Source organism: Symphalangus syndactylus, chromosome 9, assembly GCF_028878055.3.
Source record: "Symphalangus syndactylus isolate Jambi chromosome 9, NHGRI_mSymSyn1-v2.1_pri, whole genome shotgun sequence".
Lineage (NCBI taxonomy): Eukaryota > Metazoa > Chordata > Mammalia > Primates > Hylobatidae > Symphalangus > Symphalangus syndactylus.
In genome coordinates, this window is record NC_072431.2 from 55,682,303 (window position 1) to 55,823,720 (window position 141,418).

At 48.4% G+C, this 141,418-nt stretch overlaps 4 protein-coding genes and 1 pseudogene across 10 annotated transcripts in view; 2 read left to right on the forward strand and 3 right to left on the reverse strand.

The window, feature by feature from the left end:
• The window catches only part of KDELR2 (KDEL endoplasmic reticulum protein retention receptor 2), a 23,426-nt gene extending 14,956 nt beyond the window's left edge, over positions 1-8,470 (forward strand). Inside the window, exons 4-5 of one of the 2 annotated variants that reach the window (XM_055292378.2) lie at positions 3,260-3,512; positions 6,380-8,470. In XM_055292378.2, coding sequence (XP_055148353.1) covers positions 3,260-3,512; positions 6,380-6,414 — 288 coding nt within the window. In that variant the 3' untranslated portion in view covers positions 6,415-8,470. The remainder of the gene's footprint in view (positions 1-3,259; positions 3,513-6,379) is intronic. The other variant, XM_055292379.2, reaches the window with a different exon arrangement.
• Positions 8,471-21,160: 12,690 nt separating this feature from the next.
• DAGLB (diacylglycerol lipase beta) lies at positions 21,161-59,121 on the forward strand. Of its 4 annotated transcripts, none has more exons than XM_055292338.2 (15): positions 21,168-21,974; positions 23,586-23,737; positions 31,005-31,176; positions 32,501-32,759; positions 34,535-34,657; positions 37,574-37,701; positions 42,632-42,758; positions 43,909-43,992; positions 46,816-46,893; positions 51,332-51,412; positions 51,492-51,619; positions 55,212-55,280; positions 55,363-55,435; positions 57,857-58,107; positions 58,196-59,121. In XM_055292338.2, the coding sequence occupies exons 1-15, from the start codon at positions 21,745-21,747 to the stop codon at positions 58,392-58,394; spliced, it is 2,154 nt and encodes a 717-aa protein (XP_055148313.2). In that variant the 5' UTR covers positions 21,168-21,744; the 3' UTR covers positions 58,395-59,121. The 4 variants fall into 4 exon arrangements, with proteins under 4 accessions (XP_055148316.2, XP_055148313.2, XP_055148315.1 ...); XM_063646155.1 differs by lacking the exon at positions 21,168-21,974 and adding an exon at positions 27,592-27,707 and having other exon boundaries at positions 23,591-23,737; XM_055292340.2 differs by lacking the exon at positions 23,586-23,737 and having other exon boundaries at positions 21,877-21,974.
• A 5,156-nt stretch (positions 59,122-64,277) lies between these two features.
• Positions 64,278-97,467, reverse strand: RAC1 (Rac family small GTPase 1). 3 transcript variants are annotated; one of them, XM_055292380.2, is made up of 7 exons: positions 97,109-97,396; positions 84,249-84,320; positions 79,434-79,551; positions 69,451-69,507; positions 67,988-68,050; positions 66,171-66,330; positions 64,278-65,885 (listed from the first exon to the last, which is right to left on the reverse strand). In XM_055292380.2, the coding sequence occupies exons 1-7, from the start codon at positions 97,141-97,143 to the stop codon at positions 65,755-65,757; spliced, it is 636 nt and encodes a 211-aa protein (XP_055148355.1). In that variant the 5' UTR covers positions 97,144-97,396; the 3' UTR covers positions 64,278-65,754. The 3 variants fall into 3 exon arrangements, with proteins under 3 accessions (XP_055148355.1, XP_055148356.1, XP_063502267.1); XM_055292381.2 differs by lacking the exon at positions 69,451-69,507 and having other exon boundaries at positions 97,109-97,467; XM_063646197.1 differs by lacking the exon at positions 69,451-69,507 and having other exon boundaries at positions 64,278-66,330; positions 97,109-97,418.
• Positions 97,468-106,813: 9,346 nt separating this feature from the next.
• LOC129490661 (small ribosomal subunit protein uS2-like) lies at positions 106,814-109,047 on the reverse strand (annotated as a pseudogene).
• A 28,821-nt stretch (positions 109,048-137,868) lies between these two features.
• Positions 137,869-141,418, reverse strand: part of LOC129490662 (protein FAM106C-like) — a 6,264-nt gene continuing 2,714 nt past the window's right edge. Inside the window, exon 2 of the mRNA XM_055294495.1 lies at positions 137,869-138,389. Coding sequence (XP_055150470.1) covers positions 137,869-138,389 — 521 coding nt within the window. The remainder of the gene's footprint in view (positions 138,390-141,418) is intronic.

The following is a 141,418-nucleotide window of genomic DNA, read 5'->3' on the forward strand; positions in this document are numbered from 1 at the left end:
CCTGGGTGACAGAGCAAGACTGTCTCGAGGGAAAAGAAAAAAGAGGTTATGGCCGGGCGTGGTGGCACACGCCTGTAATTCCAGCACTTTGGGAGGCCAAGGTGGGCACATCACGAGGTCAGGAGATCAAGACCATCCTGGCTAACATGGTGAAACCCCATCTCTACCAAAAAAAAAAAAAATTAGCCAGGCATGGTGGCAGGCACCTGTAGTCCCAGCTACTTGAGAGGCTGAGGCAGGAGAATGGCGTGAACCCGGGAGGTGGAGCTTGCAGTGAGCTGAGATCGCGCCACTACACTCCAGCCTGGGCGAGAGAGCGAGACTCTGTCTCAAAAAAAAAAAAGTTAAAAAAAAAAAAAAGTTATTTAGGGCTGGGCCTGGTGGCTCACCACACCTGTAATCACAGCATTTTGGGAGGCCGAGGTGGGCAGTTCACTTGAGGTCAGAGGTTCAGGCATTCAGCCTGGCCAACATGGTGAAACCCTGTCTCTATTAGAAATACAAAAATTAGCCGTGCGCAGTGGCTTATGCCTGTAATCCCAGCACTTTGGGAGGCCGAGACGGGTGGGTCACGAAGTCAGGGGATTGAGACCATCCGGCTAACACAGTGAAACCCCGTCTCTACTAAAAATACAAAAAATTAGCCAGGCATGATGGTGGGTGCCTGTAGTCCCAGCTACTTGGGAGGCTGAGGCATGAGAATGGCGTGAACCCGGGAGGCAGAGCTTGCAGTGAGCCGAGATTGCACCACTGCACTCCAGCCTGGGCGACAGAGTGAGACTCCGTCTCAAAAAAAAGAAAGAAAGACAAAAATTAGCTGGGTGTGGTGTCGCACTCCTGTAATCCCAGCTACTCAGGAGGCTGAGGCAGGAGAATCACTTAAACCTGGAGGCAGAGGTTGCAGTGAGCCGAGATCACGCCACTGCACTTCAGCCTGGGCGACAGAGCAAGACTGTCTCAAAAAAGGAAGAAAGAAATACAAAAATTAGTGGGGAATACAAAAATTAGCTGGGTGTGGTGTTGCACGCCTGTAATCCCAGCTACTCAGGAGGCTGAGGCAGGAGAATCACTTAAACCTGGAGGTGGAGGTTGCAGTGAGCTGAGATCCATCCATTGCACTCCAGCCTTGGCGACAGAGCGAGACTCCATCTAAAGAAAAAAGGTTAATTTAGCGGTCATGTCTGGTTATCTAGAATGGACCTATTTGCGTGTTTGCAGATCGTGTAGATTTTCATGGGGTTTTTTGTTTTTATTTTCTGGTTTGGCAAACTCTAGTGCAATGTTCATGACTGGTGTAAAAAATCGTAGATGAGAATTAAGCACCCACATATTCAGGTGTCTGCTGACAGCTTACTGTCTGACTCATTTGAAATAGAAACTTGAAACTGTATTTCATTATCTTGACTTCTGTGGTACCAAACACAGAGCCCTGCCTGTCCCAATGTGGGAAGAACAAGGTCTCCCTCCTGTAGCCCACATTTTGTTTCCTTTTCATGTACAGATGTGCACTGATGTCGTGTCTGTGACCCTGCTTAGCAGCACTCTGCACCTCTTGCCTTTAGGAAAGGTGGTTTGTGGTGCACCTAGCACTGTGCAGTGCGGTGATCTGCTCCCGAGTTCCTCTTCTTTCCCTGCTGAACAGGCAAACGTGCAGTGCGCTGATCTGCTCCCGAGTGCCTCTTCTTTCCCTGCTGAACAGGCAAACGGTGCTGCTCCACATCCTGGGGCCGACAAGTCACTGTGCTACCCTGGGTGTCTGATGGGTGCTGGGAGACCCTGAACTTTTCTTTTTTTTTTGAGACAGAGTCTCGCTGTCACCCAGGCTGGAGTGCAGTGGCATGATCTCGGCTCACTGCAACCTCCACCTCCTGGGTTCAAGCGATTCTCCTGCCTCAGCCTCCCAAGTAGCTGGGATTACAGGCACCCACCATCATGCCTGGCTAATTTTTGTATTTTTAGTAGAGACCGAGTTTCACCATGTTTTCCAGGCTGGTCTTGAACTCCTGATCTCAGGTGATCCACCTGTCTCGGCCTCCCAAAGCGCTGGGATTACAGGAATGAGCCACCACACCTGGCCACGCCTGGACTTTTAAAACACTCAAGGACCATCTGAAAGTCCTTCTGTCATCATCGTGAATAAAGTCATACGTTGGGCAGAGAATTTCTATAATTATAATTCTGACTTCTACCCCTTTGATTTAACCACACCAGAAAGCTTAAGGAATAAGAAAAATAGTGAAAATATTTCAGTTGTCTGGCAAGATCAGTCAGTGAGGACAAACAGCAGTGAGGAAGTGGAAGGAACTTATCAGTTATCAGTATTGTCAATCCTGGTGGAAAGCAGGGTTGATTTGGTATCCCAGATCTGGAGCAGGACAAGCTTGTCTAGGAGAAACGTCTGTATGTAGATTCATAGAAAATTGAACAGGGAAAAATAAACCTGGAGAGACAAAGTGATGAAAATTCAAAGAGGTAGAGGTGTCCAGGTTACCCAGCTTGTCACACTGGCCGTGCCTTGCTTCTTAAAGGTTGCTTAAGTTTCTGTGATTTATGCTGGGAGTCCTCAACCCCTGGGGCACTGACTGGTACTGGTTCGTAGCCTGTTAGGAACCAGGCTGCCCGGGAGGAGACGAGATGTGGGTGAGCAAGTGAAGCTTCATTGTATTTACAGCCGCTCCCCATCACTCACATTACCGCCCAAGCTCCACCTCCTGTCAGATAACTGGCAGCATTCAATTCTCATAGGAGCGCGAGGCATTCAATTCTCATAGGAGCACGAGCCCTATTGTGAACTGTGCATATGAAGGATCTAGGTTGCGTGCTCTTTATGAAAATCTAATGCCTGATGATCTGTCACTGTCTCCCCTCCCATCACCCCCAGATAGGACCGTCTAGTTGCAGGAAAACAAGCTCAGGGCTCCTACTGATGCTGCATTACGATGAGTTGTATAATTATTTCATTGTATATTATAGTAATAACAGAAGTAAAGTGCACAATGATTGCAATGTGCTTGAATCATCCCGAAACCATCCACCCTGCTGGTCTGTGGAAAAATTGTCTTCTATGAAACCAATCACTGGTGCCAAAAAGGCTGGGGACCACTGGGTTATGCAGTTGCCAAGCTGTTGTTCTATTTTGGGCCAAATGCCCTACTCCCCACTCATGTTAAGCTGCTTTGTGGTAAAGAAAGCAAGAGTGTTTCCTGTGAGCTCCTGGTGGGCAGTGGATCCTGATGGAAGCTTGCCATTTCTCTTCCAGATCCTCTGGACTTTCTCCATCTACCTGGAGTCCGTGGCTATCCTTCCGCAGCTCTTTATGATCAGCAAGACTGGGGAGGCTGAGACCATCACCACCCACTACCTGTTCTTCCTGGGCCTCTATCGTGCTTTGTATCTTGTCAACTGGATCTGGCGCTTCTACTTTGAGGGCTTCTTTGACCTCATTGCTGTGGTGGCCGGCGTAGTCCAGACCATCCTATACTGTGACTTCTTCTACTTGTACATTACGAAAGGTATGTTGGGTGCGACCTGCGTTGTTTCTAGAGTCACGTGTTCTTTTAGGAGTGCCCTTGCCCAGCACTCTTCTAACCTGGCACTCTCTCACAAACTGGCTCCAGAGAAACACTTTCGTGATTGGCCAATAATATTCTGGATCAGGATGTTGTCTTTTTAAATACAAGAACGCTTTTTCTTTTGCAATAGCTTTTCCTAAAGTGACACATTTTCATTGTAAAAGATTCTTCTGGTGTTTCAGTAAACATTAACACCAGATACCTCTCTATGCATACACAGACACATGACTTAAACTGTACATGCTGTTCTATACACTGCCTTTATCCCACTCACATTTTTCATGTCACTAGAAATCTACATAATTTTCAGTAGCCGCAGTGTTTCATTATGTGCATGTACCATAATTTATTTACCCAGCCCCCATCCATGGGTGGTCAGGCTGTTACTGGTTTGCTGTAAAAATCCAGTAATTAAATCAGCATCCTTATATATGTGTGTTTTTGCATCTGTATGAATGTAGGACATGTAAACTTTACAAAAATTTGGTGAAAGCTATCATCCTTGTTCAGAAAAAAAAGCATACTTATGCCAGGTGCAGTGGCTCACGCCTGTAATCCCAGCACTTTGGGAGGCCGAGGTGGGCGGATCATGAGGTCAGGAGATAGAGACCATCCTGGCTAACACGTGAAACCCCGTCTATACTAAAAATACAAAAAAAATTAGCCAGGCATGGTGGCAGGCGCCTGTAGTCCCAGTTACTCGGGAGGCTGAGGCAGGAGAATGGTGTGAACCTGGGAGGCGGAGCTTGCAGTGAGCGCAGATCACGCCACTGCACTCCAGCCTGGGCAACAGAGCGAGACTTTCTCAAAAAAAAAAAGGATATTTATGCATATGCACCCAAATACATGCATATAGTTTTGGGGGGTTCAGGAGCCCCTGAAACCCAACCACAGATTCCAGTCTAAAAATCCAGCTATACAATAAAATTCCTAATGGTGGAATTGCTAGGTAAAAAGCATATATAGGTCAGGTGCGATGGCTCACACCTGTAATCTCAGCACTTTGGGAGGCCGAGATGGGTGGATCATCTGAGGTCAGGAGTTCAAGACTAGCCTGACCAACATGGCGAAACCCCATCTCTACTAAAAATACAAAATTAGCCGGGTGTGGTGGCACATGACTGTAATCCCAGCTACTTGGGAGGCTGAGGCAGGGAATCTCTTGAACCCGGGAGGCAGAGGTTGCAGTGAGCTGATATCACGCCATTGCACTCCAGCCTGGGGAACAAGAGCAAAACTCTCTCAAAAAAAAAAAAAAAAAAAAAAAAAAAAAAAAAAAAAGGAGCATATATGTCTTACCTCTTTCCTTTTGTTTTTTTTGAGAGCGAGTCTCTCTCGCCCAGGCTAGAATGCAGTGGCTTGCTCTCAGCTCACTGTAACCTCTGCCTCCCAAGTTCAAGCGATTCTGCTGTCTCAGCCTCCCGAGTAGCTGAGATTATAGTCACGCACTACCACGCTTGGCTAATTTTGTTATTTTGTTTTGTTTTGTTTTGAGACGGAGTCTCGCTCTGTCGCCCAGGCTGGAGTGCAGTGGCGCAATCTCGGCTCACTGCAACCTCCATCTTGCAGCTTCAAGTGATTCTCCTGCCTTGACCACCCTAGTAACTGGGATTACAGGTGCACACCACCACGCCCGGCTAATTTTTGTATTTTTAGTAGAGACGGAGTTTCACCATGTTGGCCAGGCTGGTCTTGAACTCCCAACCTCGTGATCCGCACACCTCAGCCTCCCAAAGTACTGGGATTACAGGCATAAGCCACCACGCCTAGCCTTTTTTTTTTTTTTTTTTTGAGACAGAGTTTTGCTCTTGTTGCCCAGGCTGGAGTGCAGTGGTGCAATCTTGGCTCACCACAACCTCCACCTCCCGTGTTCAAGCGATTCTCCTGCCTCAGCATCCTGAGTAGCTGGGATTACAGGCATGTACCACCACGCCCAGCTAATTTTTGTATTTTTAGTAGAGATGGAGTTTCTCTATGTTGGTCAGGCTCGTCTCAAACTCCCGACCTCAGGTGATCCGCCTGCCTCAGCCTCCCCAAGTGCTGGGATTACAGGCATGAGCCACTGTGCCCAGCCTAATTTTTGTATTTTTATTAGAGATGGTGTCTTGCCATGTTGGCCAGGCTGGTCTTGAACTCCTGACTTCAGGAGATCCGCCCACCTCTGCCTCCCAAAGTGCTGGGAGTATAGGTGTGAGCTACCTCACCCAGCCATCCTTTGTGGGTTTTTTTTTTTTTCTTTTTAAAGAGACAGGGTCTCACTCTGTTACTCAGGCTGCAAGAATGCAGTGGTGTGATCCTTACTGCAGTCCCAAACTCCTGGGCTCAAGTGATCCACCTTGCTCATCCTCCTGAGTAGCTGGGACTACAGGTGCATGCCACCACACCTGGTTCTTTTTTAAAAAATTTTTTTATAGAGATGGGGTCGCTCTCACTTTTTTTGCCCAGGCTGGTCTTGAACTCCTAGCTTCAAGGGATACTCCCACCCTGGCCTGCCAAAGTACTGGAATTACAGGCATGAGCCACTGCACCCGGCCTTTATGTTTTAGTACCCAGAATTTCACAGGCCTCCCTACATAAGCTATATTTTACTATATATTGATTAGGGTGAAAGTCGTAATAACAAAAAGCCACTATGAATTTAGTGGCACTTTCGATCAAATTTGTATTTTTAAAATACAATTGCTTATTTCCTATACCTTACTATGTAGAGTATTGTGTGTGGGAGACTTCTAGGAATGGGAAGAAGGAAGCTGAGTTTGTCAATATTAGTAACCTTTTGTTTTCTTTCCTTCTCTTTGAAATTCTAGTACTCAAAGGAAAGAAGCTCAGTTTGCCAGCATAAGTGCCAAAGACCATCACCAGCATCTGTCCTTCAGGGTGCTCGGACAGAATTCTTACCACAGCAAAGGCATAAGATGCTTGATACGGAAAATCAGAAACTTAACTCTTTTGTTGCAGATAGTCATCAGTGGCTCTGTAAAAACGCAGAGGAAAAGAGCCAGAAGGTTTCTGTTTAATGCATCTTGCCTTATCTTTTTTTATTACTGTGTACAAAGATTTTTTTACACAAAGAAACTTAATGCTGTATTAATAAATTCAGTGTGTAGCTTCAATTGGGATAGTTCCAAAAGTGAAGATTTTGTGAGGAGTAAGTGCAAACTTTTTTTTTTATTTTAAAAAATTCTTTGAAACTGTTGAGTCTTTGTGTCTGCAATGAAATTGTACTTACTCCTTGACAGTTGGTAGATTATATATTCTTCCATCCCTCAAACTTGCATTCCACTATATTTATTTTTTGGCAAAAGATGAGCTGTATTTGTTTGAAATCTGAGACACTATGTTCAATTGGATGTATCTGTTCAAATTTATTCCCACGTGACGTGGAAGTCCTTCGTTGGATGTCACAACACTACATTTAAGGTTGGTAAGGATGACTTGGAGGTCCATGGTTTTCATTACCAACATTTTAAGATTCTGAATGTCGATGGAGTCTCACTGAAGAGTCACCAAAGGTGCCTGCCCTCCTCCTCTGCTGGGAAGTGTCAGTTGGAGACTGTCCCAAGGGTGCTGAAGAATCCAACGGCAGGGGTTCTGGCTGCTTTCCATCTGAGTGGGACGGGAGGGGTGTTCATGATCATTTGGATACAGCAATCTACTCTGAGAAATGGAACACAAGGAGTTTCTTATCACTTTCACTTATAATTCCAAAAGATGACTACAACCATGTCCATGCTCAGATTCAAACAGTTTTCCATAACACTTTTGGATGGTAAGATGATTTATAATTTTTTTTTAATTGGCAGCACCACTAACCATTCCTTACATTTTTGTGTGTGTGTGTGGTTTTCTTTTTATTTAACCCACAGCCGACATCATAGTTTCTTATTTTGTTTTGTTTTACAGAGCTGTTGCATGACTTATGTTACCATCCTAAAAAACACTATATTAAACATAGAATAAATTGTCTTTTTATGAATTAGGCTCTTTTTGAACATCCTGCTTTGGGATTTTTTTGTTTTTCAATTGGTAACAAAAGCTCTGTAGGGCTGTAACCATTTAAAGTCCGCACAATCATCTGTAAGACATTATGTATTTTGTGGAAATACTAGAATTTTTTTCCTGATTTTGCCATTATATGGATTTGCTATTTTTTTGATTAATGCAGAAGTATATGACTTTGTTTTTTATGTGATACACCATAAATATTAAAGTGTTGAATACTAAGTGCTGACTACAAGAAGGATGTAGTATTTTTGCTTTCTGCATTACAATGTCTTCTGGAGGAAGGGAGCAGGATGGGTTTCATTTGTATCTAGTGTGTGTCTTAACATCGTTCTAAATCGGCAGTGTAACTGCATAGTTTAACTTCCTGTCTGTCTCCCTCATTTTACTTTTCCCTCCTTGCCTTATGTTTTGGCTTTTGTGTATCAGAGCATCTTTCTTTGCAGCATCCTAGTCTTGCTTCAGTTTCTGTGGTCTCTTTTCATCCACCTTGAAGATTCTAAGTGTGGAAGGAGGCTGGGAAGTCTGGTGCAGTAGGTGAGCAGACCTCTTGCTGCCCAGCCCAGGGTGGGTGGGGTGCACACCTGTCTTTGTGCATGCAAATTCGACACACCTGGCGCATCCTCTGGAGAGCACAACGCATGGAAAGGTCTGGAAGCTCTGCGTAGCGATGCCTTCTGCAGTCATCCTACCCAAATAAAAGTAACTTTGGCTATGTTGTTACCACCGTTTTGGTCACCCAGGAAGACATCCTAGCAAGCGTGCCTGCGAGGGAGTGTGGGACTGGGCCTCATCCTCGCCGGTGTTGGAAACCAAGGCCTTGTATGCCACGCCTTATGAAGCACTGTTTCACAGTTACTTTCACTTCCCGAATAAAGGTTACCAGGTAATTAGTATTTTTATTGAGGTGTTTATTTGTGTGTTTTTCAATGTAAGCATCATGAGAAATAAAGCAAAGTTCAGAGATTTGCCCAGTAACTGATACGATAGGAAAAGCTGCTTTCCAGCCAGGCCTGGTGGCTCATGCCTATAATCACAGCACTCTGGGAGGCTAAGGCAGGAGGATCACTTAAGGCCAGGAGTTTCAGACCGGCCTGGGCAACATCTCATTTAAAAAACTAGTAAAAATGAAAATTTAAAAATTATAAAAGAAAGGCTTCTGTCCTTTGGCTCCTTAACAGAGACCAATCTATCCCCCTGTCCAGTTCAATCACAAAGAAACTTTGTCTGAAGAAGCTTCCCTGCTTTCTCACGCTCTGGCTAAGAGGAGAGCAGGTGGAGAAGTGGTTTTAATGGAGAGAAGTGGTTTTAATGAAGATCATAGTGATTTATGGGAACCCTAAGTAAGAAAAGCACATGCTTTGGGCCCAGGCATGTGTTGAGGCTTGGTTCCCTGACTTGTACTCCCTGGCCCTGGACTTCACGTGAGCCTCGTTGTCTCCAGTTACATAGGTAAACTGCAAGGGATTTCTGTGCGGTTTAAATGAGCCACTGTTGGCAAAGCTCATGGCTGGAGCTTGGTACACATACAGTAATCATACTTGCCCCTCCTGACTTCCTGCTTACTTTGTGACAGCTGCTTCAAAAGCTGGTTGGAAACTGGTTCTGGCAGGAGTCCCTCTGACTTGTTTGATGTGGGCCAGTTTTGCCAGAAGGTTCACCACCCTTGTTACTCGCAGCGGCTCACGCCTGTAATCCCAGCACTTTGGGAGGCTGAGGCGGGTGGATCTCTTGAGGTCAGGAGTTTGAGACCATTCTGGCCAACATGGTAAAACCCCCACTTCTACTAAAAATAAAAAAATAAGCCGGGTGTGGTGGCACACACCTGTAATTTCAGCTACTTGGGAGCCTGAGGCCCAAGAATTGCTTGAACCTGGGAGGCAGAGGTTGGAGCTGCCGGATCGTGCCACTGCACCCCAGCCTGGGCAACAGAGTGAGACTCCATCTCCAAAAAAAAAGAGCCGGGCACGGTGGCTCACGCCTGTAATCCCAGCACTTTGGGAGGCCGAGGCGGGTGGATCAGGAGGTCAGGAGGTTGAGACCAACCTGGCTAACACGGTGAAACCCCGTCTCTACTAAAAATACAAAAAAATTAGCCAGGTGTGGTGGCGGGCACCTGTAGTCCCAGATACTAGGGAGGCTGAGGCAGGAGAATGGCATGAACCTGGGAGGCGCAGCTTGCAGTGAGCCGAGATCGCACCACTGCACTCCAGTCTGGGCGACAGAGCAAGACTCTGTCTCAAAAAAAAAAAAAAGAAAGAAATTGATTCCTAGGTACCTTCCAAAAGCAGCCACCCATCTGAGGCTTGCTTGATTGGATCTGCGTGGGGTTTTTTTTGTGTGTGCCTCCGTCCTCTAGTGGCCAGATGTGGAATTTCCAAAAACTGGAGCTCTGCCCAGTACCACCCAGCCATCCTCACAACTATCCGGGTTAACTGGAATCTGTAGCCTGGAATCTGCTGGAGGTGCTGTGGGTGTTTCTCTAGTTTTGAAACAATTCCTTTGGTCCCTGCACTTTAAAAGCCATTTGCAGCATAACATAGTACATATCCTTTTAAGCGATGACAAGGGTACTTTTTTTACAATACTAAAATAAAATACTCTGTCCTAGTTTCACCTTGGGCACTTAAAAAGTGAGAGTCACCTGGCGTGGTGGCTGATGCCTGTAATCCCAACATTTTGGGAGGCCGAGGTGGGCGGATCACCTGGGGTCAGGAGTTCAAGACCAGCCTGGCCAACATGGTGAAACCTCATCTCTACTCAAAATACAAAAATTAGCCAGGTGTGGTGGTGCACACCTGTAATCCCAGCTACTTGGGAGGCTGAGGCAGGAGAATCCCTGGAACTCAGGAGGCAGAGGTTGCAGTGAGCCGAGATCATGCCACTGCACCCCAGCCTGGGCTGGAGTCAAGACTCAGTCTCCAAAAAAAAAAAAACTGCCAAGAAAGCCTATGAAGAATACTCTGTAATTTGCAAATTCTGAAACTGACTGAAAGAATGAGCAAAGAATATTAAGGGTATTTTATTTTTCCCCAAAATTCATGATGGGATAAATATGGCAGGATGTTATTCTGTGTTAAATCTACACAGTAGACCCTTAGGTGTCAGGCATCTTCTATGTATCTGAAATATTTCCATCATTTCAAAAAAGTCATTATGAGTCACTTTTGTAAGAGCTGTGCTTTGATCTGGATAGTTCATCTGGGAAATAAAGAGTTTCTTGGCTGGGCGCGGTGGCTCACGCTTGTAATCCCAGCACTTTGGGAGGCCGAGGCGGGCGGATCACGAGGTCAGGAGATCGAGACCACTGTGAAACCCCGTCTCTACTAAAAATACAAAAAATTAGCCGGGCGTGGTGGCGGGCGCCTGTAGTCCCAGCTACTCGGAGAGGCTGAGGCAGGAGAATGGCGTGAACCCGGGAGGCGGAGCTTGCAGTGAGCCGTGATTGCGCCACTGCACTCCAGCCTGGGCGACAGAGCAAGACTCCGTCTCAAAAAAAAAAAAAAGAGTTTCTTAAAGATTTCTTTTTTTCTTTTTTTTTTTTTTTTAGACGGAGTCTCATTCTGTGGCCCAGGCTGGAGTGCAGTGGTGGGATCTTGGCTCACTGCAACCTCTGCCTCCCGGGTTCAAGTGATTCTCCTGCCTCAGCCTCCCGAGTAGCTGGGACTACAGGTGCATACCACCACGTGAGGCTAATTTTTTGTATTTTTGGTAGAGACAGGGTTTCACTGCATTGCCAGGATGGTCTGAATCTCCTGACCTCACGATCCGCCTGCCTCGGCCTCCCAAAGTGCTGGGATTACAGGCGTGAGCCACCAGGCCCAGCCGAAATTTTACTTCTTAAGAAAATTTGTGGGCTGGGTGCAGTTGGTCACACCTTTAATCCCTACACTTTGAGAGGCTGAAGTGGGTGGATCACTTGAGGCCAGGAGTTCCAGACCAGCCTGAAACTGGACATGGTGAAACCCTGTCTCTACTAAAAATACAAAAATTAGCCAGGCACGGTGGCATGCGTCTGTAATAACAGCTACTCAGGAGGCTGAGGCACGAGAATCGCTTGAACTCAGGAGACGGAGGTTGCAGTAAGTGGAGATTGCACCACTGCACTCCAACCTGGGCTACAGAGGGAGACTCCGTCCGAAAAAAAAGAAAGAAAAAAAAGCAGCAAAAAATTGTGGCTCATGCTGTAATCCTAGCACTTTGGGAGGCTTGAGGCCAGGAGTTCAAGACTAGCCTGGGCAACATGACAAAACCCAGTCTCTACTAAAAATACAAAAAAATTAGCCAGATGTGATGGCACGTGCCTATAGTCTGAGCTACTCAGGTGGCTGAGGTGGGAGGATTGCTTGAGCCTGGGAGGTGGAGGTTGTAGTGTGCCAAGATCACACCACTGTACTCCAGCCTGTGGGACAGAATGAAACACTGTCTCAAAAATAAAATAAAATTTGTATACTACCAGTTTCCCAAAAGAGATCTCTTTAGAAATTAAATCGTTTTGTAAGGTTTTGTTATTGTTTGTAACATTAAGTTCACAATACCTTTACTTATACTAACAAAAGTTTATGTAGAAACATTATCTTATTGCTAAGCTATACAAATCCTGTTTTTAAAAGAACTATTACTTTTAAGAATTTGGCAGGCATGAGGTGGGGCATGGTGGCTCATGCCTGTAATCCCAGCACTTTGAGAGGCCGAAGCGGGCGGATCACCAGAGATCAGGAGTTTGAGACCAGCCTGTCCAGCATGGTGAAACCCAATCTCTACTAAAAATACAAAAAAAAAAAAAAAAAAAAATTAGCTGGGTGTGGTGGTGCGTGCCAGTAATCCCAGCTACCTGGGAGGCTGAGGTTGGAGAATCGTTTGAACCTGTAAGGCAGAAGTTGCAGTGAGCTGTGATCGCACCATTGCACTCCAGCCTGGGCGACAGAGTGAGACTCTGTCTCAAAAAAAAAAAAAAAAAAAGATTTGGCAGGCATGGTAGCTCAAGCCTGTAATCCTAGCACTTTGGGAGGATGAGGTGGGTGGAATCGCTTGAGCTCAGGAATTTGACGAGCCTGGGCAACATGGCAAAACCCATCTCTACAAAAAATACAAAAATTAGCCAGGTGTTGTGCTGTGCACCTGTAGTCCCAGCTACTTAGGAGACTGAAGCAGGAGGATCACTTGAACCTTGGGAGGTAGAGGCTACAGTGAGCTGAGATAGGGCCACTGTGTTCCAATGTGGATGACAAAGTAAGACCCTGTCTAAAAAAAAAAGAAAAAAAAAAGGCGAGGCCAGGAGCGGTGGCTCACGCCTGTAATCCCAGCACTTTGGGAGGCCGAGGCAGGTGGATCATGAGGTCAGGAGATTCAGACCATCCTGGCAATGCAGTGAAACCCTGTCTCTACTAAAAATACAAAAAATTAGCCTCGCGTGGTGGTATGCGCCTGTAGTCCCAGCTACTCGGGAGGCTGAGGCAGGAGAATCACTTGAACCCAGGAGGCAGAGGTTGCAGTGAGCCGAGATCCACCACTGCATTCGAGCCTCAGCAACAGAGTGAGACTCCGTCCCCCCGCCACCCGCAAAAAAAAATAAAAATAAATAAATAAATATATATATATATATGACCATAGGCACAACCTACTAACTTCTGAATAATGGTGGCTCAGAGTTTTGGTTATATATTTGCATGCCACACATACGTATCGTGATATGTTTGTGTGTATGTAATTACGGACAGATTAGGCAAAGTTGAACAAGCATCATTTGAAAATAAACTTTGTTTTCATGCATACATAAAATTAGAGAACTTGTTTTACCTCACCCTTAGGTTTTTTTTTTTTTTTTGAGACGGAGTCTCGCTCTGTCGCCCAGGCTGGAGTGCAGTGACGCAATCTCGGCTCACTGCAAGCTCCGCCTCCCGGGTTCATGCCATTCTCCTGCCTCAGCCTCTCTGAGTAGCTGGGACTACAGGCGCCCGCCACCACGCCCGGCTAATTTTTTTGTATTTTTAGTAGAGACGGGGTTTCACCGTGGTCTCGATCTCCTGACCTCGTGATCCGCCTGCCTCAGCCTCCCAAAGTGCTGGGATTACAAGTGTGAGCCACCGCGCCCGGCTACCCTTAGGTTTTAAATAGTTTATTTATTTATTTTTTTCAGACGGAGTCTTGCTCTGTCGCCCAGGCTGAAGGGCAGTGGTGAGATCTCGGCTCACTGCAACCTCCGCCTCCCGGGTTCAAGTGATTCTCGTGCCTCAGCCTTCCAAGTAGCTGGGATTACAGGTGCACAACACCATGCCTGGCTAGGTTTTTTGTATTTTTAGTAGAGATGGGGTTTCCCCATGTTGGCCAGGCTGGTCTCAAACTCCTGACCTTAAATGATCCGCCTGCCTCAGCCTCCCAAAGTACGGGGATTACAGGAGTGAGCCACCGTGCCTGGCCCAGTCTTGAGTACTTTAAAGAAACTCCTAGATGGCATATTTCATCCGTAGATACTACAATATGTAGTCCTAACTGATAAAGACTTTTTATCACACCAACAAAAGTTAGTAATTCTTTTTTTTTTTTTTTTGAGATGGAGTCTCGCTCTGTAGCCCAGGCTGGAGTGCAGTGGCGCATCTTGGCTCACTGCAAGCTCTGCCTCCCGGGTTCACGCCATTCTCCTGCCTCAGCCTCCCGAGTAGCTGGGACTACAGGCGCCCCCCCAGCACGCCCGGCTAATTTTTTCTATTTTTTTTTAGTAGACATGGGGTTTCACCGTGTTAGCTAGAGTTGTCTCGATCTCCTGACCTCATGATCTGCCCGCCTCAGCCTCCCAAAGTGCTGGGATTACAGGCATGAGCCACCGTGCCCGGCTAGTAATTCTTAAATATCATCTAACAGTCTATGTTCAAATTTTCCTGTCTCAAAAACATCTCTTTATCTCTGATCAATGGTGTCCAGCAAAAAAAAAAAAAAAAAAACCAAAAACATCTTTTTTATGGTTTGTCAATTTGAAGTACATCCAAACAAAGTCTACACGTAGCAGAAGCAGATTACCACTTTTTTTCCTTCTTTCCTTTTTTTTTTTTTTTTTTTTTTGGAAAGAGGGTCTCTCTCTGTTGCCCAGGCTGGGGGGCAGTGGTGCCATCATAGCTCACTGCAGTCTTTAACTCCTGGGCTCAAGCAATCCTCCCACCACAGCCTTCTGAGTACATAGGACTACAGGCCCATGCCAAGACACCTGGCCAATTCTTAAATTTTTTGTAGAGATGGAGGTCTCACTATGTTACCCAGGCTGGTCTCCAACTCCCAGGCTCAAGTGATCCTCCCGCCTCAGCCTCCCAAAATGCTGGGATTACAGGTATGAGTCACCATGCCCGGCCTAGCCCACTTTTATAACTAAAGGCTTCAAACTCACCAGCAACAGCCAGGCTTTTAGAGTATATAGTAGTGTGTGCTGTGGTGGTATTTAGTAACTAACCTATCAAAAAAACGAATATATGCACATACATACATACTTTTTTATTTTTATTTTTTGAGTTGGAGTCTCACTCTGTCACCAGGCTGGAGTGCAGGGTGCGATCTCGGCTCACTGCAACCTCTGCCTCCCAGGGTCAGCGATCCACCTGCCTCAGCCTCCTGAGTAGCTGGGACTATGGGTGCGCACCACCACGCCCAGTTAATTTTTGTATTTTTAGTAGAGACGGGGTTTTACCATGTTGGCCGGGATGGTCTGGATCTTTTGACCTCGTGACCTACCTGCCTCGGCCTCCCAAATTGCTGGGATTACAGGCGTGAGCCACCGTGCCCGGCCTATACACATACATTTATTGTACATTTTACTGATTCAAAGAATGTTGTGTTGGAGATCCCCCAAACCACCTTCAAGTTGAGTGATTTTTTTTTTTTTTTTTGAGATGGAGTCTCCCTCTGTCACCCAGGCTGGAGTGCAACTGCAATCTCGGCTCACTGCAACCTCTACCCCCTGGGTTCAAGGGATTTTCCTGCCTCAGCCTCCCAAGTAGCTGGCATTACAGGTGCATGGCACCACGCCTGGCTAATTTTTATATTTTTAGTATCACCATGTTGGTCAGGCTGGTCTCAAACTCCTGACTTGAAGTGATCTGCCTGCCTCGGCCTCCCAAAGTGCTGGGATCACAGGTGTGAGCTACTGAGCCTGGCCACAGTCTGTGATTTGCTAGAAGCACTCAGACTCAGAAAGGCTGTCATACTTATGGTTGTAGCTTATTATAATGAATGGATATGGATTCAAATCAGCAAAGGAAAAGGTGCATAGGGCAGCATCCGGGAGATGCCAGGCATAAGCTGCCTTTCACAGTGGAGTCATATATATATCCTTAATTTGCCCAGCAACAATGTGTGACAACATGCATAAAGTATGTCCAACTTGGGAAGCTACCCTGAGCCTGGGTGTCCAAGGGATTTTATTAGGCTCAGTCATGTAGGCATGGGGCATCCGCGTGACTCACCTTACCTATGCAGTCCCCAACCGCCCACCCAGAGGTTAACCTAATACAGCATGGCGCAAGGCTGCCACCACCAACCCACTGTTAGCATAAACTACTAGATGTTGCCCAAGGCCCGAGATATACAAATACACTTCTATCAAGTAGAATATTCCAAGGGCTTAGATTATGTTTTAGGAGCAGGTCAAGAGCCAATCCTTTCTTTAGAATGTGCATACCCCAGAACTGTTGTGATAATACTGTGCTGCATGGATGTGTAGCAGATAATTTATTACACAAATAATAATGATAATAACATATAATACTCTTTACTATGATTCCAGATTTCCAGATAGCCTGTCACAGAATGCTTCTTTTTTTTCTAAGACAGAGTCTTGCTCTGTCGCCCAGGCTGGAGTGCAGTGGCACAATCTCAGCTCACTGCAACCTCCACCTCCCAGCCTCAAGCAATTCTCCTGCCTCAGCCCCCCGAGTAGCTGGCACTACAGGTGCCTGTGCCACCATGCCCGGCTAATTTTTGTATTTTAGTAGAGATAGGGTTTCACCATGTTGGTTAGGCTGGTTTCGAACTCCTGACCTCAAGTGATCTGTCCACCTCGGGCTCCCAAAGTCCTGGGATTACAGGCATGAGCCACCGCGCCTGGTCACTGCCCAGAATTTTCATCAGCCCAATGAAATACTCGTCTAAAAATATATTTACTCACAGACCTTGCAAGCTTGTATTTTACTTTTATTATTAGTTGCATTTATTCTGAAACTTTTGGTACAGATCTTGCAATGTTTTTTTCTTTTAAGAGACAGGGTCTCGCTATGTTGCCCAGGCTGGTCTCAGCCTCAAGCCAGCTTGCCGCCTGGCTGATGTTGCAATGTTAACATTAATTTCCTGGTACTGTTCTCTGACTTCTGTCTTCTCCTTTCCAAGCCCTGCCATTCCACTCCAGCCCCACCCCTGCCTCTCATTCCTTCTACTTACTCTTTTTTTTTTTTTTTTGAGTCAAAGTCTTGCTCTGTCGCCCAGGCTGGAGGGCAGTGGCATGATCTCGGCTCACTGCAACCTCTGCCTCCAGGTTCAAGTGATTCTCCTGCCCCAGCCTCCCGAGCAGCTGGGATTACAGGCATGTGCCACCACGCCCAGCTAATTTTTGTATTTTCAGTAGAGACAGAGTTTCACCATGTTGGCCAGGCTGTTCTCGAACTCCCAACTTCAAGTGATCCACCTGCTTCAGCCTCCCAAAAGTGCTGGAATTACAGGCGTCAGCCACCGCACCTGGCCCCCACTTGCTCTACACATAATCAGCTATTCATTCATTGAGAAATTAAGAATGCCTAGAATGCTCTATTACATTCATAGGAGTGAATAAGATGGACAAGGTGCCTCTGCTCATGAAACTTACACTTTTAAGGGAGGAGGTAAGAGATAATAAACATGATGTAATGTCAGGGGCTCATTATGTGCGATGAAGGAAACTAAAGCAGCGTAAAGAACAGGGACTGACAGTTTTGCTGTTGTAGCTAAGATGGTCAGGGAAGGCCTCTTTGAAGCAGTGACACTTGAGCTGGGGCCTGAATGAAGTCAGAGATAGAAATGAGGCAGGAGCGGGGCACCATGGCTCACACCTGTAATCCCAGCATCTTGGGAGGCCGAGATGGGCGGATCACTTGAGGTCTGGGGTTCAAGACCAGCCTGGGCAACATGGCGAAACCCTGTCTCTACTAAAAATACAACAATCAGGCTGGCCACGGTGGCTCACGCCTGTAATCCCAGCACTTTGGGAGCCCGAGGCGGGTGGATCACGAGGTCAAGAGCTCGAAACTGTCTTGGCCAACATGGTGAAACCCATCTCTGCTAAAAATACAAAAATTAGCCGGGCGTGGTGGCCCATACCTGTAGTCCCAGCTACTTGGGAGGCTGAGGCAGGAGAATTGCGTGAACCCAGGAGGCTGCAGTGAGCCGAGATCGCGCCCTGCACTCCAGCCCTGGCGACAGAGCGAGACGCCATCTCAAAAAACAAACAAAAAACAACAACAAAAAAAAAACAAAAAAAGAGGCAGGAGAGGCTGGGTGCAGTGGCTCACGCCTGTAATCCCAGTACTTTGGGAAGCTGAGGTGGGCGGATCACTGGAGATCAGGAGTTCGAGACCAGCCACGGCCAACATGGCAAAACCCTGTCTCTACTAAAAATACAAAAATTAGCTGTGCATGGTGGCATATGCCTATAATCCCAGCTACTCAGAACGCTGAGGCAGGAGAATCGCTTGAACTCAGGAGGCTGAGGTTGCAGAACTGAGATCGCGCCATTGCACTCCAGCCTAGGCGACAGAATAAGACTCCATCTCAAAAAAAAAAAAAAAAGAAAAGAAAAGAAAATGAGGCAGGAAAATCAGGAATGAGGGTAATCAGTGGTTAACAAGGGTAAGGCATAAGCAAAAGATCAGCAGGTGCAGCCAGTTCTGGGCAAGATTAGGCAGCATAGGGGCCACATCTGCACTTCTATGATAACACGACAGAAGTTTCCGCTTCAGCCATGGGTGTTAACCACATTCTTTCCGCTTAATAAAGACCCTAATTGAGGGGTCTCTTGAGCTGTGTGATCTCCTGAGCTTCGTGTCAATCCATCTGTGCTTTTTACTCCATTTGTTTGTCTTTTGTCGATTCGTTTTGTTGTTGTTGTTGTTGCCTTGTGGGGTTTTTGTTGCAATTTTTATTTATTTATTATTTTTGAGATGGAGTTTTGCTCTTGTTGCCCAGGCTGGAGTGCAGTGGTGTGATCTTGGGTCAATGCAACCTCCATCTCATGGGTTCAAGCAATTCTCCTGCCTCAGCCTCCCGAGTAGCTGGGATTACAGGCATGTGCCATCACATCTGGCTAATTTTTAGGAGAGACAGGGTTTCGCCATGTTGGCCAGGCTGGTCTTGAACTCCTGACTTCAGGTGATCCTCCTGCCTCAGCCTCCTAAAGTGTTGGGATTACAGGTGTGAGCCACCGTGCCTGGCCTAATTTTTGTATTTTCAGTAAAGACAGGGTTTCGCCATGTTGGCCAGGCTGGTCTTGAACCCCTGACCTCAGGTGATCCACCCGCCTTGGCCTCCCCAGAGTGCTGAGATGACAGGCCTGAGTCACCGCGCCCGGCCTTGTGTTGCAATTCTCGGTTCAACGCGCAAGCACCTGACCAACTCACAGCCAAGACTTTCCATCCGGTAACAGAAATACCTGCAAGAGGACTATTCCTGGCAGAGGAAACACAGAATGTAGAACCCCTAGAGCAAGAATGACCCTGATGTCTTTTCAGAGGGGGAAAAGGTGGCAGGCAGTGGGGTGCGTGATGGAGGCAGATAGTAACCAGGGAGACAGATAAATGAGCCCTTACAAACTTTTGATGTGTGACTACTAGGGAAAGGCCTTTGCCAGGGGCTGGAGTGTAATTTTTTTTTTTTTTTTGAGACGGAGTCTTGCTCTATTGCCAGGCTAGAGTGCAGGGCGCGATGTCGGCTCACTGCAAGCTCCGCCTCCCGGGTTCAAGCGATTCCCCTGCCTCAGCCTCCCGAGTAGCTGGGACTACAGGTGCGTGCCACCACATCCGGCTTTTTTATTTTAGTAGAGACGGGGTTTCACCATGTTGGCTAAGATGGTCTCGATCTCCTCCTGACCTCGTGATTCACCTGCCTTAGCCTCCCAAAGTGTTGGGATTACAGGCGTAAGGCACCGCGCCTGGCCTGGAGTGTATATTTATGCACAAAGTGCAGCCTTGCAAAGTCCCAGGCAGGGTGCAGGCTTTATCTGAAGGTTCACAGAGTCACCCTGGCTGCTGAAGAGGGCACAGCAGAATGAGAAAGCATAGTGGGGTGATGAGCCCAGGCAGGAGATGAAGGTGGCTCAGACCAGGGTGGGGCGGTGGGGGTACTGAAAAGCGCTCAGACCCCACCCCGCCAGCTGCAGGGTGGTTTCAGACCCTGAACTCGAGGGGTTCCTAAGGCGGGCTCCTTATAGCAAGGGGCACAGATGGAAGCAATGTTGTCCCATGCTTGCAAGTCTCACAGACTGGGGTATGAGTCCCACACCTGCTGTTGACAGCCTGGGTCTCTGGGCTAGCTAATTCCTCCAGGCCTGAGGAGTCCCTCCTTATAAAATGAAAATTTCGGTCGGGTGTAGTGGCTCACGCCTGTAATACCAGCACTGTGGGAGGCTGAGGCGGGAGGACGGTTTGAGGCCTGGAGTTCGAGACCAGCCTGGGCAACAGAGGGAGACTCCCGTCTCTACAAAAAAATAGGAAAATTTTGGCCGGGCGCAGTGGCTCACGCCTGTAATCTCAGCACTCTGGGAGGTCGAGGTGGGCGGATCTTGAGGTCAGGAGATCGAGACCATCCTGGCTAACACGGTGAAACCCCATCTCTACTAAAAAATACAAAAAATTAGCCGGGCGGTGGCGGGCGCCTGTAGTCCCAGCTACTCGGGAGGCTGAGGCAGGAGAATGGCATGAATCCGGGAGGCAGAGCTTGCAGTGAGCTGAGACCGCTCCACTGCACTCCAGCCTGGGCGACAGAGCGAGACTCCATCTCAAAAAAAAAAAAAAAAAGGAAAATTTAAAAAAATAATTAGCCGGGCGTGTGGCATGTGCCTTTGGTCTCAGCTACTCGGGAGGTTGAGGTGGGAGAGTCGCTGGAGTCCGGGAATTCAAGGCGGCATTCAGGAATTCAAGGCTGCAGTGAGTCATGATTGTGCCACTGCACTCCAGCCTGAAAAACAGGGCGGGGCGCAGTGGTTCACGCCTGTAATCCTAGCACTTTGGGAGGCCAAGGCGGGCGGATCACTTGAGGTCAGGGGTTCGAGACCAGCCTAGCCAACATGGTGAAACTTCGTCTCTACTAAAAATACAAAAATTAGCCGTGGTGGCGCCCTCCTGTAATCACAGCTACACGGGAGCCTGAGGCAGGTGAATCGCTTGAGCCCGGAAGGCGGAGGATGCAGTGAGCCGAGATCACACCCACTGCACTCCAGCCTGGGGAACAGAGCGAGACTCCGTCTCAAAAAAAAAAAAAAAAAAAAAAGGCCGGGCGCGGTGGCTCACGCCTGTAATCTCAGCACTTTGGGAGGCCGAGGCGGGTGGATCACAAGGTCAGAAGATCGAGACCATCCTGGCTAACACGATGAAACCTCGTCTCTACTAAAAATAAATTAGCCGGGCGTGGTGGCGGGCGCCTGTAGTCCCAGCTACTCGGAGAGGCTGAGGCAGGAGAATTGCGTGAACCCGGGAGGCGGAGCTTGCAGTGAGCCGAGATCGCGCCACTGCACTCCAGCCTGGGTGACAGAGCGAGACTCCGTCTCAAAAAAAAAAAAAAAATTAGCCGGGCGTGGTGGCGGGTGCCTGTAGTTCCAGCTACTCGGGGGGTTGAGGCAGGAGAATTGCGTGAACCCGGGGGGCGGAGCTTGCAGTGAGCCGAGATCGGGCCACTGCACTCCAGCCTGGGTGACAGAGCGAGACTCCGTCTAAAAAAAAAAAAAATCACAAAAAAGGAAAAGGAAATATCACCAGAACGGATATCACTGCACTTTTCACGAAAAAGAAAAAGGAAATACCAGAACGGATTTCACCGACGGGCAGACCTGCAATCGATTCAGCCAGCGGCTTCCGGATCAGAGTTTCTGCGCAGGCGCAGAGAGCTACGGCGGAAGCGGTGGCGTGGGGCTCAGTGCGCGTGCGCCGATCTTGGCCTCAGCGTGAGCATGCGCAGGGCCCCGCCCTCGCTGCGTCTGCGCTTGAGCGCCGACAATTTGGTGGCGGCGTCCGGAGGGTTCTGGTCTGCGCTTGGTGAGCTGCGCACGGGGTCTGTCCTGAGTGCGGGCTACGGGACCTTCGCCATGCCGGGGATGGTACTCTTCGGCCGACGCTGGGCCATCGCCAGCGACGACTTGGTCTTCCCAGGGTTCTTCGAGCTGGTCGTGCGAGTGCTGTGGTAAGGACAGCGGCTATGGGGGCGGTGGAGCGCACCGGGGAGGGAGCGGGGGGCGAGCTGTCCCTTGAGACGGTGACAGAAGTGGCTTCCCAAGCACTGTCGCGGTCCCAGCGCTGGCCACGCATCCTCTTATCGAGTCCTCATCACCGCCCGAAGAGGTGGGCAGTGGTGCTGTGTCCGTTTGACGGATGACAAACCGAAGCCCACAGAGTGACCCGGTGACACACAGGGGACCTGGAAGTCCGCGCATCAGGACGCGAGCACCTCTTTGTGTGCAGCGCCGAGACCTGGCCCTGGGGAGCCTCCGAGGGTGTTACCGCCGGCAAAAGCCTTGGCCTCGAGGTCTCCTTTCATGAGGCGGGAGCAGCCACTTGTGCCCTTCCTTCCCTTTGTACGGGGCACTTGAATCTGCAACATGAAGGATAAGAAAAAATACCGAGCCGGTTGTGGCTGCATTTCGTGAGAAGCAGACAGGCTCAACATACAACGCTGTTGTCTTTCAAAGTGTGGAATCAGTGGGAAGTGGCATTGGTACCTGAAGTCTGTTCCCAGAGGATCTGTGCAGGGAATGAATCATTGTTATGAAAAAGTAGAGTCTTGGCTGTGCGCCGTGGCTCACGCCTGTTATCTCAGCACATTGAGAGGCTGAGACGGGAGGATTGCTTGAGGGCAGGAGTTTGAGACCAACGTGGGTAACATAGTGAGACCCCTTTTCTTTTTATTTTTTTGAGACAGGGTCTCACTGTACTACCCAGGCGGGAGTGCAGTGGTGCGATCACCACTCACTGCAGCCTCAACCTCCTGGGCTCAAGCAATCTTCCCACTTCAGTCTTCCAAATAGCTGGGACCACAGACTCGTGCCACCACGCCCAGCTAACTTTTTCTATTTTTTGTAGAGATGGGGTCTCACTATGTTGCCCAGGCTAGTGTCCAACTCCTGTGCTCAAGTGATCCTCCTGCCTTGGCCTCCCAAAGTGCTGGGATTACAGACATGAGCCACCGTGCAGGGCCTGGATCTTTTATTGTTGGCAATTATATTCCAGGCCAGGTGCAGTGACTCATGCCTGTAATCCCAGCACTTTGGGAGGCCAAGGCAGGAAGATCACTTGAAGCCAGGAGTTCAAGACCAGCCTGGGCAACATAGCAAGACCCTGTCTCTACAAAAATAAAAAAGAAAATTATATTCCAAAGTAAACCTTGCCTTGTTTCAGAAATTATTAACTCCTTTTATTTCTTTTTTTTTTTTGAGACGGAGTCTCACATTGTTGCCCAGGCTGGAGTGCAGTGGCAGGATCTTGGCTCACTGCAACCTCTGCGTCCCAGGTTCAAGCAATTCTCCTGCCTCAGCCTCCCAAGTAGCTGGGACTACAGGCGCGCACCACTACGCCCAACTATTTTTTTTTAATGTATTTTTAGTAGAGACGGGGTTTCACCATGTTGATCAGGATGGTCTCGATCTCCTGACCTTGTAATCCGCCCATCTCGGCCTCCCAAAGTGCTGGGATTACAGGTGTGAGCCACCGCGCCTGGTCCCCTTTTATTTCTTTGTATCATTTTTACACAGCAGCTCCTTGGATTTCATTTCTGACCCTTCCCTTTTTTTTTTGCCAGGTGGATTGGCATTCTGACATTGTATCTCATGCACAGAGAGAAGCTGGACTGTGCTGGCGGAGCCTTGCTCAGCAGTTACTTGATTGTCCTCATGATTCTCCTGGCAGTTGTCATATGTACCGTGTCAGCCATCATGTGTGTCAGCATGAGAGGTAAAAAGTAGCCTTTTCTATTTGATACCTATTTTTTAATAGCTTTATTGAGATATAATTCACATACAATACAATTCACTTATGTAAACTTTCCAATTCAGCAGTTTTTAATATAATCATAGAGTTGTGCAACCATTACCACAATCAAGTTGATAACATTTTCTTCACTCCTAAAAGAAATCCTGTACCAGGCAGGACATGATGGCTCACACCTGTAATCCCAGCACTTTGGGAGGCCGAGGTGGGTGGATCACTTGAGGCCAGGAGCACAAGACTAGCCTGGCCAACACAGTGAAACCCCATCTCTACGTCTCTACTAAAAATAGAGAAAATTATATTGATGCGTGCTTGTGATCCCAGCTGCTAGGGAGCTGAGATCGTGCCACCGTACTCCAGCCTGGGTGACAGAGTGAGACTCTGTCACGAAAAAGAAAGAAAGAGATCCCGTACCCTTTAGCAGTCACTCCTCATTTTCCCCAAACTATCCCAACCCTAAGCATTCACTAATTTGCTTTCTGTCTGTGTACATTTGCCTATTGTGGACATCATATAAGTGGAATTGATTCACTGTGTGGCCTTTTGGTCTGGTTTCTTAAACTTAGCATAATGTCTTCAAGGTTCATCCATGTTTTAGCATGTATCAGTACTTCATTTTTATGGCTGAATAAGAGCATCAAATGAATGGATCACATTTTATTTATCCATTCGCCAGTTGGTGGGCATTTGGATTGTTTCCATTTTTCACCTATTACGAATAATGCAGCTATGAACATTCGCATACAAGTGTTTATACAGACATGTTTTCATTTCTCTTGAGTATGTACCTAGGAGTGGAATTGCTGGATCATGTGTTAATGCTCTGTGAAACCTTTTGAGGAACTGCCAGACTTTTCCAAGCAGCTGTACCATTTTACATTCCCACCAGCAGTGTATAAGGGTTCTAATTGCTCAACGCTGTTATTATATGACTTGTTAATTATAGCCATCCTAGTGAATGTGAAGTGGTAGCTCATGATTTTGTTTTGTTTTGTTTTTTTGAGACGGAGTCACACTCTGTCACCCAGGCTGGAGTGCCGTGGCGCAATCTGGGCTCACTGTAACCTCTAGAGCCTCCCGGGTTCAAGTGATTCTCCTGCCTCAGCCTCCCGAGTAGCTGGGGATACAGGCCGTTTGTTTTTTATCTCATGGCTTTGAGGAACATGTCTTTGATGACTAATGATGTTGAGCATCCTTTCATTTGCTTATTGCTCATTTGTATATCATTTTTGTGGAAATGTCTGTTCAGATCTTTTGCCCAATTTTAGACTAGGCTATTTATCCTTTTATTTTTTATTTTTATTTTTTGAGATAGTCTCCCTCTGTTGCGCAGGCTGGAGTGCAGTGGCATGCTCTCTGCTCACCACAGCCTCTGTCTCGTGGGTTCAAATGATTCTCATGCCTCAGCCTCCCATGTAGCTGGGATTACAGGCACCCGCTGCCATGCCTGGCTAATTTTTGTATTTTTAGTAGAGATGGGGTTTTACCATGTTGGTCAGGCCTGTCTCGATCTCCTGACCTCAAGTGATCCACCTGCCTCGACTTCCCAAAGTGCTGGGATTACAAGTGTGAGTCACCGCACCTGGCTCCTTTTATTTTTACATTGTGAGGTTTACAACTATTTTGTTGTTCTTAGAGACAGTGTCTTGCTCTATTGCCCAGGCTAGAGTGCAGTGGCGCAATCATAGCTCACTGCAGCCTCAAATACCTGGGCGCAAGCAGTCCTCTCTTCTCAACCCCCAAGTAGCTGGAACTACAGGCACGTGCCACCATACCTGGCTAATTTTTTTTATTTGTATTTTTTGTAGAGACGGGGTCTTGCTATATAGCTTAGACTGATCTTGAACTCCTGGGCTCAAGTGATCCTCTCGTCTTGGTCTCCCAAAATGCTAGGATTACGGGGGTGAACCACCACGTCTGATCCCCTATTCTTCATATTTTTTATGTGTGTTACAGTTTTCTGTAGATAACCATTTATCTGAGAATGTCTCCAGAAGTGTTGGAAACCTTCCCTGTTGGATTCCTCTGCTTCATAGGATGATGTGAGCACTGTGGTGACTAATAAAGGAATGCATTCATAGAAACGATTCATCGGTCAGAGGCAGGGCTGTGTGACATGCCACCATCCGCCATATTTTAGTCTTTTGTCACTGCTTGAATTGGGATGGACGAGGTATGCATATCAGATATATGCTGGTGGTGGAGGTGCATGGGAAGGCGCTGGTGATACACTGAGTGACGGCATCAAGATCTTGACAGTTTGGAATAAAGGACTGAAGTGTAAAAGGTGTTAGCCCATGGGAGAAATGTAGAGGGTAGAAATGTTAGCAGCGACATCTTTCGTGAGAAAAAGACCTTAGGGTTTGGGATGACCAGCAAGAGTGGCATGTGCCTGATTACCACAGTAACATAGAAGACAGCTCTGTGTATTTTATTTTACTTTTTTCTTTTGAGATAGAGTTTCGCCCTTGTTGCCCAGGGCTGGACTGTAATGGCATAATCTCAGCTCACTGCAACCTCTGCCTCCCAAGTTCAAACAATTCTCTGCCTCAGCCTCCCAAGCAGCTGAGATTACAGGTGCGTGCCACCACACCCAGCTAATTTTTTTAGTAGAGACAAAGTTTCTTTTTTTTTTTTTGGGACAGAGTCTCACTCTTTTGCCCAGGTCGGACTGCAGTGGCGCTATCTCTGTCTCGGCTCACTGCAAGCTCCACCTCCCGGGTTCACGCCATTCTCCTGCCTCAGCCTCCCACGTAGCTGGGACTACAGGCACCCACCACTGCACCTGGCTAAATTTTTTTGTTGTATTTTTAGAAGAGACGGGATTTCACCATGTTAGCCAGGATGGTCTTGATCTCCTGACCTCATGATCCACCCGCCTCGGCCTCTCAAAGTGCTAGGATTACAGGCATGAGCCACCGCACCTGGTCTAGTAGAGACAAAGTTTCACCATGTTGGCCAGGTTGGTCTCGAACTCCTACCTCCGGTGATCCGCCCACCTCGTCCTCCCAAAGTGCTGGTATTACAGGTGTGAGCCACCACACAGGGCTAGCTCTGTATTTTAGTATGCCTCTAGAAACATCCATGCAAGGAGGCTGGATTGATGGAGGCTCCACGTTTGTGTTGGCCCCCAAGTGTAGGCTGTCATTGGTGCCAGATGCTTAAGGAAAGAAAGAAACCATGTGTACAGTGTGGCTTCAGCGCTGGGAAGCTTCTTATTGAAGGTGAAGTATTGAGACTGGTGTCATTTCAGATACAGCATTATCTAACTTATTTGTCCTTTTTTGTTCATCTCACATTCTGGTTAAACCACTGAGTTTGTGGCTGTAATAGCAGGATCAGAGTGGAAGGAGTCGGTGTACTTTTTTTTTCCCTTACATGTTTGTTTGTCTTGAGATATTTTTGGTGTTGGGACGCCTTTACCTCCCTGTGAGGGATGCTCGTATTCACTCCATTCCCTCCTCCTAGACACTCGTACAATGCTTGCATCATCATGTACTTGTGGTCAGAGCTCAGAAATCATCTGTGGGTTGTTGGAGTGTTGTGGGTTGTCTATCCCACAGCCTCCTCCAAACAGAACCCCGTTTTGTTTTGTCCCCATCCCACACATAGCAAGTATGCGTCAGAGAAGCAGACTCTAGGCCCGGCTCACGTATCTGTGATCGGTTCAGGAATGGACACATGACCCAGTTTGGCCCAGTGAGAGTCAGGGAGAGTTTGGTGCAAGGTTCTGGGGAGGTGCTTCCTTGCCCCCCTAGGAAGGATCCAAAAGCCATTTATCATCACTCTCCTGGCTGAAGCTGCGTCTCCACTCACAGCCCAAGGCAAGCTGACATACAGAGCAGGGGAGAGCTGGGAGAAGCACAAGGAGATGGAGCTGGGTCTCGGTCAGGGCAGCCCTGTTGCCGTCCTGCTTCTACACTCAGTCCCTCAGGTCAGTGTGGCCCTTCCTGCTTTTCAGCCAGTTTGAGTTGAATTTTCTGTAGCTTGTGGCTAGAGATATCCCACCGAACTGAAAACAGTATTTTATAAAAACGTTCGTTTAATTGTCAGTTTGTTACATATAACATCATATGCCTTATTAAAAATACGTATTGAAGGCCAGGCACGGTGGTTCACACCTGTAATCCCAGCACTTTGGGAGGCTGAGGCGGGTGGATCACGAGGTCAGGAGATTGAGACCATTTTGGCTAACATGGTGAAACCCCACCTCTACTAAAAATACAAAAAATTAGCCGGGCGTGGTGGTGGGCGCCTGTAGTCCCACCTACTCGGGAGGCTGAGGCAGGAAAATCTCTTGAACTCGGGAGGCGGGGGTTGCAGTGAGCCGAGATCGCGCCAGCGATCTCAGCTTCCTGAGTAGCTGGGACTACATGAGCACACCACCATGCCCGGCTAATTTTTTATATTTTAGTAGAGATGAGGTTTCACCATGTTAGCCAGGCTGGTCTCAAACTCCTGAGCTCAGGCAATCCGTCCACCTCGGCCTCCCAAAGTGCTAGGATTACAGGCGTGAGCCACCGCACCCGGCCAGAAAGTTTTTCTAGGCAGGCAAAACTGTGTAAAGGAGATTTTCACAGTATCATCATCATCATCATCATCATCTTTTTAAAAAAATAATCAGAGATGAGGTCTCTCCGTGTTCCCCAGGGTGGTCTCGAACTCCTGGGCTCAAGCAATCCTCCTGCCTTGACCACCCAATGTGCTGGGATCAATATCTTATTTTCTGGAACTTAATCAGAGCAACTCCATCTCTTGATTCCTGGTCTGTGTATTTCATTAATGCAATATCAGCAGTTGTCATCACAGTTGGAGTTTCAGGTCCAGGTGCTGCTGACATTATGATGTGTCTGTTTTTAGAATCCCAGCCCTCCAGGAAGCAGTGTGTATGCAGATACTGTTTCCTGTTTCTCTGGGGTGTTTGACTATTGTTATAATAAGCTCCAAATATAGGACTGTGTTTTGCTTTTTTTTTTTTTTTTTTTTTTTTAACATACCTGCACCCTTTCCCCCTCAGAGAGGTTAGTGTTACAGTTATTTAGCTTATAAAATTTTGTCTTTGTGCCAAAAATGAGGCTGTTAGTGCCTAATATTTTATTTATTTATTTTTGCATTTTAAAAATTATTATTATACTTTAAGTTCTATGGTACATATGCACAACATGCAGGTTTGTTACATATGTGTACATGTGCCATGTTGGTGTGCTGCACCCGTTTTTTGTTTTTGTTTTTTTTTTTGAGACGGAGTCTCGCTCTGTCGCCCAGGCTGGAGTGCAGTGGCGCAATCTCGACTCACTGCAACCTCCGCCTCCCGGGTTCATGCCTTTCTCCTGCCTCAGCCTCCCGAGTAGCTGGGACTACAGGTGCCCGCCACCATGCCCGGCTAATTGTTTGTATTTTTAGTAGAGATGGGGTTTCACAGTGTTAGCCAGGATGATCTCGATCTCCTGACCTCGTGATCCACCCGCCTCGGCCTCCCAAAGTGTGGGATTACAGGCGTGAGCCACCGCACCCGGCTGCACCCATTAATCGTTATTTACATTAGGTATATCTCCTAATGCTATCCCTCCCCCCTCCCCCACCCCACGACAGGCCCTGGTGTGTGATGTTCCCCACCCTGTGTCCCAGTGTTCTCATTGTTCAATTCCCATCTATGAGTGAGAACATGCAGTGTTTAGTTTTCTGTCCTTGTGATAGTTTGCTCAGAATGATGGTTTCCAGCTTCATCCATATCCCTACAAAGGACGTGAACTCATCCTTCTTTATGTTAGTGCCTAATATTTTAAAATGTAACTGTTTAAGTCATTCTAACAGAAGATAATTTTTGGAATTTAAAAGCTATTTCCTGGGAGGGTGCTGTGGCTCATGCCTGTAATCCCAGCACTTTGCGAGGCAGAGGCAGTCAGATCACTTGAGGTCAGGAGTTCAAGACCAGCCTGGCCAACATGGTGAAACCCAGTCTCTACTAAAAATACAAAAATTAGCCAGATGTAATGCCTCTAATCCCGGCTACTAGGGAGGCTGAGGCAGGAGAATCGCTTGAACCTGGGAGGCGGAGGTGGTGGTAAGCTGAGATCACACCACTGCACTCCAGCCTGGGCAACAGAGTGATACTCCATCTAAAAAAACAAAAACAAAAACAAAAATTAACCAAAAAACCCCCACAAAAAAAAAACTGTCTATGGGACTGTTAGACCAATTTCAGCGTGGTGGTGTGCACCTGTAGTCCCAGCTACCCGAGAGGCTGAGGTAGGTGGATCACTTGAGCCTGAGAGGTTGAGGCTGCAGTGAGTCGTGATTGTGCTACCACACTCCAGCCTGGGCAAGAGAGTGAGACCCTGTCTCCAAAAAAAAAAAGGTAGCTATTACGCTGTCTGAGCTTCAGTTTGCTTGCTCATACGTAAAATGAGATAATGACTAACCCAGTCATCGTGGGGATTAAAGAACAACGCGCATAAAGTGTTTTAGGATGGTGTCTAGAACAATATAGGTCTCAAAGGGACGTGGAACTTATTTTCCTGGCTGTTAGAACTTGGGTGACCATATATCCCTGTTTGCCTGGGACAGTTCTGTTTTGTGCCTGTTGTCCCAGCATAATTATTATTATTTTTTTTGAGACCTAGTCTTGCTCTGTCGCCCAGGCTAGAGTACAGTGGTGCAATCTCAGCTCACTGCAACCTCCACCTCCCGGGTTCAAGTGATTCTCCTGTCTCAGCCTCCCTCGCAAGTAGCTGGGATTACAGACGCCCGCCACCACGCCTCGCTAATTTTGTTTAGTAGAGATGAGGCTTCACCATGTTGGCCAGGCTGGTCTCGAACTCCTGACCTCAGGTGATCTACCTGCCTTGGCCTCCTCCCAAAATGCTGGGAGTATAGATGTGAGCCACTGCACCTGACCCCAGCATAATTATTAATAGTCCCCTTTTTTGCTCTCAGAAGTATACCAGTTTGGGCCATGATTATATTGTCACCCCAGTGAGAACCCAGAAGTGTTTTTAATCCCTGGTAAATCTTAAAAAAGAGCCCAAGACTTTTTGTCACGTTTCCCATCCTCACTTTCTCACTTGCTCTCTGACTTAGGTGCTGATTACCAATTACAAGTAGAAAAAGTCAGGAGGCGGGTGTGTGCACAGTACAAATGTATGCTCTGCAAAAACTGTATTTTTGCAAAAAGGAAGCTCTTCATCTCTGAGGAAGCAACTGAGCAGTCGGAACATTTTTTGTATTTCAGGAACGATTTGTAACCCTGGACCGCGGAAGTCTATGTCTAAGCTGCTTTACATCCGCCTGGCGCTCTTTTTTCCAGAGATGGTCTGGGCCTCTCTGGGGGCCGCCTGGGTGGCAGATGGTGTTCAGTGCGACAGGACAGTTGTAAACGGCATCATCGCAACCGTCGTGGTCAGGTGACGTCTCCCTTCTTCTCTTTGAGTTTCAGTGGATTTGAAGCATAGGTGAACAAACCCTTCTAACATGACAGAGAGTCCAGCATCCCTCGGATTTCCTGAAATAGTTAGAAATTGGAGTTAGTTTCTGCGTAACTCATGAAAATTTAGAGACACTGTTTATCCATGAAATACAACTCGTCTTTCATTATGTATGTATTGATGTAGATTTCTTTCCTTACTGGTTCTTTATTTTCTACATTCCCTTCTCTCTCTCTTTTTTCTTTTTTTCTTAAAGTCTTTTATTCCTAACCCTTCTCTTATAAGAATTCGGAAGAAAACCAAAGACCAAAACCAGAGCAAAAACTAAAACTAAAGGTGTGAAAAGAGATACGGTGTCCAGAAGTGGGACAGGGGATAATATTCTAGAACAATAAGGTTTTTGTGTTTTCTAGGCTAAAAATCTTAGAGATGATCCAGTCCCGCCCCCTTAACACCCTCCGTTGTAAATAAGGAATCAGACCTGGGCTGTTGCTGCGTTTCTTGAGTCACACCGCCAGGGGGCAGAAGAGCCCCTTCGGGAGGGGCATCTTCCCGGTGGCGTGTGCTCCTGATTCCAGCGTCTTGCAGTGTGGAAATATTTAAACATATAGATGAGAGGCCTATCAGAGTACCCTGTGCTACCTTCATGAGAAGAGCCCTGAGGCACTGAAGGGAAAGGGCGTATGTCATGGCCATATGGAGAAGAAGTGCCCGCTGCTTCCGGGCCCAGGCTGCAGCTCTGCCCAACGGACACCTCCCTGTTCCTTCTGTAACCTTTACTGTTAGGGTGGGGCCTGGGTTAACCATTGATTCATAAGAAACTTTTTTTTTTTTTTCTTGGAGACAGAGTCTCCCTCTGTCGCCAGGCTGGAGTGCAGTGGTGCCATCTCGGCTCACTGCAATCTCTGACTCTCTGGTTCAAGCGATTCTCCTGCCTCAGCCTCCTGAGAAGCTTGGACTACAGGCACCCGCCACCACACCCAGCTAATTTTTGTGTTTTTAGTAGAGACGGGGTTTCACCATGTTGGCCAGGCTGGTCTCGATCTCCTGACCTTGTGATCTGCCGGCCTCGGCCTCCCAAAGTGCTGGGATTACAGGTGTGAGCCACCACGCCCAGCCTCATAAGGAACTTTCTAGAAGAAAGTTGCTTACCTCAGGCAGGTTCCAGGAGAGCTGCATCTTCCTCGGTAACAGAACCTCCGTGGTAGAGACTCAGAAACTGAACCTGGAGGAGGGACTCCAGACACCTGTGTCTGGGCTGGGGCCTGCAGTCACCGAGCCTTTTCCTGTCTCTGTCTTGCAGTTGGATCATCATCGCTGCCACAGTGGTTTCCATTATCATTGTCTTTGACCCTCTTGGGGGGAAAATGGCTCCATATTCCTCTGCCGGCCCCAGCCACCTGGATAGTCATGATTCAAGCCAGTTACTTAATGGCCTCAAGACAGCAGCTACAAGCGTGTGGGAAACCAGAATCAAGCTCTTGTGCTGTTGCATTGGGAAAGACGACCATACTCGGGTTGCTTTTTCGAGTACGGCAGAGCTTTTCTCAACCTACTTTTCAGTAAGCCAAGGGGATCTGGTTTGGTCTCTTTCTTCTGTTTCAGTAAATGCTTCTGATGGAGCCGGTCCCTCTGTTCCCATAAAACAGCGTTTGAGAACCTGGCATCTTTGGGTGTGTGGGGGGTGGCGGGAGACCCTCTGTGATGAGCCCTCCAGGGAGCAGTTAACTGCAAGAGCCACACCTTCTCAGACCCTGTGTCGCAGTAGGACATGTGTTCATATTGACACCCACTCACTACCCTATGGAAATGCTGGATTAGCCTGTAAGGAACCACATAACGGACACTGTACACTTTGAGAATAATTTGCAGCTGCTATTGAGCAGATACCAAGCACAGGCAGTGGCATGAATCGAGGTTGGAATCAGATAGTGAGTGACTTCTTAGCACTTTGTGTCATGATGGAAATGATCGATGATGCTACTTTTGGAAGACAGTTTGAGTAGATGATTGCAGCACAGAAGGGAGAGTCATTCTAGAGCAGTTTCTTCCCACAATTTGAAAATGCTTGTTTTTTTTCACATGCAGCGTGTCATCTTTTTATATGACATTCTCTGCTAAATGCTGTTATATTCCATACTGAGACGAGGTAAGGGAGGAAGAGTTCTCTGCTTATCCTGCCCACCTGCCAGCCTCTCTTCCCACCTCTGCACTATCCGACTTGTCACCATTCAGGGCTGGTCCTGGAGCCTGACACCAAGCCGTAGCAGCAGTCTCCGTAGAGGGAAGAGGGAAGCGTGTCCCCTAAATAACTTAAAGGAGTGCCTCAACCTAATCTTAACATATTTGGAAGAGGGAAGAAGAGAAGCTGGTTATTTCTAGAGGATGTTGTAATCTGCATCACAGGCAGAACTGATGGCTCGGTGGCCGAGTGGCCAGTATATTGTCCCTTCCTTTTTTTTTTTTGAGACAAGGTCTCGTTTTGTCTCCTAGGCTGGAGTGCAGTGGCGCAATCTTGGCTGCAAGCTCCGCCTCCCGTGTTCAAGAGATTCTCCTGCCTCAGCCTACTGAGTAGCTAGAGTACTACAATAGCTGGGATGACAGGCACCTGCCACCACACCCAGCTAATTTTTGTATTTATAGTAGAGACGGGATTTCACCATGTTGGCCAGGCTGGTCTCGAACTTCTGACCTCAGGTGATCCGCCCACCTCGGCCTCCCAAAGTTCTGGGATTACAGGCGTGAGCCACCGCACCCGGCAGTATATTGTCCATTCTTACGGGCTACAAGTACCCGGAGGTGATTGAGAATTCCTAACTCCTCCATTTCCTGGAGAAAAAGGACACGTCAGGCCCAAGAAGACTCACTGTCTGTTGCTTTCCTAGCTTGGGGTCCTTTTTGAGGCTTGCCATACCAAATCTCTACCATCCACTGTGTTTCAACAAAACTTTCCCAGCATCTTGAGAAATGAGAGTATAACTGTGGGCTAAAATGGTGCATTGCTACAAAAACGGACAATTTATCCATTGATTTCTCTACTTTACAAAATATTTGAAGTAGATTAAAAATAGTTGAGTCACTTGAAGTGAAATTTTAAGACAGATGAATAGCGTTTTCATATTCTCCAGTGGAGTTGCCTGAGGGCAGGATTTGAAAACATATTCAGGTCACATAGAGAAGTACTCCTGCCAGGAACAGGCTTTTTAACAGACCTCTGTGTCTAGAAATGTCTCTGTGTGTGCGTGAATGCCTATGAACTCTAGAAGACCGGATTTTAGGGAACCCGGGGGCGGTGCCTGCTGGGTTTTATGACAGGCCATTGTGGTTTCCCACCCAGGACACAGATCTGGTGCCCAGTGACATTGCGGCGGGCCTCGCCCTGCTTCATCAGCAACAGGACAATATCAGGAACAACCAAGAGCCTGCCCAGGTGGTCAGCCATGCCCCAGGGAGCTCCCAGGTGAGGCTGGCTTCATGGAGTGTCCAGTTCTGACACTTAACACCTTTTGGTGGGTCTTCAGAATCATACAGCTAACCTATAGCAATTTCCTCCTCCCTTCCTTCCCCTTTTTCCTCCCCACCCCTTCCCCTCCGCTCCCCACCCCTTCCCTCCTCCCCTCCCCACCACTTCCCCCTTCCCCTCCCCTTCTCCTCCCACCTCTTTCCCCTTCTCCTCCCACCCCTTCCCCTCCCCTTCTCCTTCCTTCCCCTCCCCCTCCCACCCCTTCCCCCTCCCCTCCCCACCCTTTCCCCCTCCCCTCCCCACCCCTTCCCGCTTCCCCTCCCCACCCCTTCCCGCTTCCCCTCCCCACCCCTTCCTGCTTCCCCTCCCCACCCCTTCCCCTCCCCTCCCCACTCCTTACCCCTTCCCCTCCCCTCCACACCCCTTCCCTCTTCCCCCTTCCCCACCCCTTCCCCTCCCCTCCCCACCACTTCCCTCTTCTCCCACCCCTTCCCCCTTCCCCTCCCCTTCTCCTCCCACCCCCTCCCCTCCCCACCCCTTCCCCCCTCCCCTCCCCACCCCTTCCCCCCTCCCCTCCCTACCCCTTCCCCCTTCCCCTCCCCTTCTCCTCCCACCCCTTCCCCCTCCCCTCCTCACCAATTCCCCCTCCCCCCTCCCCTCCCCACCCCTTTCCTCTTCCCCTCCCCTCCTAACCCCTTCCTCCTTCCTCTCCCCTCCCCTGCCCTCCACACCCCCTGTCCTGCCCTCCCCTCCCCTGCCCTCACCTCTCTACCCCTGCCCTCACCTCCCCTCTCCTCCTCTTCCCTCCCCTCCCCTCCCCCACCTTTTTTTTTTTTTTTTTTTTTTTTCTTTTGAGACGGAGTCTCGCTCTGTCGCCCAGGCTGGAGTGCAGTGGCACAATCTCAGCTCACTGCGAGCTCCGCCTTCCGGGTTCACGCCATTCTCCTGCCTCAGCCTCTCCGAGTAGCTGGGACTACAGGCGCCCGCCACCACGCCCGGCTAATTTTTTATATTTTTAATAGAGATGGGGTTTCACTGTGGTCTCGATCTCCTGACCTCGTGATCCGCCCGCCTCGGCCTCCCAAAGTGCTGGGATTACAAGCGTGAGCCACCGCGCCCAGCCTCCCCTCCCCTTTTCTTCTTTTTCTTTTTTGAGACGGAGTTTTGCTCTTGTTGCTCAGGCTGGAGTGCATTGACACAATTGGCTCACCTCAATCTCCACCTCCCTGGTTCATGTGATTCTCCTGCCTCAGCCTCCGGAGTAGCTAGGATTACAGGCGCATGCCACCACACTCAGCTAATTTTTTGTATTTTTTAGTAGAGATGGGGTTTTGCCATGTTGGCCAGGCCGGTCTCAAACTCATGACCTCAGGTAATCTGCCTGCCTCGGCTTCCCACAGTGCTGGGATTACAGGTGTGAGCCACCACACGGGGCATATTTTTCAGTTTTTTAACTTTTATTTTAGGTTCAGGGGTATATGAGCCAGGTTGTTACACAGGTAAACTCATGTCACGATGGTTTGTTGTAAAGATTATTTTGTTACCCAGGTACTAAGCCTAGGACCCTACAGCAGTTTCATTAGCAGCTGGGTTGGAATCTGATTGGCAGCTTCCATTGGTTCCATTGCATCACCTGTCAGGTGAGGCATCTTCATATCACCTGGAGTTCAGGTAGTGGGAACGCATTCCTGGCCACTGTATCATCCATCATATCTTTATTTTTTATTTTATTTTTTGAGACAGAGTCTCACTCTGTCGCCCAGGCTGGAGTGCAATGGCACGATCCTGGCTCACTGCAACCTCTACCTCCTGACTTCAAGCAATTCTCCTGCCTCAGCCTCCACAGTAGCTGGGACTACAAGGCGTGCACCACCACGCCCAGCTAATTTTTGTATTTTTAGTAGAGACGAGTTTCACCGTGTTGGCCAGGCTGTTCTTGAACTCTTAGCCTCAAGTGATTTGCCAGCCTTGGCCCCCCAAAGTGCTGGGATTACAGGCGTGAGCCACTGCACCCGGCCACACCCATCATATCTTTGAAGGCTTGTGTTTTAGGAAATTTGCTGTTCAATTCTATGCATTAGAACAATTCCTCCTGGGATGGGGACTGCGATTCTCGCTGGGCATGTTTGCTTTCTTCTCTGGGGCTGGGGGCAGAAACGGTTCAGCTTTGCTTGGTGATAGTTTTCCTGCTACAGGTTGTTACATTTTTGAGAAAGAAAATTGCACATAGACGGTATGTATTTTCGCTGCTCCTGGTTAAGCCACTCAGTTCTTGGCAGCTCGTGTGTGGCAGCGGCATGGAAATGTACTAGTTTCAGGCATCTAGATAGGAAGCGCTGGCTCATTTCAGCAAAGACACCAGAGAAGTCATTGGAGTGTTTTTTTACTGTTAACTTCCCCCGTGCTTGCTGCATTCCTATAAAATGAGGAGTCAGGCCGGATGTGGTGGCTCACTCCTGGCTTCCCAGCACTTTGGGAGGCCAAGGCAGGTGGATCACCTGAGGTCAGGAGTTCGAGACCAGCCTGGCCAACATGGTGAAACCCCGTCTCTACTAAAATACAAAAATTAGCCGGGCGTGGTGGCAGGTGCCTGTAGTCCCAATGACTGGGGAGGCTGAGGCAGGGGAATTGCTTGAACCTGGGAGGCGGAGGTTGCAGTGAGCTGAGATTGTGCCACTGCACTCCGGCCTGGTGACAGAGTGAGACTGTGTCTAAAAAAAAAAAAAAAAAAAAGATGAGGAGTCCATGTCAGTCCATATTGAAGGAGCAGTTTTGCCTGTGGGCGTCTGAGAGTTCTATTCAGCGAAGGAGCAGGAAGAGTCAGGAATGAGTTCAGGTTTCAGATCTCAGTGTGTCGATCCTCTGTGTCAGGAGTTCCCTTAATAAACAGTAGTTTTTGTCCTTCTCTTGTAGGAAGCTGATCTGGATGCAGAATTAGAAAACTGCCATCATTACATGCAGTTTGCAGCAGCGGCCTATGGGTGGCCTCTCTACATCTACAGAAACCCCCTCACGGGGCTGTGCAGGATTGGTGGTGACTGGTGGGTTGGCACAGTCTGAGCCTCCATAGCCATATTTCCCTTAAAAAAAAAAAAAGCTTTCTATTTTGAGATATTTCAAAAATTTGAAAGAACAGTGCAAAGAACTCCCATGAATCCTTTACCTAGAGTCACCAGCTGTGACTCATCTGGTCACATGTGCTGTATCTCTCTCTCTCTCTCTCTCTGTATATATATATATATATATATAAAATGTACATGTATTTTTTTTTCCCTGAACCATTTTATTTTTCTCTTTTTGAGACAGAGTTTTACCCTTGCTGCCCAGGCTGGAGTGCAATGGCGTGATCTCAGCTCGCCGCAACCTCCGTCTCCCATGCTCAAGTGGTGCTACTGGCTCAGCCTCCTGAGTAGTTGGGATTACAGGTGCCCGCCACCATGCCCAGCTAATTTTCATTTTTTGAGATGGAGTTTCGCTCTGTCGCCCAGGCTGGAGTGCAGTGTCACAATCTTGGCTCACTGCAAGCTCCGCCTCCCTGGTTCATGCCATTCTCCTGCCTCAGCCTCCTGAGTAACTGGGACTACAGGCGCCCGCCACCACGCCTGGCTAATTTTTTGTATTTTTAGTAGAGATGGGGTTTCACTGTGTTAGCCAGGATGGTCTCAATCTCCTGACCTCATGATCCGCCCGCCTCGGCCTCCCAAAGTGCTGGGATTACAAACATGAGCCACCACGCCCGGCCACACCCAACTAATTTTCTATTTTTAGTAGAGACGGGGTTTCACCGTGTTGGCCAGGCTGGTCTGGAACTCCTGACCTCGTGGTTCGCCTGCCTCACCCTCCCAAAGTGCTGGGATTACAGGCGTCAGCCACCAGGCCTGGTCTCAGGTAATTTTTGTATGTTTAGTAGAGATGGGGTTTCCCCATGTTGACCAGGCTGGTCTGGAACTCCTGACCTCAAGTGATCTGCCTGCCTCAGCCTCCCAGAGTTCTGGGATTACAAGGTGTGAGCCACTGTGCCCAGCCCCAGTAATACCCTTTTTAGCAATTTTTTTCTCCAATCCAGGATGATGCGTTGCATCTAGTTGCCGTGTCTCTTTGGTCTCCTTCAAGTTGTAAGCTTCTCAGCCATTCTTTCCTTTATGATATTGACATTTTGAAGAGGGCAGTGCAGATATTTTGTAGAAGGGCCCTCACTTCGCATTTGTGTGATGGTTTCCCCATGATTAGATTTGTGTTTTGCATTTTTGGCGGGAATGGTCCATGGCAGCCATCCTTCCTAGTGTATCATATCAGGGATACACGATGCCAGTTTGTCCCATTTCTGGTGATACTAACATTGATTGCTTGACTGAGGTGGTGACTGCCAGCCTTGAGACCATTTAACTGTCTTGTCCCAGGCCGAGCCTGGTGTCTCAGACCTGTAATCCCAGCACTTTGGGAGGCCGAGGCCGGCAGATCACTTGAGCTCAGGAGTTTGAGACCAGCCTGGGCAACCTGGCAAAACTCCATCTCACTAAAAATATAAAAATTAGCTGGGTGTAACAGTGTGTACCTGTAGTCCCAGGTGCTTGGGAGGCTGAGGTAGGAGAAACACTTGGGCCCAGGAGGCTGAGGTTGCAGTGAGCCAGGGTTGCGCCACTGCACTCCAGCCTGGGTGACAGAGCAAGACCCTGTCTTAAAAAATAAATAAATATATATGTCTGTGTCCCACCAAGCGCAGTGGCTCATGCCTATAATCCCAGCACTTTGGAAGGCCAAAGCGGGTGGATCACCTGAGGTCAGGAGTTCAAGATCATCCTGACCAACAGGGTGACACCCCGTCTCTACTAAAAATACAGAAATTAGCTGGGCTTGGTGGCGTACACCTGTAATCACAGCTACTTGGGAGGCTGAGGCAGGAGAATCGCTTGAACCAGGGAGTTGGAGGTTGCAGTGAGTGGAGATCACACCATTGCACTCCAGCCTAAGCAACAGAGCAAGACTCTGTCTCAAAAAGAAAAAAAAAAAAGAAACCGAAACAAAATAAAAAACAAATAAATGTCCTATCCCTCTCTGCATTCTCATCTGGCAGTACAGCATCTATTGACTCTTATCTGAATCACTTATTACCTGGATGGTGACAAAATTGTGATTTTTCTTTCTTTCTTTTTTTGAGACGGAGTCTCACGATCCTGGCTCACTGCAACCTCCATCTCCCAGGTTCAAGTGATTCTCCTGCCTCAGCCTCCCAAGTAGCTGGGATTACAGGCCCGCACCACCATACTCGGCTAATTTTTTGTAACTTTAATAGAGATGGGTTTTTGCTGTGTTGGCCAGGCTGGTCCAACTCCTGACTTCAGGTGATCCACCAGCCTTGGCCTCCCAAAGTAGTTGGATTACAGGCATGAGCCACCACACCTGGTCAAAATTGTGATTTTTCTAAATTCATCATTTCTTCTACGTTAATTGTCATTCTCCTGTAAAAAAGAGCTTTTTATCCCTACATCTTTTTGTCAATATGGATTTATAGATTCTTAAATTATTCAGTGGGTTGTAATTGTTACTGTTCATTTTGTAGTAAGTACAGTGTTTATTTGATGCTCAAAATGTCCCAGATTTTGTCCTGCAGACTGGCTCCTATGTTCTTTTCATATGACCCCATCATGTTTTGAGCACTTCCTAACCTCTTGAATTTGCTTTTCCTTTTTTTGGGACTGTTGCCCAGGCTAGAGTATAGTGGTATCATCACAGCTTACTGTAACACCACACCCTTAACCTCCTGGGCTCAAGTGATCCACCTGCCTCGGTCTCCCAAAGTCCTGGGATTACAGGTATAAGCCACCATGCCTGGCCTATGTATTTATTTTAAAGATCATGAGATTATACTAATTTTGTTTGTTTGTTTGTCTTTTTTTTTTTTTTTTGAGATGGAGTCTCGCTCTGTCGCCCAGGCTGGAGTGCAGTGGCACAATCTCGGCTCACTGCAAGCTCCGCCTCCCGGGTTCACGCCATTCTCCTGCCTCAGCTTCTCCGAGTAGCTGGGACTACAGGCGCCCGCCATCACGCCCGGCTAATTTTTTCTATTTTTTAGTAGAGACGGGGTTTCACCGTGGTCTCGATCCCCTGACCTCGTGATCCACCCGCCTCGGCCTCCCAAAGTGCTGGGATTACAAGCGTGAGCCACTGCGCCCGGCTGTTTGTTTGTCTTTTAAGAGACGGGGTTCTCTCACCTCAGCCTCCCAAGTAGCTGGGACTACAGGCATGCAGTGCCAGACCTGGATAATTTTTTTAAATGTTTTAAATTAATAAATTTCTTTTTAGAGACAGTTTTGCTTTGTTGCCCAGGCTGGTCTCCAACACTTGAGCGATCCTCCCACCTCAGCCTCCCAAAGTTCTGGCATCATGAGCATCAGTCCCCTGGCCCTGATATCTTTTAATTCTAATCCACAGCCACAGAGTTTCTCTTTGCTTCTCCATATCATGTCTGCAAAGAGAAGCCTGGCTCCCAGCAACATCAGCGTGGGTTACCCACGCTCAGTCCCCCATTACTAAGAAAATAGTTTCAGAATTGCTATACCCGGTTCCACTACAAAAAGGGCATCTGCTAAGTAGAGTTTGTGATTTGTTTGTAGTTTTTTTAGTTTTTATTTTTATTTATTTTAATTTAATTTAATTGTATTTTTTAATTGTATTTTGTATCACTCTGTCGCCTAGGCTGGAGTGCAGTGGCGCGATCTCAGCTCACTGCAACCTCTGCTTCCTGGTTGCAAGCAAGTCTCCTGCCTCAGCGTCCCGAGTAGCTGGGATTACAGGCGCCTGCCACCACACCTGGCTGAGTTTTATATTTTTAGTAGAGGCGGGGTTTCAGCATGTTGGCCAGACTGGTCTCGAACTCCTGACTTCAGGTGATCCACCTGCCTCGATCTCCCAAAGTGCCGGATTACAGACGTGAGCCGCCACTCCCGTCCTCTTTTTTTTTTTTTTTTTTTTTTTGAGATGGAGTCTCGCTCTGTCGCCCAGGCTGGAGTGCAGTGGTGCAATCTCGGCTCACTGCAAGCTCCGCCTCCCGGGTTCACGCCATTCTCCTGCCTCAGCCTCTCCGAGTAGCTGGGACTACAGGCACCCGCCACCACGCCCGGCTAATTTTTTGTATTTTTAGTAGAGACGGGGTTTCACCGTGGTCTCGATCTCCTGACCTCGTGATCCGCCCGCCTCGGCCTCCCAAAGTGCTGGGATTACAAGCGTGAGCCACCGTGCCCGGCCCACTCTTTTTGTTTTTTAAATGTAGAGCACAGTACTCAAAAGTTACTTATATGATTTCTTTTCTTATTTATTTTCTACAGAGTTGGCTGTGTTGTTCATTTGGACAGGTTCGGTTTACCTACTTCTGTTGGCATTCAGTTTTAGGGACTTGCCCATCCTTGTTGATTAATTTTTTGAATATAGAAATCATTAACATGATGCCAGAAGTCAGAACTCTTTCCAAGAAGTGTACACAGAGAAGTATTATCTTTAATAGGCCATTCCAGGCCCAGCGCAGTGGCTCACGCTTATAATCCCAGCACTTTGGGAGGCCAAGACGGGCAGTTCACCTGAGGTCAGGAGTTTAAAACCATCCTGGCCAACACGGCGAAACTCTGTCTCTACTGAAAATACAAAAACTAGCCGGGCATGGGGACGCACACATGTAATCCCAGCTACTCAGGAGGCTGAGGCAGGGGAATCGCTTGAACCTGGGAGGCGGAGGTTGCGGTGACCCGAGATTGTACCACTGTACTCCAGCTTAGGTGACAGAGTGAGGCTCCATCTCAATCAATCAATAAATCAATAAAATAAGTTTTAAAAAGCCATTCCATGTCAGCCAGCCTAAGTCCTGAGAATTGTCCGCTCTGGTCCTCGCATCTCTGGGAGAATGTGGCGGTGAGGGTTGACATGCCTTGCTAAGTGGCTCTGTTCGGCACAGTAACGTCTTTGTCCTCCTTTTTTTAGCTGCAGAAGCAGAACCGCAGACTATGACTTGGTCGGAGGCGATCAGCTCAACTGTCACTTCGGCTCCATCCTGCACACCACAGGGCTGCAGTACAGGGACTTCATCCACGTCAGCTTCCATGACAAGGTGTGGACACTGCAGGCGGCGGCTCTTCTTTTGGGTCCTGGAGCCCTTAAGAGATTCTGATGGAAGTTATGAATTATTCTTCCCGTAATTCATAGACACACAAACACACTCTTAAGTCCTGTGTACCATTTCAGAGGGGCCGCAGATCCTGGGGAAGCCACACAGATGCCCTGGTGCAGGTTCAGAACCCAGGTTTCACATAAGATAGAGACGTCTTCATCAGAGATAGTGCACTGCGTTTCTTACCTCGCCCTTCTGTTGAGCAGCAGTGAAGTCTCTCAGTATTAATCCTACATGGCCTTCTGGGGTTTGTATCGTCCTGGGTCGTGAGCTCCATCAGTAGTGTAGTGTAGCGGGTCTGGCACTCTGGGGGGGGTCACCGTCACCTGGGGAGAAGCTGCAAAAGCCAGCTGTGGACCAGGCACAGCAGCTCACACCTGTAATCCCAGCACTTTGAGAGGCTGAGGTGGGTGGATCACAAGGTCAGGAGTTCGAGACCAGCCTGGCCAATATGGTGAAACCCCATCTCTACCAAAAATACAAAACTTAGCTGGGTGTGGTGGCGTGGGCTTGTAGTCTCCGCTGGTCGGGAGGCTGAGGCATGAGAATCACTTGAATCCGGGAGGCGGAGGTTACAGTGAGTCGAGATCGCGCCATTGCACTCCAGCCTAGGCGACAGAGCAAGACTCTGTCTCAAAAAAAAAAAGCCAGCTGTGTGTGGCTGCAGTGCTGTGTGCTCAGTGTCGCTTGGTGTCTCTCCAGGTGATTCTCGTACGCACCGCAGCGGGAGGCCTGCTGGCGCAGATCGGTGGCTCTCACACCTTGCTGCCCAATAGAACCTCTTGAGGAGCTTTTAAAACTGCTGAAGTCCAGGCCCCACCCTGGGTCAGTTAAATCCGAATCTCTGGGGAGGTCAGAGAGAGGCTAAGAAAACAAAGATCCTTTTTCATGTAGAGCAGCGTGGTTTATGAAGGCCAGTCCTTGCCAGAGTGAGTCCCAATGTGTAGTGAGCATGAGTGGAGAGGCGGTGTCCCCTCCTCTCCGTGCTGCAGGAATTGGGCTGTCATCGCAGACACTGCAGGGCTCTGACTTTGCATGCTGGTGCATATGTTCACTGTTTAGGCCCCATGCTTGTTTCTTGCTCCTGCAGGTTTACGAGCTGCCGTTTTTAGTGGCTCTGGATCACAGGAAAGAGTCTGTTGTGGTTGCTGTGAGGGGGACCATGTCTCTGCAGGTAACGTTGGAACCTGACTTTCCAGCCCTGGGAGTGGGGTGCAGGAGCGGGATCCCACAGATGCTCGGCTGGGGAAAACTGTCAGTAACCACGAGACACAGGGGAAAATGGTGAGGACAGAAAATGAGGATGTGAGCCTGGGGTTGGGAAATACTCCCTTTGCAAGAAGGGATGAAGCTGTTTCGTCTTCACTGAGAACTGTCAGCAGCAGAGCAGCCGGCAGGTTGGCCCCCCCGCCACAGGAGCTCCCAGAGGGCACCTGCTTGACCCCCTCCTGCCTAACTTCCCTGTGCCCAGCCAGGCCCCACACCCGGGAGTCCTCCCGGGGAATTCCTGTACCAGAGCCAGATGGCGGCAGTGAGTCAGTCTTGCTGCTGAGAGTCACGCCTCTGGCCACCAGCCCCGCTGCAGGCTCTGGGTTTGGATCCTCACAGACCCTCGTGGCCTGCCCTTCTCCAGGTGCGGCCAGGACTGCCTATATCCATCCCCAGCCCGTGGCCCCTCTTCTATCTTCCTCAGTCCATACTCCTGGGCCCCTTGGAGATGCCAGGCAACGCTTTCCTTGTCGAAGCTTGCTTCTCTCCATTCCGGTTTCCTCCTGGCCACTCCTCAGTCTCACTTCCCGTTCTTATCTGCTGACGCAGAAAATGAGTTGAGACTCCAGAGCCTGTGCACTCAGCCCTCTTCTGCTCCTGACTGGCTCTGGGGTGCACCCTGTTCCCGTCAGCTCTGCCATCGTCCCCCCGTTGCCCATTTAAGAAGCAGTGGCACCTGTAATTCCAGCAGTTTGGGAGGCCGAGGCGGGTGGATCACGAGGTCAAGAGATCAAGACCATCCTGGCCAACATGGTGAAACCTCGTCTCTACTAAAAATACAAAAAATTAGCCAGGCATGGTGGCGGGCGCCTGTAGTCCCAGCTACTCAGGAGGCTGAGGCAGGAGAATCACTTGAACCCGGGAGGCAGAGGTTGCAGTGAGCTGAGATTGCACCACTGCACTCCAGCCTGGAGACAGTGAGACTCCGTCTCAAAAAAAAAAAAAAAAAAAAAGCCAGCCATGGTGGCGGGCACCTGTAGTCCCAGATACACAGGAGGCTGAGGCAGGAGAATTGCTTGAACCCGGGAGGTGGAGGTTGCAGTGAGCTGAGATTGCACCATTGCACTCCAGCCTGGCGACAGAGTGAGACTCCGTCTCAAAAGAAGCAGTGGCGGCGTCTGTGGTTTCTGTGCACCCTGTCTGCTGTGTGTGAAGTTCCTGCCCCAGCCTGTGTGGCCCTCTCTCCATTTCCAGCGCCATGGCCCCGCTTCTGGCCCCAGTCGTCTAGCTTCCCATCTCCATCCTTGTCTAGTCTCATATCCCCAGTCTGTTTGATTGTTTGTTTCTGAGACAGGGTCTCGCTCTGTTGCCCAGGGTGGAGTATGATGGTACAGTCACCTCACTGCAGCCTCCACCTCCTGGGCTCAAGTGATCCTCCTGCCTCAGCCTCTCAAGTAGTTGGGACTACAGGCATGTGCTACTACACCCAGCTAATTTTTTCTATTTTTGTAGAGACAGGATCTCACTATGTTGCCCAGGCTGGTCTCACACTCCTGGGCTGTAGCCATCCACTCACCTCAGCGTCTGCCCATTGTCCTGTCCGCCAAGGACTCACTCTAGAACACGGGTCAGATCTTACCCTCCTGCTCAGAAACCTCCAGTGGCTTCCCATTGCCTTTATTGATTTATCTTTAAATTTTCTTTAATTCCAACTTTTATTTTAGATTCAGAGGGTACATGTGCAGATTTGTAGCTGGGTATACTGCGTGATGCTGAGGTTTGGGGTACTGTTGATCCCGTCTCCCCGGTACTGAGCATAGTACCCAGTGGTTAGGTTTTCAGCCCTTCCCCCGCCCTCCTCTAGTAGCCCCAGTGTCTATTGTCCCCTCTTTGTGTCCATGAATACCCAATGTTGAGCTTCCACTGTCACATCAGACCATGCGGTGTTTTCTTTTCTGGGTCTGCGTTAATTCGCTGAGGATGATGGCCCGCAGCTGCATCCGTTGCTGCAGAGGACGTGATTCTGCGCTTTTCTATGGCTGGGCCCACTGTCTTTAACATCAAGTTTGTGTCTCTTATCATAGCTCTGGGTGTTTTACCCAGCAGCCTCCCCCACGCCCACTCTGCAGCCTGGATGCCAGTGCCGGGGCCTCCAGCCCAGCAGCACAGCACTCGCCTGTGGACCTTTTCAAATATGGCTGGTGTGGGGCCACGCCCAGGGCCCCAGCCAGTGGGTCCTGCTGCCCCTGTGGGGAGGACGCCGCCTGGCCTCTCTGCTTTCACAACAGCCTCTTCCTTCAGCTCTGGCTCTGGCGTCACCTCCTCCAGGGAGCCACCCCTGCGCCTGGGTTGTGCCCTGTCCTCTGACTTGGCACCGCCTGGCCCTTGCTGCGGCGCTAGTCTGGGCCTCCTCCTCTCCACAGTTTCACCTGTAACGGGGCTCCTGAGGACAGGAACCAGGCTTTATTCAAAACCCTGGTACAGGCTCTGTGCCGCGGGGTCCTTAGAATATGTGTGTGTGATGGGGAAGGCGCAGGGCATGTCTTAGGCACACTCCATGGTCCCCTCCACCCTTCACGCCTGGCCCAGAGCTGGTCATGCCATTGGGGCCCCCAGGAGCCACCGCTGGGTTTCCCTCCTGAGTTTAGGGTTCGGTCCCAGGACTGAACCAGGAGACGGTGCCATCCCTGCCATCCTCCACAGAAGTATCAGGAGCAGGGACCACCTGTCATTCTCCCACCCTGCCTATCACAGGCTGACGGCCGCTTCTGCAACGCCCTTTTTACAGGATGTCCTTACGGACCTGTCAGCGGAAAGCGAGGTGCTGGACGTGGAGTGTGAGGTGCAGGACCGCCTGGCACACAAGGTACGAGCGCGGGCTCGTGTGTCTGTCCTGTGAATGCTGACCGCGCAGCAGATGGGCGCCTCAGGCCAGGGGCTGCACAGAGCCCGCGCTGCCTGTTCCTCCTGTGCTGATTCTCACAGCAGCCCTGGGAGGCTGTGGGATTTCGTTTGTTCTAAGAGAGAGAAGCCTGTTCAGAGAGCACGAGTACCTTGCCTGGAGTCGCATGGCTACTGGAGTAAGTAGCAGGTTGGGCATTTGAGCCCAGCTCTGTGGCTTTTCCTTCTCTCTGTGTGTGTTTTCTGAGAGGCAGTCTCCCTGTGTTGCCCAGGCTGGTCTTGGCCTCCTGGGCTCAAGTAATCCTCCTGCCTCAGCCTCCCAGAGTGTTGGGATTAAGGGCGTGAGCCACCACACCCAGCCTCTGAATTAATTCAAGTAGTACATTCTGATGGTGAAGAAAAGCTTCATCAAAGCTCAGAGCAGCAGAGAGCGCACCAGGCCCTCAGGAGGCAGGCCCACCCCGCGGGCGCTCTGCCGGGTCATTCACATGTTCTCTGTGCAGATGGCAGATGGCACGGTGCCAGGCTTACAGTTTCATGCTCACTGTGCTATGGGTGTGAGGCTGCCTCAGCTCCTCCCGAAGGAATGAAAACCCCCTTCCCAGAGTAGAGGGGTGGGGGTTTCTAGTTTTGGGGGTTTCCTATAACTGTGGTGAGATATTTCTGACACACATTGGTCAGTTTCACTGTTCGTTGGTCGTTAGTGTGCAGTTCCGGGCATCCAGCGCGTTCACAGTGCCGTGTGCCCGTGTCCAGTCTCAGCACCCCCAACACAAGCTCCGAACCCATCACCACTCACTTCCCCTTCTTCCCTTCCACGGCCTCTGGGAGCCTCTGTTCTACTTTGTCTCTACAAGTCGTCTCTTCTGGGAACCCCACAGAAGGATTTGTCCTTTTGTCACTGGCCTGTTTCTTTTTTTTTTGAGATGGAGTCTTGCTCTGTCATCCAGGCTGGAGTGCAGTGGTGCCATCACAGCTCACTGCAGCCTCCGCCTCCCAGGTTCAAGCAATTCTCCTGTCTTAGCCTCCCAAGTAGCTGGGACCACAGGCGCACGTCACCACACCCAGCTGATTTTTGTATTTTTAGTAGAGATGTTAGCCAGGATGGTCTCAATCTCTTGACCTCATGATCCACCCACCTCAGCCTCCCAAATTGCTAGGATTACAGGTGTGAGCCACCACACCTGGACTGTTTTTGTTTTTGAGACAGGGTCTCGTTCTGTCACCCAGGCTGGAGTGCAGTGGTGCGATCATAGCTCACTGCAGCCTCCATCTCCCAGGCTCAAGTGATCTTCCCACCTCAGCCTCACAAGTAGCTGGGATTACAGGCGTGTGCCACCATGCCTGGCTAATTTTCTACTTTTTATTTTGTAGAGATGGGGTCTCGCTATGTTGCCCAGACTGGTCTTGAATCTCCTGGGCTCAAGCAGTCCTCTTGCCTCAGTCTCCCAAAGTGCTGGGATTGCAGGCATGAGCCACCACGCCCAGCCCTTTGCTTTTTTGTATGCCAGTTCACAAAAGACTCCAGTTTGACTGTTACTGGGCGTGTGTGAGGAAAGGAGGAACTGTAAGCCTTAGTACAGAGATGCCCCAGAAAGCCGTCAGGGGCCAGGGGGCTTGGCCTGGGTGGATCTGCTCAGGCAAAGGCTTTATGTGACCAGAAGCTGAGGACCCCCGGCCTGGCTGGCAGCTGAGGCCCCCGCATGCTGGGTTCATATTTTAGTGACAGTTCATCCCTTGGGTCGGGAAGGCTGCCGCTGAGGGCCTGTCCTGTGCTCTTGGCTTCATTTGTGCCAAGTCGCGCTGAGTTTGGCTCTGACGCTGTCCACAGTAATCGGACTCCAAACCTGTGTGGCTGAAAGGGCCTTGGCGTTTGTTGTTGGATGTGCGCCGGGGAGGCTCACCAGCAGCAGCTTAGTCCACATCCTGCTGGGCTCTGCCTGCCCGGCACCAGCCACAGGGTAGGTGCCCAGTGAGTGTGACCTGGAGTTGACTGCATCCCACCGTCGCAGGAGAGAGAAAGGGCATCTGGGGATTTGTTAAGAAGTGCTGTCAGGGCCGGGTGCAGTGGCTCACACCTGTAATCCCAGCACTTTGAGGTCGGGAGTTTGAGACCAGCCTGGCCGACACGGTAAAACCCCATCTCTACTGAAAATACAAAAATTAGCCGGGTGTGGTGGTGGGCGCCTGTAATTCCAGCTACTCGGGAGGCTGAGGCAGGAGAATCGCTTGAACCCAAGACTCCGTCTCAAAAACAAAGTGCCATTTGAATGCACATAGAGTGTGCCTTTTTAAAAGTTTTCTTATATGATGGCTGGGTTCAGCATTCTACTTGCAGAATTATTTAATTCTTAGAAACTTGTAGTTGCAGCCAGGTGCGGTAGCTCACGCCTGTAATCCCAGCACTTTGGGAGGCTGAGGCGGGCAGATCATGAGGTCAGGAGATTGAGACCATCCTGGCTAACACGGTGAAACCCCGTCTCTACTAAAAATACAAAAAAATTAGCTGGGCGTGATGGCGGGCGCCTGTAGTCCCAGCTATTTGGGAGGCTGAGGCAGGAGAATGGCATGAACCCGGGAGGCGGAGCTTGCAGTGAGCCAAGATTGCACCACTACACTCCAGCCTGGGTGACAGAGCAAGACTCCATCTTAAAAAAAAAAAAAAAAAAAAAAAAAAAAAAAACTTGTAGTTGCATTAGGGATGACCAAAAAGAATCTCCCATCTTCTGTGGGGTTTCCTCTACCCCATCCTGTTAGAATATTAGCTGCATGGGACAGGGGCCAGGCCCGCTTTTCTCCGAGCCCAGCACAGGAGCACGGTGATGAAGCATTTTGAAGATATTTTTGATTGACAGGGTCATTTCTTCCCTGGCACTGCTTTTCTTTTTTAAAAATTTTTTGAGGGCTTAACTGCATGTAGGGAATGGCTTTATTTTTTTTCTTTTATTTATTATTTTTATAATGATTATTTTTCAGAAACAGAGTCTCACTGTGCCACCCAGGCTGGAGTGCTATGGTGCAATCATAGTTCACTGTAACCTTGAATTCCTGGGCTCAAGTGATCCTCCTGCCTCAGCCTCCCAAAGTGTTGGGATTACAGGCATGAGCCACCTGCTTAATTTTCAAGAAGCCTGTTTCAGAGGACAGATGTATATGTTAGAAAATTTTAAATTTTTGCTGGGCACAGTGGCTCACATCTGTAATCTCAGCACTTTGGGAGGCTCAGGCGGGCGGATCACGAGGTCAGGAGTTTGAGACTAGCCTGGCCAACATGGTGAAACCCTGTTTCTACTAAAAATACAAAAATTAGCTGGGCGTGGTGGTACATGCCTATAATCCCAGTTACTCAGGAGGCTGAGGCAGGAGAATCGCTTGAACCCGGGAAGCAGAGGTTGCAGTGAGCCGAGGTGGCACCACTGCACTCCAGCCTGGGCAATAGAGCAAGACTCTGTCATTCATTCATTCATTCATTCATAAATAAATAAATAAAATTTTATTTACTTTTTGAAGCTAAAGCCAAACCTGACCACCCTAAAACTCACTTCTGATGGTTTAGTTTTATCTTTGCAGGAACAGTGGATGCTTATCAGTGTCTTTGATTCAGAACTTCATGGATTTTGTAGTTGTTTTAGAGAAATGGGGTCTTGCTATGTTGCCCAGGCTGGTCTCAACCTCATGCGCTCCAGTGATCTTCCTGCCTCCGCCTCCCAAATAGCTCGGATTGCAGGTGTGAGCCACTTGGCGCAGCTCTAGAACTTTATGTTTAAATGTTATTTAAAAAGTCTAAATCTGACCAGCCATAGGAACTTGGCTGAAGTAAATTGTGATATGTTCACACAGCACAAAACGGTGTAGCCACAGAAAAAGCCATAGAAATGTATCTGTGGAAAGATGTTTGGTTGTTTTGGGGTTTTTTTTTTTGAGACTGTCTCACTCTACTGCCCAGTGGTAGGATGATAACTCACTGCAGCCTGAACTTTCTGTGCTCAAGCGACCCTCCCACCTCAGCCTCCCGAGTAGCTGGACTATAGGCGCTCGCCACCAAGCCCTGTTAATTTTTTTTTTTTAGTAGAGTCAGGATCCAGGCTGGTCTTGTATTTTTATTTTAGTAGAGACTATGTCGCCCAGGCTGGTCTTGAACTCCTGGGCTCAAGTGTCCTCCTGCCTTGGCCTCCCAAAGTGCTGGGATTAGAAGCGTGTGCCACCGCACCTGGCACCTGCTTCATGTCAGGCCCTGTGCAAGGTGCCAGGAGCACAGCCATGCACAATGGACGTGGCTGCTGATCCTGCAATCTCAGATCCCAGGAGATACTCACACATCAGTGCACAGCGTCATCCCACCTTGAGTCTCCACTGGGCCTGCCTTGTCTGAGGATTAACGGTCACCTTCTCTGTCTTTTTAGGGTATTTCTCAAGCTGCCAGATACGTTTACCGACGACTCATCAACGACGGGATTTTGAGCCAAGCCTTCAGCATTGCTCCTGTGAGATCTTTGTTCTTTCCTTGTCCTCTCTGGAGCTGTTGTTTTTACCCTTCACCTCATTCTACTGTCTGTCCTCTAGGAGTACCGGCTGGTCATCGTGGGCCACAGCCTTGGGGGCGGGGCGGCCGCCCTGCTGGCCACCATGCTCAGAGCCGCCTACCCACAGGTCAGGTGCTACGCCTTCTCCCCGCCCCGGGGTCTGTGGAGGTGAGCCTTTGTTTTCCTGCTCCAACAGCTCGCTACTTACAAGTCATGTGGTCAAGACTCATGTTTTTTTTCTTTTATTTTCCTGAGACAGAGTCTCGCTCTGTCGCCCAGGCTGGAGTTCAGTGGCATGGTCTCGGCTCACTGCAAGCTCCACCTCCCAGGTTCAAGCGGTTCTTCTGCCTCAGCCTCCCAAGTTGCAGGGACTACAGGCGCCCGCCACCATGCCAGCTAATTTTTGTATTTTTAGTAGTGGCGGGGTTTCACCATGTTGGGCAGGCTGGTCTCGAACTCCTGACCTCAAGTGATCCGCCCGCCTCGGCCTCCCAAAGTGCAGGGATTACAGGCGTGAGCCATCATACCCAGCTGAGGTTTGTGTTTTGAAGCACTATTTCACAGAAGAAAGTCTGTCTAACCTTTCTTAGACCTATCTGACCATACCTGTAATTTCCTAAATGATTTAATTCTAAGAGTCTTTTTTCAAGCAAACTTTAGTTTTTAGAGCAGTTTTAGGTTGACAGCAAAACTGAGCAGAAGGTTGTAGGGATTTCTCATACCCTCCCTCCCCACAAGCATGCACAGCCTCCCCCATTCTCACAGCCCCGGCAGAGGGGTCTGGTTGGTGACATTCATGCGCCTGGTGGGCACATTGCCCAGAGCCCATAGTGTGCTGAGCACTCCCTCTCGGTGGTGGGCATATGCCGCGGGTGGGGACACATACATAATGGACATGTTTAAAGACATTTTTATGAGTTTCAAAATTACTCTTTTTTTTCTTTTTTTTTTTTTTGAGACAGAGTGTTGCCCTGTTGCCCAGGCTGGACTGCAATAGCGTGATCTTGGCTCACTGCAACCTCCGTCTCCCAGGTTCAAGCAATTCTCCTGTCTCAGCCTCCTGAGTAGCTGGGACTACAGGCACCTGCCACCACACCTGGCTAATTTTTTGTATTTTTTTTTAGTAGAGACGGGTTACACCATGTTAGCCAGGATGGTCTCGATCTCCTGTCTTCTGACCTCGTGATCCGCCCACCTCAGCCTCCCAAAGTGGTGGGATTACAGACATGAGCCACCACGCCTGGCTGAAAAGTACATTTTTTTTTTGCTGATTCAGCATACTGACTGTTCTGTGTAACCTTTTGCCGTGATTATAAAGGAAAATTATACCACTTTATTTCATTAAAATGAAATAAAGGCCAAGCGTGGTGGCTCATGCCTGTAATCCCGGCCCTTTGGGATGATTAAAAAGTAAGTCCGTAAAGAACAAAAAGAGCTTTTCTTTGCATACTTGGTTTCTTTGACGTATAGTTCACACAGGAAAAAAACAGGAGAATGTATAAGTGCTTAAATCTTTCCCTTGATATAGCAGTGTTCAGAATAATGAATTGTTGCCTAGCAGTCCACAGAGGCAGACATTAATTTTTTTTAAACTTAAAAACTTCAGTCGTCTGTTTTCTTGCTGTCTTTTTTTTTTTTATTGTTGACACAGAGTGTCACTCAGTCTCCCCAGCTGGAGTGCAGTGGCACAGTCATGGCTCGCTATAGCCTCTGCCTCCTGTGCTCAGGTGATCTTCAGGCCTCAGCCTCCCAAGTAGCTGGGACCACAGGCGCACACCACCACATCCAGCTAATTTTTGTAAGGAACAGGGTCTTGCTATGTTGCCCAGGCTGGTCTTGAACTCCTGGGCCCAAGTGATCCTCCTGCCTCAGCCTCCCAGAGTGCTAGGATTAAAGGTGTTGAGCACTGTGCCTGGCCTCATTTTCTTGCTTTCTGGTACAACAGAATATTCTCAAGTTTTGGGCTTGAAATGAGCAAGTATTTTTTTTTTCCGTCGTCTATATCTGGAATCAACCGTTTCTCCAAGGAATATTGGTTCCTTTTAGCGGGAAATGGTATTTCTGAACTGAAATCGGGGCACTGGTAGTTCTCATTACCACAGGGCTGGTCATAATTTCCAGGCCTTTTCATTGGAAAGAGGTAGGAAAGGCTTTTGTTACACCAAAGAGAAAATGTAACCGTAGTGTACAGTGATACTTAAAGATCAGGAGGCTGGGCATGGTGGGTCACAGCTGTAATCCCAGCACTTTGGGAGGCTGAGGCAGGAGGATCACTTGAGCCCAGGAGATCGAGACCAGCCTGGGCAACATAGAAAGACCCTGTTCCTTACAAAAATTAGCTGGACGTGGTGACGCGTGCCTGTGGTCCCAGCTACCCGGGAGGCTGAGGCAGTAGGATTGCCTGAACCCAGGACGAAGAGGTTGCGGTGAGCCGAGATCGTGCCACTGCACTCCAGCCTGGGTGACAGAGCTAGACTCTGTCTCAAAAGAAAAAAAAAAAAATTGACGGGTGCGGTGGCTCACACCTGTAATCCCAGCACTTTGGGAGGCCAAGGCCGGCAGATCACAAGGTCAGGAATCAAGACCATCCTGGCTAACATGGTGAAACCCCATCTCTACAAAACATACAAAAAATTAGCTGGGCGTGGTGGTGGGCGCCTGTAGTCCCAGCTACTTGGGAGGCTGAGGCAGGAGAATGGCGTGAACCCGGGAGGTGGAGGTTGCAGTGAGCTGAGATTGTGCCACTGCACTCCAGCCTGGGAGACAGAGCGAGACTCCATCTCAAAAAAAAAATAAAAAAAAGTCCTTTCTATCACCTGAGAGGTAGAATATGGTGGTTTTGACTGGCGTTTCCATTATGTCCATGGCTGGAAAGAAGTGTGTCTGTGTTCCTCTCCTCCTGTTGATGAAAAGCTGCACCTTCCCTCTGCTCTTCCGCCTCTAGTCGTGGCTATTCACTTTCACCGCAAGTCCTGAGATGACCCCACAGCCCTCCTCCTTCTCCCAGCTGTGCGGGACCCACTATTGTGTGACTCATTGTTGGGAGCTGAAGGCAGCTCTGTGGATGGGTATTTGGAGGCTCCCAGCCTCTGCCAGTGCAGGTTCCGCCGCAGTGAATCACCTGTTGCCTCTGCCACTTCATTTTTGCTGGGGCATCTTTTTTTTTTTTTTGAGATGGAGTCTTGCTCTGTCGCCCAGGCTGGAGTGCAGTGGTGTGATCTCAGTTCACTGCTGGTTCCGCCTCCCCGGTTCACGCCATTCTCCTGCCTCAGCCTCCTGAGTAGCTGGGACTACAGGCGCCCGCCACCACGCCTGGCTAGTTTTTTGTATTTTTAGTAGAGACGGGGTTTTACCGTATTAGCCAGGATGGTTTCGATCTCCTGACCTTGTGATCCACCCGCCTCAGCCTCCCAAAGTACTGGGATTACAGGCGTGAGCCACCGCACCCGGCTGCCGGTGCATCGGAGTCTTCCAAGCGCGGTTTCTGGGTCAAAGGACAGATCCTTGTGCTTGGTCCGCCTTGATGTCCAATTTGCGGTTTTAGCTGCGGGGCGTCTCTGTTCAACAGATATTGTGGCTTTAGTACGATCTGGCCAGTGAATCGCCATAACTGAAGTTTCCCCTCCCCTCCCTTTAGAGAAGAGAGAACAGAGCTGAGGCCTGGGAACCTAACCCCTCAGTGTTACTGATTTCTTTCGTGGAAGCCCTTGTGGGCAGTGTCATCGTAAAGCTAACATCCTCTCCCTGTTTGGAATTTCAGCAAAGCTCTGCATGAGTATTCTCAGAGCTTCATCGTGTCGCTCGTCCTGGGGAAGGATGTGATTCCCAGGTAAGCCCACCTGGTGCTGCGCCCGGGGCTGGGGGGTTAGGAGTGCCGGGTCCCAGCCTCAATGTGCCTCTTTGCTAAACAGGCTCAGTGTGACCAACTTGGAAGATCTGAAGAGAAGAATCTTGCGAGTGGTCGCGCACTGCAATAAACCCAAGGTAGGCGGGTGCCTTGTTGAGAGGCTCTGCAGGACACGGGGCCTGTCCCTGAGATCCTGTGGAGAGCCGGGAGGAATTGCACCCTCAGTGCAGGGCACTCTCTATGCTGTTGCTGGAAGTTCTCCTTCCACCCTCTGATCAGATTCTGGGCTAGGACTCTGTGATGTCTAAGAAAGCAAATGGCTGCAGCAAGTGCGGGAAATGTCACAGGGAGGAAACAGGATCTGGGCTGGGCGCTGTGGTGCACGCCTGGAATCCCAGCATCTCAGGAGGCCAAAGCAGGAGGATCCCTTGAGGCCAACCTGGGCAACACAACAAGACCCTGTCTCTATTCTAAAAAAAAAGAAAGAAAATACTCTGGAGGAACTATCCGTTTGATTTTGCTTTCTGACAAACTTCTTAGTCCTGTCTTGTGACTAACAGTATGTTAATGTCTTTTGGCTTTGTTGTCCGAAAGCTTAGGAAGCGAGGCTGCCATATAGAGCTTAAGAGGTACGGGCACATTTATCTACACTGTGGATATCATGCAGTTATTAAAATGGTGATATGTGTCCACATCAAGGATTTTTTAACATGGTGGTAGAAATTTATGTCTGCTGGCCGGGCGCGGTGGGTCACGCCTGTAATCCCAGCACTTTGGGAGGCTAAGGCAGGCGGATCACCTGAATCAGGAGTTTGAGACCAGCCTGGTTGACATGGCAAAACCCCGTCTCTAGTAAAAATACAAAAATGAGCCAGGGGTGGTGGTGGGTGCCTGTAATCCCAGCTACTTGGGAGGCTGAGGCAGAAGAATCGCTTAAACCCAGGAGGCAGAGGTTGCATGAGCCAAGATCGCACCACTGCACTCCAGCCTGTGGGATAGTGAGGCTCTGTCTCCAAAAAGAAGAAACTTATGTCGGCCGATAGAGATAGATATCCATTGAAAAGTTCAAAAGAAAAAAAACTTAAAAATTATTCTTAAGAGATATGACTGATGGCAGAGAGTGGAGACAAGGAGATACAGATATATGAATTTTGACAAAAATTTGAAAATACATATGCCAAGTGTGGTTTTGTTTAGTGTGGGTAGAGATGATTTTTACTTGTTTAACCCCTTTGTTTTCTGACCTTTCTCATGGTTTTGTTCCTAATCAGAAAGAAGAAACACAATTTAAATTTTTCTCCTTACCAATTACCTCCCTCAGTTTTTTCTTTTTTGAGACAGGGTCTTGCTCTGTCACCCAGGCTGGACTGCAGTGGCGCAGTCTTGGCACATTGCAGCCTCCCAAGTTCAAGTGATCCTCCCACCTCAGCCTCCTGAGTAGCTGGGACTACACTGCAGGCACGTGCCACCACACCTGGCTAATTTTTGTATTTTTTGTAGAGACAGGGTCTCACCATGTTGCCCAGGCTGGTCTCAAACTTCTGGGCTGAGGCAATCTGCTTGCCTTGACCTCCCAAAGTGCTGGGATTACAGGTGTGAGCCACTGCTGTGCCCGGCCTAAAATTTTTTTTAGAAATTAATATCTAGGCTGGGCCCGGTGGCCCACGCCTGTAATCCCAGCACTTTGGGAGGCTGAGGTGGGCGGATCACCTGAGGTCAGGAGTTTGAGACCAGCCTGACCAACATGGAGAAACCCCGTCTCTACTAAAAATACAAAAAATTAGGCCGGGCACGGTGGCTCATGCCTGTAATCCCAGCACTTTGGGAGGCCGAGGCGGGTGGATCACGAGGTCAGGAGATTGAGACCACGGTGAAACCCCATCTCTATTAAAAATACCAAAAATTAGCCAGGTGCGGTGGCAGGCGCCTGTAGTCCCAGCTACTCTGGATACTGAGGCAGGAGAATGGCGTGAACCCGGGAGGCGGAGCTTGCAGTGAGCTGAGATTGCGCCACTGCACTTCAGTCTGGGTGACAGAGTGAGACTCCGTCTCAAAAAAAAAAAAAAAAAAAATTAGCCGGGCATGGTGGCAGGAACCTGTAATCCCAGCTGCTCAGTAGGCTGAGGTAGGAGAATCGCTTGAACCTGGGAGGCAGACTGTGGTGCCAAGATCACGCCATTGCACTCCAGCCCATAGAAATTAATATATGCCTTTCAGGGAAGGGTAAAACTGATTTCCAGAATTGCCGGAAAATGATTAAGGGAAATATCCCTCACAGTCTGTATGGCTTAGTTTTTAATATTGCTCCACGTGTGATGGTTTTACTGCCCAAGAGAGAGCCCACACTCATGATCTGTGACTAGGCACGGGCATTGGTCTAGAGCCGAGGTGGCTGCCACCCAAGCACAGCTTGCCGGTGCATCTTTGATGGTCTTTCAAGCGCGGTTTCTAGGTCAAAGGGCAGAAGATCCCTGTGCCTGGTCCGCCTTGGTGTTTCGGGAGGTCTCGGGTGACAGAGGGTGAGTGACAGCATTCTACTGCTTGGGTCTTGCCCTCAGTACAAGATCTTGTTGCATGGTTTGTGGTACGAACTGTTTGGAGGAAACCCCAACAACTTTCCCACGGAGCTGGATGGGGGCGACCAGGAAGTCCTGACACAGCCTCTTCTGGGGGAGCAGAGCCTACTGACGCGCTGGTCCCCGGCCTGCAGCTTCTCCAGCGACTCCCCACTGGACTCTTCTCCCAAGTACCCCCCTCTCTACCCTCCCGGCAGGATCATCCACCTGCAGGAGGAGGGCGCCTCGGGGCGGTGAGTGCGGCGTGGTGGGCAAGCAGGAGGAGCGCGGGGTCGGCCCTGGGGCCGCTTGGGAGTTGATGTCTCTTCTTTTCTGCTTCAGGTTTGGCTGCTGCTCTGCTGCTCACTATAGCGCCAAGTGGTCACACGAAGCGGAATTCAGCAAAATACTCATAGGTCCGAAGATGCTCACCGACCACATGCCAGACATCCTGATGCGGGCCTTGGACAGCCTGGTCTCCAACAGAGCGGCCTGTGTCTCCTGTCCAGCACAGGGGGTCTCCCGTGTGGACGTGGCCTGACCAGGGCCACTGGAAACTGTCCCAGGAACGATGGACTCACGCTTTTGTCCTTAAACTGACTTACCATCCGAGGAGTTCCCATGACGCCAAAACAGCGTATGTCCATCAACAGGAATCAGATGGGAACAGAATTCCATGGTCTCAATGACTTAACAGTTTATATTAAGTCATTGTGGCCATAACCGTAGCAGAAGCAGCGAGCACGCTCAGGTGATAGGAGGACTCCTGAGACCCAGAGACCGTGGAGACAGCCTCGGGAAGCCCTGACCCGCGGATGGATCCCTTGGCTGTCTGAGGACTGCTCCAGAAGAGCAGGAATCCAGGGCCCACCCAGAAGGCCGGGAACAGATCCTTAGCCTCCCAGCCCCAAGGCAGCCCTTGCAGCCAACTCGGTTTACAGGCGGGGTTTGTTTTTCAAACTGAGCTTTCTGGCTGTGCAAATGGAACTGTTGTGAGGGTGTGGGCTGGGGTTTTCTCCTGGGCGTCACCAAGGGCAGCCCTGGGCTCTGGCTGGGGATGAAGATGAAACCTGATCAGGGAAGTGAGTGGAGCCCCTGGCCCCAGCCCCGCCCTGCTGAGCCACAGTCCCCCAGCCTGTTCCCACCGCCCAGTTGTTTCATTGTGTCCGCATCAAGAGTTGCTGATTGATTGAATTCTTGCTACTCTTCTGGCTCTGGGGTCGGCCAGTGGATTCAGGAGTTAAAACAATAAAGCGCGCGTCACAGTAGCGCCTGTGTGTACAGCCGCATGCTCTCTTATTGGGGATTTCCAGGTAGCGCTAATATACTGGGTGGTTGTAGGACAATGATGTTTCCAGGTTTTTTTTAAACCCTGGGTTTCTGGCTACAGATGGAAGACTGCACAAGCACTGATTTCACCCCCTCTGCCACCGGAAGCCCAAAAGAATGACAGGAGAGATTTCTCCAAAAAAGCACAGACCCACAGGATGGGAAAAGACACCCCAACAGTCAGAGGACGTGCAGTACAGAACCTTAAGGGGGAAGGAAAGACATGAACTGACCCCAGCTTACAAGACCCTGGGCAGCTGTGAAGTGGGGCTGATGCAGACAAGCCCAGCTAAAGAGCAGGTTTGCTGGAAAGCGGGAAGAAACCTGGCCCGTCGTTTGCTCTGAGGTGGAAGGTGGGGACTGGGCACAAGCACAGTTGAGGGAAGGAGACTGTGCCCCTCCTGGATCCCCAAGTCTTCAAGGAGAAGATTCTCCCGGGAAATCTGACCTCAGAAGACACCTCTTTGGGACCTCTCTGCTGTCACAGCCATGCCACCTTACAGCTGTGTAAAGCCTGCAAAGGGCCCTTTAAAAACTTCAGGCCAGGCGCAGTGGCTCACGCCTGTAATCCCAGCACTTTGGGAGGCTGAGGCAGACAGACACTTGAGTCCACGAGTTCACAGCTGCAGTGAGCTGCGGTCACTCTGCACTGCACTCCAGCCTGGGTAACAGAGTAAGACCCTGTCTCACAGAAATAAAAAAGTACAACTTTAATTGAAATGCTGTAAGAGGCTGAGTACAGTGGCTCACACCTGTAATCCCAGCACTTTGGGGAGGACAAAGTGGGCGGATCACCTGAGGTCAGGAGTTTGAGACCAGCCTGGCCAACGTGGTGAACCCGTCTCTACTAAAAATGCAAAAATTAGCCAGGAGAGGTGATGCGCACCTATAGCCCCAGCTATTCAGGAGACTGTGGCAGGAGAATCGCTTGAACCTGGGAGGCGGAGGTTGCAGTGAGCTGAGATCATGCCACTGCATTCCAGCCTGGGCAACAGAGCGAGACTCCGCCTCAAAAAAAAAAAAAGTAAATAGCCAGGCATGGCGGCAGGTACCTGTAATCCCAGCTACTCGGGAGGTGAGGCAGGAGAATGGCTTGAGCCCAGGAGGCGGAGGCTGCAGTGAGCCGAGATCGTGCCACTGCATTATTCCAGCTTGGGCGACAGAGCAAGACTGTCTCAAAAAAAAAAAAAAAAAAAAAAAAAATGCTGTAGCAGCGTCCAACTACTACAAGCTTTGTTTCTAAACCCAATTCCTGCACTCACCTAGTGTCACAAAGGTACAAGATGGACTCGCTACATGATGTGACCCTCCTAGGGAACGGTTTCCAACTTCAACCTTTAAGCATGAGCCAAGGACTGCTGACACTAGAGGAACAAGACACCAAAAGAAACAGATGATGTGGGCAGAAGCTCCTAATGACCCATGCTATGGCTTGGGACTCAGAGAAAGCGCGGTGACTCAGAACTGACCCTGGAGGCTCACAGTGGGGAGAGCAGAGAAGAGCTCCTGAAGATGAAAAGCATCAGACAAAATCCAAAGCTCGGACGACAAACCAGGAAAAGAAAAAGGTTACGAGGCTACTCCAGGTCTGACATCTGAGTTTGAAAGTCACAAGTTTCCAAGATGGAAAGAGGCCACCAAGTGCACAGCATAGTGGATAAAATAAACCCTAGGATGTGGAAGAGAAAAGGACAATCTCACAAGATTTAAGAAAAAAATACATCCCAACAGAAATGGCTAAGAAAGATGATGGAAGAACCGCCTTCGGAATTCTGAAGGGACTAGGTGCAGTGGCTCAGGCCTGTAATCATTCCATTTTGGGAGGCCAAAGTGGGAGGACTGCTTGAGCTCAAGACAAGTGTGGGCAACACAGCAAGACCCCGTCTCTACCAAAAAAAAAAAAAAAAAATTTTTTTTTTTTTTTTTTTTTTTTTTTTTTTTTTTTTTTGAGATGGGAGTCTCACTATTGTTGCCCAAGCTGGAGCGCGGTGGCGTGATCTCGGCTCACTGCAACCTCGTCTCCCGGGTTCAAGCAATTCTGCCTCAAGCCCCTAAGTAGCTGGGATTACAGGCATGCACCACCACGCCTGGCTGATTTTTGTATTTTTAGTAGAGACGAGGTCTCACCATGTTGGCCAGGCTGGTCTCGAACCCCTGACCTCAAAAGATCTGCCCACCTTGGCCTCCCAAAGTGCTGGGATTACAGGAGTGAGCCACTGCGCATGGCCAAAAATAAATTTTTTTAACCAAAGGGAGGCTGGGTGCAGTGGGCCAAGACTGTAGTCCCAGCTACTTGAGAGCCTGCAGTGGGAAGATCACTTGAGCCCAGGAGTTTGAGTCTAAGCCTGGTCAACATAGCAAGAGGCTGTCTCAAAAGAAAAAATCTGCAGTCTAAGCAACATAGTCAGATCCCATCTCTACAAAACAAAATTAGCTGGGCATGGTGGTGCACACCTGTAGTCCTATTCCTCGGGACTCTGAGCAGGACTGCTTGAGCCCAGGTCTTCGAGGTCACAGGAAGCTGAGATCATGCTACTGCACTCCAGCCTGGGTAACGAAGTGAGACCCTGTCTCAAAAATATAACTTAAAAGGGATGTTAACACCAACCTAGAATTTTAGGCCCGGCCACAAGTACTGTAAAACAGCTGTTTTCAAAGATGCAGGGGCTCAAAAATAAGAGTGATGTCTTACTTAACGATGGGTATACATCTGAGAAACACATGGGTGATTTCATTGTTAACGTAAGCCTACTACACACCTAGGTCAAAGGTAGGGCCTGTTCATTGCTCCCAGGCTACTCACCTGCACAGCCCGTTACTATACTGAATGCAGTAGGCAGTTGTAACAGTGGTATTTGCGTTTTCTGTACACAGAAAAGGTACAGTAAAAATAAGGTACAGTCTCACACACTATCATATATGCAATACACGGTTGACTAAAATGTCATTACATAGTGCATGACTGTACATACTTCCAACACTCTCTCAAGGAGCTCTTGGAGAAACCATTCAGGATGAAGTAAATCAAAAGAGAATCTGGATGCAGGGAATGAAGACCAGCACCTAAGAGAGGTGCAGATCAGATGACTTCAGGAAAATGGGTATTGGCAAAATAGCAACACATCTGAACATCTTGAGAGGTTTAGACAATAGATGAAAGTTCACAGCTGAGGCTGGGCCTACAGTGGCTCATACCTGTAATCCCAGCACTTTGGGAGGCTGAGGTGGAATGGTGGCTTCAGGCCAGGAGTTCAAGACCAGCCTAGGCAACATAGGGAGACCCCCAACTCTACTAAAAATTTTAAAAATTAGCTGGGCATGGTTGCACACACCTGTGGTTCCAGCTACTCAGGAGGCTCAGGCAGGAGGATCACTTGAGCCTAGGAGCTGTGATGGCACCACTACACTCCAACGTGGGTGACAGAGCAAGACCCTGCCTCAAAAAAAAAAAAAAAGAGTTCACAATTGAATTCAGCACATAGGAAAGTAAGCAAAGTACTAATTATCCCAAAGAAAACCAGAAATTGTATAGGAAACACAGTTTTGTTGCTACATGGCATGGCCAGTGAGTTGTTCATGTGTAGTGATCATGCCGGCACTAAACTGAGTCCATCAAAACCATCAGCTTGAGGGGATGAGAAAGGTTTCGGGTGGAGAGGGCTGCAACCGGGAAAGCAAGCCTCACACGTTCCATGCTGGGAATGTCGAGAATGGCTGAACTCAGAAGTTACACTGGCACAAAAAGCCTAATTTAGACACAGCAGGTAAAATACCAAAAATTAGGTAAGCAAAGTATTCCTTCTGGAGAGGGTACGAAGGGGGAAGACTGTTTTTCTTTAAAAACCACTAAAACCTTTACTTTAAAAAACTGCATACTGCCAGGTATGGTGGCTCACACCTGGAGTCCCAGCACTTTGGGCGATCGAGGCTGGTGGATTGCTTGAGCTCAGGAGTTCGAGACCAGCCTGGCCAACATGGCAAAAGCCTACAAAAAATACAAAAAAAATTAGCTGGGTGTGGTGGCGCGCACCTGTGGTCCCAGCTACTCCAGAGGCTGAAGTGGGAGGATGGCTTGAGTGCAGGAGGCATAGGTTGCAGCAAGCCAAGATCACACCACTGCACTCCAGCCTGTGAGACAGAGCCAGACCTTATCTCAAAAAACAAAATCTGCATTATTTATATCTGTTTAAAAAAAATACTCGGCTGGGGGCAGTGGCTCATGCTTTTAATCCCAGCACTCTGGGAGGCCGAGGTAAGCAGATCACCTGAGGTCGGGAGTTCAAGACCAACCTGGCCATGGTGAAGCCCCGTCTCTACTAAAAAAAAAATACAAAAAATTAGCCGGGCGTAGTGGCACATGCCTGTAATCCCAGCTACTGGGGAGGCTGAGGCAGGAGAATCGCTTGAACCTGAGAGGCAGAGGTTGCAGTGAGCCGAGATCCCACCATTCATTGCACTCTAGCCTGGGCAACAAGAGCAAAACTCCATCTTAAAAAAAAAAAAAAAAAAACTCAAAAACAATCTTCAAAGCAATAAAAAGGAATATTAAGAAAACGAATTCTAACATGAACCTTTATGTAGTACAAGTTCAGGCTCTTGCGGTTTTTTTTTTTGGTAGAGAGGTCTCTCTCTTGTCCAGGCTGGTCTAGAACTCCTGGGCTCAAGCGCTCCTCCTACCTCAGCCTCCCAAAGCGTTGGGCTTAGAGGCGTAAGCCACGCACTCAGCCTCTGGGAAGGACCTTAAGGGCATGTGGTTCACCAACCTCTACTCTTCCAGGGCCAGTCTAGGGTCCCAACATCTCCATCTTCAGCCCCAAGCTCTGGGCCAGGATGTGCACACACACCCCGATGCGCGCTTCTCCATCAGGGCTTCGCCATGTTTGACAGGTCCAAACATGAATGTCACCTCCACTCCTGCCGTATTGTTTGGGCTCACCCAGTTCTCCCCTGGAGGTGGCACTCCCTCTGTCCCTCCTGTGTGGAGATACGCATTGAAAATGACTGTCTCCAACAACCCAGGACTTTAAAGCAAGGCAAACAAACGCACACCAGGAACTTGTTCATCAAGTCTGAAAAACACCAGTATTACCAGTCGTATGATTCAAGGATTTATTAAGTCATACATGCAAAACATAATGCTAATTGCATTAGCAAAAGATCAATGTAAAAACACTCCACAATTCTGCAACTGTCAATTTAAAAAATTCTGTTGTAGTGGTTGAAAGGTCCCACGTTATATTCTTGCCAGTGAGTTAAGTTGTACAGAACATCGTCAGCACTAGCACAGTTTACAGAACCTCACAGACCCAAAGGAACATCATTAGGCAAAGCGACTACAGGAGGCATGTGTCCGCGTGGGCGAGGTAAAGAGGATCAGTATTGGTCAAGTGACAGTGTCGGTAATCTGGCAAGACAGTGATGTTAAGAAGGTTCATGGTTTAAGAATTATCTAAAATATTTTTAAAACTATAAAGCTGCAACACATGATTTTTACACCTAATTACTAGAAAACTAAGGAAAGCACTTATTAGCTTTGAATAAAGTAACATGGAAAGCACTTTTACTAATTGACAAAAAAACCTTCTAATGCATTATCAGAAAGATTTTATAATACAAGGAGGCATATTGCTCAGTAAGAAGGGGTTCTATAAGAAAAGCACTAAGTTAGCGACTAAGAGAACAACCAGTTTAAAGATAAATTAAATGCCCAATTTGGGGAGGGATGGCAGGTGAAAGAGAAAGGAAAAGCTTAAGAAAACATTTCCTGATAATACCAACCTTTCATCATCTACTGCATTTGACAGAAATTAACCTTTTAGAGTTTTTACCCATGACACTTTTGTTCCTTGTACAATGTAGTGTAAATCTCCACTTCGTATTGTCAAAATACTGTCTTTGTCCTTTGATCACACACACCCCACCCGGCACACCCACAGCTGAACAGAATTCTTCATTAGAGGAAATACCAGTTCTGTTCAAAATCTCCACAAAAGCTGGTCAGAAAACTCACTATGAAATCAAAAAGACTGATCCAAAGAGCTGAGCTGCTACACTCACTCCATTACAGTACAATGTGATGTCGTGAACATGGGCTGCTAAATCACTGGTGAGTTCAGTGGCAACGCTTCATTCGGGAGGCTGTTCTGCTTTACGCATCTGAAAACTACTGAGCAAGTGTCTGCATCTCCTAACTGCAGAAGCTACAGTCTTCTCAAAGACGAAGGTCTTTACACAGTTTAGTGCTCGGTGTTCTTAGCACAACAATGCAGTGTAGTTCAGAAGGTATTTTGGCAACTCTTAATCTGAGCAAGAATGGGGGGGGCTTTTGAAAAATAAGGCTTTAAGAAGGCTTGTCATTTTAGGGCTAAATTTTAATAGAATGTGAGTCTGAACTCTTACATTTAGAACAAACAAAACCTTAAAATTACTGATTGGTTCAAAAAATGGTTTTATGGAAAAATTAATCTGTAACAAAAAGTTGGCATTGAGTGCGAAGGCTCCACCATTTTTTTTTTTGAGCAAAGCGTACAAAGGTTCCAGGGGACAGGACCAAGAATGAGGGGCTCAGACATTTACAACAGCAGGCATTTTCTCTTCCTCTTCTTCACGGGAGGTGGGCAGAGGACTGCTCGGATCGCTTCGTCAAACACTGTCTTGAGGCCTCGCTGTGTGAGCGCCGAGCACTCCAGGTATTTTACAGCACCTACAGGAAACACGACCACACGGCAATGTACACTCAACCCCACTCTCTTCTGATCACACCAATGGGAGGCAGCTCCTGGGGCCTGGGCGCCTTCTGCCGGCTCCCAGCCCTGCTTCCACTTTCCAACGCTGACATTAAGACCCAGAGGGCCTTGCCAGCTGGTTCCCCAAGAGTACACCAGGCCCTGAGTGGGAGGCACACACCCTCCTTTCCCAGACTGGACTCCAGTCTCTGTCACTACAATAAAAGAGGTACAAGGCGGAGGAAAAACGCAGGATTCCATACCAATCTCCTTAGCCATGGCTAGACCCTGCGGATAGGTGATGGGAGTCAGCTTCTTCTCCTTCAGTTTCTCGATCGTGTCTTTATCATCCCTAAGATCAAGTTTAGTTCCCACTAGGATGATGGGAGTGTTGGGACAGTGGTGCCGCACCTCAGGATACCACTAGATGTGAAGAAGGAACAGAGGTTGTTGACACGCTCCTTTACAGACGTCCTTCACCTAAATCACACCCAGCTGGCGGCACTTATGCCAGACACCTAACCTCAGGCATGGCCTCCCCACCGAGCCTTCGTGTGGTTCCCACCTTCAATCCAAGCCTTGAGCCATAAGGAACATCTCAGGTGTTCCATTAGCAAGCTAGGACTCCCGGATCATGGCTGGACAGAACCACGACCGGACAGAACGGGGTCTACAACCACAGGGGAAGAGGGGGAAGGGAAGAGAAACAAAGGGAAGGGAGTTCCTCCCAAAGCAAATAAATCACTGTTTTTGGTAAAACAAGTTCTTAGGGTCATCTGAGAAAATTCATCATCTGTTCAGAAATGAAAATAAACTACCTACCCCAAGATCTCAGGTCTGCTGCTATTATCCCCACTGAAAATGCCCCTACTAAAGGGCCTCTCTCACTTGTCATTTTCACTAAGAAGTTTGTAAAAGAGACTGGAGTAGAAAGAAATGGTCGTTATTTTTATTAGACCAATTCTGAGTGCCTCATTATTTTAATGAGACCCGGGAAACTTCTGAACCGGAACCTGAAGCTTTAAAAATCCACATATTAGGCCGGGAACAGTGGCTCACACCTAAAATCCCAGCACTTTGGGAGTCTGCGGCGGGTGGATCACTTGAGGCCAGGGGTTCGAGACCAGCCTGGCAAACATGGTGAAACCCCGTCTCTACTAAAAGTACAAAAATTAGCCAGGTGTGGTGGCAGGCGCCTGTAATCCCAGCTACTAAGGAGGCTGAGACAGGAGAATTGCTTGAACTGGGAGGTGAGGTTGCAGTGACCCAAGACTGTGCCACTGCACTCCAGCTTGGATGACAGTGCAAGATTCTGTCTCAGCCAGGCGCGGTGGCTCACGCCTGTAATCCCAGCACTTTGGGAGGCCAAGACATGAGGATCACCTGAGGTCGGGAGGTCGAGACCAGCCTGACCGACATGGAGAAACCACATTTCTACTAAAAATACAAAATTAGCCGGGCGTGGTGGCGCATGCCTGTAATCCCAGCTACTCGGGAGGCTGAGGCATGAGAATCACTTGAATCCAGGAGGCGGAGGTTGCGGTGAGCCAAGATTGCATCACTGCACTCCAGCCTGGGCAACAAGAGTGAAACTCCATCTCAAAAAAAAAAAAAGACTCTCTCAAAAATAAATAAAATAAACTGCTGATAAGCCAGATGCAGTGGCTCACACCTATAATCCCAGCACTTTGGGAGGCTGAAGCTGAAGGATCACTTCAGCCCAGGAGTTTGAGACAAGCCAGGGTCTACAAAACCAGCTATACAAAAATTCTTTAAGATTAGCCAGGCATGGTGGTGCACATTTATGGTCCCAGCAACTCGGGAGGCTGAAGCAGGAGAACTGTTTGAGCCCAGGAGTTCAAGGCTACAGTGAGCTCTGATGTCACCACCACACTCCAGCCTAGACAACAGAGTGAGACCTCCATCTCAAAAGAAAAAAAACCCAATCATGTACCTAAGTAGCAAATTGCTAAAACCAATTTAAATAACTGAAAATTCCTAGGCTAAGTGATATTTTAAAGTATTTATTTCTGAGAGGATCATTCTTTAACTTACATACATACTTTAAATCCCCACCTACCTTTGCACGGACATTTTCAAATGATGCAGGACTCACAAGGGAAAAGCAAATTAAGAACACATCCTACAAAAAGGAAACACAGGGAAACATTTAGACAACGACCTCAGAACAAAGCATGCACTTTGCTTTCTACACGTTGCTGGGAAGGACTTATCGGACGCCGAGCGTGTCTACTAGGTACCAGGGGCGTGGTCAGACGCTTCCTGATCCACCCTTTCAGTCTGTCAGAGGGCTCCCAAACCAAACCCAGCATGTCAAGCCACCAGTTACTTATGAAAATGGGGAGCATGAAGGGAGAATGATGCTGGAAGCTCTTCAAGGATCAGGAGGATCAGACCAGACCCCCAGGAGGCTTCCTTTCCACCTAACAGAAAAAAATCAAGTATAAAGGTATGATTCCAATATTTCTGTAAAATCTGGTTTAGAGTACAAACATTTTTAGATGGTCACTGGTTCCAATTAAACTGCCAGGAGCTGCCTGTCACAGCTCCCAGCACCAAGTGGGGGCTCCAATATTTGCTACTTGAGCCCTTCCCTCCACAAGGAAGGAGGACTTAGTGTGTAAGTGGCACCTTCACAGCTGACAACCACCCTCACGCTGCCCTAGAGTCAGCACAGCCAGGGCCTCAGGAGAACTCGCTCCCGGGGCAGCTGTGGCTGAAGCAGAGGCGCGAAGGGTGAGTGCAGAGGACAGAGTGGAGGGTGCTTCGGGGCACACGCCACACATCTGCATGCTTCATCCATTCTGTGTTCTGTGTCAAACCAAATTCAAATATTTACCTGTATTTAAAAATGCCCAAGAATTCTAAAATGCTAGATTTCTAAAATATTCTCCTGGAAAAAGGCAATTATGCTACTTTATGAAAGGCACACAATTCCCAAGCTACACTTTCAACCCTCCAGCTGATACCGTGTACCTGAAAGGGAAAGAAACATCCCACACAACAGCTTTTTATAACTGGCATTTGAAGAATGCTGGCGCATGCACAAGCTCGTCCGAGAATCACCGTGGCACCCAGCACACCATCTCAAGCACGGTGGGGTTAGCTCAGCAGCACCGCACAGCCGCGCCCAGACAGCCCCACCACACAGGACACCGAAGCGGAGAAAGAAGGCCCCAGCAACAAGGTTAGTCCTGCTCCGGCTCGGCTCACAGCCAGGTGGGCTTCCAGGAGTCATCTCCATATCTGCATCTCCAACCAGCCAGGAGAGGGGCCCTCTCACTCTCCCCTCCTTCACTTGGGAGGGGAAGATTGCAGTTCACAAACTGCTTTAATTCAAGCCGGTGGGTAAACTATCACACTCTAATGAAGTTTATTTCATCAAGCAAAACCCCAACCTTGAGTGAATTAAATATAAAACACTCAAGGAGCTTGAGGCTTAGTAAAAAATCCTAGGAAAACGAAGTGAAATGAGAGAACAGAGAAAGCTTGAAACTGAAGTGGACTGAAAGTTTTACATACGGCAATCGGCTTGTCTTTGCCCCGGGAGGTTATATCCTTACCGTACGTTTCTCCAACCTAGTAATGCATGAGAACTTGGTTTGAGTTTAGTACAGACTGAGGAAAACAAAAATCAACATAACCTCTTATCGATTCTTTATTAGAATTTTGTTTTAACCCTCCGGAGAGATCCAAAAGCATATAATAGATTCTAACGTATCTTCGATGACAAATGCCACTGAAACGCTCCATGCTACCTGGTCAAAAGCAGGCATAAGTCCAACAATGGTGAAGACAGAGGTCAGGCAGATCCTGAGGGGGGGCAACGTGCTCCTCCTCCCATGGCAGCACCCACCAGAATCTACAACAGCTGGCACAGCCGGAGATGTTCTGCACTGTCCCTTACCGCAAAGGCAGGAGGGAGCTACGGGCACTTTCAAGTGCTCCGAGTTCTCAGACACAGCCTAGTTGAAGCCACAGCACACAGGAAAAGGACCCGTCTGTAAATGATGCCTACCAGACAAAGGGCTCTCCCAGAACATAGCCAGGCCTCAGGGCTGATGGTTTTAATGCTGCCAGAACATTCCAAGTCTCCTATGCAGAAATGTTCCTATCTTCCACCTAGTTCTGGGAGCCTGGTTTGAATGTACAGACTTGCATTATCAAAATAAACACTTGCTGACACTAAGACCTCCAATTCTGGGCCACTTTGTAGGTCTGGGGGAAGCCACCCCTTAAGGACAAGCATTTTTTTTTTGGAGACGGAGTCTTGCTCTGTTGCCCAGGCTGGAGTGCGATGGCGCGATCTCGGCTCACTGCAACTTCTGCCTCTTGGGTTCAAGTGATTCTCCTGCCTCAGCCTCCCAAGTAGCTGGGACTACAGGCACACACCACCATGCCCAGCTAATTTTTTGTATTTTTAGTAGAGACCAGGTTTCACCATGTTGGCCAGGCTGGTCTCGAACTCTTGACCTCAGATGCTCCACCCACCTTGGCTTCCCAATGTGCTGGGATTACAGGCATGAGCCACCACTTCCAGCCCTGGACAAATTTTAGAAGTGACACTTCCAGTGTTTATCACAATGCTGTCAATTCATTTCTTTGTTCCAATAAAAACTGACAAACTCGCTCTTCCAACATAGAACCCTGGAACTATTTAAAGAAAAGGGCTCACACCTCTAATCCCAACACTTTGGGAGGCCGAGGCAGGTGGATCACGAGGTCAGGAGTTCAAGACCAGCCTGGCCAAGATGGTGAAACCCCATGTCTACTGAAAATACAAAAAATTAGCTGGGCATGGTGGCAGGCACCTGTAATCCCAGCTACTTGGGAGGCTGAGGCAGAGAATGACTGAACCCGGGAGGTGGAGGTTGCAGTGAGGCGAGATTGTGACACTGCACTCCAGTCTGGGTGACAGAGCGAGACTCTATCTCAAAAAAAAAAAAGGGGGGTGGGGGGCAGATGAGAAAATTATTTTAATTTCATCTCACTCAAGCTTTTCTTTTTTTCTTTTTCATTTTTTTTTTTTTTTTGAGATGGAGTCTCGCTGTTGTCGCCCAGGCTGGAGTGCAGTGGCGCGATCTCGGCTCACTGCTAGCTCCACCTCCGAGGTTCATGCCATTCTCCTGCCTCAGCCTCCCCAGTAGCTGGGACTACAGGTACACGCCACTGCACCCAGCTAATTTTCTTGTATTTTTAGTAGAGACGCGGTTTCTTTTCTTTTTTTTTTCTTTTGTTTTTTTTTTTTTGTTTTTTTTTTTGTTTTTGAGAGGGAGTCTCACTCTGTTGCCCAGGCTGGAGTGCAGTGGCACGATCTTGGCTCACTGCAAGCTCCGCCTCCCGGGTTCACACCATTCTCCCTGCCTCAGCCTCCCAAATAGCTGGGACCACAGGTGCCCGCCACCACGCCCAGCTAATTTTTTGTATTTTTAGTGGAGACGAGGTTTCAATGTGTTAGCCAGGATGGTCTCGATCTCCTGGCCTCATGATCCGCCCACCTCGGCCTCCCAAAGTGCTGGGATTACAGGCGTGAGCCACCGCGCCCGGCCACTCGAGCTTTTCTGACTTAACATTCAAAGAGCACATTAGTTTCCACAGCTATCTGGGTTTCATCTATGGGCTATTTTTGAAGATTTGTCCTCCCAAGGACTTGATATGGTGCCAAATCTTTACCATGGGAGAGGATCATCGAGAACCAGTTACAAAAATGCAGCTTCCAAAGAGCCTCTGATCATATCTGTGGTATCCTTTCGATTTTTAAGAGCCTCTTTTTTGATGGAGAAGAGACACACACAACAGGAGCAAGCAGTTCCACTTTCCACCCAGCGTTCGCGCTATGCCATCTGCCTGTTCCTTCCTTGTTCCTTCTTCGTTCCCAGCTAAATATAGCTTCCCGAAACCCTGTCTAGTGCTTCTGGTACTCACTTCCTAGCATCCCCTCCTCCCGGCCGTCACTGTCCTGACGCCTCACACAAAGAGGCTGTGCTGGCTGACCCTGGCTGGGAGGCTCTATTTCTTCCCTGTCTTCGTAACACTCAAGAGGACCCGAGAGGGCACCACGGGTGTCTCTCCAGCGTCTCTCAATTTCCTTCCTCACACGTCACTTGTGTGTTCTGGAGCCTCAGGCTGTCTCCGGTCACTGGCCCATGTTTCCAGTCAACCTGAGCACTGCTTTGCCCCTTCTGACTAACCCAGACTCGCGCATGCCTGTTACACATGTGGTGCCTTCAACGCCTTTGTTACTCCTGCATCGCACACCACTCCCTCCTCGCTGGTGAGAAGCGTAGCCAGGGCTGCTCTTCCCGCAGCCTCCTGCCCACTGGTGGAACCATCCACAACAGATGGGTCCACTTTCCATGGAGTAGGACAGGGCGGGCATCTGGACAGCTGAGATCTCACTACAAAAAAGTAGTGTTGTTTCTACTTCATTTTATTCTCTTCCAAATGCTGTCCACCTGGATTTTACTTTCAGGTTTGGAATTTTAAAAAACACAGACATTCTGGCCAGGCGCAGTGGCTCACGCCTGTAATCCTATAAAAGGGTCAGGCAGCCCTGACGTATGAGAACCAGCCTGGCGCGCGCAGCTTCGCCCTGGTGGAGATGTTACTATTGAATAAAATAATCTCGCTTCTTTCTTTCTTTCTTTTCTTTCTTTTCTTTCTTTCCCTCTCTGGCCCAGGCTACAATCTACTCGGCTTGTTGCTGCCCGCTCCGCGGACTGCCTGGGTCTGCCGGCGCGCGCCACCGCTGCCTGCCTTTTCTCCTTTGGATGCAGGCACGCGTTCGCCATCTTGGCCACGCTGGTCGCCAGCTCCTGACACCGAGTGCTCTGCCCGCCTCAGCCTCCCGAGCTACTGGGACTACAGACGGAGTCTCGCTCACCCAGTGCTCGGTGTTGTCCGGGCTGGAGTGCGGTGGCGTGGTCTGGCCTCGCGGCAGCCTCTACCCCCCGGCCGCCTGCCTTGGCCTGCCAGGGTGCTGGGATTGCAGCCCCTGCCCGGCCGCCGCCCCATCTGGAAGGTGGGGAGCGCCTCTGCCCGGCCGCCCCGTCTGGGAGGTGAGGAGCACCTCTGCCTGGCCGCCCCGTCTGGGAAGTGAGGAGCGCCTCTGCCCGGCCACCCACCGTCTGGGAAGTGAGGAGCGCCTCTGCCCGGACACCCACCGTCTGGGAAGTGAGGAGCGCCTCTGCCCGGCCACCCACCGTCTGGGAAGTGAGGAGCGCCTCTGCCCGGCCACCCTGTCTGGGAAGTGAGGAGCGCCTCTGCCCGGCCACCCACCGTCTGGGAAGTGAGGAGCGCCTCTGCCCGGCCTCCCATCGTCTGGGAGGTGAGGAGCGCCTCTGCCCGGCCGCCCCGTCCGGGAGGAAGTGAGGAGCACCTCTGCCTGGCCGCCCCGTCCGGGAAGAAGTGAAGAGCACCTCTGCCCGGCCGCCCCGTCCGGGAAGAAGTGAGGAGCGCCTCTGCCCGGCCGCCCCGTCTGGGAAGTGAGGAGCGCCTCTGCCCGGCCGCCCCGTCCGGGAAGAAATGAGGAGCGCCTCTGCCCGGGCGCCCCATCCGGGAAGAAGTGAGGAGCGCCTCTGCCCGGCCGCCCCATCCGGGAAGAAGTGAGGAGCGCCTCTGCCCGGCCACCCATCGTCTGGGAAGTGAGGAGCGCCTCTGCCCGGCCACCCACCGTCTGGGAAGTGAGGAGCGCCTCTGCCTGGCCGCCCCGTCTGGGAAGTGAGGAGCGCCTCTGCCCGGCCGCCCCGTCTGGGAAGTGAGGAGTGCCTCTGCCCGGCCGCCCCGTCTGGGAAGTGAGCAGCGCCTCTGCCCGGCCACCCCGTCCGGGAAGAAGTGAGGAGCGCCTCTGCCCGGGCGCCCCATCCGGGAAGAAGTGAGGAGCGCCTCTGCCCGGCCGCCCCATCCGGGAAGAAGTGAGGAGCGCCTCTGCCCGGCCACCCATCGTCTGGGAAGTGAGGAGCGCTTCTGCCCAGCCGCCCCGTCTGGGAAGTGAGGAGCGCCTCTGCCCGGCCGCCCCGTCTGGGAAGTGAGGAGTGCCTCTGCCCGGCCGCCCCGTCTGGGAAGTGAGCAGGGCGAGCAGCGCCTCTGCCCGGCCACCCCGTCCGGGAAGAAGTGAGGAGCGCCTCTGCCCGGCCGCCCCGTCCGGGAAGAAGTGAGGAGCGCCTCTGCCCGGCCGCCCCGTCCGGGAAGAAGTGAGGAGCGCCTCTGCCCGGCCGCCCCGTCTGGGAAGTGAGGAGCGCCTCTGCCCGGCCGCCCCGTCCGGGAAGAAATGAGGAGCGCCTCTGCCCGGGCGCCCCATCCGGGAAGAAGTGAGGAGTGCCTCTGCCCGGCCGCCCCATCCGGGAAGAAGTGAGGAGCGCCTCTGCCCGGCCACCCATCGTCTGGGAAGTGAGGAGTGCCTCTGCCCGGCCGCCCACCGTCTGGGAAGTGAGGAGCGCCTCTGCCCGGCCGCCCCGTCTGGGAAGTGAGGAGCGCCTCTGCCCGGCCACCCACCGTCTGGGAAGTGAGGAGCGCCTCTGCCCGGCCACCCACCGTCTGGGAAGTGAGGAGCGCCTCTGCCCGGCCACCCACCGTCTGGGAAGTGAGGAGCGCCTCTGCCCGGCCACCCACCGTCTGGGAAGTGAAGAGCGCCTCTGCCCGGCCACCCATCGTCTGGGAAGTGAGGAGCGCCTCTGCCCGGCCACCCACCGTCTGGGAAGTGAGGAGCGCCTCTGCCCGGCCGCCCCGTCTGGGAAGTGAGGAGCGCCTCTGCCCGGCCACCCATCGTCTGGGAAGTGAGGAGCGCCTCTGCCCGGCCTCCCCGTCCGGGAAGAAGTGAGGAGCGCCTCTGCCCGGCCGCCCCGTCGGGAAGAAGTGAGGAGCGCCTCTGCCCGGCCGCCCCGTCCGGGAAGAAGTGAGGAGCACCTCTGCCTGGCCGCCCCGTCTGGGAGGTGAGGAGCGCCTCTGCCCGGCCACCCATCGTCTGGGAGGTGAGGAGCACCTCTGCCCGGCCACCCATCGTCTGGGAGGTGAGGAGCGCCTCTGCCCGGCCACCCATCGTCTGGAAAGTGAGGAGCGCCTCTGCCCGGCTGCCCCATCTGGGAAGTGAGGAGTGCCTCTGCCCAGCCACCCATCGTCTGGGAGGTGAGGAGCGCCTCTGCCCGGCCACCCATCGTCTGGGAAGTGGGGAGCGCCTCTGCCCGACCACCCATCGTCTGGGAAGTGAGGAGCGCCTCTGCCTGGCCACCTATCGTCTGGGAAGAAATGAGGAGCGTCTCTGCCTGGCCGCCCCGTCTGGGAAGTGAGGAGCCCCTCTGCCCGGCCGCCCCGTGTCTGGGTAGAAGTGAGGAGCTCCTCTGCCTGGCCGCTCCGTCTGGGAGGTCTACCACGGAGGCCAGAAGCAATGTGGGGGCTGGACGTGGTGGCTCACGCCTGTGGTCCCGGCACTCTGGGGGGCGAGGCGGGTTGATCACTTCGGGCTAGGAGTTCGAGACCAGTCTGGCCAACTTGGCGAAACATGAAGAATACAACAGACAAACCAACCAACCAACTCAATGACAACAAAACAGGTCTACCCTGGAGTCATACTCTAATTTTTTCTATTTTCCTCCCTTTCTGATCCTTTATCCCACTTTCTTTTTCTTCCTCTTCCTTCTCCCTCTTCTTTGTCAAATAGAGAATTGAGTTATTATCACTGATCCATATAAAGTCCCTCTCTCATTTATTTTAACTCCCACCCCCATTTCTATTCCCCGACTTCCCATGTGCAACCTTCCTAATATGTTTGATACGCATCTTTTTGTTTGTATGTATTTTTAGAAAATGTTTATTGTTTTTGTATGAAAAAAATTAAAAAAAAAAAAAAAAAAAGAATAATCTCGCAGAACACTAACATCAGACAAGGTCACCTGTGTGACCGTGCTGAAATAGGGCCAAAAGTAAGTAAACTTTAAAAAAAACAACTCATAATCATTTCTAAGTAGTGACAAATCCAAGATCATCATAGAAACCACAAAAATCACCAAATATCCCCTGCTCTCAGCCAGTAAGAGTGAGGGCCGAATTCCCACAGTCCCTAGGTGCATGTCTCCCTCGCTGCGAAGAGTAACAACTCCAGTTCTGTTTAACCACAGGTGTGTGCCTGGTGCTCTCTGGCTGCACTTGTAACAGCCAACCTCACAAAGGCTGAGGCCTTTTGAAACTCAAAACTGCCAAGACGAACACCACAGTTTTTCTTTTTATCTACCATCACAGGAGTCTAGCCCACCACTTTAAAACCTTTAGCACTGGCCAGGCGTAGTGGATCACGCCTGTAATCCCAGCACTTTGGGAGGCCGAGGCAGGCGGATCACCTGAGGTCAGGAGTTGGAGACCAGCCTGACCAAAGTGGAGAAACCCCGTCTCTACTAAAAATACAAAATTTATAATCCCAGCACTTGGGGAGGCCGAGGCGGGTGGATCACGAGCTCAGGAGATCAAGACCATCCTGGCTTACATGGTGAAATCCCGTCTCTACTGAAAATATAAAAAATTATCTGGGTGTGGTGGCGGGCGCCTGTAGTCCCAGCTACTCGGGAGGCTGAGGCAGGAGAATGGCATGAACCCAGGAGGTGAAGCTTGCAGTGAGCCAAGATCACGCCACTGCACTCCAGCCTGGGTGACAGAGCAAGACTCCATCTCAAAAAATAAAATAAAATAAAAAACAAAATTAGCCGGGCATGGTAGCACATGCCTGTAGTCCCAGCTACTTGGGAGACTAGGGCAGGAAAGTCGCTTGAACCTGGGAAGCGGAGGTTGTGGTGAGCCAAGATCACGCCATTGCATTCCAGCCTGGGCAACAAGAGCAAAACTCCGTCTCAAAAAAACAAAACAAACAAACAAAAAAAAACAAACAACTTTTAGCCTAGACAGAAAATGAAACAACTGGCATGATGCACTGGGGTCCTGGCTGACTCCAACATGGAGGCTCTGCATCTCAGCGAACCCGCTGCACAGCCTGTGTCTCAGGACACACACAGGGCTCAGGACTCGTTGTGACACTGACAGGTCACTTAGGCTCCCACTCACAACACCAATGCCGGTACAAGCAGGCAAATAAATACAGGTGATCTACACAAGGGAAGATGCTGGACTTGAGCATCACTCTGACAAGACTTGATTCTGTGCATGCCAACTGAAGATGAGTATGCAGGACTTAGGAAAGATTTTCAAGAGAAAATAATTTAAGGATTACGTAATTCGGGAAAATAAAAACCTGAAGGGTAATTTCAACTGAGAATGGCAACTACCTGCTCACCATCTTTTGGAGAACGAAGAAGAAATGAATGGTCTGAACAGACTTAGTCAGACAGAGCTACCCAACAGAGAGGATGCCAAAGTTAAATGACCACAGGAAATGTAACATCTCTTTTTAGGACGCCCTAGATAAGAAATCTTCCAACTGGTCCTTCAGGAGTGTGTCTAAGCAGTCTTGGATGAGCTACATAAACAGGTCTGCAGACCACAGAGCCAGCAATCAGGGACCACATTCCATGTAGTACAAAATTTAGAGGTTTCCCCTTTATCAACGAGAGACCCAGGTGCCAGCATGTTACTACCAGATCTCATTCTTAGGACAGTGTGGCTCAATGGGATGAGACCTTCCAGACACTGGTATCTGAGCATTTGTGGCCTGTCCCTGAGTTGTCAAGATAATTTCCTTATCTCTGAAGGAGTCCAGACAGGAAGGCTTCCACTGCTGGGTGGGTGCTCGCCCCTCTTGCTCCTTAAGCGCCCGGCTCACCCCCTTGCTAGCACAGGGTGTATTACACAGTTTATGGGACTTTTCTGTGAACTACCTGAGGGCAAGAACCATGTCTCACTCCCTTCTTGCTCCTCAAATATTTTACAGGAAAGCAGTCCACAGTCTCACAGAGAGGAAACATGAAGTTTAAGTTCTAGCCCTATGAGGACAACGCCTACTTTGATACCAGGCCTCACACTCTACAGCTTTGTTCAAGCTGAGGAGAGTTCTCCTTCCTTATCTGTGTGTTCCTCAGAACACAAAGTGGGACTCCTGCCAAGTCACCCTTGACTTACTGTGAGGCCTTCCTTAGAAAGGCCTCGCCCTGCCCGGTACCCCCTGAGTCACAGCAGGGTGGCTCTCATTTCTCAGAATGACATCACACCCTTCCATATGTGTCCAGTGGGCTGCAGACTCCTACTGTACCAGCCAGTATGTTTTTAAATCCATTTACAATCTGAATTATTAAACATCCACTGGGTATAGAATAGTTTCCTAAGATATTGAAGAACTTGAATTGTCTGGGGATTATAGACTGATTTTTAATACAGTAGATTTAACTACTAAGTTATTTCATCCATATTACCCCCTGAAACAGTACTGGTTGAATCAATCACACGCTGCCTCATCATCAGTCAGGGCTCAAAGCCAGCCTTTCTCTAGGATGTCTTCCTGACCTCAACCCAACCCTAACCCCAATCCCTCCGGCCAACCCAGGTTTGCTGAGCACCCACACAATTTCCACTCATTTGGGCACAACGTGGAAAGCAGCACTCTCTAGGCCGACCCACCCGCACACTGAGGAACAGGAGAATTCTAACAGCGGCTGGCCCCACAGTGTGTGCTATGTGCCCAGGACTGCTGTGTGTGCGTGACATGTACTCATCTCACCCTACGAGGAAACAGGCAAAGACTGGAGAGAGGAAGAAGCCCGCCTGAAGTCACAGAGCTAGGACATGCACACAGGTTATCAACCCAAGGAATCTCAAGCATATTTAACTTTTGCTTCCAAAGACACTTTTAAAAATGAAGAACAAACATGTAACAAGATAAGCCAACGATACACCAATACACAAGTAAAACAACTGCTTAAAGAAAAGTAACTTTTAACCACAACAATGTCTTCTAAGTACCCATTTTCACCAGCTACTGCTCTAATTAGCTTTGGTAAATAAATCACTTAGTTGTCTGATACAGAAGCAAAACTAATCTAAACTTTTTTTTCTGATTAGACACAGTGGATACATTTTACAAAACTGAAACCTCAATCTACATTGAATAGATATAGGTTCTATACCCACACAAATTATGTATTTTGTGGGAAAAAATGTATTAAACCTGTAAGATTAGTTACTAACTTGGTTTAAAGAAACCTGAATCTTAACTGCCTAATTTGATTCTGTGGTACAAAAACGTCACACAGCAAACTTGCCTTCAAACTAACTGGTGCTAAAAACTGGTTTGCAAAAACAAAACAAAAAGTACCTCTTTCATACAGTTATTCTAAAGCTAAATGGAAGACTGTAAAATGCCCAACAATGGAACAGCTGGTAACGCTCAAAACACAAAACCCCTGGCTTGCATCTAGGGGGATGTTTATATGCAACCAATTCCACCCTGTTTGCTATTTACTCAATACCCAAATGATGGCAACATAAGCAAGTCCATAGGTAACATGCACTAATTAAGCACTCGAGAATTATATACTCTAAAAGACACATTAAAAATCAGCTGCAATCCTTACTGTTTGCGGATAGGATAGGGGGCGTAATCTGTCATAATCTTCTTGTCCAGCTGTATCCCATAAGCCCAGATTCACCGGTTTTCCATCTACCATAACATTGGCAGAATAATTGTCAAAGCTGTAGAATGGAATGAAAATGGTTAGTCACAGATACAGAAGCTAAGTCACTGTCCCGGCCATCCTAGAGAAGGTGTGCCAAGAAAAAGGCCGGGGATGGGCCTGGAGGCTGCCACACCAGCAAATGTCCCTGCAGGCACAAGGAGGAAGGAGGCAGGGGCAAAACTTGCGGGAAACAAACCAAACCCAAAACTTAAGAAAAATGAAAGAAACAAACAACAAGCTATTTAAGTGAAACAAACAACAAGCTATTTAAGTGAAACAAATCACTGTCAGAAATAAAAACATTTTACTTTAAACTAAGACTTTTATCCCGGGAAGAAATAAGGGTACAATTAGCCCCGCTTTCAAATCCTACTTGTTGGGTTTTTCATGTACTTATGTTGCTCATTTTCAGCAAGAGAGAGGGCCACTAGAGCCACCCTCTGCAGGGTTTCCAGAAGGCCTGAGTGCAGAGCAGTCACACAAAACACACCTGACTTAACAAGCCTCCCAATAACATTTTCAAAGTGAGTGTAACTGATGATACAAATGTTTAAATTCATGTGAAGTTGCTACACAAATTAGTCAGGAGAGGTAACGAGCAAAGCCTACAGGGCTGACAGAGGGAAATCAGACTGATGTTAAAAATTGCTACTGGTCAGCAGAAACCAAGCTTTAGAAGAAAATAGTGTTTCCTCTGGACAGGAAGGCAAAAAAGAAAAAAAAAAAAAGAAAGGAAAAATATAATAAAAAGCAAAGGCTGGGCGCGGTGGCTCACGCCTGTAATCCCAGCACTTTGGGAGGCCAAGGTGGGTGGATCACCTGAGGTCAAGAGTTCGAGACCAGCCTGGCCAGCATGACGAAACTTTGTGTCTACTAAAAATGCAAAAATTAGCCAGGGCATGGTGGCAGGTACCTGTAATCCCAGCTACTTGGGAGGCTGAGGCAAGAGAATCGCTTGAACCCGGAAGGCAGAGGTTGCAGTGGACCAAGTTGCGCCATTGCACTCTGGCCTGGGCAACAAGAGTGAAACTCGGTCTCAAAAAAAAGAAGAAGAAGAAAGAAAAGGTGTGATGGTGATGGACATGGTAATTATGCTTCCATAAGAAAAAGATTATTGGATAAATGGTATTGTGACTTTTTTTCCCCTATAAGGGAAAAAGAATCAGGTCCTTGCCTCATTCTATACCAAAAATAAGTCCTAAATGAATTAAAGATAAAAATTTTAGCCACAAAAATCCTAGAAAAAAATACTAGAGCATACTTTTGCATTATTTAAGTACGAAAGGTCTAAGTACAACATACAATTCTGAGGGAGAGGTGGTATTACCATTATTATTATTTGTTTTTTTTTTGAGACAGAATCTCACTCTGTCGCCCAGGCTGGAGTGCAGTGGCGCGATCTCGGCTCACTGCAACCTCCACCTCCTGGGTTCAAGCGATTCTCCTGCCTCAGCCTCCTGAGGATTACAGGTGAGCACCACCACGCCTGGGTAATTTTTGTATTTTTAGTAGAGACGGGGATTCACTATGTTGATCAGGCTGGTCTTGATCTCCTGACCTCATGATCCGCCCACCTCAGCTTCCCAAAGTGCTGGGATTACAGGTGTGAGCCACCGCGCCCGGGTAAGGTGGTATTATTTACATTAAATGCTAAATTTCTATATGGCAGAAGACACTATAATGAAGTACAAAGACAAATGACAGACTGAGGATTATTTACAAAACGTTCCATCAGGCCACCTGCAGTGGAGCATGCTACTCAATAGGCTGAGGTGGAAGGACCAGTAAGTAGTTCAAGTCCAGCCTGGGCAATACTGCAGGACCCCATCTCAAAAAAAAAAAAAAAAAAAAAAAAAAAACACAAAGGGAGGGAGGGGAGAAGAAAGAAGGAAGGAGGGAAGGAGAGTAGCAGAAGAGGGAAGGAGGGAGAGAGGGACGGAGGGAAGGAGGAAGAGAGGGAGGGAGGGAGGGAGAGAAGGAAGGGAGGGAGGGAGGGAGGGAGGGAAGGAGGGAGGGAGGGAGGGAAGGAGGGAGGGAGGGAGGGAGGGAGGGAAGGAGGGAAGGAAGGAAATGTCTCATCAGTAAGAAAAAATTTCAGTAGAAAAATACTAAAGATTTAAACAGACAATTCACAAGAGACTAAAAATGTACAGTAAACATTCAAATGAGCCAGGTGTGGTGGCTCACGCCTGTAATCCCAACACTTTGGGAGGCCAAGGTGGAGAATCACTTGAGGCCAGGTGTTTAAGACCAGCCTCGGCAATATAGCAAAGCATAGCTCTACAAAAACACATTTTTTTTTCTTTTTTGGAGACAACATCTTGCTCTGTTGCCCAGGCTGGAGTGCAGTGGCACAATCTCGGCTCACTGCAACCTCTACCTCCCAGTTTCAAGCAATCCTGCCTCAGCCTCCCGAGTAGCTGGGATTACAGTCATGTGCCACCATGCCCAGCTAATTTTTGTATTTTTAGTAGAGACAGGGTTTCACCATCTTGGCCAAGTTGGTCTCAAACTCCTTACCTCAGTGACCCGCCCGGCTCGGCCTCCCCAAAGTTCTGGGATTACAGGCGTGAGCAAAATTTTTTAATTAAAAAAAAAAAAAATTCAAAAGATTTTAACCACATCTGTGATTGGAAATGAAAACCGTTAGATAACTTCAACCCATGTTAACGGCAGTGTGTACTAAGAGGCCACTTTAGTCAAGGCCAGCAAAGTGACAGCCTTATAGACAGCAATTTGGTAGTATCTACCAAAAAATAATTTTTCTTTTTAATTTTTTTTTTTTTTTTTTGAGACAGAGTCTCACTCTGTTACCCAGGCTGAAGTGCAGTGGCGCAATCTCAGCTCACTGCAACCTCTGCTTCCCGGGTTCAAGCAATTCTCATGCCTCAGCCTCCCGAGTAGCTGGGACTACAGGAGTGCACCACCACGCCCAGCTAACTATTATATTTTTAGTAGAGGTGGGGGTTTTACCATGTTGGCCAGGCTGGTCTCGAACTCCTGACCCCAAGTGATCCTTCCGTCTTGGCCTCCCAAAGTGCTGGGATTACAGGCATGAGCAATCACGCCCAGCTGTATCTACCAAAATTTAAAACATCCATTGTCTTTTGATTTGGCATGATTTTACTTCTAATAATCTATCAGGTGTACACAAAGACATGAGGGACAACACTGAACCCAGCAATGTTTGTTAACACCAAGAGTCCAAGTGACCAGTGGGTTAAATCAGTTACAGTACTTCAAAATCATTAATCATTAATGATTAAACCTTTATCTACATATGTAGATAAGGAAAATCTCCCCCATAAATTTAGGACAACAGGGACAGCATGATTCCACTTACAGTAAAAAATGGGCGCTGTGGCTCACACCTGTAATCCCAGCACTTTGGGAGGCTGAGGTGGGCAGATCACCTGAGGTCAGGAGTTTGAGACCAACCTGGCCAACATGGTGAAACCTGTCTCTACTAAAGAAACAAAAATTAGCCAGGTGTGGTGGTGCATGCCTGTAATCCCAGCTACTTGGGAGGCTGAGGCAGGGGATCGCTTGAACCCAGGAGGCAGATGCTGCAGTGAGCTGAGATCACATCACAGCACTCCAGCCTGGGCGAGAGAGAGAGACTAACTCCAAAAAAAAAAAAAAAAAAAAAAAAAAGGAAAACAACAACAACAACATGTGGGTACAACACTTCAGAGAGCACCTGGGTGTGTGTTGTGCCTGAGGAGGTGAACACAGGTGGGGAGGAGGCAACACCTCCCCAGCTTGCACAGGGAGGACTCATAGCAGCTGCAGGATGGTGCATTATGAGGCTCAGCTACATGGGCTCCCGGGTAACCCATCACCAGAGCAGCACTTTCCTGTCTCCACCCAATTCTGCTGCCTACAGGGAGTAAGCAATTCAACAGCCAATTCCACCCTCCCATACCCCCTTCAACACACACACCCAAGTTTCAATTCCAAAGCCCTATACCTCAATGCTGACATGTAACCAACTGATGACTTATCAGAAAAGGCCAATTAAAACGTAATGGAATCCTTCCCGTTCCAGTTCCCAGAAAGCCAATGTATCTGAAACTCTTGCACTGACAAGGACTGTTTCTGATCAGACTTTTGGTCAGAGTTCTTGTGTCCAACTCTGGTTTTCTTTAACATCATCCAGTCTCTATACTTCACAGACAAAGTTTGTTTTCTGGATGTCTAAAAATCAATTAGCAAAGTTGGAAAAAGTTTGTATTACCCTAAGTTTCTTTTTTTTTTTTTTTTTTCCTTTTGAGATGGAGTTTCGCTTTTGTTGCCCAGGCTGGAGTGCAGTGGCGTGATCTTGGCTCACTGCAACCTCCGCCTCCAGGGTTCAAGTGATTCTCCTGCCTCAGCCTCCCAAGTATGTGAGATTACAGGCACCCACCACCACACCCGGCTAATTTTCTGTATTTTTAGTAGAGACGGGGTTTCATCACGTTGACCACGCTGGTCTTGAACTGCTGACCCTCAGGTGATCCACCTGCCTCAGTCTCCCAAAGTGCTGAGATCACCACGCCCAGCCCTATTTTTTAAAAGCCTAAAATACCTTATAATTAGGTTTCAGTGAATGTTTAAAAAAAAATTAGTATCTGTTCATATGAGGATTAAAGATGGCTTTACAGCAAAACAAATGGTCAAAGGAATGTGAAAACCGTAACACAGACAAGTTAATTCCCAATTTAAGATACTTACACAGTAGGGATATATTCTCCAGGAAATGCATTGGTTGTGTAACTGATCAGTAGGCAAGTTTTACCTACAGCTCTAAAGAGAAAGAGAAAAAAGGTTGCTAGTCAACATGAATGTAATCTTAGCTTTCATTATTAGGTTAAAATAATTTCTAGAGAAAAAAAATCAAGGCATATACATCACACACTTAGCATTAAAGAAAATGTTTTCTATAACCCTTTATCACCACATACACATTTGTGCTCTGAAATTTAAAGTAAACAAACTAGAATTTCTCAGAAAGGTAGAGTCAGGAGCCATCACGTTCTGTTTAGGTACCTGGTGTTAGCATTAATAGTCAAGAAACAGTTGTTACCTATGTACAAGACTCAAGAGAAACAAGATTTTAAAACTTCACGTCTCTTCTGTGAACATCTGTAGAACCTTTCATCCAAGAATCTTACGTTTGATCCTGAAGATATTTTCTTTCTTTTTTTTTTTTTTTTTTTTTGAAACTGAGTCTCATGCTGTCACCCAGGCTGGAGTGTAGTGCAGTGGCACCATCTTGGCTCACTGCAACCTCCGCCTCCCAGGTTCAAGCGATTCTCCTGCCTCAGCCTCCCAAGTAGCTGGGATTACAGGTGCCCACCACCACGCCTGGCTAATTTTTTTGTATTTTTAGTAGAGACGGGTTTTCGCCATGTTGGCCAGGCTGGTCTCGAACTCCTGACCTAAAGTGATCCGCCCACCTGGACCTCCCAAAGTGCTGGGATTACAGGCATGAGCCACCACACCCAGCCTAAAGGTATTTTAATTAACACTAATATACAAACACAGCTTTCCTCTTTAAGTAACTTATTCTGCTGCCTTAAGTGGCACAGCTCAAAATCCCACCACATCCCTAGAGCCTCCCCTCTGGCAATCAGCAATGACTGTTCTCTTGAGAGAAAGTGCTTAGTCAATAAACCACCACACGTAACTGCCATCACATTAATTCAGCTGTATTCAACTGCCACCTCCTCCAGCCCCAATCCTCACACAGCACCACAAGTCTATAAGCAGGGGCTATCACAATACATCCCAGACATTTAATTAATGGCTCAGAGAGGATGGGAGTTAAACCTTCCAGACAAGTGTGTAGAAATATTTCAGAGAAAGGAGCACCACCTGCACAACCGGTAATGGGTAGAGACTAATCCTAAATATTACCAGTGTGCCACCAGGCAGAAGTCAGCGGTGGCTGAAAGTCTCCCAACTAACTACCTGGAATGTTTTTCAAGAGGCTATCACCTAATAACTAAGATCACCACATCATTAGCAAAACATAAAGGTCTCCAATTTTTACAGCATTGACAAGGCAAGCTTAAGGGCTTACGTTAGAGCTCAAGTCTCTGGCATCCTGAGGGTTCGGTTAGCCAAGTGCTCTCCTTAATGAGCCCTTCTCTCTGGTGTGCTGTCAGTTTACCAAGGTCACAATGATACATCAGTGTCATAATTTTAAGACTTTTGTTGTTCAATCTCAACTACTATAAATTAGAATTCACCATAAAGTTAAGCGCTTTTCCATTTTCCCTCACACTCAAGGCAGATTACAGGCCCAGCCAGTCTTGCCAATACTCATTCACTCATGACATTATTGAGGGCTTAACAAAAGTTGGAACTCCCCATTCCAAAGACTTTAGAGAGTCAAACATTACATCATCAGAAAGTAGCTTCCAACTCCTAAAGGCTTTCTAAACAGAAATGACTCACTGGACATACATTTTGTTAAAAGCTTAGAATGTGAAAATAAACCTGTATGAGCAGGTGCCTAAGCTTTGGAGTCAGAAGCCCAGATTTGAGACCCAGGGCCAATTCTAGCACATACTGGCTGTATTTTTTGGCAAATTTCAACTTCCTCATGCCTGCTTTTTTCACCAGCAAAATTAATGCAAAACTACCAGCTCCATCCCCAAACTACTGTGAGCATTAATTCAATTTCAATTTATATCAACCGTGTGCTACACCAGAAGCACACTAGGTGCTAAAGATATATCAATGAACAAGACCTCATGAAGTAAGTGCAGTTGTGAAATTTAAAAATTAAGAATGCAATCATCACATGAAATTATGGGTGTGATAACTGTTATTATTAAAGCAGCTCTGGAAATGTACAGCAAAAGAGCTAACATTTCTAGAGCTGAAAAAAGTATTTTTAGGCCAGGCATGGTGGCTCATGCCTGTAATCCTAGCACTTTGGGAGGCTGAGGTGGGTGGATCGCTTGAGCCCAGGAGTTCAAGACCAGCCTGGCCAACATGGAGGAACCCGTTCTCTACTAAAAATACAAAAATTAGGTGGGTGTGGTGAAACCCATTCTCTACTAAAAATACAAAAATTAGGTGGGTGTGGCGGTGTGCACCTGTAGTCTCAGCTACTTGGGGGGCTGAGGCAGGAGGATCACTTGAATCCAGGAGGGAGGTCGAGGCTGCAGTGAACCAAGATTGCACCACTGCATCCAGTCTGAGGGACAAAGTGAGACCCTGTCTCAAAAAAATAAGTTTTTTTAAATTAAAAAATAAAAGCCTGGTGCAGTGTCTTAGGCCTGTAATCCCAGCACAGGAGGCTGTAATCCCAGCACAGGGGCCTGAGGTGGGAGGATCGCTGAGCCCAGGAGTTCAAGACCAGCCTGGGCAACATAGGGAGACCTTGTTTCCACAAAAAAATTCAAAAATAAGTGGGGCATGGTGGCACGTGCCTGTAGTCCCAGCTACTCAGGAGGCTGAAGCAAGAGCATCCCTTCAGCCCAGGAATTCGGAATGGCAGTGAGCTGTGATCACACCACTCCATCCCAGCCTAGGTGACAAAGCACGATCCCATCTCAACAATAAAAAAATAAGTGGGCAGTGGCATGGGGACATATGTTACGTCTTCTTGTTAAGGACGTGGGGGATTAGATCCTACTTGGAAAGTCACAGGTTTTAAATTGCCATGACAGCACTGGATTTTAGAAGAAGCCTCCAACTGCAGTGTGGCAGGAAGCCTGAGGACGCCAGGGACTCACTCAAGGCAGGCACACGTGGAAGCTGTTGCTACAGTCCAGGAGCCACCTATGGTGGCCTGGACCAAGAATGGAGACTGGACACTGAAGACAAGCAGGCTGTTTCTTGGACTGCTTGAACTTGGAGGCAGAACAAGCATCGCTTAGCCATGGTTTGGATGTGGCAGCTTAGGAAGAAAGTGGAGCCTAAGGCTCTAAAGGACCTTTTTAAAAATGATAAAGGAGGCCGGGCGCGGTGGCTCATGCTTGTAATCCCAGCACTTTGGGAGGCCGAGGCGGGTGAATCACAAGGTCAGGAGATCGAGACCACGGTGAAACCCTGTCGCTACTAAAAATACAAAAAATGAGCCGGGCGTGGTGGCGGGCGCCTGTAGTCCCAGCTACTCGGAGAGGCTGAGGCAGGAGAATGGCGTGAACCCAGGAGGCGGAGCTTACAGTGAGCCGAGATTGCGCCACTGCACTCCAACCTGGGCGACAGAGCGAGACTCCGTCTCAAAAAAAAAAAAAAAAAATGATAAAGGTTGGCTGGGCGCAGTCGCTCACATCTGTAATCCTAGCACTTTGGGAGGTCAAGGCGGGCGGATCACCTGAGGTCAGGAGTTCGAGATCAGCCTGACCAACATGGAGAAACCCCTCTCTACTAAAAATACAAAATTAGCCGGGCATGCATGCCTGTAATCCCAGCTACTCAGGAGGCTGAGGCAGGAGAGTCGCTTGAACCCGGGGGGCGGAAGTTGCAGTAAGCCAAGATTGCACCACTGCACTCCAGCCTGGGCAACAAGAGTGAAACTCCGTCTCAAAAAAAAAAAAAAAAAAGATAAAGGTTGTGTAAAAACCTTAACAATAGTTGCCGCTCAGTGTCAAGGATAAGCTGCTATGAAGGTTTTGACTGTTACAAGATGTCATTATCACTTCTTTTACTATCCTGTCCTAAGTCTCTATGTATATGAGGAACAAAGCTACTACTATAAACGCAACCAGCTGGGTCTAAAATCCTCTAAACTTCCTTTCCCGAATGACATCTTTAGCTGAGAAAGGCTCAACCGTGAAGAAATTCAAGGTACTGGCATAGTCTGATATTGACTGAAATTTTATTACCAATCACTATTTGTTACAAATCTGTCTTATAAGAATATGATTATTAAATTATAGAATTCTTAAAGTGCAACCTTGTATTTAAGCTTAGTGCAATCAAAAGATAAAATCAACCCCTCTTTAAGTCTTTTGATTAAAACTTTTACTTAATTTCTTCAAATGGGTAAAAGAAAAGGGTTATTCCACTCCTATTAGTGTATATTCATTCCTTGTCCATGCTGCGCTTCCACAAACCAAGTCAACATCTGCACTGGGCAATGTGACAGCCTTTCCATGGCCTTTCCCTCATGAAGAATGGAAGCCATATTTGGCCACAAGTCTTGACTGATGCTGCTGGAGAATTTCTGGAAGTTACTACTTGCTTTAGAATTTCTAACTTTATATAATTAACTGCTCAGTTGAACCTCTTTTCAATCATTGAGCAATGTCATCATGCTAGGAAATGAACATGAATCGGCTGGAAGAAAGTTCATGCCATTTCTACATTGGATTTCCCCCTAGCTCATGATGCTACAATTTTTTTTAACCTATCTGTGCTTCCCCTGCCCTATCCTGTAGAAATAACCACAATGAAAGCAAATAACTTATGTTCCTATTATGTTTTTCATTTTTCCATTAAGAGAACTTTTTTTTTTTAAGACGGAGTCTTGGCAGCCCAGTGGTGCAATCCTGGCTCACCATAACCTCTGCCTGTTGGGTTCAAACAATTCTCCTGCCTCAGCCTCCCAAGTAGCTGGGACTACAGGTAAGCACCACCACATCCAGCTAATTTTTTTTTTTTTTTTTGTATTTTTAGTAGAGACGGGGTTTTGCCATGTTGGCCAGACTGGTCTCGAATTCCTGACCTCAGGAGATCCACCACTTCGGCCTCCCAAAGTGCTGGGGTTACAGGCGTGAGCTACCACGCCCAGCCAAGAGAACTTTTTACTTACTTTTTGAGGGGAGTGGGGTAAACTTTAGTGTTACTTCTTGAAATCTATAAACCAAAACTTTAAAGCAAAATCAATAAATCTAGAAACACTAGGAATTTCCTCATGTTAAAAAAAAAAAAAAGATCCAGGAAGCTCAAAAATAACAACTTTCTGCACTGCCTTCTTTTAAAGACACATTGATCTTCAGACAGAAAAGCCAAACTCTTCCAATGACAATTACAATTGCAAACCAAAATACAGAGCATATACTGCTGTCTAAAAGTGAGTAGATCCCGGCCAGGTGCAGTGGCTCTTGCCTGTAATCCCAGCAGGAGGCCAAGGCAGGTGGATCACTCAAGGCCAGGAGTTCGAGACCAGACTGACCAACATAGGGAAACTGCATCTCTATTAAAAATACAAAAAATTAGCTGAATGTGGTGGCAGGCGCCTGTAATCCCAGCTACTCGGGAGGCTGAGGCAGAAGTATCACTTGAGGCCAGGGGGTAGAGGCTACAGTGAGCTGAGATCGCATCACTACACTCCAGCCTGGGCAACAGAGTGAGACTCTGACTCAAAAAACAAAAAAACATGTAGATCTTAAGGACAAGGCAGTAGAATTTAGTAACTGTCAAATATATATTCCTACTTACTGAATAAAGACCTTGCATAAAGGTCCTCGACTTACACTGAGAAACAAGGTATGGGGATTCTGTAACAGTAGATCTTGTATATAATTGCGTTAACTATGCAGATAAAATCTGTCCAGAAAAATATACCACTAGAGTAGTGCAGTGCTAAATAAACACAAAACCCAATCTAAAATTATGCTGTTCTACTACCAATATCTGACTTCACCGGGCGCGATGGCTCACACCTGTAATCCTAGCACTTTAGGAGGGCAAGGTGGGCGGACTGTCTGACCTTAGGAGTTCAAGACCAGCCTGGGCAGCACGGTGAAACCCCGTCTCTACTAAAATACAAAAGACATTAGCTGGGCGTGGTGGCACACGCCTGTAATCCCAGCTACTCAGGAGGCTGAGGCAGGAGAATTGCTTGAACCTGGGAGGCAGAGGTTGCAGTGAGCTGATTTCGTGCCACTGCACTCCAGCCTGGCAACAGAGCAAGACTCTGTCTCTATTAAAAAAAAAAAGAAAAAAAGAGCAAGCTAGCAATTATTACCACTAGAAGCTTCAAAAAATTAAGATACTGTTAATGTAAGAAACTGCATAAAGTTTCTTACTCAGGCTGAAGACACTATGTACAACTGAGCTGAAGTCTGAAGCAGGCTTTACTTTAGACCACCCTTCCAGAATCCAGTCTAACCCTGGTGTAGCTGATACAAGTCAGCTGAACACAGAGTTCAAAAATAAGAATTTATATCTAACTGCACACAGCCCCTATTCTTTTTCAAAATCAGGCCGGGTGTGGTGGCTCATACCTGTAATCCCATCACTTTGGGAGGCCGAGGCGGGTGGATCACCTGAGGTCAAGAGTTCGAGACCAGCCTGGCCAAGATGGTGAAACCCCGTCTCTACTAAAAATACAAAAATTAGCCGGGCGTGGTGGTGGGTGCCTGTAATCCCAGCTACTCAGGAGGCTGAGGCAGGAGAACTGCTTGAACCTGGGATGCGGAGATTGCAGTGAGCAGAGACCATGCCATTGTACTCCAGCCTGGGAAACAGAGCAAGACTCCATCTTAAAAAAAGCAAAACAAAACAAAACAAAAAACAAAATCAACTCCTGTATAAATCCTCTTAAAAGGTTCCCTCTGATAACAGGAAGACATGATAAAGCAAATAAAGCAAAATGAACAAGTAGAGCAAAATGTTGTCATAGAATCTAGGCCATGGGTACGTGCATGTTGACTGTACAATGCTTTCCACTAATCTATTTGAAATTTTTCATATTAAGACACTGCAGGAAAATATTCCTACTGATCACATGCAATCCTGCCTTGGTGGCAAAGACTCTTGATAAAAACATCTCCTTTCTAGGAAGACTACAATTTTAAGAGCTACCTGGTGATGCAGATGTGAAAAAGTAGGCAGTACTAAGACATCAGATGACTAATGCAAAAGATAGAAAGTTATAAAGGGTGAATTTAAGGTTTCTAAAAATGGCTTCCTGATGCTCCTCCCACTTAGCCCAACTCCAAATTTTACTGTAACTATCATTTGAAATTAAAACACACACACACACACACACACACACACACACATTATGTGTAATTTTTTTGGCTTATCAAGAAAAAAAACGCATCATGTATAGTATCACCAACCAAGATCAGAGCCATATACTACACCTAAATTTGGAGGCCAGTGCAGAATTCAAATACCTTTACCACAGGTCAAAAATATGGAACCCCATGCCTTGAGAGGAAAACACACAAAACAACTGAAAAGCTTAAACAAATTCATGGTTCACGCCACCACCATTCAACAGAAGTAAAGAGTAAATGGTATATATTCCTGTAAGGATGATGTCATGGAAGGCATTTTTCACGTTCAGCTAAGAAACTCCTGGACAGTAATGTATGTCCAAGTCAGACACTGGGCTAGACAGGCCACTAGCCCAATCTGGACTCCACTTCGTATAAAGAGTGAAACATAGAGAGCTTCAAGTCATTCATTCCCATTCCTTTAATCAACCAACACCAAAACAATACTATTAAAATAGCTGTGGCCGGGCGCAGTGGCTCGGGCCTGTAATTCCAGCACTTTGGGAGGCCGAGGCAAGAGAATCGCTTGAACCCAGGAGGCAGAGGTTGCTGTGAGCCCATATCGCGCCGCTGCACTCCAGCCTGGGTGACAGAGCAAGACTCCGTCTCAAAAAATAGTAATAAGCAATAAAAAAATTAAATAATAAAACAGTTGTTTAGGCCAGGCACGATGGCTCACACCCATAATCCCAGCACTTTGGGAGGCCAAGGCGGGCAGATCGCCTAGTCAAGAGTTTGAAACCAACCTGGTCAACATGGTGAAACCCTGTCTCTATTCAAAATACAACAAATTGCCAGGCGTAGTGGCTCACGCCTGTAATCCCAGTACTTTTGAGAGGCTAAGGCAGGTGGATAACCTGAGGTCAGGAGTTTGAGACCAACCTAGCTAACAAGGAGAAACCCCGTCTCTACTAAAAATACAAAATTAGCCAGTGTGGTGGAGCGTGCCTGTAATCCCAGCTACTTGGGAGGCTGAGGCAGGAGAATCGCTTGAACCCAGGAGGAGGAGGTTGCAGTGAGCCGAGATCGCGCCACTGCACTCCAGCCTGGGCAAAAAGGGCAAAAACTCCTTCTCAAAAAAAAAAAAAAAAATTAGCTGGGCATGGTGGCAGGCACGTGTAGTTCCAGCTACTCGGAGGCTGAGGCAGGAGAATCACTTGAACCCAGGAGGTGGAGGCTGCAGTGAGCCAAGATAAAATAAAAACAAATAAATAATAAAACAGTTGTTTATAAATACCTGAATGTTAAGATGTTATCTTTTTTTTCCTTTTTGAGACAGAGTCTCACTCTGTTACCCAGGCTGGAGTGCAGGGGCGCCATCTCCGCTCACTGCAACTTCCACCTCCCTTGATTCAAACAATTCCCCTGCCTCAGCCTCTCGAGTAGCTAGGATTACAGGCGCCCCGCACCATCCTTGGCTAATTTTTTTGTATTTTCAAGTAGAGACAGGGTTTCACCGTGTTGGCCAGACTGGTCTCGAACTCCTGACTTCAGGCAATCCGCCCGCCTTGGCCTCCCAAAGTGCTGGGATTAAAGGCATGAGCCATCGCACCTGGGTGATGCTATCTTACCTAGGAAAAGCTGAGAGAAAATCTTGGGGCAAAGGTCCACTAAGTGAAAGTTATAGGGTGGGGCAGCAGTAAGGTGGAGGAAAAAAAAATTATGGACCCCATGCTCAGAAAGGACTATCTTAGAATAAAAAAGTATCAACCCTATGTAATATTTCATGGCCAATCTCAATTAAATTGCTATTCAGGAAATCTAGAATTTTCTAACATGCTTTGCAAATTATTTCTGACTTTTTTTTTTTTTTTTTCAAGACAGAGTCTTGCTCTTGTCGCCCAGGCTGGAGTGCAGTGACACAATCTCAGCTCACTGCAACCTCCGCCTTCCGGATTCAAGCGATTCTCATGCCTCAGCATCCTGAGTAGCTGGGATTACAGGCGCCCACCACCACGCCCAGCTAATTTTTGTACTTTTAGTAGAGACAGGGTTTTGCCATGTTGGCCAGGCTGGTCTCGAACACCTGACCTCAGGTGATCCGCCTGCCTCGGCCTCCCAAAGTGCTGAGATTACAGACGTGAGCTGCCGGCCCTGGCAGACGTATTTTCACATGGGTGTATTATCAGTCTCTATCAGTCAGGGTCCCAGAAGGAAAAAACTCATCCCAGAAGATTCAAATAGAGATTTTCATGAAGGAATTATTTACAAAGCTGTAGGCAGAGTTAAGGAGCAAACAAGATGGCAAGGCATCCAATTCTAGCAATGATAAGACAGAACCATCCCTAGGGATGATGAGACGAGGAGCAGGAGTTTCCTTAGGAGCCCAGTGTAAGCAGAGGCACAGGAGGGCAGGATGGAGGCATGTACAGCCTGAAAGGACACTGCCATGGTCCAGGCAAAGGGTCAAAGCAGGAATTGACAAAGATGTATCTCCTTTAAAAAAAAAAAAAAAAAAAGGCAGAGTTTCCCTCTGTCACCCAAGCTGGAGTGCAGTGGCACAATCTTGGCTCACTGCAACCTCCACCTCCCAGGTTCAAGCGATTCTCCTGCCTCAACCTCCTGAGTAGCTGGAATTACAGGCGTGCCCAGCTAATTTTTCTATTTTTAGTACAGACGGGGTTTCACCATGTTGGCCAGACTGGTCTCAAACTCCTGACCTCAGGTGAACTGCCCACCCCAGCATCCCAAAGTGCTGGGATTACAGGCTTGAGTTACCGTGCTGGGCCAAAGATGTATCTCTAACAGTTTTTGTTTTTGCTTTTTTGAGACACGGTCTCACTCTGTCGCCCGGGCTGGAGTGCAATGGCATGATCTCACCTCACTACAACCTCCACCTCCTGGGTTTCAAGCGATCCTCCCACCTCAGCTTCCCGAGTAGCTGGGACTACAGGCACATGTGTCTACACCTAGCTAATTTTTGTATTTTTAGCAGAGACAGGGTCTCGCCATGTTGCCCAGGCTGGTCTTGAACTCCTAAGCTCTAGTGATCCACCCACCTTGGCCTCCCAAAATGCTGGGTTACAGGTGTGAGCCACCTGACCTGGCCAGGTACATTTCACTTCTAATATCATTTAGCTCTAGTCAACATCAATACTAAGCATAATATTAAAAAATAACTGTGCTTGCTCAAATGCTCATATATATATAAAAAAAAAAAACAGACTGAAAACTCAAGGCCACAGACTTCTAAGCCTAATACTCCCTCACAGAGTCTCAGTAGTAGAAACCTCAGTAACAGTACCTAGCATTTACTAAGCACTCAGCAAGGTGCACCTGCGAGGTAGTTAATAACCAACATCTTGTTTAGTCTTGTTGACCTCCCACTGAACCGGCTCTCTTGGGAGGTGGGGGATGTGCTTAGGGTTACCCCATGTAAGCGGTGGGGTGGGGATTTGAAGGGAGGGTCCAGATTCCATGACAGGCATTCAACAAGTTATTTATAAAACAGCCAATTCAAACAGCAGAGGTCCATAATCGGTTAGTATTAAATAAACGTATCTGCTATGCTTATGTTTTAGTTTTAGAAATTTTCAAATAATTATCAGCAATATGACTTATAAAAAAAAAAACAGGCCGAGGCGGGCGGATCACTTGAGGTCAGGAGTTTGAGACCAGCCAAGCCAACATGGTGAAGCTCCATTTCTACCAAAAAAATACAAAAAAAAAAAAAAAAAAAAAATTAGCTGGGCATGGTGGCTTGTGCCTGTAATCCCAGCTACTTGGGAGGCTGAGGCAAGAGAATCGCTTGAACCCGGGAGGCAGAGGTTGCAGGAGCAGAGATGGCGCCATTACACTCCAGCCTGGGCGACAGAGTGAGACCCTGTCTCAAAAAAAAAAAAAAAAAAGGAAAAAAAATTGGGCCGGGCGCGGTGGCTCACGCCTGTAATCCCAACACTCTGGGAGACCCAGGCGGGTGGATCACCTGAGCTCAGGAGTTCGAGACCAGCCAGGCCAACATGGTGAAACCCCGTCTCTACTAAAAAATACAAAAATTAGCCGGGCACGGTGGCACGTGCCTGTAATCCCAGCTACTAAGGAGACTGAGGCACGAGGATCGCTTGAACCTGGGAGGCGGAGGTTGTAGTGAGCCGAAATCGTGCCACTGCACTCCAGCCTGGGCAACAGAGTGAAACTCCGTCTCAAAAAATAAAAATAATAAAAAAAAAAAGCTCGAATAGCCTACATACTCTAATGCTCCTTCACACTTCCAAGACAAATCCGACAGATGGGCAGCTTACAAAAATCAGCTGTCTAATTATCCTTCTTACATCTGAATTGCAAGAACCAAAATCTGTCCTAATGATAAGTTTGAAGACTATCAACCCAGTTAATCGTGATGCCAGAACTTTCCTTGGACTTTACTGGAACATGTACCAGTTGCATTGAGTTTGATTAAACTGGTAGTAATTCTTCCTCGCTAACACTAACCTATACAAGCAACGTTAAGACGCGCGATTTTGCTCGGGTTACACTGAGATTCTTGTTTCTATGGGAGAAAAAAACTGCATAAGACAAGTCTTGTCTTCCTCTAGGGCCTGTAACCATCACGGACAGTCATGAAAAGCAATGACTGGAGTCACAGGGGGCCAGTTCTGCTACATCCCATACCTAATGCGTTAACCAAAGAACAGTTTTTTTGTCAATGACCACACCACGTTGTTAAAAAAAAAAAAAAAAAAAAAGAAAGACAGAAAGAAAAGAAAAAACAGCCCCCTATTACAGCCGGCTCCTCCCAGCCAGCATCTTAAAAACTTTCTCCACGGAAAGGGCGAAAACAACAATTTTAAGAATCCTAACAGTGGCAGAAGTGTAAGTCAAAAAACCTGTTCGAAAATAAGTTGAGAAGCCGGGCGCGGTGTCACCCCAGCGCTTTTGGAGGCTGAGAGGCAGGAGAATCACTTGAGCGCAGGAATTCGAGACCAGCCCGGACAACACAGTGAGACCCCATTTCTACAAAAACTTTTAAAGATTAGCCAGGCGTGGAGGCACACGCCTGTAATACCAACATTTTGGAGGCTGGGATGGGAGGATCGCTTGAACCCAGGAGTTCGAGACCGGCCTGGGCAACACAGCGAGACCCCGTCTATGAAAAAAAAATTTTTTTAAAGAAAAGTTTGGGGGCACCAAAGCGGCCCGTACAACAATCAAGCATGCATCAAATATGATCGACTTGACCGCCGCGTTCCCTACACAACTCTCAAAGGGGATCGAGAGGTTCATGCAAAAAAACAAGGAAGGGTCCCTTTTTGGAAAAATGGTCAAAATCTCCAAGAGCGCTTGCTCTACGAGCGCTCCCGAGGAGGGCGGCGGGGGGCAGGCGGCGGTCGGCGTCCAGGAAGAAAGCCAGAGGGTGGAGTTCACTTTTCCCTCTGGCCAGAGAGCGGCGAGGCCCTCCTCCATCGACAGCCGGAACCAGGCACGCGCCGCCCGGGCCGTCAGGGTCCGGTGGGGGCGCCCGCCCGCGGCCCCCATCCCGCAACACAGGCCCAGGCCCAGGCCCAGGCCCATCGCCCACGCGAGCCCGCGGCGGACGCCGGCCTGTCTGGGCCCCAGTCCCGGCCCGACCCCCGCCCGCGCCCGACCCCGCGGCCTCCAGCCCGGCCCCGGCCGCGCACTCACCCGTCTCCCACCACCACACACTTGATGGCCTGCATCAGGGCCGCTCGCTGGGCCGCGGCGGCGGCGGCAGGGCGCTGAGATAGGAAGCGGCGGGCTCGGGGCGCGGCGGACGGGCGCGCGGCTTGCGGGCGGCGGGGCGCTGGGTGCCGGGGCCGCTGTCCACGCCGCCTCGCCCTCCGCGGACTGGAAGCCGATGCCCGGCAGCGGCCACCACCCAAAGCTGAGGAAAACTGCAGAGAAACAGGAAATGGCCGCTCCACTCACATCCGGCCTCCCCTCCCCCGCGCCGGCGCCGCCGCTCCCAGGTTCCGGGCGGGGCCGCTCCCGCCCGCGCCGCTCCCGGAGTTTCTCTGGACTTCGGGAATGCTCGGAAGCGCTCGGGCCCACTCGGCTCCGGCCGCGGGGCGCGGCGGCCGCCATCTTGGCGCGCTAAAGCGGCCTGGGCGTGGCCGGGCCTGCAGGTCCCTTCCCTGATGTTCAGGGCTTTAAGAGGAACCTGTTAGCCGGGCGCGGTGGCTCACGTCCGTAATCCCAGCACTTTGGGAGGCTGAGGCGGGCGGATCACCTGAGGTCACGAGTTCAAGACCAGCCTGGTTAACATAGTGAAACACTGTCTCTAATAAAAATACAAAAAATTAACGGGGCGTGGTGGCGGGCACCTGTAATCCAAGCTACTCAGGAGCCTGAGGCAGGAGAATCGCTTCAACCCGGGAGGCGGTGGTTGCAGTGAGCCAAGATCCTGCCATTGCACTCCAGCCTGGGCGACAAGAGCGAAACAACGTCTCAAAAAAAAAAAAAAAAAAAAAAACAAGAGGAACCTGTCAGGACGCGGTGGCTGACGCCTGTAAACCCAGCATTTTGGGAGGCCGAGGAGGGCGGATCACAAAGTCAGGAGATTGAGACCATCCTGGCCAACATGGTGAAACCCCGTCTCTACTAAAAATACAAAAATTAGATTAGCCGGGCGTGGAGGCGCATGCCTGTAGTCCCAGCTACTCAGGAGGCTGAGGCAGGAGAATCGCTTGAAGCTGAGAGGCGGTGGTTGCAGTGAGCTGAGATGGCGCCACTGCATTCCAGCCTGGAGTCAGACCGAGACTCGGTCTCAAAAAAAAAAAAAGAGGAACCTGTGGTGGCTGGGCGCAGTGGCTCACGTCTGTCATCCCAGCACTTTGGTTGGGAGACCCAGGTGGGTGGACCACAAGTTCAGGAGTTTGAGACCAGCCTCACCAACATGGTGAAACCTCATCTCTACTAAAAAAATACAAAAGTTAGCCGGATGTGGTGGCGGGCTCCTGTAATCCCAGCTACTAGGGAGGCTGAGACAGGAGAATCGCTTGAACCCAGGACGCAGAGGTTGCAGTGAGCTGAGATTGCGCCACTGCACTCCAGCCTAGGAGACAGAGTGAGACTCCGTCTTAAAAAAAAAAAAAGGAACCTGTGGTTGCAGGAGCCATGCTCCCTGTCACTAACTCCTGCTTGAGGGCATTGACTCCCCCTGTTTCATTATCTTTATGTGATAACCATCTGCAATGACATTAGGTCCTTTTAGAAAATTCGGAATCTAAAACTATAAGGAAGAATAAAATCATACACCATACCTCTCCTCAGCAATAACCGTGTCCATTCAGCCAAAAAAAATGTGTTGCCGGCCAGGTGTGGTGGTTCACACCTGTAATCCCAGCACTTTGTGAAGCCAAGGTGGGCAGATCACCTGAGGTCAGGAGTTCTAGATCAGCCTGGCCAACATGGCGAATCCCCATTTCTACTAAAAATACAAAAAATTAGCCGGACGTGGTGGCGGATGCCTGTAGTCCCAGCTACTCGGGAGGCTGAGGCATGAGAATCGCTTGTACCCAGGAGGTGGAGGTGGCATTGAGCTGAAATCTCGCCACTGCACTCCAGCCTCGGTGACACAGCAAAAAAAAAAAAAAAGTGTTGCATGTTCTCCTCTGTCGCATATGCATTTTCTGTTACTTGTTTTTAATGTATTTAGTGCTATGCCTCGTGCTTTGTACCAAGTTCTGGAGATAATTATGTTAGACGGTGAAAGTGCAAATATTTTGGTATATTTCCTCTTAGTTATCTTTTGATATGGATAATGAACGTTTTGTAAGCAAAATCAAGAAATTATACAGAGTTGGTGTAACTTTTTTTTTTTTTTATATAAAATAGAGGCAGGATCTCACTATGTCGCCCAGTCTGGTCCCGAACTCCTGGGCTCTAACGATCCTCCCACCTCGGCCTCCCAAGTTGCTGGAACTACAGGCAGGTGCCACCATACCTGGCTAATTTTTCAATTTTTGCAAGAGATGGAGTTTCCCCATGTTGCCCAGTCTGCTATTGGAACTTTTTTTTTTTTTTTTTTTGTACCACTGCACTCCACACTCCAGCCTCGGTGACAGAGCGAGACTCCATCTCCAAAAATAAAAATGAAAATGAAATAAATATGCCAGGCACAGTCGTTCATTCCTGTAATCACAGCACTTTGGAAGGCTAAGGTGGGAGGATTGCTTGAAGCTGGGAGTTCAAGACCAGATTGGGCAACACAGCAAGACCCCCATCTCTACAAAAAATTAGCCAGGCGTGGTAGCATGCACCTGTTGTCCCAGCTATTTGGGAGGCCAAAGCAGGAGGATCTCCTGAGCCCAGAAAGTCGAAGCTGCAGTGAGTTGTGATCGAGCTACTGCATTCCAGCCTGGGTGACAGGGAGACCCTGTCTCAAAAAAATTAATTAAACTAAATTAATGTACAACCCACATATGAAAATCAGTTAATTTAAAACTGAGTGAGAACAGTTGTCCAAGTTTAGGCTTGAGTATCTGCTTGGAATGTTCCCCATGGCAACAAATGATCCAAAAAGTTAAATTTTTTAAAATTGTGGGGTTTTTTTGAGACAGGATCTGCCTTTGTCACCCAGGCTGGAGTGCAGTGCCATAATCACAGCTCACTGCAACCTCTATCTCCTGGGCTTGATGATCCTCCCGAGTAGCTGGGACCACAGGTGCACCTCACCACACAAGGATAATTTTTGTATGTAATTTTGTACATTTTTTGCTATGTTGCTCAGGCTGGTCTTCAACTTCTGGGCTCAAGTGATCTACTAAAAATACAAAAATTAGCTGGGTGTGGTGGCAGGTGCCCGTAATCCCAGCTACTTGGGAGGCTGAGGCAGGAGAATTGCTTGAACCCGGGAGGTGGAGGTTGCAGTGAGCTGAGATCATGCCATTGCACTACAGCCTAGGCAACAAGAGCAAAACTCCGTCTCAAAAAAAAAACAACAAACAGATTTACATCAAAGAATCATTGAAGAGCTGGGATTGATGGCACCCTGGCCTTAGGGAACTGGGAGTAAGGGGAGAGTAGGATAAGGAAGACGGGATGAAAGCTGAGAAGCAGCAGGAGACCCGCATAGCCCCCTGTTATGCACTCCGCAAGGGGGCCGCCCTCCCCTTCACCTACAAAAGACATGATTCCCCTCTAGAGAGAGTGAAACAGAGGGTATTCGGCCTTAGGCCCAGGCATAGGGCCTGGAAAACATAACATAAAAACAGAGATTTAGTAGGCTGAAGCTTGAGCCTCCCCAATCCCTTCCTTCGTGGTTCCATGCTGATGGTTTCCCACTGGGGAGGAGGGTGGAGGGCGGAATCTGTACAGGGCAGGAGGAAAAAACAAACAGATATCAACATGGGGCCAGGCGCCACGGCTCACATCTGTAATCTCAGCAATTTGGGAGGCCGAGGCAGGAGGATTGCTTGAGTCCAGGCATTTGAAACCAGCTTGGGCAACAACTAGCTTGTGTCTTTTCCAAAGACCCCGTCTCTGCAAAAAATATATATTTTTTTATTTATAGAAAAAATATATATTTTTTATTTATAGAAAAAATATATATTTTTTATTTATAGAAAAAATATATATTTTTTATTTATAGAAAAAATATATATTTTTTATTTATAGAAAAAATATATATTTTTTATTTATAGAAAAAATATATATTTTTTATTTATAGAAAAAAATATATTTTTTTATTTATAGAAAAAATATATTTTTTTATTTATAGAAAAAATATATTTTTTTATTTATAGAAAAAAATATTTTTTATTTATAGAAAAAATATATATTTTTTATTTATAGAAAAAATATATATTTTTTTATTTATAGAAAAAAATATTTTTTATTTATAGGAAAAATATATATTTTTTATTTATAGAAAAATATATATTTTTTATTTATAGAAAAATATATTTTTTATTTATAGAAAAAATATATTTTTTTATTTATAGAAAAATATATTTTTTATTTATAGAAAAAAATTTTTTTTATTTATAGAAAAAAATATTTTTTTTATTTATAGAAAAAATATAGGGCCGGGCGCGGTGGCTCACGCTTGTAATCCCAGCACTTTGGGAGGCCGAGGCGGGCAGATCACGAGGTCAGGAGATCGAGACCACGGTGAAACCCCGTCTCTACTAAAAAATACAAAAAAAAAAAATTAGCCGGGCATGGTGGCGGGCGCCGCCTGTAGTCCCAGCTACTAGGAGAAGCTGAGGCAGGAGAATGGCGTGAACCCGGGAGGCGGAGCCTGCAGTGAGCCGAGATTGCGCCACTGCACTCCAGCCTGGGCGACAGAGCGAGACTCCGTCTCAAAAAAAAAAAAAAAAAGAAAAAATATAAATTTTATTTATATAAATATATGTTATTCATATATATATATATATATATATATATATATTCTTTTTTCTGAGGTGGAGTCTCATTCTGTCACCCAGGATGGAGTGCAGTGGTGTGTTCTCGGCACACTGCAACTTCCACCTCCCAGGATCAAGTGATTCTCCTGCCTCAGCCTCCTGAGTAGCTGGGATTACAGGCACCCGCCACCATGCCTGGCTAATTTTTGTATTTTTAGTAGAGACGGGTTTTCACAAAGTTGGCCAGGCTAGTCTTGTACTCCAGACCTCAGGTGATCCACCCTCCTCGGCCTCCCAAAGTGCTGGGATTACAGGCATGAGCCACTGCACTTGGCCTATATTATATTTATATATAAATATGTATTATATATATATATTTTAGGTAGAGATAAGATATATCTTATATATATTTAGACCTATATATACATATATATATATTTTTTTTTTTTTTTTGAGACAGAGTCTCACTTTGTCACCCACGCTGGAGTGCAGTAGCATGATCTCGGCTCACTGCAACCACCGCCTCCCAGGTTCAAGCGATTCTCCTTCCTCAGCCTCCTGAGTAGCTGGGACTACAGGCACGCACTACCACACCCGGCTAATTTTTGTATTTTTCAGTAGAGACGGGATTTCACCATATTGACCAAGGTAGTCTCGAACTGCAGACCTCATGATCCACCCCCCCTTCGGCCTCCCAAAGTGCTGAGATTACAGGCATGCCCGGCCAGTAAATGGTTATTTTTAAGGCTAGAAATAAGATGATATTATTCATCCATGAATAAGAAGGGGGTTCTACTTAAAAAGGAAGCATTAGAAAGTTTTTTGTGTTTTTTTAATTTGTGGAAATTAAAAGCAACTTAGCAGAAATTAAAAATACTCAATTGAAAAGCTGGGGCTGGGTGGGTGGGTGCAGTGGCTCACACCTGTAATCCCAGCACTTTGGGAGGCCGAGGTGGGTGGATCACCTGAGGTCAGGAGTTTGAGGCCAACCTGGCCAACATGGCGAAACCCTGTCTCTACTAAAAATACAAAATTAGCCGGGCGTGGTGGCACATGCCTGTAATCCCAGCTACTCTGGAGGCTGAGGCAGGAGAATCGCTTGAACCCGGGAGGCAGAGCTTGCAGTAAGCCGAGATCGCACCATTGCACTCCAGCCTGGGCGACAACAGTGAGACTCCATCTCAAATAATAATAATTAGCTGGGCGTGGTGGTGTGCGCCTGTAATCCCATCTATTCGAGAGGCTGAGGCACGACAAGAATCACATGTACCTGGAAGGCAGAGGGTGCAGTGAGATGAGATAGAGCCACTGCACTCCAGCCTTGGTGATAGGGTGAGACTCAGTCTCAAAAAAAAAAATGCATCCTATAATAGAAAAAGAAAGAACAAACAGCAAGCAAAGAAGGAAAACAATCAGGAAAATATTGAAACGAAATTTCCCAGACCTGAATGACAACAGTTTATGGATGGAAAGTCCAACCCAGTGAGTGAAATAGTCCCAACCTGGAGTGCATCATTGGGAAACTTGAGAACAATAGCAACAGATAAGATCCTACAAGTTTCCAAAGAGAAAACACATGGCTTAAGGAAACAGGAAATAGACTGGTTTGGGGTTTCCCAGCAGTTACAAGGGTGGGGCAGTGCCTTCAAAAAAATTCTAAAGGAAAAAAGTTTTCACAGAAGAATTCTGCTCATAGTCAAACTATTGATCAAGCAGGCGGATAAAATAAGAACATTTTCAGGCAAGTTCTCAAAAAAGTTTTACCTCCCACACACCACATCCCAGAAAGCTGCTGGAACATATGTTGCTTCAGTAGAAGGAAATTAACCAAAAGGAAGAAGCTACAAGAGGCAGAGATGGGAGATACCACAAAGCTGAAGAGAGAAGGGGCCTCCCAGGTCATGGGGACTGTTGTATGACCAGCCCATATCGGAGCAGGGAGACTGTGTGGCCATAAACCTGCACAGGGTCTATAACTGGGTCAATTTGCACCGGTGTGAACAGCCAGGAATAGTAACAAGACAAACCACTTTTGTTAACCAGCTCCCCTGTGATGACAATGCATGGAGGTGATAAAAACGAGAAGTGTATTCTTTTTTTTTTCCTTTTATTGGGGACGGAGTCTCGCTCTGTCACCCAGGCTGGAGTGCAGTGGCTCGATTTCGGCTCACTGCAAGCTCCGCCTCCCAGGTTCACACCATTCTCCTGCCTCAGCCTCCCAAGTAGCTGGGACTACAGGCGCCTGCCACCAAGCCCGGCTAATTTTTTGTATTTTTAGTAGAGACAGGGTTTCACCATGTTAGCCAGGATGGTCTCGATCTCCTGACCTCGTGATCTGCCTGCCTCGGCCTCCCAAAGTGCTGGGATTACAGGCGTGAGCCACCGCGCCTGGCCAAGAAGTGTATTCTTGGTGCCTATACCTCTTGTTTCTCTTGATTTTGTTTTTGTTTTGAGAAAGAATCTTGCTCTGTCGCCCAGACTGGAGTACAGTGGTGCGATCTCTGCTCAGTGCAACCTCTTCCTCCCGCGCTCGAACGATTCTCCTCCCTCAGCCTCCCAAGTAGCTGGGATTACAGCACCTGCCACCACACCCAGCTAATTTTTGTAATTTTAGTAGAGACGGGGTTTCACCATGTTGGCCAGGCTGGTCTTGAACTCCTGACCTCATGATCCACCTGCCTGAGCCTCCTAAAGTGCTGGGATTACAGGCGTGAGCCACTGCACCTGGCCAATTTTTGTGTTTTTAGTAGAGACTGGGTTTACGCCACATTTGCCAGCCTGGTCTCAAACTCCTGACCTCAGGCGATCTGCCAGCCTTGGCCTCCCACATTGCTGGGAATACAGGCATGAGCCACCGCGCCTGACCAACCTCAACCTTTCTCATATATATATATACACACACACACACACACACACATACACACACACGTATATACATATATACATATATATATACCACACACACACACGTATATGTATATACGTGTGTGTGTGTGTGTGTGTGTGTGTGTATATATATATATATATATATTTGAGACTGAGTCTTGCTCTGTCACCCAGGCTGGAGTACACTGGTGCAATCACAGCTCACCGCAGCCTCAAACTCCTGGGCTCAAGTGATCCTCCCACCTCAGCCTCCCCAGCAGCTGGGATTACAAGCATGTGTCATCATGCCTGGCTAATTATTTGTATTTTTAGTAGAGATGGGGTTTCACCATATTGGCCAGGATGGTCTTGAACTCCTGACCTCAAGTTATCCGACCGCCTCAGCCTCCCAAAGTGCTGGGATTACAGGCATGAGCGACCGTACCTGGCCTCCCCTAACATTTTATTTCATTTCATTTCATTTCATTTTATGTTTTGAGACAGAGTTTCACTCTTGTCGCCCAGACTGGAGTGCAATGGCACCATTGGAGCTCACTGCAACCTCTGCCTCCTGGGTTCAAGCAATTCTCCTGCCTCAGCCTCCGGAGTAGCTGGGATTACAGGCGCCCACCCCCACGCTCAGCTAATTTTTGTATTTTCAGTAGAGATGGGGTTTCTCTATGTTGGCCAGGCTGGCCTTGAACCCCTGACCTCAGGTGATCCATCCGCCTCAGCCTGGGATTACAGGCCTGAGCCACCACAACCGGCCCTAACATTTTATTATACAAGTTTTTTTTGTTTTGTTTTTTGTTTTTTTAAGATGGAGTCTCTGTCACTCAGGCTGAAGTGCAGTGGAGCGATCACTGCTCACTGCAACCTCTGCCTTCTGGGGTCAAGCAATTCTCCTGCCTCAGCCTCCTGAGTAACTGGGATTACAGGTGTGCACCACTATACCCGGCTAATTTTCTTTTTCTTTTCTTTTTTTTTTGAGAGAGAGTCTTGCTCTGTTGCCCAGGCTGGAGTGTAAGTGGCACAATCTCGGCTCACTGCAAGCTCTGCCTCCCAGTTTCATGCCATTCTCCTGCCTCAAGTCTCCTGAGTAGCTAGGACAATAGGCACCCGCCACCAAGCCTGGCTAATTTTTTTTTTTTTTTTTTTGAGACTGAGTCTTGCTCTGTTGCCCAGGCTGTAGTGCAGTGGCGTGATCTCAGCTCACTGCAAGCTCCGCCTCCTGGGTTCATGCCATTCTCCTGCCTCAGCCTCCCAAGTAGCTGGGACTACAGGCGCCCACCACCACGCCCGGATAATTTTTCTATTTTTAGTAGAGACGGAGTTTCACCATGTTAGCCGGGATGGTCTCGATCTCCTGACCTCGTGATCTGCCCGCCTGGGCCTCCCAAAGTGCTGGGATTACAGGCGTGAGCCACCATGCCCAGCCTAATTTTTTTCCCCTTTTTTTTTTTTTTTTTTTTGTATTTTTTAGTAGAGACGGGGTTTTACCTTGTTAGCCAGGATGGTCTCCATCTCCTGACCTCATGATCCACCTGCCCCGCCTGCTGGAATTACAGGTGTGAGCCACCGTGCCTGGCCTTTTTTTCTTTTCTTTTTTTTTTTTTTTTTGTGACAGAGTCTCGCTCTGTCGCCCAGGCTGGAGTGCAGTGGTGCGATCTCTGCTCACTGCAACCTCCACCTCCCGGGTTCAAGCCTCAGTCTCTCGAGTAGCTGGGATTACAGGCACAGGCCACCATGCCTAGCTAATTTTTGTATTTTTAGTAGCAACGGGGTTTCACCATGTCAGCCAGGCTGGTCTCAAACTTCTGATCTCAAGTGATCCACCCGCCTTGCCCTTTCAAAGTGCTGGGTTTATAGGCGTGAGCCACTGTACCCGGCCTACAAATTTTCAAATACACAGAAAAGTTGAAAGAAATATACAGCGAATAGCCATATGTCAACCTAAATTCTGCAATGAACATTTTATTACACTTGCTTTACCACGTATCTATCCGTTTATCCATTCAACAATTCACCTCATTTTTAAATTCAACTCAAAAGAAGTTACAGAAAGCAGTACATGTTACCCTTCAACACTTCAGAATGCATTTTTTTTTTTTTTTTTAGAAACTGATGTTTATTTTCTGTCAACCTTATTTCCATGTGGCTTAAGAGCCCGTGCAAGAACACATTAAGGCCATTCAGTTGTTGCTGCTACCCATTCAGCAGCCTGAGAAATGGGAGCTGCAGACCAGTCTTCCGTGGCAGGCTGACTGCTCCAGGCTTCAGTAGGGAACTGCTGGATAGGCACAGAGGGCACCTGCTCGTCGTAAGACCAGTCTCCAACCTCAGGCTGAGTAGCAGTGAATTCAGGAGCTGAAGCAGTCCATTAACCCTGAAATTCCTCTTTGGTCACGGCCTTTTCAGCAGCAGACAGCTTTTTATTTTATTTTTATTTATCTATTTATTTTTTTGAGACAGAGTCTTGCTCTGTCGCCCAGGCTGGAGTGCAGTGGTGCGATCTCAGCTCACTGCAACCTCCGCCTCCTGGGTTCAAGAGATCCTCCTGTCTCAGCCTCCCGTATAGCTGGGAATACAGGCACGCACCACCACGCCTGGCTAATTTTATTTTGTATTTTTAATAGAGACGGGGTTTCACCATGTTGGCCAGGCTGGTCTCAAACTCCTGACCTCGTGATCCACCTACCTCGGCCTCCAAAAGTGCTGAGATTACAGGCATGAGTCACTGCGCCTGGCCCAACCTGTTCTTCTTTTTCAACCTCTTCAGGATCTCTATAGAAATAGAGATTACCAGCTGGGCACGGTGGCTCATGCCTGTAATCCCAGCACTTTGGGAGGCCGAGGTGGGCAGATCACAAGGTCAGGAGATCGAAACCATCCTGGCTAACATGGTGAAACCCTGTCTCCACTAAAAATACAAAAAATTAGCCAGGTGTGGTGACAGGTGCCTGTAGCCCCAGCTACTCGGGAGGCTGAGGCAGAAGAATCACTTGAACCCAGGAGGCGGAGGTTGCAGTGAGCTGAGATCACGCCATTGCATTCCAGCCTGGGTGACAGGGCGAGGCTCCATCTAAAAAAAAAAAAAAAAAAAAAAAAAAAAAAAAGGAGAGATCATCAGGCATGACCTCCCATGGGTGTTCACAGGAAATGGTGCCACACATGACCAGAAGTTCCCAAGCCAGCATCCACCACATCAAACCCACTGCATGAGCTCCCTTGTTGCATGAGATGGCAAATGTCCAGATAGCACAGAGGAGAATCTGTGTGACACAGAGCAAGGTAGGTAGGTTAACATAAGATGCCTCTGTGAGAGGCTGGTGGTCAGCCCTGGGGTCAGTAACCACAAGAAGCTATGGCTCCCGGAAGGCTGCCTGGATATGGTTAGTGAAGGTTCCAGGAGTGAAGCGGCTAGCGATTGGAGTGGCTCCAGTGGCAGCAGCAAACGTCAGCACGGCCCTCTGGGCAGTATACCTGGAGAATGTGACACTGACATCAGCAGGGTTTTCTTTTCTTTTTCTTTTTTTTTTTTTTTTGAGACGGAATCTCGCTCTGTCGCCCAGGCTAGATAGAGTGCAGTGGAGCCATCTCGGCTCACTGCAAGCTCCACCTCCCGGGTTCACGCCATTCTCCTGCCTCAGCCTCCCGAGCAGCTGGGACTACAGGCGCCCGCCACCAAGCCCCGCTAATTTTTTGTATTTTTAGTAGAGACGGGGTTTCATCATGTTAGCCAGGATGGTCTCGATCTCCTGATATCATGATCTGCCCGCCTCGGCCTCCCAAAGTGCTGGGATTACAGGCGTGAGCCACCGCGCCCGGCTTGTTTTTTTTTTTTTTTTTTTGAGACGGAGTCTGGCCCTGTCGCCCAGGCTGGAGTGCAGTGGCGCGATCTCGGCTCACTGCAAGCTCCGCCTCCTGGGTTCACGCCATTCTCCTGCCTCAGCCTCCCGAGTAGCTGGGACTACAGGCGACCACCACCACGCCCGGCTACTTTTTTTGTATTTTATTTTTTAGTAGAGACAGGGTTTCACTGTGTTAGCCAGGATGATCTTGATCTCCTGACCTCGTGATCCGCCCACCTCGGCCTCTCCAAGTGCTGGGATTACAGGCCTGAGTCCCCACACCCGGCCCTCATTGGCAGGGTTTTCAATGGCAACAATGGCACGAGCTGCCAGCAGAAGCTTCTCCCAGGTCCTCTTCAGATTTAGGATGTAGGTGCCATCATGTTTCCTTTCGTAGATGTACTGTTCCATATGGAAGTCAAGATTGCTGCCACCTAAGTGGGTTCCTGCTGCAAGGAACGTAAGGACATCCTCCTCCTTCATTTGCAGGACATCAAGGGCTCCAGACATTGTGAAAGTTTCCCTTTAAGTTATGATGAGAATCCAGAACAATGCCGGATGGACCCATCTGTGGTCCAGAATGCATATTATTAATTAACGTTCAATATTTGCTGATAGTTCTTTCTCTTTTTATTTATTTATTTAGAGACAAGGTCTCACTCTATCACCCAGGCTGGAATGCAGTGGCAAGATCTTGGATTGCTGCAGTCACCCTCCTGGGCTCAAGCGATGGAGTACCAAATAGCTGGGACTACAGGTGCATGTCACCACCCCTGGCTAATTCTCATAGTGTGTTAATGTAATTTATCATCTTTTTTTTTATCTTTTTTTTTTTTTGGAGTCTCACTCTGTCACCTACACTGGAGTGCAGTGGAACAATCATAGCTCACTGTAACCTCAACCTCCTGGACTCAAAAGATCCTCCTGCCTCAGCCTCCTGTGTAGCTGGGAACACAGGCATGCTCCACCACACCCAGCTAACTTTTTGGTAGAGACAGGGTCTTGCTATGTTGCCCAGGCTGGTCTTGAACTCCTGGACTCAAGCAATCCTCCGGCCTTGGCCTTCCAAAAAGTACTGGGATTACAGGTGTGAGCCACTGTGCCCACCCTAATTTGCCATCTTAATGAAAAGAATAAAAACCCCAAGGAAGGTTCTGTATCCCTTCAAATACAAGTGTCTGATGGCCCAAAGAAAATGACTGTTTTCTCTTAATTATGTAAACCTTGCTGACATTTTGCATTGGAAGCATGGTATAGTGGAAGGCACACTGGGATAGAAGCCCAGGAACTGCCGACCGCTGCTGCCAACCTGGCCCCAGCTTAGTCACCAATGGGCTCTGTGACATCGCTAAGTCATTAAGCCTTTTTTTCCTCATCGCTCATCTGTACAATGAGGAGAACGAACTTTGTGTTCTCCATTCTACAAGTCCGCAAGTCCACTAAGTGCCATAAAGATGTGGAGGAACAAGATAGTACATTTTTTTTTTTTTTTTTTTTTAGACAGAGTCTTGCTCTGTCGCCAGGCTGGAGTGCAGTGGTGCAATCTTGGCTCACTACAACCTCTGCCCCTGGGGTTCAAGCGATTCTCCTCCCTCAGTCTCCCAAGTAGCTGGGATTACAGGCATTACACCTGGCTAATTTTTGTATTTTCAGTAGAGATAGGGTTTCACCATGTTGGCCAGGATGGTCTTGATCTCTTGACCTCGTGATCTGCCTGCCTCGGCCTCCCGAAGTGCTGGGATTACAGATGTGAGCCACTGAGCCCGGCCTGATTTTTTTTTTTTAATTAAAGTCATTTAACTTAAATGACTTTAAATCATTTACTTTAAATGATTGTTTAACAATGTGCATATTGTTAAAACATCAGCTAGTACCGAAGAGCTCATACTTTAGACCTCAAAAAAAATTTATTTTTTGTTTTGGTTTGTTTTGTTTTTGAGATGGAGTTTCGCTCTTGTTGCCCAGGCTGGAGTGCAATGGCGCAGTCTTGGCTCACTGCAACCTCTGCCTCCTGGGTTCAAGTGATTCTCCTGCCTCAGCCTCCCAAGTAGCTGAGATTACAGGCACTCTGACCTCAAGTGATCCGCCCACCTCAGCCTCCCAAAGTGCTGCGATTACAGGTGTGAGCCATTACACCCGGCATTTTTTTTTTTGAGACGGAGTTTCACTCTTGTCACCCAGGCTAGAGTGCAATGACCCGATCTTGGCTCACTGCAACCTCTGCCTCCCAGGTTCGAGCGATTCTCGTGTCTCAGCCTCCTGAGTAGCTGGGGTTACAGGTGCCCGTCACCATGCCTGGCTAATTTTTGTATTTTTAGTAGAGACAGGGTTTCACCATGTTGCCCAGGCTGGTCTTGAACTCCCAACCTCAACTGATCTGCCAGTCTCTGCCTCCCAAAGTGCTGGGATTATAGGCGTGAGCCCCTCACCCAGCGAGTTTTTTTTTTTTTTTTTTAATTAAAGTCATTTAGTTTAAATGACTTTAAATAATTTTTTTTTTTTTTTTTTTTGAGACGGAGTCTCGCTCTGTCGCCCAGGCTGGAGCGCAGTGGTGTGATCTTGGCTCACTGCAAGCTCTGCCTCCTGGGTTCAGCCGTTCTCCTGCCTCAGCCTCCCGAGTAGCTGGGACTACAGGCGCCCGCCACCACGCCTGGCTAATATTTTTTGTATTTTTAGTAGAGATGGGGTTTCACTGTGTTAGCCAGGATGGTCTTGATCTCCTGACTTCGTGGTCCGCCCGCCTTGGCCTCCTAAAGTGCTGGGATTACAGGCGTGAGCCACCGCGCCCGGCCGACTTTAAGTTATTTACTTTAAATACTTGTTTAACACAGTGCACATTTTTAAAACCTCAGCTAGCACAGAAGAACTCATACTAAAGACCTCAAACAAAAATTTGGTTTTGTTTTGTTTTGTTTTGTTTCGTTTTTTGAGATAGGGTCTTCCTCTGTAATTCACACTGGAGTGCAGCGGCACAATCACAGCTCACTGCAGCCTTGAACTCCTGGGTTCAACTGATTCTCCCGCCTCAGCCTCTCCAGTAGCTAGAACGACAGGCGTGCACCACTACATCTGGCTAATATTTTTATTTTTATTTTATTTATTTTAATTAATTAATTAATTTTTTGAGATGGAGTCTTGCTCTGTCACCCAAGCTGGAGTGCAGTGGCATGATCTCAGCTCACTGCAAGCTCTGCCTCCTGGGTTCACGCCATTCTCCTGCCTTGGCCTCCGGAGTAGCTGGGACTACAGGTGCCTGCCACCATGCCCAGCTAATTTTTTGCATTTTTAGTAGAGACGAGGTTTCACCGTATTAGCCAGGATGGTCTCCATCTCCTGACCTCCTGACCCACCTGCCTCAGCCTCCCAAATTGCTGGGATTACAGGTGGGAGCCACCGCGCCCAGCCTACATATTTATTTTTTTAGATGGAGTTTCACTCTTGTTGCTCAAGCTGGAGTGGAATGGTGCTATCTTGGTTCACCCCAACCTCCGCCTCCTGGGTTCAAGCCATTCTCCTGTCTCAGCCTTCTGAGTAGCTGGGATTACAGGCACGCACCACCATGCCCAGATAATTTTTTGTATTTTTAGTAGAAATGGGATTTCACCATGTTAGCCAGGCCGGTCTTGAACTCCTGACCTCAAACCCATCTTGGCCTCCCAAAGTGCTGGGATTACAGGCGTGAGCCACCGTGCCCAGCCAATATTTTTGTTTTTTGTAGAGACAGGGTCTCATTATATTGCCCAGGCTGGACTCAAATTCCTGGCCTCAGTGATCCTCCAATGTTGGCCTCCCAACGTGCTGGTACTACAGGCGTGAGCCACAGAGATTTACCAATGATTTGGTAATAAATAAAAAATTTTCAAACAGCCCAACACAGTGGCTCACGCCTGTAATCCCAGCATTTTTGGAGGCCAACTCTGGAGGATGACTTGAGGTCAGAAGTTCAAGACCACAGTGGGCAACATAGCAAGACCTCATCTCTACCCTAAATTAAAAAATTAGCCATCCGTAGTGGCGTGCGCCTGTGGTCCCAGCTACTTGGGAGGCTGAGGAGGGAGGATCACTTGAGGCCAGGACGTTGAGGCTGCAGTGAGGTATGATCGCAACACTGCACTCCAGCCTGGGGGACAGAGTGAGACCATGTCTCAAAAACAAAACAAAACAAAACAAAACAAAAAACTAGCTTATATTCTTATTGCCTGATCAATTGTTTCTTTTGTTCTTCTTTTTCCTCACCCTGTCTTATAGGCTGATTGTTTGATCAATCGTACGCATTATCTCTTGTCTTTTGGCTGTGATACATCAGAATTTAGCTCACTGATACCAGCGTTCCCCTCATTGTGGTATATCTCTCTATTTTAGTTCTCCTCTTTTTTTTTTTTTTTTGAGACGGAGTCTTGCTCTGTCCCCCAGGCTGGAGTGCAGTGGCGTGATCTCGGCTCACTGCAAGCTCCGCCACCCGGGTTCACGCCATTCTCCTGCCTCAGCCTCTCCGAGTAGCTGGGACTACAGGCGCCCGCCACCACGCCAGGCTAATTTTTTGTATTTTTTAGTAGAGATGGGGTTTCACCGTGGTCTCGATCTCCTGACCTCGTGATCCGCCCGCCTCGGCCTCCCAAAGTGCTGGGATTACAAGCATGAGCCACCGCGCCCGGCCCCTTTCTGATCTTTATCCCACTTTCATTTTCTTCCTCTTCCTTCTCCTTCTTCTTTGTCAAATAGAGGATTGAGTTATTATCATTGATCTATACAAAGTCCCTCTCTCATATATTTTCTTTAATTCTCACCCCCCATTTCTATTCCCCGTCTTCCCATGTGCAACCTTCCTAATATGTTTGATATGCATCTTTTTGTTTGTATGTACTTTTAGAAAATGTTTATTGTTTTGTGTGCAAAAAAAAAATTAAAATAAAATAAAATAAAATGAAAAATTAGCTGGGCGCAGTGGTGCATGCCTATAATTCTAGCTACTAAGGAGGCTGAGCAGGAGAACTGCTTGAACTCAGGAGGCGGAAGCTGCAATAAGCCAAGATCACGCCACTGCACCCCAGCCTGGGCAACAGAGCAAAACTCCATCTCAAAATAAACAAAAAAAAACAAAAACAAAAAAACCCAAGAATACTAGGTAGTTCACAGAATAAAAAACAAAGGAAAAGTTAAGTAACCAGAACTCAGAAAAGATAGAATTCAGGGCCACTCAGAGACCCTCAAGGATCTTATTTTGGGGGCACTGACATCACCTTCCTCGGGACCATCTTTTAGGCCTAGGCAAAACTGAAAGCTGTATTTCTTCTGCATTCCTGCACTTGTTAATATAATACATAATGAATATTTCAGGAGAAATACAGCTTTCATTGATAACAATCTGTTAATATTCTGGCCAGGCACAGTGGCTCACGCCTGTAATCCTAGCACTTTAGGAGGCTGAGGCAGGTGGATCACCTGAGGTCAGGAGTTCAAGACCAGCCTGACCAACATGGTGAAACCCTGTCTCTACTAAAAATACAAAAAAATTTGCTGGGTGTGGTGGCAGGCTCCTGTAATCCCAGCTACTCAGGAGGCTGAGGCAGAAGAATCTCTTGAACCCGGGAGGTGGAGGTTGCAGTGAGCTGAGATCATGCCATTGTACTCCAGCCTGGGCAACAAGAGTGAAACTCCATCTCAAAATAATAATAATAATAATCTGCCTAGGGGTCCCTGTGCCAGTCCACCCAGGTTTTCATTCCTGATGACTCAAGAGGAGTCTTGGTTGATTGGATTTGGTCACTTGCCCACCTGTTGGGGAAAAGAGAAGGACCTAGTGACTCACAGTCCACCCAAACCATATGGAATAGGGTAGAGGAAGTTCCCCAAAGAGAATGGGAAGTTGTGGCTGGACAGGCAGAAACAAGAGATATCCACTGTATTTATGAGGAGTAGGTTCAGTGCACATGACAGAGACCTACAGTGGCAATAATTTAAACAAAATTAAAGTTTTTTTTTCTCTTGCAGGTAAAAATCCAGAGGTAAGTCATCCAGGCTGGTACATAGCTCTTCTCCATGAAGCCTGGTGCCCCAACCCCTTCTTCACGGGCCAAGATGGAGCTTTAGTCAGTGTGTCTAAGTCCCAAGCACAGGATGGAGAAACAGAGCTAAAAGAGGACAAAGAGGCTGGGCGTGGTGGCTCACACCTTTAATCCCAGCACTTTGGGAGGCCCAGGCGGGAGGATCATGAGGTCAGGAGATAGAGACCATCTTGGCCAACATGGTAAAACTCCGTCTCTACTAAAAATACAAGAAATTAGCCAGGCATAGTGGTTCATGCCTGTAGTCCCAGCTACTTGAGAGGCTGAGGCAGGGGAATTGCTTGAACCTAGGAGGCGGAGATTGCAGTCAGCCGAGATCCTGCCACTGCACTCCAGGCTGGCAACAGAGCCAGACTCCATCTGGAAAAAAAAAAAAGGGAGGGGGGAACAAAGAGAGGGTGCCACGTGTTTCTTCTGGATGATTCTAGGAAGCCATTGTACTTCTTCTTACATCCCATTGGCCAGACATAGTCACATGACCATTCCAAGCTGCAGTGCAGGCTGGGAAATAGAGGCTCTGCTAAAAATTCTACTATCACTAAGGAAAAGTGGGTCTTAGAGGACAATGGTCAGGTCCTGCCATATCCACCATGTACATCTGGTGGATCTCACGACTCCCATGCATATAACTTCCCACACATTTAATATTTTTAAATGCTCCTACCCCACCATAATTCAATCATTCTAATGTCACACAAAACCAATAACACACCTCCTCCTGAAAAGAGACAACTAGAGTCACACACAGGTACTATAATAGGTCCAAGTCCAGGACCTCTGGGAAACTCCTTTCTTCAGTCTCATCTGTGGACCAAAGAACCAAACAGAAGTCTTTTTTTTTTTTTTTTGAGACGGAGTCTCGCTCTGTGGCCCAGGCTGGAGTGCAGTGGTGCAATCTCGGCTCACTGCAAGCTCCGCCTCCCGGGTTCACGCCATTCTCCTGCCTCAGCCTCCGAGTAGCTGGGACTACAGGCGCCTGCCACCACGCCCGGCTGATTTTTTGTATTTTTAGTAGAGACGGGGTTTCTCCGTGGTCTCCATCTCCTGACCTCGTGATCCGCCCGCCTCGGCCTCCCAAAGTGCTGGGATTACAAGCGTGAGCCACCGAGCCCGGCTTTTTTTTTTTTTTTTTTTTTAGATAGAGTCTTGCTCTGTCACCCAGGCTGGAGTGCAGTGGCTCGATCTCTGCTCACTGCAACCTCTGCCTCCCGGGTTCAAGCAATTCTCCTGCCTCAGCCTCCTGAGTACCTGAGATTACAGGCATGTGCCACCATGCCCAGCTAATTTTTTGTATTTTTAGTAGAGACAGGGTTTTACCATGTTGGCCAGGCTTGTCCTGAGCTTCTGACTGCAGGTAATCCACCCACCTCGGCCTCCCAAAGTGCTGGGATTACAGTCTTGAGCCATCGCTCCCAGCCCCAATAGAAGTTTAATCAGCACCTGCTCACCCTGTATATGATAATGAGAAAAGGGACAGAAAATCTTCTTATATTTATTTTTAATTTTCACAATTTTTATTACAGATGGGGTCTTGTCATGTTGCCCAGGCTGGTCTCAAACTCCTGGTCTCAAGCGCCCCTCCCACCTCAGCCTCCCAAAGTACTGGGACTACAGGTGTGAGTGACTGCACCCAGTTTAGAAACATTTTTAAATAATAGTATGACCCAGGCCAGGCATGGTGGCTCATGCCTTTAATCCCAGCACTTTGGGAGGCCAAGGCAGGCAGATCACGAGGTCAGGAGATCGAGACCATCCTGGCTAACACGGTGAAACCCCGTCTCTACTAAAAACACAAAAAATTAACCAGGCATGGTGGCAGGTGCCTGTAGTCCCAGCTACTGAGGAGGCTGAGGCAGGAGAATGGTGTGAATCTGGGAGGCGGAGTTTGCAGTGAGCCGAGATCGTGCCACTTCACTCCAGCCTAGGTGACAGAGTGAGACTCCGTCTCAAAAAAAATAAATAAATAAAAATAAAAATAAATAAAAATAAACAAATTATGGACAATTTCAAATGTATGCAAAAATGGACAGAATAGTAGTGAATCTCCATGTATATGTCATTTGATTTAACAATTATCAATTTATGGGTAATCTTGGGTCATCTATACCCACTCTCCTACATTGTCATTATTTGGAAGTAAGTTCCAGATATCATACAGAACAGCTATAATTCTTTCAATACGTATTTCTTTTTTGAGACGGAGTCTCGCTCTATCGCCAGGCTGGAGTGCAGTAGCGCTATCTTGGCTCGCTGCAACCTCCGCCTCCCGGGTTCAAGCAATTCTCCTGCCTCAGCCTCCTGAGTAGTTGGGACTACAGGCATGTGCCATCACGTCCAGCTAATTTTTGTATTTTTAGTAGAGACGGAGCTTCACCCTGTTGGCCAGGATGGTCTCAATCTCCTGACCTCATGATTTGCCAGCCTCGGCCGCCCAAAGTACTGGAATTACAGGTGTGAGCTACCGTGCCCGGCTTCAGTACGTATTTCTTTTTGTTTTGTTTTGTTTTGAGACGGAGTCTCGTTCTGTAGCCCAGGCTGGAGTGCAGTGGCGCAATCTCGGCTCACTGCAAGCTCCGCCTCCCGGGTTCACGCCATTCTCCTGCCTCAGCCTCTCCGAGTAGCTGGGACTACAGGCGCCCGCCACCACGCCCGGCTAATTTTTTGTATTTTTAGTAGAGACGGGGTTCACTGTGGTCTCGATCTCCTGACCTCGTGATCCGCCCGCCTCGGCCTCCCAAAGTGCTGAGATTACAAGCATGAGCCACCGCGCCCGGCTTCAGTACGTATTTCTAAAAGGGAAACTATTTTTACAAACTTAACTGTAATTCCATTATTGCACCAAAAAAAAATTATTCCAGCCGGGCGTGGTGGCTCACGCTTGTAATCCCAGCACTTTGGGAGGCCGAGGCGGGCGGATCACGAGGTCAGGAGATCGAGACCACAGTGAAACCCCGTCTCTACTAAAAATACAAAAAGAAAAATTAGCCGGGCGTGGTGGCGGGCGCCTGTAGTCCCAGCTACTCGGAGAGGCTGAGGCAGGAGAATGGCGTGAACCCGGGAGGCGGAGCTTGCAGTGAGCCGAGATTGTGCCACTGCACTCCAGCCTGGGCGACAGAGTGAGACTCTGTCTCAAAAAAAAAAAAAAAAAAAAAAAAAATTTATTCCAGGCCAGGGGCGGTGGTTCACGCCTGTAATCCCAGTACTCTGGAAGGCCGAGGTGGGCGGATCACGAGGTCAAGAGATCGAGACCATCCTGGCCAAATGGTGAAAACCCCATCTCTATTAAAAATACAAAAATTAGCTGGGCGTGGTGGTGTGTGCCTGTAATCCCAGCTACTCGGGAGGCTGAGGCAGAACTGCTTGAACCCGGGAGGTGGAGGTTGCAGTGAGCCAAGATCATGCCACTGCCCTCTAGCCTGGCAATAGAGCAAGACTTCGTCTGAAAAATAAATAAAATTCCGTAAAATCATCAAATTCCAATTTTTACCAATTCTCCTCCCTGCTTTTATTCACAGTTGACTTTCTTTTGTTTTGTTTTGAGACAGGATCTTTTTTTTTTTTTTTTTTTTTTTTTTTTGAGACGGAGTCTTGCTCTGTCGCCCAGGCTGGAGTGCAGTGGCGCAATCTCGGCTCACTGCAAGCTCCACCTCCCGGGTTCACGCCATTCTCCTGCCTCAGCCTCTCTGAGTAGCTGGGACTACAGGCGCCCGCCACCACGCCCGGCTAATTTTTTGTATTTTTGGTAGAGACGGGGTTTCACTGTGGTCTCGATCTCCTGACCTCGTGATCCACCCGCCTCGGCCTCCCAAAGTGCTGGGATTACAAGCGTGAGCCACCGCGCCCGGCCTTGAGACAGGATCTTGTTCTGTCACCCAGGCTGGAATGCAATGGCATGATCTCGGCTCACTGCAAGCTCTGCCTCCCAGGTTCAAGTGATTCTCCTGCCTCAGCCTCCTGAGTAGCTGGGATTACACGTGCCCGCTACCACGCCCAGCTAACTTTTGTATTTTTAGTACAGTTGGGGTTTCACCATGTCGGCCAGGCTCATCTCAAACTCCTGACCTCAGGTGATCCACCCACCTTGGCCTCCCAAATTGCTGGGATTACAGGCATGAGCCATCACGGCCAGCCTAATTTTTTTTTTTTCTTTTTGGTAGAGACGGGGTTTTGCCACGTAGTCTAGGCTGATCTCAAACTCCTGGGCTCAGTTGATCCTCTCACTTCAGCCTCCCAAAGTGCTGGGATTATAGGTGTGAGCCACCACACCCAGCCTACAGTTAACTTTTTTATATAAAGTCCATACGATGGACTTGGCAGGTACATTTCTCAAGCCTTCCTCTCTTTTTAAAATTACATCTCAAGTCTTTTTAAATTCATGGGTTCCCTTCCACTCTTTCTGTTCCTTTTTTTTTTTTTGAGATGGAGTCTCGCTTTGTCGCCCAGACTGGAGTGCAGTGGCGCGATCTCGGCTCACTGCAAACTCCGCCTCCCGGGTTCATGCCATTCTCCCTGCCTCAGCCTCCCAAGTAGCTACAGGCATCCGCCACCACGCCTGGCTAATTTTTGTATTTTTAGTAGAGACGGGGTTTCACCATGTTGGCCAGGCTGGTCTCGAACTGCTGACCTTGTGATCTGCCCACCTCACCCTCCCAAAGTGCTGGGATTACAGGTGTGAGCCACTGAGCCCAGCCTCTCTCTTCCTTTTTGAAGTACCATTTTTAAAATGCCACAATCTTGACTTTACTGACTTCCTCATTGTAATCATTTCATATGTTCCTCTGGTAATTAGATCTAGAGACTTGATAGATTCAGGCTCATTCTTTTTTTCCAATACTATTTCATCAGAAGTCACATATCAAGTTGTGACATTTTTGTGATGATTTTTCTGTGTGCGTGAGTTTAGCAGCCATTGACAATCATTGTTTAAATTAATTAATTTATTAAGGGCTGCAAAATAATGATATTCTAATTAATTTTCTTGTTTTATTTACCAGACCCATCTATAAAGAGAAATATAGCATGGGAGCTATGGCTTACACCTGTAATCTCAGCTTTGGGAGGCCGAGGTGGGTGGATCACTTGAGGTCAGGAGTTCAAGACCAGCCTGGCCAACATGGTGAAATCCTGTCTCTACTACAAATATAAAAATTAGCCAGGCATGGTGGCATGCACCTGTAATCTCATACTCTGGAGGCTGACAGGAGAATCGCTTGAACCTGGGACGCGCAGGTTGCAGTGAGCTGAGATCAGGCCACTGCACTTCAGCCTAGGTGACAGAGTGAGACTCCATCTCAAAAAAAAAAAAATTAAATTAGATGGCATGGTGGCGTGTGCCTGTATTCCCAGCTACAGGGGAGGCTGAGGCAGGAGACTTGCTTGAGCCTGGGAGGCACAGGTTGCATTGAGCTGAGATTGTGCAAATGCACTCCAGCCTGGGTGACAGATCCAGACTGCATCTCAAAAAAAAGAGAGAGAAATGTATCAGTCCAGGCACAGTAGCTCATGCCTGTAGTCCCAGTATACATATATATATATATATATATATATATATATATATATATATATATATATATATAGTTGTTGTTGTTGTTTTTTGTTTGTTTTGTTTTTCGAGACAGAGTCTCCTGCTGTTGCCCAGGCTGGAGTGCAATGGTGCGACCTTGGCTCACTGCGACCTCTGCCTCCTGCATTCAAGTGATTCTCCTGCCTCAGCCTCCCGGCTAGCTGGGATTACAAGCACCTGCCATCATGCCTGGCTAATTTTTGTATTTTTATAGAGACAGGAGTTTCACCATGTTGGCCAGGCTGGTCTTGAACTCTTGACCTCAGGTGATCCACCAGCGTCAGCCTCCCAAAGTGCTGGGATTACAGGCGTGAACCACGGTGCCCAGCCAGTCCCAGTATTTTGAAAGGCCAAGGTCGGAGGATTACTTGAGCCCCGGAGTTCAGGAACATAGCAAGACCCTATGGCTACAGAAAAATTTTAAACATTAACCAGGTGTGGTGGTGAACACCTGTGGTCTCAGCTGCTTGGGAGAGTGAGAAGGGAGGATCGCTTGAGCCCGGGAAGTTGAGGTTACAGTGAGCTGTGATTGTCACTGCACTTCAGCCTAGGCGAAAAAGTGCAACCCTGTCTCAAAAAAAGAAACGGAGAGAGGAAGGAAGGAGGGAGGGAGGGAAGGAAGGAAGGAAGGAAGGAGAAATAAAAATGTATTGATATTTTTTTTTTTGAGATGGAGTCCCACTCTGTCGCCCAGGCTGGAGTGCAGTGGCGTGATCTCGGCTCACTGCAAGCTCCGCCTTCTGGGTTCACGCCATTCTCCTGCCTCAGCCTCTCCAGTAGCTGGTACTACAGGCGCCCGCCACCACGCCCGGCTAATTTTTTTTTTGAGATGGAGTCTCGCTTTGTCACCGAGGCTGGAGTGCAGTGGCGCGATCTCGGCTCACTGCAAGCTCCGCCTCCCGGGTTCATGCCATTCTCCTGCCTCAGCCTCCCGAGTAGCTGGGACTACACCAGGTGGCGCCCACCACCACACCCGGCTAATTTTTTTTTGTATTTTTGATAGAGATGGGGTTTCACCGTGTTAGCCAGGATGCTCTCGATCTCCTGACCTTGCTATCCGCCCGCCTTGGCCTCCCAAAGTCCTGGGATTACAGGCATGAGCCACCACGCCCAGCCAGAAAAATGTATTCTTGTTAACTACCCACTTACCTTGAAATACAGCTCACAGTTCATACAGGTAAAGCAGAATATAATTGCTTCATCCTTTCATTTACTAGCTTACAAAAATGCGTGTCTCTCCAAGCATTTTTCAAAGGTTTCCCACGAGATTGTTTTTGTTTTGTGTAATTGAGTACTGCATTGGGTTGAATAGGGTTCTTGAAAAATTCACATCCACCCAGAACCTAAGAATGTGACCTTATTTGGAAATAGAGTCTTTGCAGAGGTAACTGGCTACGATGAGGTCACTCTGGAGTAGGGAGAGCCCTAAATCCAAGGCTGATTTTCACAAGATGAGGAGAGTTGGGGTACGGCAGCTCATGCCTGTAATCCTAACATCAAGGCAGGAGAATTGCTTGAGGTCAGGAGATTGAGACCAGCCTGGGCAACATGGTGAGACCCCGCCTCTACAAAAAATAAAATAAAAAATTACCTGAGGCCAGGCACAGTGGCTCATGTCTGTAATCCTAGCACTTTGGGAGGTCGAGGCGGGTGGATCACCTGAGATCAGGAGTTCAACAGCAGCCTGGCCAACACGGTGAAACCCTGTCTCTACTAAAAATACAAAAATTAGCCAGGTGGCGTGACATGCGCCTGTAATCCCAGCTACTCTGAAGGCTGAGGCAGGAGAATTGCTTGCAGAGGTTGTAGTGAGCCGAGACTGTGCTACTGCACTCCAGCCTGGACAACAGAACAAGACCCTGTCTCAAAAATAAATAAATAAAAATTAAAATTAAAAAAAACACAATTAGCTAGGTGTGGTAGCATGCACCTGTGGTGTGGTCCCAGCTATTCAGGAGGCTGAGGTGGGAGGATTGCTTGAACCTGGGAAGTCAAGGCTGTAGTGATAGTGAGCTATGATAGTGCCACTGTACTCCAGCCTTAGTGACAGAGCGAGACCCTATCTCAAGAAAAAATAAATAAATAAAAAATAAATAAATTGGGCCGGGCACAGTGGCTCACGCCTGTTAATCCCAGCACTTTGGGAGGCCAAGGTGGGTGGATTACCTGCGGTGAGGAGTTCGAGATCAGCCTGGCCAACGTGATGAAACCCCGTCTCTACTAAAAATACAAAAATTAGCTGGGCATGATGGCACATGTCTGTAATCCCAGTTACTCGGGAGGCTGAGGCAGGAGAATTGCTTGAACCCGGGAGTTGGAGGTTGCAGTAAGAAGACATCACGCCACTGCACTCTAGCCTGGGTGACAGAGCAAGACTCCATCTCAAAAAAAAAAAAAATTAGCTGGGTGTGGTGGCTCACGCCTGTAATCCCAACACTTTGGGAGGCCAAGGCAGGCGGATCACCTGAGGCCAGAAGTTTGAGACCAGCCTGGCCAATATGATGAAACCCCGTCTCTACTAAAAATACAAAAATTAGCTGGGCATGGTGGCATGAGCCTGTAATCCCAGCCACTTGGGAGGCTGAGACAGGAGAATCGCTTGAACCTGGGAGGCGGAGGTTGCAGTGAACTGAGATCAGGCCATTGCACTCCAGTCTGGGCAACAAGAGCGAAACTCAGTCTGAAAAAAAAGTTACAATTTTAATGTTTCTTCGAATAGTTCTTTTTGTGTGGTTATATCACTAACTGGATATACAGATTTCATTTGTTTCATTTTGCTTTCAGTTTTTATGTATTTTTTAGAAATTTAATTTTGTTTTACAACTGTGGAAAATATTTACATGGTTCCAAAGACAAATTCTAAAAACCAAGATATATGCTGGGAAGTATAACTTTTTTTTTTTTTTTTTGAGACAGAGTCTTGCTCTGTCACCTAGGCTGGAGTGCAGTGGCAAGATCTCAGCTCACTGCAACCTCCGCCTCCTGGGTTCAAGCAATTCTCATGCCTCACCCTCCCAAGTAGTTGGGATTACAGGCATGTACCACTAAGCCTGGCTAATTTTTGTATTTTTAGTAGAGACAGGGTTTTGCCATGTTGGCCAGGCTGATCTCCATCTCCTGACCCCAAGTGATCTACCCGTCTCATCCTCCCAAAGTGCTGGGATTACAGGCATAAGCCACCTCACCCGGCCAAACCACTTTAAAATAAATGTATGGTATATCCTTTCATTTAAAGAACAAATAAAAACAAATGTGTGTTTGTGTATACTTGCATATATGTATAGTATATAACATTTATGTATGTGTATGTGTTTGTGTACATCTATATACGTATGTGTATATCCTTCAATTTCTTTTTTTTTTTTTTTTTTTTTGAGACGGAGTCTCGCTCTGTCGCCCAGGCTGGAGTGCAGTGGCGCGATCTCCGCTCACTGCAAGCTCCGCCTCCCGGGTTCACGCCATTCTCCTGCCTCAGCCTCTCCTAGTAGCTGGGACTACAGGCGCCCGCCACCACGCCCGGCTAATTTTTTGTATTTTTAATAGAGACGGGGTTTCACCGTGGTCTCGATCTCCTGACCTCGTGATCCACCCGCCTCGGCCTCCCAAAGTGCTGGGATTACAAGCGTGAGCCACCGCGCCCGGCCTTCCTTCAATTTCTTTTTCTTTTTTTTTCTTTTTGAGGTGGGGTTCTCACTCTGTCACCCAGGCTGGAGTGCAGTGGCAGGATCTTGGCTCATTGCAGCCTCCACCTCCCGGGCTCAAGCAGTCCTCCCACCTCAGCTTCACAAACAGCTGGGACTACAGGTGTGTGCCACCACATCTGGCTAATTTGTGTATTTTTTTGTAGAGATGGTATTTCACCATATTTGCCCAGGCTGGTCTCAAACCACCAGGCTCAAGCGATTCTACTGCTTTGGCCTCTCAAAGTGCTGGGATTCCAGGTGTGAACCACCATACCTGGCTCCCTCGCTCCCTCCCTCCCTCCTCTTTCTTTCCTTTCTTCCCTCCCTCCCTCCCTTTCTCTCTTTCTTTCTTTCTTGATGGAGTTTCGCTCTTGTTGCCCAGGCTGGAGAGCAATGACACAATCTCAGCCACCACCACTACGCCAGGCCTAAACTTGCATTCTTCTAAGGACGCGAGGGATCTAACCATGAAAATAGCTACCATTTAGGCCAGGCTCAGTGGCTCACACCTATAATCCCAGCACTTTGGGAGGTCAAGGCAGGAGGATCACTTGAGCCCAGGAGCTTGAGAGCAGCCTAGGCAACCTAGTAAGGCCCCGTCTCTACAAAAACAAAAAGAAAAACAAAATCAACTGGGTGCAGTAGTGTGCATCTATAATCTCAGCTACTTGGGAGGCTGTGCTGGGAGGATCGCTTGAGCCTAAGAGGGTGAGGCTACAGTGAGCTGAGACCATGCCACTGCACTCCAACCTGGGCAACAGAGCCAGATCCTGTCTCAAAAAAAAAAAAAAGAAGAAGAAGAAAAAGAAATGAGGCAGGAGAGACTGGGCGTGGTGGCTCACTCCTGTAATCCCAGCACTTTGGGAGGCTGAGGTGGGCAGATCACTTGAGGTCAGGAGTTCAATACCAGTGTGGCCAACATCTCTACTAAAAATACAAAAATTAGCTGGGCATGGTGGTGGGCGCCTGTAATCCCAGATACTTGGGAGGCTGAGGCAGGAGAATTGCTTGAACTTGGGAGGCGGAGGTTGCGGTGAGCCTAGATCTCACCACAGCACTCCAGCTAGGGCAACAGAGCCAGACTCTGTCTCAAAAAAAAAAAAAAAAAAAAGGCCGGGCGCGGTGCCTCAAGCCTGTAATCCCAGAACTTTGGGAGGCCGAGGCGGGCGGATCACGAGGTCAGGAGATGGAGACCATCCTGGCTAACACGGTGAAACCCCGTCTCTACTAAAAATACAAAAAATTAGCCGAGCGTGTTGGCGGGCGCCTGTAGTCCCAGCTACTCAGGAGGCTGAGGCAGGAGAATGGCGTGAACCCGGGAGGCGGAGCTTGCAGTGTGCCGAGATCGCGCCACTGCACTCCAGCCTGGGAGACAGAGAAAGACTCCGTCTCAAAAAAAAAAAAAAAAAACAAACAAACAAAGAAAAAGAAAAAAAAGAAAAGATAAAGAAAATAGCTACACCACTTTCTGGGTGTCCTCTATCTGCCTGGGACTGTGCTAAATGCCGTGTATACCTGATCTCATTTACTTCTCATAAATACCCGGTAGGATGGGTGTCCTTATCCTCATTTTACAGAACCAGGTCACAGGGCACCAAGAAATTGCTAAATGTGAAACCTGGCTTCTCTGTGCTTTCCTCACCACCAGATCATGCTGAAAAGAAAAAAGGCTTGGCTGGGCTCAGTGGCTCATGCCTGTAACCTCAGAACTTTGGGAAGCTGAGGCAGGCAGATCACTTGAGGTCAGAAGTTCAAAAGCAGCCTGGCTGCCGAGTGCGGTGGCTCAAGCCTGTAATCCCAGCACTTTGGGAGGCCGAGGCGGGCGGATCACGAGGTCAGGAGATTGAGACCATCCTGGCTAACATGGTGAAACCCCGTCTCTACTAAAAATACAAACAAAACAAAACAAAACAAAACAAAACAAAAAAACAAAAACAAAAAAAACAAAAGCAGCCTGGCTAACCCATGGTGAAACCCCGTCTCTACTAAAAATACAAAAATTAGTGGGGTGTGGGGGTGCTTGCCTGTAATCTCAGCTACTCAAGAGGCTGAGTGAGGCAGGAGAATTGCTTGAACCTAGGAGGCAGAGGTTGCAGTGAGCCGAGATAGTGCCATTGCACTCCAGCATGGGTGACATAGAGAGAGTCTATCTCAAAAAAGAAAAAAGAAAGAAAAAGAAAGCCTTGACTATTTCTCTCACCTGAGACACAGTTTTCATAGCAGGGTGAAGATTGTAGGCAAAGGACACGGATCCTGTTGACAATCATTTTATTTTTATATTTATTTATTTATTTACAGACGGAGTCTCACTCTGTTGCCTAGACTGCAGTGCAATGGCACGATCTTGGCTCACTGCAATCTCTGCCTCCCAAGTTCAAATGATTCTCCCGCCTCAGCCTCTTGAGTAGCTGGGATTACAGGTGCCTGTATCTTGACCTCAGGATCCATCTGCCTTGGCCTCCCAAAGTGCTGGGATTACAGGCATGAGCCACCACTCCCGGCCATTTTTGTATTTTTTAGTAGAGACAGGGTTTTGCCATGTTTCCCAGGCTGGTCTCGAACTCCTGGCCTCGAGTGATCCACCCACCTCAGCCTTCCAAAATGCTGGGATTACAGATATGAGCCACTACGTTCGGCTTTATCAGTAATTTTTAGGGCACTTTTATTTTGGGGACTCTATTACAGCGGTTTTATCCACGTCCTAAATAATATAGTTGCATACGTTTTTAGCTCTCATTTTGTAATTAGAATTGGAATGTTCCCCTTCCCATTCATTTTATAGGAGTTTGCATGTTATCTTGATATTAGAAGATGATAGCTGTAAGAGTTTTATTTTCTCTCTTACTAGGGAAGAGAGGAAAAAATAAAATTAATAAACAAAAATTTTATCTTTGGAAAAATGAACAAGTGATAGAGAAATCTCTAGTGACGCTAATCAATATAAAAGAGAAACAAATTGTTGGAAAATTCTCTAAAAATAGATCTAGGAATTTAATTTTTTTTTGTTATTGTTTCATAGCAACCACGAATTTATTGGGAAGGAAAACATTTTCAACCATTTATTATTACTTTTTTTCTTTTTTTTTTTTTTTAGGAGGGAGTCTCGATTTGTTGCCCAAGCTAGAGGGCAGTGGTGCCGTCTCCGCTCACTGCAACCTCTGACTCCTGGGTTCAAGCAATTCTCCTGCCTCAGCTTCCCTAGTAGCTGGGATTACAGACGCCTGCCACCACACCCAGCTAATTTTTGTATTTTAGTAGAGACAGGGTTTCACCATGTTGGCCAGGCTGGTCTTGAACTCCTGACCTTGTGATCTGCCTGCCTTGGCCTCCCAAAGTGTTGGGATTACAGGCATGAGCCCCCTCCCCCAGCCTATTACTACTTTTTTTTTGAGACAAGGTCTCGCTCTGTTGGTCAGTTTGGAGTGCGGTGGCATGATCATAGCTCACTGCAGCCTCAACCTCCCAGGTTCAAGCAATCTTCCTACCTTGGCCTCCCAAAGTGCTGGGATTACAGGTGGGAGCCACCATACTAGCCTTTGTACCACTATAAAATAAAGTCAGCCCTTCATATTTGGAGGGGATTGGTTCCAGGACACAATCCCTTTGTATTAGTTCATTCTCATACTGCTATAAAGAACTACCTGAGACTGGGTAATTTATAAAGAAAAGAGGTCTAACTGACTCACAGTTCTGCAGCCTGTACAGGAAGTGTGGCTGGGGAGGCCTCAGGAAACTGACAATCATGGTGGAAGGCGAAGAGAAGCAGGAATGTCTTACATGGCCAGAGCAAGAGGAAGAGAGAGAAAGACGGGAGGTGCTACACACTTTTAAACAACCAGCTCTCGTGGTAAGTCACTCACTCTCACGAGTACAGCACGAAAGGGGAACCTACCCCGGTGATCCAATCACCTCCCACCAGACCCACCTCCAACACTGGGGATTATAATTTTTTTTTTTTTTTTTGACGGAGTCTTGCTTTGTCCCCCAGGCTGGAGTGCAGTGGTGCAATCTCAGCTCACTGCAACCTCTGCCTCCCGGCTTCAAGCAGTTCTCCTGCCTCAGCCTCCCAAGTAGCTCGGATTACAGGCATGTACCACCATGCCCGGCTAATTTTTGTATTTTTAGTAGAGACGGGGTTTCATCATGTTGGCCAGGGTGGTCTCGAACTCTGACCTCAGGTGATCCGCCCGCTTCGGCCTCCCAAAGTGCTGGGATTACAGGCGCCAGCCACCGCGCCTGGCCTAGTGTTTATAATTCTCTCTAGAACCACACGGTAGAAACCACAGGTGGAATCTACCACAACGTAGAAATCTATGTAGTTGAATGTGCAAAGGACTTCAATTCCTGATGTCCAAACCTGATCCAGGAAACCAGATACAAAACCTTTTACAAAGAGACAAAATCTTTTTGCAGAAACAAAAGGAAGCTGGGCGCGGTGGCTCACGCCTGTAATCCCAGCACTTTGGGAGGCCGAGGCGGGCGGATCACGAGGTCAGGAGATCGAGACCATCCTGGCTAACATGGTGAAACACCGTCTCTACTAAAAATACAAAAAATTAGCCAGGCGTGTTGGCGGGCGCCTGTAGTCCCAGCTACTCGGGAGGCTGAGGCAGGAGAATGGCGTGAACCCGGGAGGCGGAGCCTGCAGTGAGCCGAGATCGCGCCACTGCACTCCAGCCTGGCGGACGGAGAAAGACTCCGTCTCAAAAAAAAAAAAAAAAAAAAAAGAAAGAAACAAAAGGAAAAGCTGGCTGGGCGTGGTGTCTCAAGCCGTTAATCCCCGCACTTGGCGAAGCTAACATGGGAGGATCCCTTGAGCTCAGGAATTCAAGACCAGCTTGGGCAACATAGACCACATCTCTACAAAAATGAACAAAATTAGCTGGACATGGTAGCATGCGCCTGTGGCCCAAGCGCCTCAGGAGGCTGAGGTGAGAGGATTTCTTGAGCCTTGGAGGTCAAGGCTACAGATTGTGCTACTGCATTCCAACCTGTCTCAAAAAAAAAAAAGTGAGGAGCGCCTCTGCCCGGCCGCCCAGTCTGGGAAGTGAGGAGCGCCTCTGCCCGGCCGCCCCGTCTGGGAAGTGAGGAGCGCCTCTGCCCGGCCACCCATTGTCTGGGATGTGAGGAGCGTCTCTGCCCGGCCGCCCCGCTTGGGAAGTGAGGAGCACCTCTGCCTGGCCGCCGCGTCTGGGAGGTCTACCACAGAGGCCAGAAGCAATGTGGGGGCTGGACGTGGTGGCTCACGCCTGTAGTCCCAGTACTCTGAGAGGCTGAGGCGGGTTGATCACTTGAGGCTAGGAGTTCGAGACCAGCCTGGCCAACATGGCGAAACATATGAAAAATACAACACACAAACCAACCAACCAACCAACCAAACGACAACAAAACAGGTCTACCCTGGAGTCATACTCTAATTTTTTCTATTTTCCTCCCTTTCTGATCCTTTATCCCACTTTCTTTTTCTTCCTCTTCATTCTCCTTCTTCTTTGTCAAATAGAGGATTGAGTTATTATCATTGATCCATACAAAGTCCCTCTCTCATTTATTTTCTTTAATTCCCACCCCCCATTTCTATTCCCCATCTTCCCATGTGCAACCTTCCTAATATGTTTGATATGCATCTTTTTGTTTGTATGTACTTTTAGAAAATGTTTATTGTTTTGTGTGCAAAAAAAAAATAAAAAAATTTTAAAAAAATTAAAAAAAAAAGCAATCCCATGTTATAAAATAAAAGGATTGTTTTTCTCCCACTCAAAAAAGAGCATGATTATCTGGGTGTGGTGGCATATGCCTGTAGTTCCAGCTACTCAGGAGGCTGAGGTGGGAGGATCACCTAAGCCTGGGGAGGTCGAGGCTGCAATAAGCCATGATCATGCCACTCCCCTCCAGCCTGGGCAACAGAGTGAAACCCTGGCTCAAAACAACAAAAAATCATAAGCCGGATCTAAGAGTAAATTTTAAAAAGTCTCAGTGGCTGTGTCCAATAATTCAAAACAGATTGATATGAAGCTTACTGTTTAAACATATTAATAACTAAAATGATCACTGGATCATTTTCAAATAAAATCACATGGAGACATTCAGTGTCCCCCTCCACGATATATGAAACCATAAGGAATATCAATTTTAGACAAATATCATACTTGTCTGTTTGAACTCTACAGGCAATTCCATTAACATTGTAAAACAGGAATTCTAATTTACTAAGTTAAATAAACCAGGATATCCCAAAGTTTTAACATTAATAACTTCAAAGGTAGAAATTGTCAAGCATACCAAAAGCATCATTTTAAACTTTATTAAATTTCTTTTACTCTCACTTTGTAAGTTTTGAATAAATTTATTTTAAAAATTATTTTATTTTGTGATGGAGTCTCGCTCTGTCACTCAGGCTGGAGTACAGTGGTGTGATCTTGGCTCACGGCAACCTTCACCTCCTGGGTTCAAGTGATTCTTCTGCCTCAGCCTCCCGAGTAGCTGGGATTACAGACGCTCACCACTGCACCCGGCTAATTTTTGTATTTTTAGTAGAGACAGGGTTTCACCACGTTGGCCAGGCTGGTCTCGAACTCCAGACCTCATGATCCACCCGCCTCCCAAAGTACTGGGATTACAGACATGAGCCACTGCACCTGGCCTTTTTTTTTTTTTTTTTTTTTTGAGACGGACTCTTGTTCTGTCACCCAGGCTGGAGTGCAATAGTACAATCTCAACTCACTGAAACCTCCACTCCTGGGTTCAAGCAATTCTCCTGTCTCAGCCTCCTGAGTAGATAGGATTACAGGTGCCCGCCACCACGCTCGGCTAATTTTTGTATTTTTAGAAGAGACGAGACTTAGCCTTGTTGGCCAGGCTGATCTCAAAATCCTGACCTCAAGTGATCCACTTGCCTTGGCCTCCCAAAGTGCTGGGATTACAGGCGTGAGCCACCGTGCCTGGCCTACAGATACAATTTAAAAAAAAAGAGAGATGGAGGTCTCACTGTTTCCCAGGCTGGAGTGCAGCGGTGCAATCCTGGCTCACTGCAGCCTTGACTTCTGACCTCAAGTGATCCTCCCGCCTCAGCCTCCTGAGTAGCTGGGATGACAGGAGCAAGCCACCACGCCCGGGTCCCAGACATCGTTTTTATGCAGGGGTTCCTCCAAGGTAAATATTGAGATGGTCTACCTCTCATTCCTCGCCTATGAAATGAAAATAATGACATCTATTTTGGGGACTATCATGAGGACTGGAAGGATAGGCCTTAATATAAAAATAAAATTTTTAGCCAGGGACTGTGGCTCACGCCTGTAATCCCAGCAGGAGGATTCATTGAGCCCAGGAGTTCAAGTCTAGCCTGGGCAACATAGGGAGACCCTATCTTTAGAAAATTAAACAAATCAGCCGGCATGGTGGTGCGGGCCTGCAGTTTCAGCTACTGGGGAGGCTGATGGGGGAGGATCACTTGAGCCCAGGAGTTGGAGGCTGCCATGAGCTGTGATCGTGCAGCTGCACTCCAGCCTGGGTGACAGGGCCAGAGCATAATCTTAAAAATTCTTGGCCAGGCGTGGTGGCTCACGCTTGTAATCCCAGCACTTCGGAAGGCCGAGGTGGGTGGATCACCTGAGGTCAGGAGTTCGAGACCAGTCTGGCCAACATGGTGAAACCCCATCTCTACTAAAAATACAAAAAATTAGCTGGGCTTAGTGGTGGGTGACTGTAATCCCAGCTACTAGGGAGGCTGAGGCAGGAGAACCTCTTGAACCAGGAGGCAGACGTTGCAGTGAGCCAGGATCATGCCACTGCACTCCAGCCTGGGTGACAAGAGCAAAACTCCATCTCTAAATAAATAAATATTCTTATGATGATCTCCCCAGATAACGGACTCTCTAGGAAGGAGGCCCAGTGCCAGTCCCAGGTGGGACTTCCAAGTTTGGGCCAGCCATATCCCGCCCCACAGGATGGAACAGGGCTTGGGGCAGATCAGATCAGACACGTGGGGCCCATGAGGGCCACCCTTGGCCATGGGGGCCGTGTAAGAGGGTGCATTCACCCCCAGCTCTGTGTCAACCAGAGCCATGGCGCCACACCCTGCCAACCCATGGCCACCTCCCATGTAACTGCAGCCATGGCTGTGGCTGGAAGTGCAGGGTGGCCTAACCGGAATCATGGCATCGTGGGGGGTTCTGGGTGTTGTAGTCCCGGGGGGTTCTTTTACGCAGTGTTTTGAGGTGCAGGACTGCAATGTGTGCACTTCCAGACCCCAGGCTCTTCCCATGGCGACTGACACCTCAGACACGTGTGGGAGGGGCCGCGCCCTGGCTCCGGGGATGTGCCAAGCGCGAGCGTGGCCGGCACCCACTTGCTGCAGAGCCGGCACTGCACTGGGGTCCTGGGGTGGCTCCTCCAGGCGTCTCCGCGGGTTGTCGGGTGCTGCCGAGTTGGGCTGGGGGACGCTACAGGTAGTAGGTGCCGAGCAGCGGCTGGCCCCTTATCTCACTGCCCCTCCCCGCAGCTCTGCCTCCTCGGACCCCACTGTCCTCTGGAAGCTCGCGCAGGACACCTGCCACTGTGACCACCTGGACTCAGGTGAGCTGTGGGCTTGTTCTCTGCACAGGGTACCCCGTTCTTCCCCAAGAGTGGGTTTGTTGCCGTCCCTTCCCCTGGAGCTTCTCTGCCCATCCAGGCACCTGAACTCCACTGCACTGCGGTGCCTGGGTCTCTAGGGGGAAGAGGGGGGCTGTTGGGGAAAGTCCTTGTCTCTTGCAGAGGGTAACCCCCTTCTTCTCCAACCTGGCTCATGCAGACCCCCGATCACAGCCAGTGGTGGGCACTGGGCTAGGAGGGAAACGAAGGCAGGATGTGGAGGGGTTATTTCAGGCGTCTGGGCTCATTCAAAACATCTGAGTGCCTGGGTCCGATATGGGGGAGCACAGAGCTGGGGTCCCTCGTTGGATGCAGTCCTACAGAGGTGTTGGTCACGTTAACGTGGGGGTGATCCAGGGGTAGGCGCCCTGTTAGTTACCCCAACTATCAGGATGCATGGACACCTAGGGGAGGGAGGGTCAGTTTCAACTGGGGAAGGAGTGACTTCAGGTCAGACTTAAAGAAAAATAAGATGTTGCAGATGAAAGGGCAATAGGATCTTTGAGGACCAGGGAGGAGCATCCCTAAGGGGTAATGATGGGTGGTACTGAGGACTCGGCACAGGGGAAGTGCCTGGAGCCGTGAGGCTGGGGGCGGGGTGGGGGGCTGACCGGCATGGTCCAAGGCTGGGGTCTCCCTCTTGCTCCAGCTGCAAATGTAGTACTTCAAGGCAGAGGCAGGATCATATTTGGGTGTTGGTCAAAGCATCCCTGCAGGAAGTAGAGTTATGAGGGTTGGATCGAGGGTGTGAGAAAATTGAGTAGGGAGACGGGAGACGCCAGATGAAGGCGGGACAGTGCGAGCACCTCTGTTGCAGACTGGAGAAGGAGGCGGCTGCGCCAGTTCCGTGTAGACTGTTCTTTTCCAGCCCTTGGTGAAGAAAGGTGAGCAACACTCGGGGTGGTGTGATGTGATGGAGTTGGTGGAGGATGTCTGTCTGATGCTTTTTTTAAGATGAAACTGACTTGAGTTGGGGAAAGAATGAAACTGGTACTATGGTTTTAACTCTTGTGAAGACCAAATGTTTTTGTGGTGGTTTTCTATCACGACTTGCACTTGGGTCTTACTGAAAGAGGTTTTTCTTTTCTTTTCTTTTCTTTTTTTTTTTGAGACCGAGTCTCACTCTGTCGCCCAGGCTGGAGTGCAGTGGCACGATCTCAGCTCACTGCAACCTCCAACTCCCTGGTTCAAGCAGCGATTCTCCTGCCTCAGCCTCCTAAATAGCTGGGATTACAGGTGGGCACCACCACGCCCAGCTGATTTTTGTATTTTTAGTAGAGACGGGGGTTTCACCATGTTGGTCAGGCTGGTCTCGAACTCCTGACCTCGTGATCCACCCGCCTCGGCCTCCCAAAGTGCTGGGATTACAGGCATGAGCCACCTTGCCCGGCCTGAAGGAGGTTTTTCCTATGACATGTCCATACTTTTTGCTGTTTTTGATTAGTAATATTGGAAGAGATCTAAATACACAGCAAAGTAAAAGAAAATGGAGCCTTTGTACTCATGATCCAAATTGAGCAGATGTCAAAAGTTTACTTCATTCTGAACCGAATGGATGTGAAAAAAAAAAAAAGTATGCTGAGTTCAGATTTTCTACAGAACTAAAACCTCCTAAATACTGTTGACGACCCTTCGTACTCTCCCTCACTGAGATTAAACTGAAACTTAAAATTGCTATATATCTTTTATTTTGGGCGGTTGAGTCTCTTGTTGCCCAGGCTGGAGTGCAGTGGCCAGATCTGGGTTCACTGCAACCTCTGTTTCCCGAGTAGGTGGGATCACAGGCGCCCACCACCACACCTGTCTAATTTTTGTATTTTTGGTAGAGATGGGGTTTCCCCATGTTGGGCAGGCTGGTGTTAAACTCCTGACCTCAAATGATCCACCTGCCTTGGCATCCCAAGGTCCTGGGATCACAGGCATGAGCCACCACACCTGGCCAAAATTGCTATATATCTATGTTTTTGTTTATTTACTAGACAGGAGTGTAGCCATAAACAGTATAAGATTGCTTTGTGTGTTCATCACCTTTGCCTGTATTTCTTTCGGGGTTGTCTTTTTCTTATTTTTAGCATTTTTTTCATATATTTTAGATATAAATTCACTTAGAGTTACGGACATTGCAAAAATCTTGAGTAGAATGTGATGAATTCCTGGTGTTGCCCAGATGGCTGTATTTTTTAGGATGGATCCACTTAATGTTGAGTGGTTTATTCTGGTTTTCTGTTTGCCAATTTTAGTAATTTATATTTTCTAGGAAAGTGTCCCATTTAATTTTTGAATTTATGGCAATTATTTAGAGTAATCTTACAATTATAAAACTCGACCATGGCTGGGCACTGTGGCTCACACCTGTAATCCTAGCACTTTGGGAGGCCAAGGCGGGTGGATCATTTGAGGTCAGGAGTTGGATACTGGCCTGGCCAACATGGTGAAACCCCGTGTCTACTAAAAATACCAAAAAAAAATTAGCTGGGCAGAAGGAGCGCATGCCTGTAATCCCAGCTACTCAAGAGGCTAAGGCAAGAGGATAGCTTGAGCCTGGGAGGCGGAGGTTGCAGTGAGCCGAGATCACGCCACTGCACTCTTGTCTGGGCGACAGAGTGAGACTCCATCTCAAAAAAACAAACAAACAAAAAAAAGAAAATGCAAATTAAGGGCAAATGAGGTATTACTAAGCATCCACCAAATTGGCTAAAATTAAAGCAACTGACAATCCCAAGTGTGGATGACCATAGAGCGCAATTGGAACTCTCATACGCTGTGGATGGAGTCTCGCTCTGTTACCCAGGCTGGAGTGCAGTGGTGCGATCTTGGCTCACTGCAAGATGAAAGTTTTTTTTTAAATGGAGTTTTGCTCTTGTCTCCCAGGCCGGAGTGCAGTGGATCTCGGCTCACTGCAACCTCAGCCTCCACCTCTTAGGTTCCAGTGATTCTCCTGTCTCGGCCACCCGAGTAGCTGGGATTACAGGCACCCACCACCATGCCCAGCTAATTTTGGTATTTTTAGTAGAGATGGGAGTTCCAGACCAGCCTGACCAACATGGAGAAACCCCGTCTCTACTAAAAATACAAAATTAGCCGGGCGTGGTGGTGCATGCCTGTAATCCCAGCTACTTGGGAGGCTGAGGGCAGGAGAATTGCTTGAACCCGGGAGGCAGAGGTTGCAGTGGGCCGAGATCACGCCATTGCACTCCAGCCTGGGCAACAAGAGTGAAACTCTGTCTCAAAAAAAAAAAAAAAGCCGGGCGCGGTGGCTCACGCCTGTAATCCCAGCACTTTGGGAGGCCGAGGCGGGCAGATCACGAGGTCAGGAGATCGAGACCATCCTGGCTAACACGGTGAAACCCCGTCTCTATTAAAAATACAAAAAATTAGCCGGGTGAGGTGGTGGGCGCCTGTAGTCCCAGCTACGCGGGAGGCTGAGGCAGGAGAATGGCGTGAATCCCCGCAGAGCCTGCAGTGAGCCAAGATCGCGCCACTGCACTCCAGCCTAGGTGAAAGAGCGAGACTCCTTCTCAAAAAAAAAAAAAAAAAAAAAAGTATAAAATGAAACATGTTGAATCAGCAACAGTGGCAGCTTGTTTAAGGAAAGGAACAAACAGAAAATTAATACAGAAAGTCAAAAAATGAAGCACAACTCTTTTAAGTGCCAGTCTGTTTTTAGGTTTTTTTTTTTTTTTTTTTTTAAATAGAGACAGGGTCTCTGTCGCCCATGCTGGAATGCAGTGAGGTGATCACGGCCCACTGCAGCCTCGACCTCCCAGGCTCAAGCAATCCTCCCACCTCAGCCTCCCCAGTAGCTGGGACCACAGATGTGCACCATCACACCCAGCTAATTTTTGTACTTTTTGTAGAGATGGGGTTTCACCATGTTGCCCAGGCTGGTCTCGAACTCCTCAGCTCAAGCTATCTGCCCACCTCAGCTTCCCAAAGTGCAATGATCATAAGTGTGAGCTGCCATGGCTGGCCAAGGCTGTCTTTTAAAAAGCCAAAAATGGGCTGGTTCAAGACCTGTCTGAGCAATATGGCGAGACCTCATTTCTACCAAAAAAAAAAAAAAAAAATCAGCTGGGTATGGTGGCCTGTGCCTGTAGTCATCCAAGCTACTCAGGAGGCTGAGGTGGGAGGATCGCTTGAACCCAGAAGGTTGAGGTTGCAGTGAGCCTCGACTGTGCCACTGCACTCCAGCCTGGGTGACAGTGAGACCTTGTCTCAAAAAGCCTCAGAAGGACTGGCCTAGGGAGATGGGCAAGCATTTTGTTTCTGGTTTCCGAATGGCCCTGTGCGTTGAGAGAGGTCTTCGGCCTCCCAGCCTCTCTGGCTGAAGGCGGCGATTCTGCATGGAGTCTCTCCACCACTTGGTGGCATTGCTCACAGTGACTTCTTACTTCTAAACACCATTGAATTGGAGCAAGTAGATGATTTGCCCCATTTCTCCCAGCTAGTTTGGAGGCTGAATATAGAATTTTACTGGGACACACCAGAATGTGTAAGTTGGGGAACAGCGATCCCAGTGTCCCTTGATAATATGCCAACAGCTTCCTTAGTATTGAAATCACAAAGTCAGAAATGCACACACCTCTATGATCAGAGATCCATACAGGAGAGAGCAACCAAAAGAGGGCTTTTAAGTTTGCCAGACTTCCTGACCAGTGGGAAGCAAGAGAGTAGATAAGTGTGCAACAGTCGCAAACCCAGGCCTATAAGAACCTAGCTGGGAATAGAATGTAAGAGAATGGGGAGCGATGGGGACTCTAGTGTGTTCTGGCACATGCCCATCTAAAGGCTCCATGTGACTGTTGCCCTGCAGGAATGTGGGCCCCAGTGTTCACCAAACCTTTTTTTTTTGTTTTTCCCATGAAGAGAAGCCAGAAACCCAGATATTAATACAAAGTATCCAGTTCAGAAGTGTTGGTAAATTTTTTTAATTTTGAACATCGTGCTGCCCAAAGAAGGTATCTGCAAGCCAGGTACAAACCAGCAGTTCATGCCCTCTGGTGAGCAGAAAGGTCATAGACTTTGAGCCCATTATGTCGAAGGTCAAATTCTAGTTCTGCTGTTGCAATGGCTGTAAACGAAAGTTTTCAGATTTCTAATGCCCAATGGAAATAGGTTATTAAAAGGAATAGATCATGTATGTAAGTAGGCACAGAGCTTGCCACCTGTTAGGTACTCAAAAGCATTCTTCCCTCACTTAAGGAAACAATACAGGCATAATACAACAATAATGTTATGATCAAGTTCATTATCAGGAGGCATACACCCAAACAATAGGGGAGTGAGCACCTACCACGTACAGAGCTCTCTGCTAGTTTCTCTGGAGGCAGCCGTTCCCAACCAGGCAATTCATCGGCATCATCGGAATCAGCCAGCAGCTTGTTGGATATGCTGAGTCCAGAGTCCCGCCCAAATTACACCTAATGTTCTGTGCCTATTACACCCAGATTTATGAGATCCTCCTCTCTCATGCAGTCCAAGCATCTGCATTCTAATAAGTTCCTCAGAGGAAGCTCTTTCGCAGCCAGTTTGCACTGGTCTGTGGGTTGGTCATTTATGGAAACCACTGCTCCAGGGAATGAATCATTATTTCCAGTCTCATTAGGGAAAGATGATACGCATATGCACACATGTAAGGAGGAGTGACAGTAATTAGCCAAAAGCTCTGTAGACATAATTGCCTCTGATGAAGTGCTGACTGATGACATCACACAGTAGGCTATTGACAGTGTACCCCGGGGAAAGCTAAATGCAAAAGGGAAGCGAACTGCCTCATGAAGTGAGATCAGGATTACAGGGTCGGAAATGTGGAGAGGGTGATTCAGATGGACAAAGGAGCAGAGGCAGGATTCAAGTGATGTGTTTCCGAGGCAGTGTAGCCTGTTTGTGCCGAGTGGAAGGTGCACGAGGAACATAGTAGACGGTAACAGGAAGGCAGGAGCTGTGAAGGCCTTTGAAGGTCAGGCCAGTTGTAATAAAAGTATTTCACATTGGCAGGTATCTTGGGATGGTTGCCAAACATTTTCCTATGGTTTGCATAAATACATATCTACTTTATTTATTTATTTTTTTTTTTTGAGATGGAGTCTCGCTCTGTCGCCCAGGCTGGAGTGCAGTGGCGCAATCTCGGCTCACTGCAAGCTCCGCCTCCTGGGTTCACACCATTCTCCTGCCTCAGCCTCTCCGAGTAGCTGGGACTACAGGCGCCCGCCACCACGCCCGGCTAATTTTTTTTGTATTTTTAGTAGAGACGGGGTTTCACCGTGGTCTCGATCTCCTGACCTCGTGATCCGCCCGCCTCGGCCTCCCAAAGTGCTGGGATTACAAGCGTGAGCCACCGCGCCCGGCCATATCTACTTTATTTATGTATTTATTTTATTTATTTATTTATTTATTTATTTATTTATTTATTTATTTATTGAGACGGAGTTTCACTCTTGTTGCCCAGGCTGGAGTGCAGTGGCACGATCTTGGCTCACTGCAAGCTCTGCCGCCTGGGTTCATGCCATTCTCCTGCCTCGGCCTCCCGAGTAGCTGGGACCACAGGTGCCTGCCACTACACTGGGCTGATTTTTTGTATTTTCAGTAGAGATGGGGTTTCACTATGTTAGCCAGGATGGTCTCGATCTCCTGACTTCGTGATCTGCCCACCTTGGCCTCCCAAAGTGCTGGGATTACAGGCGTGAGCTGCCACGCCCGGCCAAAAGCTGGACGTTTTAGAAAATATATTTTAGCAACTCTGACACTTGATTCCCCCAACTCCAGGCAGGGGTTGTGGTTACTGTTGTTTGCTTGGTGATGTATTGCTTTGTGACTGGGCTGAACAAGTTTCACCATCACGATCCTCATCTCACACTATGCAGACTCAGATGTCCCTGCTCAGATTTTTTTCTTCCTGTTTTTACCTTTTAACTTGGCTACCTAGGGGTCGCCCCTGGGTCAGCATAAGCCACTTAGTGGTTAAAGATTGTGCTTGGCCAGGCACGGTGGCTCATGCCTGTAATCCCAGCACTTTGGGAGGCCGAGGCAGGAGGATCAATTGAGCCCAGGAATTCAAGACTGGCCTGGGCAACATAGCAAGACCCCATCTCTACAAAAAATAAAACAAATTAGCCAGTCATGGTGGTGCATGCCTGTAGTCCCAGCTACTCAGGAGGCTGAGGTGGGAGGATTGCTTGGGCCCAGGAGTTCAAGGCTGCAGTGAGCCATGATCATGCCACTGCACTCCAGCAGCCTGAGTGACAGAGTGAGACCCTGTCTCTCTCTCTCTCAAAAAAGTTGTGCTTAAGCCCCTTGGCTAGTTAGATTTTTGCCCTTTCCCATTGGGTGTGTGTGTGACTTGGAGGCTGCTATCACCATTCAGAGAATTTCCCCTTTTGCCCCATGGTCAGCCAGGGACTGGTAGCTTGGCATTCTCCCTGTGATTTCTCCCAAGAAGGCACAGCCTTCCAGATGGCCGGGGATGGCTGTGACATCATCTTTAAGCCTGGCTTCCTAGGAGTCACCACTGTGCCAGAGCGGCTTATCGTTTGTGCCTTGCTGGTCACAGCTTAGACTAAGCCCCTGGTGCCTGTGACGATGGGTCTGGGTGCGTGTGGGGAATGTTTTGGGTCTACTCCAGGTGTTATTCTGATTGCTTCGAGTGGGTGCTGCCAAGCACAGGTCCACAGAATTCCTGACCACCCCCCCAATTTGTCTATGATCCCGTGGAGATATTCTTGGCTCTCTCTTTCTCTGGTTCTCTCTCTCTCTTTTTTTTTTTTTTTTGGAGACAGAGTCTTGCTCTGTTGCCCAGGCTGGAGTGCAGTGGTGCAATCTTAGCTCACTGCAACCTCCACCTCCCAGGTTCAAGTGATTCTCCTGCCTCAGCCTCCCGGGTAGCTGGAACTACAGGTGCGTGCCACCACTCCCAGCTAATTTTTGTATTTTCAGTAGATACGAGGTTTCACCATGGTGGCCAGGGTGGTCTTGAACTCCTGCCTTCAGGTGATCAGCCTGCCTTGGCCTCCCAAAGTGCTGAGATTATAAACATGAGCCAATGTGCCTGGCCTTAAGTTTCTTTATAATCAATGGTCTCTTCACTGCCTTTTTTTTTCGAGATGGAGTCTCTCTCTGTCGCCCAGGCTGGAGTGCAATGGCACGATCTTGGCTCACTGAAACCGCCACCTTCCTGGTTTAAGCAATTCCCGTGCCTCAGCCTCCTGAGTAGCTAGGATTACAGGCACATGCCACCACGCCCAGTTAATTTTTTTGTATTTTTAGTAGAGATAGGGTTTCACCATGTTGGCCAGACTGGTCTCAAACTCTTTTTTTTTTTTTGAGACGGAGTCTCGCTCTGTTGCCCAGGCTGGAGTGCAGTGGCGCAATCTCGGCTCACTGCAAGCTCCGCCTCCCGGGTTCACGCCATTCTCCCGCCTCAGCCTCTCCGAGCAGCTGGGACTACAGGCGCCCGCCACCACGCCTGGCTAATTTTTTTGTATTTTTAGTAGAGACGGGGTTTCACCGTGGTCTCGATCTCCTGACCTCGTGATCCGCCCGCCTCGGCCTCCCAAAGTGCTGGGATTACAAGCCTGAGCCACCGCGCCCGGCCCTCGTCTCAAACTCTTGACCTCAGGCAATCTGCCCACCTCAGCCTCCCAAAGTGCTGGGATTACGGGTGTGAGCCACCGCGCCCAGCTTCGCTGCCCAGTTTTATGTCAGGGATTTGTTGGCGAGACTGAAGCCCCTGTCGTACAGAAGGTCCCGCATTCTGGATATAGCCAATTGTGTTCCTGTGGTTTCATTTAGCACAAAGATGAGAATATTCTTTTTTTTTTTTTTTTTTTTTTTTTGAGACGGAGTCTCGCTCTGTCACCCAGGCTGGAGTGCAGTGGCGCGATCTTGGCTCACTGCAAGCTCCGCCTCCCGGGTTCACGCCATTCTCCTGCCTCAGCCTCTCCGAGTAGCTGGGACTACAGGCGCCCGCCACCA

Excerpts from the sequence above, each read along its gene's own strand:
- DAGLB (XM_055292338.2), top strand. The coding sequence starts at position 21,745 with ATGCGCAGGGCCCCGCCCTCGCTGCGTCTGCGCTTGAGCGCCGACAAT. Across the intron at positions 34,658-37,573 it reads ATGCCCCAGGGAGCTCCCAG|GAAGCTGATCTGGATGCAGA; the intron begins GTGAGGCTGGCT and ends CTTCTCTTGTAG. Across the intron at positions 42,759-43,908 it reads ACGTCAGCTTCCATGACAAG|GTTTACGAGCTGCCGTTTTT; the intron begins GTGTGGACACTG and ends TTGCTCCTGCAG.
- RAC1 (XM_063646197.1), bottom strand. The coding sequence starts at position 97,143 with ATGCAGGCCATCAAGTGTGTGGTGGTGGGAGACGG. Across the intron at positions 84,321-97,108 it reads TGTGTGGTGGTGGGAGACGG|AGCTGTAGGTAAAACTTGCC; the intron begins GTGAGTGCGCGG and ends CTTTCTCTTTAG. Across the intron at positions 68,051-79,433 it reads CCCTATCCTATCCGCAAACA|GATGTGTTCTTAATTTGCTT; the intron begins GTAAGGATTGCA and ends TCCTTTTTGTAG.